Consider the following 141,163-nt stretch of genomic DNA (forward strand, 5'->3'; position numbering starts at 1 on the left):
GATTGCAGCACCAGGAAATACCTGAGAGAGGTACACCTTTGGCCATCCACAGGAATGGGTGGAAAACTTCAACCTGAGAGCTCCGACTTTCTGTAACCTTCTTCTTCTCTGTGTCTGTGCTTTGTGGATCACAAAGGTTCAGGTGCGGCGAATAGAGCCCCCTAACATGTTAATGATGGTGGAATATTTCACTCCGAGTTTGTCAGTTTTATCCCCCATTAGCAGGCAGGAATGTCCTCTCCTCTTCTCCGCTCTGAGGCGATTGGTTCTCGTCTTCGGCTATTTACACATCACAGACAGCACATCTATTTAGGAAACAGCAGAGATAACGTCCGAGACATAATATGGGTGAATCAATAAAAATCTGTATATTCTGCCGTGTGTAATCTTTTCATAAACACAGACTGCAGCGGCGTGGTTGAGTTTCCTTTTGCGGATATTTCTTCACTAAGCTTCAGTGAAACAATCAGGTGAGCATTTTTGGTTTTAATCAGCTCCGGTGTGGATCAGTTGCAAGCTTGAGAAGAAAAAGATTAGATCATATAACATTGATTTGTGGTGCTTTTAATGTAGCAAGGGAACAACAAATATGTTATTTGTGGGTTTTTTAATATATATTTAAAAAAGAAACTTGTTGAAATTCCGGCTTTACATTAATACATACTGATGGCTAACTGTGTAACAATAAAAATAACTAGATGGTCTTCATTTAGTGAGTAAAAACCAGGAGTAAACTATGTAATGAAAGACTCTTCAAGTTTTGCCCCGTCTTTGAGGTCTTAAATCAATTTAAAATGTGGAATAAAAAAACAAAAAAAACAAACCAAAATCCTTTCTTTAACTTCTGACTATTACATAAAAAAAAAAACTAGGAGTAAAACATCTTGTTTCATTCACAGAATGAAAATGCACTTATAAAATTCACAAATTGCTGATTTCTACGTACAAGTGTGTATATGAGACACAATCTGCAGACTTCACCCTCTTTATCACAAAGCACAACTTGGCTGCACATTAGGCTTCTGATTGGGCTGAAATACTCACTGGGCATTACTGAATAAATGGTGAAATATGAAGTCTGATCCAAACCATATGTGTGCAGAGCTGCAGAAGGTATTCTGGGGGATTCTTACACAGATCCTCAGGTTTACACTCAACCATCAGAGGAGAGTGTATAATACTATCCAGAGCTCTTCGATATCTGCAGCCAGCGAAGCAGAAACAGCTTTACGTGCCTGACTGCAGAGGCTCTTCAAATATGGAGTGTAAAAACAACACCGCTGGGGCAAACCGTTGTGCCGCTGTCAGGCATCCTAGCGTTTGGCTCTTTTGGAAGGGGGCTCCTCTGATTTCTGTCCTCCCCGCGTTCGCACAGCAGGAGGGCTGGTCTCCCGCTTACGGCCCCCTTTCGCTGCAGCTGCTGCCGCCTGGCCCCTCGTCCCGCTGCGGGAGGGAAACAAGGAGCAAGTGTCAATCCATTTGTTCAAGAGTCGTGTTCATGTTAAATATACGGTTATTTGGGGAAAGTAATGCAATAACTAATACGTGTAGAAACAGTGGAGCTTGTTCACATAATCTCTGGATTTGAAAAACGGTGCTGGAGACAGAGTTGAAAATAGAAGGGGAAAAAAAAGCCAGCTAGAATTTAACAAAGAGGAAAGTATTGTTTCCTTAAAAAAAATAAGTATGGAGAATAAGTAGAGAGAGAGAGGGGGGTCTTCGTTCTGTATCCATAAACTCTAGAGTCTAGAAGTTTAAAATAGAAACAAGACTTGAAGTCCTTATTTTGGGGCCTACTAGATTAATTTTATTTTGAAGGAATCAAAAAAGTGTACAAGCTAAAGTTAAACGCAGGCTGGTTTAGACACCATAGATGCTGAGAAACAGTTTTTAAATTATTGTCTTAAAACTAAATTTTGATAAAGTATTAAATGTACTACTTTGTAATAAAGAAAAATAAAAAATATATATTCAACTGTTTTTTTCCACCAATGAGCGATTTTAGTTGTACAAAGTTTAAGTTTTATTTTAAATTCATAATCTAGAGATAAAATAATTAGCTGATCTAAAAATTTAGTGATTAAAAAAAAATTTAAATAATTTTCTTTTTCCACCAAAAACCCACATTTCTTACTCCTAATGTAGCTAATTTAGTTAAATGATTATTTGCCCTTCTTGTTTGTTTATGTTAGTGGTATTGGGACACCTTTGAATTATAAATTAAAAAATAAATAAATAGAAATCACACAAGGTGAAGCACTGCAAGCAAAAATGTGTTTTTCTTTGAATCTCTGGTCAGTTTTTGATATTTTTCGCTATGTTGTTTCCTTGGAAGTTAACGGTCAAAATACAGATTCTGTTGTGTCTGTTTGCCATTTCTACAAATCTAAGCATATGTCATTAAAAATGAGTCATACTTATAATTTGGTGACTATTTTTAACTAGTAGCCAAAATATCTAACGCTTTCAAGTAAATACTACTTTCCATTAAATAAGCGACGACTACGATACAAACATTTACCGAATTTTCCAATTTATAATCTGGATTTTTATTTATTTATTTATTTTTTACACAAAGGTCATCTTGGAACATTTTATTCCGCAAAACAAGAAAAAATAAAAATAAATCAGACTTTTTGTGGCTGCTGATCCTACGTTTAGATTAAGAAGAGATTCAAAATCCCTGCCTTAAAAACCATCAACGACAATTTACAAAAAAAAAGAAGAAGAATTTGCATCTGGTTTTATGCAGTTTCAGATTTCTATTCTGGAAAAGCACACGTTTACATAAATAATGGCTCATTTGCAAATTTAAACAAAAGATTTCAGCGCAACCGTTACACTATTTACATGAAGAGGCCAAATGACCCAAATTAGTATCATCATCATCATATTAATCAATTACATACTGAAGTCCTATTGCCGCTGTTTGATTTACCTTTCTTAAACACAGCTCAGGTTCTACAGAAGACTTATTTTTATTTTAGGAGCTAATAAGTGAAAAACATCTTGAAATTCCAGGAAATCTTTTGGCAAAATGTTTTCTTTCACAGAGCAGCGACTGAGCTCGCTCGTGCTGCTGAAGCTCACCGTGTGCCAGCTGCGGTCTCCTCTTTACCGTTCTGTCTGCTTGCCCGGGTGGATGGTTTACTTGGCTTGTTTCTGGGGAACAGTAAAAAGAAAAATACAAAACAACAGTTGTTGCTTTAGTACTAAATCGCCCTTGATTTTATTTAATATGATTTGACAGCGACGATGCCTTCGAGGTGCAAATATTCAGCTCCAAAACAATCAAACACTCATTCGTTAACACTGGAGAAACTTTGCAGTTTCACAGTTCAGGTGAATTTTATTGCTCAGCATTCAATAAAAAAATATGTTGTTTTAACCCATCTGCAGGTTTTTGGCAATTTCTCTGTTTTGGTGTTACTGGAAATCTGAAATTTGAACCATCAGATAACGTTTAAATTACCTTTCAGCTTCCCGGCGAGAAGCCAACCGTGTTGTGGCTCTAGTTGCAGTTTCTTTTTCTTCCTCTCCTTCTTTCTCACCTTCATCTTCCTCCTCTTCCTCCTCATTCTGCTCACTGTCCTTCTCCTCTGCTTTTTTGACCTTTTTATCTGAGGGAAAGATGACAAAGTGTTGCAGGAGTTATTGGTTAAATATATAAAAGGTCTGTCAGATGGAGCTATAGAATCACTGAAGCACTCATCCACAGCAAATAATCTTATATCCTACCATCGTGTTAGCTTCACATTGACTGCTACAGCCTGTTGACTCCATTTTAATCACATTTTACCTGAATCCTCTGTAGCTGCTGCCTTTGATGGCCGTCCCCTCCGACCAGTCCGCTTTGGAGTCGTCTCTTGGTCCTCTTGCTGTTGCTCTTCCCCGCCCTTGGAAGAGTTTAAAAAGGTCAGTGAACATACACTGGGAACTGTGACTGAGGTAAAAAGTCCTTACACAAACATCAGCCTCATTATAAAAAGTAAAGTATGCAGATACATCATTTTTAAACATACGTCTTGTGTCTTCTTCTCGCTGCAGCTCTGCTCTTTTACATCCTCGTGAGCCTCTGACTGACTCGCAGAAGGGGAACAGTCTGAAAAAAATAAATAAACCTGAGATACAAAGACTGCAAACTCACAACTGAAGATGTTTTTAAAACACATGAACCACTGTGGTAATTACACAGCTAGCCTGAGTGCTGTCTCACCACTGTCTTTATCAGGCTGTCGCTCATTTTGTTCCTGTCCACTGTTGTCCTGCACCACCTCCTCCGGAGCTCGAGCTTCCTGCAGGACAAAACAAGAAGAAATTCAGATGGAGGGTGCTGAATGCGTACTGGAAGGAGAGCAGTTACAGATAAAGAAATCTCACCTCCACACATTCACACACCTCCATTTCCTCCGATTCTTTGGTCTCCACTGTTTGTTCACCTGCAATGATGATTAATCAAAACATTTAATTTTTTTTAAGTATCTTAAAGCTCACTTATTTCCAGACTTTCTTTAAGCCGCTAGTTTTCAAACCTTTCCTTCATGGCCCAATTCAGAAACCAGATAAGTTCACACCAAACATTTACTATCAATCATTCACAGTACAAAGTCAAGTTACATTTAAATTACTTAAAGTTCCTGTTTGTTTTTCCCTTGTCAAAAAAACCAAACAAGCTCATATTCATCGACACACTTGCATAATTTGAAAATTCTTAATATGAGAAGCTGTTGAGGTTTGGCCCACTTGTTATCGATATAACATTTAAAAACCAGACTCACTGGTGTCAGCAGGATCGCTGCATTTGGCACTTGCTGCTCCTTCGCCGTCCTCTGGAACAGACGGCAGCAGACTGACCTCACTTTTGATTGGTTCATTTTTCTCTTCAGTTCTCTAAGAAAACAACAACAAAAGAAACACTTAATGTACTCACTCTTACAAGGATAAAACATCAAAGTAAACCAACAATGTCACATGAGAAACAAAGGCAAAGAAGCTGTAACGACACGTGTTATTAAATATTACGGACATGCTGAGATTTTCTTAACACACCTCTTCCACTGCTTCCGTCTCTGCAACTTTCTCCGATGAGGTTTGTTCGGGACTTTCAACAACTTTATTTTCGTCTTCTTTCTGCTTATCTGAGGTTCAAAAAAAAGATGTATTTTATAAAAAAAAAAAAGAGCAAAACTCAAAGAAAAAAAAAAAACTAACAGCTTGTGTTGTACATTATTTTATACTCAGCAACCACTTTATAGTGCAAAAAACTACAATCTAGAGAAAAAACAAATCTTATACTTATTCAACATGTTGTTAAAGGGAACCTACTACGCTCATTTCCTATTAGGCTGCACATTTTTTTATCACTGAACTCTTCTAAGTTAGATTGGCACAAATCACAGTACTGAATAAACATTATTTCTCTTATACTAGGAGCAGGCGCTCGGTTCATTTGCCTGAATCAAGTCATTTCACTTCTCCTGCCGCTCGCTTTTAAGCCTGTTTTCTTCTTCTCAGCAGGAAAAAGAATAACAGATCCCAGTACCCAAGAAGCTAAAGAAGCATTAATTATCTAATAACACAAATAATATATTCATTTAAAGAAGCAGATATAGCCCTCCATAAAGTGCATCAGCTTTTTCGCCTGTGTTCAGTTTGTGTGTCCAAAGCCAAATCCATTTCTACATAATACAACTGTTCTTCTTATTTTCAGGTCATTTCCTTTTCGCACATTAACAGTGAACACTAATTTAAAGTGAGCAGCTTACCAGCTGCGGCTTCTTTGGGTGCTGATCGTCTCCGCCTGCGGCTCGGAGTCTCCTCCAACTTCTCCACTTGTGTTGGTTCGTCTTTCGTCTCCTCCTCTGTGGGTTTGGACGATCGTCCCCTGCGAGGGGTTTTTACCTCCACTGGCTTGTCCTGCTCAGCGTCCCGGAGATAAAAATAACAGCAAACGTGTATTTTTAAACACAAGCAGAGATTGTTTTTGTATTCTTAACAGTATTTGTGATAAAGGTGAAGTGAATGAAGCGTTATTTACCTCAGCAGGCAGCTGCTCATTCGCCTCCTCACCTGATGTGTTAAAGAAACAGAGTCAATGCATTAGTTAACTAGACTCTACCTGGTGAAGGACACTTTTCAGTGGTCATAACTGGTTAACATGTTGTTTACTGACTTTATTGGAAGGGTTGTGATGAAGCCATTGTCTTCAGCTAACCAATTAATAAAAATCATTTTTTACCAATCACCCTTTTGTCTTTTAATTTCTTTGTATTTTGAAATTAGGTGAAGAAATAAATCTCAGCTGCCATACCAGACTCTTTCTCTGCTGCAGCTTTCTGATTGGACAGCTTTCGTTTCCGCCTTCCTCTTCCCTCCGTTTTCTCCTCCTACAGAACAGAAAAGTGTTTGCATGCAGACTATTGTTCTATATTTCTGCACATCCATTTGAATGAATTAAAAAAAAAAAAAAAAAAACTTCTGAGAGTTACCTTTTCTGAGAGATCTGAGCCTTTCTCATCATCTTGGCTATCTGCGCTGGAGACATTACCTGGAAATTTCAAACAAGCAGGACCAGCTGAGACTAACTGTAAAAGGACCAGCTGACAAGTACCGAGCATGTAGAAACAAAATGTAATCCTCTTAAAAGCATTACTCTGGCAACATGTTTCAAACCAGATACAGCAGTGTAAACTCAACAAGTGTGAGTAATTTTCCAAAGGAGCCACTTGACTCACTGATTTGTTTGACTAGCTTAGACTCAGATTCTCTGGCCTCCTCAGTCTTGTCTGGGACACTGGTTTCCATCTAAACCAAACAGGAGAAACTGATCAGATTAAACAGTTAAGGATGAGTAACATGTAAGTGAGCAGGGGTAAAAGCTAAACACTTACAGTCTGTGGATCGCTTTTCTCTGCTGAGACATTTCCTTCCTCCACTGACTTACTCTCAGCTTCACCTAGTGGTGAAAACAAGGAGGTTAAAACGGCGGCCTTTGAAAGTGTTTTTATGAATTTATCTGAAATATTCACCATCTGCAGACAAACTTACTGTTAATTATGTCCGTCTTGGTCCCATCCTCGTCACCTGCCGCCTCCTCTGCCTGTTGTTGAAATAAGATGACTGAGTTTGAGTTGTAAAAAACATACAAATACAAACAAATGTATGAAAATAAACAGTTCTAATTTGTTTCAGGGTATTGTGGATCACTACTCACCTCGAGGTTTTCCTTTGTGACGACATCATCTGGCTCTGGTTGTTCTTTATGATGAGATGTAGTTATTTGTCAGTCAAACACACCATTGTATTTTTCTCTGCAGTAACTTATTTCAGCGCTCACCTTGTTCACCAGGAGTTTCAGTAAATTCTTCAGTGGTGTTGGGAACACCAGCCACCGTGTTTTCCTCTGTGCTTCCTGTGGGCTGTTCGGTTTCACACACAGCAACAGCAGCTGGAAAATGTATTATGTTAATATAAAGCTATGACACTGATGTAAAAGGAAATAAGTTACCGCTGTATTATCACGAGAAAAGAAAAAGATGTGAGGTCTGTGTTCAAACTGTTCACTCTCTCTCCCACTGAGACAGTGGGTATTTGCAAAATAATGGACTCAGTAGCTACTGAGGTATTTTGCACAACGTTTGGATGTAATGTTACTAATTTTACATGACCAAATAACAGAACCCTGGCCAGTGCATTTGGATAAACACATATGCAAACACGTGCAATTGCAAATACTTCAGCTGAACTCTATCCACCTACACGAGGATGAATGGGACTGTCACTACTAGTACCAACAGCAGTAACCATTACATTTGAACCCAAACATGATCTTTTTCTAACCATAGCCATATGATTTTTAAAGCCTTAACTTAAACAACTAATGTATTTACAATGAATAACTCCTTTAAAAATAAAATATTAAAAACAAATGATGTGGAAAAATCTGTAACATGTGTCACTGGAACTTTTTTGAATTTTTTTTCCAAACCACCAACTCCTCTAACTCCCAAAATGCAGATTTCCTGGAAAATATTGATTTTGTGTATATGAATGCCAATCAATACACATGAGAAAAGAAATGTGAAAAATCATGTTCGGGGACACTATTGATGCTATTCGGAAATCATCAAACAGTCTCTGACCTGCTGAGCTGCCAGGAGACTAATCACTAATCTTTCAAGTCATTCAAAACCATTAAAACTTAATGAATTGCTAAACAAGCAGCTAAATTATTAAATATGCTTCTGGTTTGGATTTCGGGGAGACATCTATACATTAAGTCTATCTCTAACGGATTTATTTTCTGACCATACACATACATCACCTCTGACGTACTCAGTGCACTACAAATGGCTCCCCGCTACACTGTGCACTACAGAGTGAGCGATTCAACAGCTGGAACTCAGCTATGCAGATCTGGATTTAATGAACATGACAGATCAGAAAGTATACCCTCTTCAGGTGGTACTGCTGGTTTCTCATCCGACTGCATTTCAGGAAATATTTCAGTATTTTCAGCTTCTTTTGAAGGAATTTCATCTGCAGTAGCTTCATCCTCCTATGATAGAGAAAACATCAGACAATAGAAACTCAGAAAATACCACTGACAAAATATTCAGATTAAGTATAAGTATAGTTAAACTACATATTTTTGATTTGTTGGAGCTGTGACATTTACCTTTAGAGCCAAAGTCTTAGAGGTTTCAACATCTGAAATGACCATGTTTACCTCTGTGCTTTCTGACTCATCTGTAAAGAGACACATGTTTAGCTCTGGTTTATTCTTACTTGTTTTACAGCCAATAATACACAATGGCACAAACCTGCAATGTCTGATTTTACATCAGCAAGCTCATCGGGTTCTTGAGATGCAACTGGTGATGGCTCAGCAGCCGGGGACTCAGTTTCAGCAGCCGGGGACTCAGTTTCAGCAGCCGGGGACTCAGTTTCAGCAGCCGGGGACTCAGTTTCAGCAGCCGGGGACTCAGTTTCAGCAGCCGGGGACTCAGTTTCAGCAGCCGGGGACTCAGTTTCAGCAGCCGGGGACTCAGTTTCAGCAGCCGGGGACTCAGTTTCAGCAGCCGGGGACTCAGTTTCAGCAGCCGGGGACTCAGTTTCAGCAGCCGGGGACTCAGTTTCAGCAGCCGGGGACTCAGTTTCAGCAGCCGGGGACTCAGTTTCAGCAGCCGGGGACTCAGTTTCAGCAGCCGGGGACTCAGTTTCAGCAGCCGGGGACTCAGTTTCAGCAGCCGGGGACTCAGTTTCAGCAGCCGGGGACTCAGTTTCAGCAGCCGGGGACTCAGTTTCAGCAGCCGGGGACTCAGTTTCAGCAGCCGGGGACTCAGTTTCAGCAGCCGGGGACTCAGTTTCAGCAGCCGGGGACTCAGTTTCAGCAGCCGGGGACTCAGTTTCAGCAGCCGGGGACTCAGTTTCAGCAGCTGGGGACTCAGTTTCAGCAGCCGGGGACTCAGTTTCAGCAGCCGGGGACTCAGTTTCAGCAGCCGGGGACTCAGTTTCAGCAGCCGGGGACTCAGTTTCAGCAGCCGGGGACTCAGTTTCAGCAGCCGTGTGCACTTCCATAGGAGGAAGCTGCTCCTCTTCAGCTGTAGTTGTCTCCATTGGTTGTGGGGCGGGCGGATTGACCGCCGACTCTTCTCTTGCTTCTTGGCACAGTAAGCTGGTGGACACTGTGCTGTCGGGATCCATGGAGAGCAGAGTCAGAGCTGCCTCTTTCATCTTCATATCAGCATCCTGAAGCTCCATCTCGGATGTCACATCCTCTCGGGTGTTCTCAGGTGGAAGTCTCGCCTCTGCTGACGTGCAGACGTCCATAAGAGTCAGCAGGGCGTCGGCCTCTGCAGGCACAGCTGGCATCTCGCACAGGCGTGACTCTGTCTCTCCCTCGGGCGGCTCGGGGGTGATGTCGCTCAAGGCGTCACAGGTATCGTCTGAGAACAACGTGGTGACGGTGGTGGTGACGGGATCGGAGTCTGTGCTTGTGTCTTGGAGAAGAGGTCGTTTCTTTGGCAGATCATCCGTCTCAAGACTCAGAGAGGAAACCGAAGGGGATTTATCCAACTTTTCCAGTTTCTCCTCTCTTGGTGCTTTCTCTTCTTGACTCTCATCTTTCTTTTCTGAAACTTTATCCTTCTTCTCCAGCTTTTTCTTTGCACTTTTACTGTCAGATCTCTCCTGTGAAGATTCTTCAGAGACTTTGCTCTGGTCTTTTGCATTTCCCTCTTTCTTCTTCTCTTTTGTTGCTTCAGGTTTGCTGACGCATGAAATTCCTGCACTTTTGACATCCGGACTGTGAACTCTCTTCTCCGTCTTTGGCAGCACTGGAGTCTTCGCCTCCTCTTTGGATTTTGATTTTGATTTTTCTAAAATTCTTCCTTTTTCCGATGATTTGACCCTTTTTGGATCTTTGTCACTTTCCGAGCTTGACCTGTGTAATTTCTGTCCATCTTGATCTGCTTTTGTTTTTTCCTTCTCGCTGTCTTTACTGTCAGTTTTAGATTTGAGTTTATCTCCAGGCCTGTCCTCACTGTGGCTCTTTGGCTTTTTCATGACGTCCTTGGAGTGTTTATCTTTCTTCTTGCTGCTGTTTGACTCAGGCTCCATGTCGGATCGATCCTCAGAGGAACCTGCAGAATCAGGGCGAAGCAGCTGCTTGAAATCACTTTTAACCGAGGTTCTCTCCCCTTTGGCCTTTTCCTTTTCTTTGATCTTATCTTTGTCCTTATTCTTGTCCTTCTCCGTTTTGATAGCCTCCACAGATGAAGTCTTCACCTTCTTTGGATCTTTAGAACCTCCGTCTTCAGAAACATTTTCAGACACCTTGCCTTCTTTTGTACTTCCTGTGATCTTCTTCTCACTTTTGATCTTGGGCTTCTTCTCAGCTTTCTCTTCAGAGGATACTTTAACAGCACTGCCTTCCTTCTGCTGAGATTCATCCGCCTGATGTTCAGATTTTTTCTCCTGCTTCTGTTTGAGCTTGGCACGTTCATCGGACAAGCTGCGTTCTTTCTCTTTGCGTTCTTTGGAGTGAAGCTCTTTGTGAGACAGACGGTCAAATTTTCCAACCGATCGTTGTCTGAGAGCCTCTTGGGAGCCTAGCTCCAGCTCCAAGATGAAGGAGTGTGTCCTTCCTTTGTCAGCTATCTTCTTTGCATCGCTGGAATCTTCTGAGATGCTGCCGCTTGTCCCTCTGTATCGCTCATCAGAATATGAAGGTTCGGACAGATTTTTCATCAGCTTATGTTGTGGTGTCTTTGAGGTGGTAGATTTCACTTCCTATTTTCAAAAATAAATGAAAAACACAGAGTTACAACTCATGATGAAAACCTGATGCCTGAAATCTGTTTCATCAACGTTAGCTTTTACATACCGTTTTCTTTACAGCGTCTCTCGTGTCTCCTTTCTTTTTGCCTGAAACATCTCCCTCTTTCCTTAAAAAGTAAAATTAATATGTTCATTTTTACGGTGTATATTAAGAAAAAAAAAAAAGCATCTACTGTACAAATTGTGTCCAAGCCTTTACACACCTTGAGTCTAGTTTTCTCTTCCTGTTGAGAGCCATTTTTTTCTCCAGAACTTTCCTCTCTTTGCGGGCTTCTTTGGCTCCGGGGCCTTCGAGGGCAGCGGAGTCGCTGCTCTTTTGTTTTTTGTTATCTGTGGAAGACATTGAGCCTTTTACGTCATGCAGATGTTACAAGTACACAAAGTTATTTCCAGGAGAAAATAAAGGACAAATATGCAACCTGGCCAAGGGAATACAATTTACGGAGTTTGTGATGTGAAGTTTGAACTAAATATGAGTATAAATTTTCTATTTTTGGACAACATCCAGACAACTCGACTGAAAGAAAAAAAAAAAAATGAAAAAAAAAAAAAAAAAACATGTGATCATCCCAAATAGATCAAAGGAAAACACAAAATTTGTAGGCACAAACAACTCTTTATTAAACTAATCTTTTAGGGGGGGGGGGTTGTGCTGTAAAAATGTAGCACGTCCCAAGTGTTATGTACACACAAAATGGTTTTCTCAGGACTCCATGCTGTCCTATAAATAGTTAAGTAGACCCTGTCATTCAGTAGCTTGTAGAACCACCTTTAGCAGCAATAAGTTGATATTCTAATTTTTGGAAGACTTTATCAGTCTCACATTTATCAATTTTATTTATATAGCACTTTATACTGTACGGTAGAAACCCTACTGTATTATTCTAGAGGAATGCTGTCTCACTGTTCTCTGCAGCATTGCTTCAGTTCATTGCGGTTTGCAGGCATTCATTCAGATCCCGCCACAGTCTTCCAGTGAGGCTCAAGTTTGCACTTTGACATTGCAACCTTGATTCTTTTCCAGTCATTCTTTTTTAGATTTGCTGCGGTGATTAGGATCATTGTCCTGTTGCATGAAATAGTGTCAGCTAAGTTTCAGCTGTCGGACAGATGGCCTAACATTTTAAATCTTGAACACTTTGGTATACAGAGGAGTTCATGCTGAACTCAATGACTGCAAGGCAGCCCAAATCGTCACCTCTCCATCGCCTTGTTTGACAGCTAATATGATGCATTTAGTTTTTGCAGGAATGGCACAATGCATTAGGGCTGAACACCTCCACCTCAGTCTTGTGGTTTAGGGGCAAGAGGCTTTCTCTTGAAAACCGTTCCTCCACAAGAGCCAAACTTGTGCAGCCTTTTTCTAAATGCACTGTCATTAATTTTAATGTTTAACATGCTAATTGAGGCCCGAAGAGTCTAGTTTTTGCATTTCCTCTGAACTTTGACCGCAGGGTGAAATTCTGGCACTGGCATTGAATCCTCCAGGCCAGCAATTTGGTAAGTCCTCTGCTATTTTATATGTGGGTGGACTCTTTGCAGTCCCGTGAAAGCATGGGGCAGGGAGTATATAACTAAACTAAAACAGTGGAATACACAAGATGAGGAAAATGAAGAAACACTGAAGGCCACAAGTGTGTATGACATAAAAACCTTGCTCTTCAGCCTGTGCTGCTTTCTGTTTGCGCTTCTCTTCCATTCGCTCTCTGTTCTGTTGTCTCTTGAGCAGCCGTTCTTCTTTGTCCTTCGCCTGGAAGGACCCCAGTTTGTTAAATAAATGTACTTAAAAGACAGCAGATGACACCATAAGACATAATGTGTTCAGTCTATAACCGTCCATTGATCTAAGCTTTTCATTTAACTAGAAAAAGTTTTAAATCTCTGCACGTAACATGTTAACATTTAAATAGCTCACCGCAGAACGACGGCGTTCCTCCACAGTGATCTCATCATCTGAGTCGCTATAGTAACGGGAGTAGAGGAAGGGCTTGTGAACATAGGCCTTGCGGCGAGGTTTACGCTCTTTGTCTTCATCTCCTGTGTCGCCAGTGCTGTGTTTTTTTTCTTCCCTCTCACCTTCATCTGGGAGAAAAAGAAGCAAGTACATACAGAAAAAATATTTTAAAATATTTTCAAAGTGCTCCAACTAATGGTGATGTTATTCAAAAATAGAAAGCCTGCTGCCGGCAGAGACCATCAGGTGGAAGCTCGCCCTCTTCAGAAGAATCAGACAGCTGCTGCTCATCTTCACTTTCCCCCTCGAATGAGGACAGGTCGCTGGTGTGGACAGAGCTCACTGTGATGTCACTCAGGCCTTCCAGGTCAGAGTCCTCCAAAGAATACTCTGCAGGAAAAAGGTACTTAGAGATTTTAAACTTCTTTTAAGTGTAAGTGTAAGATAAGATAAGGTAACGAAGTGAAAACCTGAATATCTTTTAAATTCTTCACTTGTCCAAATAAGCACAGAATCATGGCATCATCACATTTTTGTTGTGTAAAGTAAATTTGCATTAAAGCCATGTCCACCATAAGAAAATGCATATAAATCCCTTCCCTGTGACAAATGTACAAAGTAATGTGAAGTAGGGAATGTAAATGCTGTATAGACAATCATACAATACAATAATTATGGTCTTAAAACTGTTTATTAATACTCACAACTGTATATCTATAATCTGCTATAGATTTTCATATTTATAACCATACATATAACCTGTTCATAGCTTGTACATTCACTTCAGTTATAGCCTGTACATACTTATAGTCCTCTGTCAGTGCGCCCCAGGGTGGCTGTGGCTACAATGTAGCTGCCATCACCAATGTGTGAATGTATGGGTGGATGACTGGATGTGTAAAGCGCTTTGGGGTCCTTAGGGACTAGTAAAAGCGCTATACAAATACAGGCCATTTACCATTTATAGTTATAGTATATTCATAACACATCATATTATTGCTAAAGCACTTTCTGGATGGATGCAAACTGCATTTTGTTGCCTTGTACTTGTGACGTGTGCAATGACAATAAAGTTGAATTCTATTCTGTTCTATTCAATTCTATTCTATTCTAATGCTAAATAAATATAAACGTGACACGTTGTGTGTTGTACTAGTTATAACTACATGTGACAAATAAATAAAGAATTGAATTGAAATATAAAAACAAACAAAGGATGCTGCAGCTCACCTTCTTTTATCCTCTCTCTGGCCTTCTGTTTAGCCTTGCTTGTAGATTTCAATAGATCATCATCCTGTTTTTCTTCTGAGGGTTTTCCACTGACTTTGCTTGCTGTTTTATCCTTCTCATCCTCTGTCTGCTCCTGAGCCACAGACTCCTCATCTTCCATTTTCACATCCTCCTTTAACGGCTCTTTTCCCAGTTCCACCTCTTCCTGTGTTTCCTCTGTCTTTACCTCTAATGCCTGAACCTCAGCTGACAGTTTTGCTTCCTCTTCTTCTTCCAGTGGCTTTACCACTTGGTGACTGTCACCTTCCTCAACAATACTCATGTCCTGCTCGCTATCCTCCACCATCACCTGCATGAAGTCATCTGCCGATTGACTTTTACGTGCTTTTTCGGGTGCCGAGCTGGCTCTGACGCTAGCTTCTTGGTTTAGAGAAGTTATAGTGTCCAGGATGGACATGGCGTCGCTGGCAGTGGTAGTTGGAGTCGATGTTGAGGCTGTAAACATGAAATGACACTTGTTCAAATATTAAAATATTTGAGAGTAATCAAAGATATAAATCCACACGTGACATTTGCAAGCTGATAAAAATCATAAAATGTTGTGTACCCTGCTCAGGAATGCTGCTGTCTGGTTTGACCTCTGTTGAAAGCAGAGGGGCTGGTGGCTCCTCAGAGCAGCTGCCAGGGGACAGAAATTCACGGACAACCCTCTCCACCTGCGGCCTAAAGATATGGTTGATTTTAGGATCCACCACCTGGGCCACAATCCTGTCCACTCCCTGCTCCAGCATCCCAGATCTAAGAGACACAGATTGCGGTAAGTTTAGTTAATGTCGACAAGCCAGAACGAGAAGGAATACTATGTCTCACTTACTGCAGGACAAGCTGTCTGATGTTGTTTCTCAGTTGGTTTTTGTTCAAATGAGGGCTCCATGTGTGATTGGAGAGGTGATTGGAGACAAAGTTGTCCACTCGTTGTTTCAGATTCAAGTAGGCTGGCTGTAAAAGATTTGAATGTTTCCATTACAAATATCACTCCCAGGCACACAAAGGAGAACATCACTGCAAATGGACATTACATGCTGAAATGAGACTTCAGACCTGACTAAAAACAGTTGAAATTGATAGGTTTTTAGGAATGGCTTGGAGATGAACAAAAAAAGCAGGAGTCCTGAGCTGGAGGTGGCAGAACCGTAGATGGGAGTGACAAGGACGGACAAGCAGAAATGAGTATATTAGAGAGATATTTCAGGTTGAGTGTATTGGAGAGAAAGTTACAGAGATGGTTTGGACATGCACAGAGGGATAGTGGATACACTGGACAAAGGATGTTGAATTTTTAACTGCCAGGCAGGGGGGGAAAGGAGAAACCACAGAGAAGTTTAATGGATGTAGCGAAAGTGGACATACAGTAGTACACACATTTAGTAGCCTCAATTAAAAGGTAGCTTCTGTAGCCAAGCTGAGACCCCAGTGTCAAAACAGCTTCAACAAAAATACAGATAACGCACAACAGATAGTCCCCTAAACTGAATTTTACACTCATTAAGTAAAACACCGTCAAATAATGTGTTATGAGCATGCTTTTAGTGCTTACCTTTGTGTCAACGTCTGCCAAACAGTCCCTCCGGAACTGGTCAAAGAGTCCCTGGGTTTTTAAATGATTTACGATCATTGAGACCAGCTGCGGATCTCCCGGTGGTAAACCAGCCATGTCTCAATTTAGTTGGCTTAGAATTTGGTGACTAAAAGCGATAAGGCTGTCAATACATCAGGTAAATTCCGATCACAGAGCACCAGCCTTCTGTTTATGGTTTGTGAAGTTCGAAGCAAGGGTGACCCGGAAACACCGCCTGTCCTGTCAAAAGAAAACCTTAGCCGCTTCAGTTGAACCGGAAGAGTTATGAAAGCATTCTTCTATATCAAAATAAAAGCGCCACGGTTAAAAAAAATAGACATTAGGCGAATTAGTTATTATTTTAGCCAGGTTTAAAATCTCGAGTTCTCAGTTTTTCATGAACCTTGTAATATTTAGCGGGGCATACAGCTACTGAAATGTATTGAGCTAACTCTTGGTTATCTGACATGTTTTGTGCATCTCTGCCGATATAACTAGGCACTGAACACTTTGTGTGGCACTGTCTAGCGGTTTGAAACTGCAAGGTGTATTCAAACCCAGACGTTTTGCAGGTTATATGTGTAATTTGTGATTCCGAGTGACAAATATAGCAACGAAACTGATGGTTTCCAAACATAATAATTTCTGCGGTAACGGTTAACTATCAGTGAGATTATTTTGTGTTACTTTTAATTAACATTTGCAGTTTAAGTTAGAGCGCTCATTTTACAAAATTTGACACACGAGAGAAAAAAAAATTAAAGTCCAGCTGTTATTGCGGACTGTTCTTTCGAAGTGAGAGAATTGTGTGAGAGCAAAAGTAATGGCAGCGGTGGGATTCGAACCCACGCCCCCGAAGAGACTGGAGCCTTAATCCAGCGCCTTAGACCGCTCGGCCACGCTACCGTGTGAATTTAGGTTTTGAAATTAGCATATACCTACGACAATACTACTGAAATTAACTATTTTTTAACCATTTTTTCTTCTGCCGTTTCATTCTTCTTAGGACAGGCTGGAATACTCCTTTTAGGATTTTAACCATTTTTGTATATTATATTGGTACTGATAGCTACCTCATTTTCTGCAATTTGGTAATGCACTTGAACATTTTACAGGGAAAAGGACAAATCAGATATGTTAAGTGTTTTCTCCAACTCATTTCATTTTTTAAACATAAGTTGATGCCTGCAAAACATTCAAAAGGAGCTGGGGCAGAGGCAAAATAACCCTTTAAACCAGGGGTCCCCAATACCAGTCCATGAGGTCCGGTGTCCCTGCTGGTTTTAGATCTCACCCTGGGTCAACACACCTGAATCACATAATTAGTTTATTACCAGGCCTCTGGAGAACTTCAAGAGATGTTAAGGTAATTTATCCATTTAAATCAGCTGTGATGGATCAAGGACACATTTAAAACCTGCAGGGACATCGGCCCTCGTGGACTTGGATTGGGGACCCCTGCTTTAAATGTAGTAACAAGTAACAATCTGTAACATTCTCAATTAGCAAGTTAATCTAGAACAGGTGTGGGTATCAAGATTGGGTATTAAATGGGTATGCACCAGAAGTTCAGCCTTTATAAGAAAAGATGGGTTGTGTTTCACCACTGTGATATTGTGAGAAAATAAATCAATCTTTCACCATAAAAACAATGTTTCTTAGTGCAAGGTAACATTGTGTGGGAGACCTGAGAAATCATTGGGCGTAAAGGCCAAGGGAAGAAACTCCTGCTGAATGTGTGTGATTTTCAAAAGGTTTGAAGGTATTGCATTCAAAATCATCATGCTACTCTGACTGACATAGCCAAGTGGGCTCAGAAGTACTTCAGAAAATCAGTGTCACTGAACACAATCTGCTGCTATATCAAGCTCATCTGAGATGGAACGAGTGACAATAGAAATGTGTTTTGTGGTCAAATAACTCCACGCTGGGGAGAGGATTAGCGTCGAATTCTACATTCCAAAGATGAAAAAGAAAGGTTGGATGGTATGGTTTGTGCAACACTGCCCATGGCATGGGGGGGGGGGGGGGGGGGGGTTGAAGGTGTAATTGATGCAGACTTCATAGGACTTCTAGAGGGACATATGCTTCCATTAAGACAATCTCTTCCCAGGAACTCCATGTGTATTCCAGGAGAATATCAGTCTGACTTCATAAACAGTCTGTGTGCTTGACTGGCCTGTCTGCAGTCCAGAGCCGTCTCCCACTGAAATTGTCTGGTGCATCATTAAAGAAAATCAGATAGCCGACCACAGGCTGTTACTTACTTACAGCAGGAATTGCAAAGATTCTGTGTGTAAAATTGCAACAATTTCTTCAGTTCCAGAAGATTGGTGTGTAATTAAAAGAAAATGTGATGCGACCCAGTGGTAAAGTTCCCCCTGTCCCAACGGAGTGTGTTGCATCAAGGATCAGCTACCCTGCCATGAACTGTAAACTTTCCAGTGAAGCTGAATCTTGGACACGATTAAGTGTTCCAACAGAACAGTGAACCCAAACACATATCAAAGCTGGTTTTGAACATATAAAACAAGTCAACTTGAAGCTCCTGGAATAGCCTTCCCCACCTCAACCCTGTTGAAAATTTGTGGATTACGCTTTTTAAAAAAAAAAAAAAAAAAAAAAAAAAAAAACAACCCACACAGGTCTGTACCAGGACACCAACACATTTAACCCTGGAGAACCCATGGGGTCAGCTCTGACCCCATGGGTTCTCCAGGGTTAAATGAACTCTACTCATAATCCTGCCAAGACTGTTCAAATATCCAGCCAGAATTATGCCAGAAGCTTGATGATAACTACCAATAGCCCCTTTCAGGGTGCACCTTCAACCAAATATTAGAGGGTGTATATATACACTTTTGCTCTTGCGGTTTACACAAAAAAAAAAAAAAAAAAAAACCCAAATTACTTACCCTTACTTGATAGAAGTCTGTGACTACAAATCAATATATATATATTTTTTAAATGTTGTATAAGCAACTTAATATAACCCTTAGCAAAGGTAGGACTTATAGTTGCATTACACTAACCAGGTTTGCCAAGCAGCTAGATATAAACTCTGTGATCAATTACTCATTTGATGCAAACAAATCCTTTTACAATATTTATTAGAAAGTTAAAGTACATCTTGAAGGAAATTAAAACATGCTTTCCTGCACAAGCCCCAAACCCCTCGGCACAAACTATTCAAGAATATAAATGAGGCAGTCTAACAGTAGTATTTTGATGTCAACACCATCTGAGGCAGCAATCCAAAACAAAGCTGTGTCAATTTTGAAAAGTAAAGAAATCACAATTACCAAAAACAAAACACACTTCTAGAGAAGGCACTATACATAGATAAGGACATACATAAGGACTGTACATTTGGGGGGGAAAAAAAAAAGGGTATGTGAGAATAGACAAACAGCAAAAACTGATTAACCGAAGTCATTTTAAAGCAAAAGAAGTGAAAGATTTTCTGCATTTGCAGGTTCTCAGAATTTGTTGTTCATCTTTGTCATGCATGACATAATACTCTGAACCCTTTTCATGTATAAAGTTGCCAGTATAATGGCAGTTTGAAGCCCATGGCAGTGAAACCAAAAAAATATTGGGCCACAGTCTCTTGCGGAAGGAAAAAGACCCATCATAGGGCAGGCTCAGGATTTCTTGACAGGGCAGGTTGGAGGCAAGAGCCTGTGAGAGTTGGCACGCACCCACTGGTGGTCGATGACACTCTGTAGTGGGAGGCGATCGATGGGGTTGTGGCGAAGCAGCTTGGAGATCAAGTCTCGGGCACCATCAGAGACAACTTTAGGGAACTTCAAGTCCACCTGCAAATGGAAGATTTGATTCATGCATTTATCAGCAAAGGGGAATGCTGGGATTCTTAAAGTCTTAGCCAACTCACAAACTGCCAGGTACAGTCGAGTTTGATAATCATTTCCTGATACATGAGATGTAATGTCAAGTTTGAAAAAACGATGCAAGATGTGTCATTTTAAGAATTTATAACCAGAAATTAAACATATAGATAAAAGTATTTTTATGCATTTTCTAAAACTTGTGAAAGGAATAAGCAGTCAAATGTTGTGCCCTTCAGAGTCATCCACATCTGCCAGTCAGCTACTGTTCTTATGCACATTTCAGAAAATGCATAAGTTCAAAACAAGCGGAGCTTAAATTAAACCTTTGCTTGTGACTTATTTTGTTCATAATAATTGTTAAGATCTGGGAACATTTGAGTGTCAAGAAAGTCCGCTCAGCGTAACACTTTAATCGGAGTTAAAACTCAAAATGTGTGTACTAAATCTGGTAAGCATAATGCTACAGAAGGTAAATTATCTTGTGTACTACATTACATTCCCAGAAGAAATAATGAAAAACCTACAAGAATTTTCCTTTTTTAGTATAAAGTAAGAGCTAAAGGGAAACAAGTGCTCGACTAGAGTGATACCTAAATGGCTTCTCTCACTACAGTAAAATCAGCTTCTTCTCTATGACTGAAACTTGTAACTTAATCATGAGATTTGACTGACCAAGTGCATTACACATGCAGATAAACACCAACCTTCATAATCCTTTTGTACGTTTCTGAGTGGCTTGCTGTTTCAAACGGTGGGTTGCCAACTAAACACTCGTAGCAGAGGACGCCAATGCACCACAAGTCCACCTTCTCACTATGGGTGTGTCCCTCAATCATCTCAGGAGGAAGGTAGTCCAGTGTCCCGCACATTGTGCGACGTCTGAGAAGGTTTAAAAAAAAGGTGAGCAGGGCAGGGTGAACAGGCATCGTAAAGAAAGTGAAGTAGTGACAGTGTGGTTCCTCACCTTAGAGAAGGTGCATGGACTGACCAACCAAAATCAGCAATTTTCAGCTCTCCACGATAACCGAGAAGAAGATTCTCAGGCTTGATGTCACGATGAATTACTTTCTTCTCATGGCAATACATTAGTGCATCAGATATCTCCTCCATGTACTAGAATTTTAAAGAGGTTGGCATTAGGTTATAACTTCACTATTTTTGCAGTTCAGAGTAAAGAATTTTTTGTCACTACAATTCTGGTTGAGTTCTTACCGTGGCAGTACGCCGATCATCAAATCTGCCACATCTCTGAAGCTCTTTGTACATTTCACCACGTGGGGCGTACTCAAGCACTAAAAACACCCTCTTACGGTCATGGAAGTAATTGTAGAAGCGCAGGATGTTTGGATGCCTGAGGAAATGAAGCAGAAGAGATTTAAATCAGCATGCTAAATGCACCAAATATAAGCAGCCATTATATAGTATGCATTTATACAATATCAGCCTAATCTATAAGAGACAAATAAACCACTGAGAACACACCATTTCTTTGTATATCTTGTCCCCAGAGGCATTATACATGTAAATTATTGGTTAACAGACATTAACACAGTTAAAGATTTTTTTTGAAATTACCCAAATTATTGAAATGTTTAGATATAGAAGTACACAGCTCTCAGCATTGTTCGACCATTTGAATGTCCCTGCAGGAGACAGTGGAGGGTAGCACATAGCCTGCCAAATGTGTGTGAATTATAGGACGGTTGTTATAATCGCCTAGGGCTGAACGATATATCGCATTTGCGATAATATCGCGACATGATCAAGTGCAATTTTCTAACCGCAAAGGCTGCGATTATACTGCGATTATATTATACAATTCATGGGCTGCATCCTCCTGAGGCCGCATTTGTAGACCGATTACGTCACAGCGACGCGCCGAAGGCTGTCCAAATTACTACCATATCCCAGAATTCATAGCGCGGCCCAGCCAAACTCCAGTTTCCAGCAATGGCGGCCGCTACTAAGTTTTAAAATTACTCATACTAATCTTTCTGGGTCACAAAATAAACTTTTAACATATTTTCAGGCGAGAAAGTAGTTGTGTAAACATCAAATATCTGCTCGGTTTATCAAGATATCCCATATTTGCAAAAGTGCTTCGACGTTTTCAGAGGCGTCTGCTACCCACCAGCTCGACAGCTAGCCGGGAGCTCGAGGGTTACTGATGCGGCCGAGAACGGCACAACTCCCGGCACATCATTTTCAGATCACCGCGGAGTTTCGCTGCTCGGGTTAAACGTAATATATAAGTCACTTAGACAACCTAAAAATGTTATTGTTGGGCTTTTTTCAGTGTTTTGTTTGTTCGTGAGTAAATCGGTTTGGCTGAGATTAAAGTTATTAGATTAGATAAAATAAAACTTTATTAATCCCCCGGGTGGGTTCCTCCTTGGTTTTCACACAGCTGACTAAACGTCAAACAGAAAACTTATTAAACAGAAGTATGAGACAGTCGAGAATTTACACCAGTGTCTGGTTATATTTTAGATAGCAAGAAGCAGACGGCCGAGTTTATTAAACTCCACCGAGACAGCGGTGACGCTAATCAGAACTAGACCGTCCAATTTCACGCCTTTAAACTTTAAAGGCGTGTTTGTGTTTATACAATTGCTATTATGTTTGCACTTTATGTGTAATGTTACTGACTGCAGAGATCAGTAAGCTGTGTGTATTTTTTATTTATTAGTTTTATTTATTTAATATTATTTTTTAATTGAATGACTGTCTAGTAGTTCACAGATGTTGAAAAACTGAGTGTGGTAAAGCCACTGATTTTTTTTATGTATATTTCTGCAATCTGCACATTGTACTGACTTTCATTTTAATGTTGACACCAGGGTTCCTTGTCAGCACTTTATGCTCAGATGTTTGTAAGCTAAAAATAAACTATTGTGTATGTTCAAATATACTGTTGTGATTGAAGAAGTTAAATAAAAATGTCAGTCATCAATTCATGCATCACCTCATGTCATCATAACAGAGGTCTGTCTTCCAGGAAAGAACAGTTTAAAATTAATGTAATATAGTATTGGCCATACTATATGATGTATTGCTTGTCTTTGTTTAATAATACAGAAGACAAATACCTTAAAAAATAATCGCATATCGCATCGCAATCGCAATATTGGGGCAAAAAATCGCAATTAGATTATTTTCCATAATCGTTCAGCCCTATAATCGCCCTAAAACGGGACAGTCCTACAAAAGGTTATTTTGTACATTTCAATGAATGTATCACCACACTTATTATTTGAACACATATTGTGTAACAAATTAAACTTGTGTTTGTAAACTCAGTGTGCCTAAGATGACAAAAGGGAGTAGAGCCAAAAAAAAAAACAAAGAAGCAGGATACTAACTTGAGATGGGCCTGAATCTCAATCTCTCTCCTGAGTTGATGCTCCACACCTTCTTTCTCCATCTGAGACTTGAACAACACCTTCAGTGCCACAATTGCTTGGAGTTTCTTCACTCTCGCAAGATAGACATTTCCAAATTTTCCCTTTCCAAGTGGCCGACCAATGTCAAAGTCATCAATGGAAATTTTCCTGAAATAAAAACAAATAAAAGTTATTTTAAATATTCAGGACAAAGACAACATATCAGGAATATAGAACTAGCCTTAGGTAGTACACTTACTTTGAAGCTGAGCTGGAGGACGAGCCAATGCATTCTCTCGCAGGACCTAAAAATAACACCACAATTAAAACTTAGCAATTAAAAATTTCCTGAGGGGTCTCAATCAGTTATCATAGGTTTGTGTTTTGCAATTAGTTTTTAAATTTCATTTTTACTTTGTTTCAAATTCAATTTCAGTCAGTTTCCAGAGTGGATATGAACACTTCAGTTTACCTTTTAATTTTCTGTCTTTTAATTTTAATTTAGTTATGTTTTCGTTTTTTCTCTAAATGTAGTTTTCCAGGTATATGGATTTTTTTAAACTTTAGTTTTCATTTCTATTTTAATCAGTTTCCCCCCCAATATCCAGTTTTAGTTTAGTTAACTACAATAACCTTGGTCTTATCAGCATCTGCACAGAAGGAAAGACTTACCTGTGACAGTATTTTTCATTGTGTCTGCTCGTTGCTTCACCACAACTCGCTGAGGGCCTGACAGGTTCGGTGTGGCAAACTGACATCAAGAGCAAACACAAAAACACAGCTATAAGTGATTTATTCATTGCACTATGGCTAAATCACTCATTTATTAATATTACAACTACTACTACAAAATTTTACCTACATATATTCTTTGATTTGCTCAAAGTGACTTTCGGTATTTTAATAACACCTCAGTCCAAGCTGAATCAGATGTGCTTGCTAGATTTAAGCACAGTTAACAGTAATGGGCCAAGCAACATAATCTTTTACAATTTCCATACTTACTGGTCTTTGAAGACCTCTGGGCTCGTAATTTTCCTTATTCTGTAAAGAAATAAATACAACTCACTAAAACAGTACATTTGAGCTATTTTGTGCCCCCCTTGCTTTTAGCTTTATACTTATTTTAGACAACCAACAAAGGGAAGCAAGCAAGAGATTAAGGCACACTTTGTAACTCATAACCTAGGATGTTGTGTCAAGGCTCAGTGCTTTCCCTGTTTATCATTAATGGTGACTTTAACCAAGAGTTTGGAATTAACTCAATGTCTGAATAGATTACTTATAAAATATGGTCTGAAGTTCATCCAAGTCACAATTACATTCTGATTTCAATCATTAAGCACAACCAGATGTTCTTTTCATTTCTCAGCGTGCACACACACACACTGAGCTGTAGTGAATTTATGTAAATTGTAGAAACTTTCCTCATGTATAACTTATGATGCATGCACAATGACAAACATGAATGGTGGAATATTTCTCCTTACCAAACTGTTTCAGTTCATCAGTATTTCTTGGAGATCTTTATTTAACAGCTCTCTTCACTTAATGCAACAGCATCTAAACTAGGTTCAGGTCGCCAATAATCTTTCTAGAGGCAAAACAGAATTTGTATGCTTTTACTTACTGGAAGGGCCACCTCTACAATCACTGTCACTTCCTGTTTTACGCCAAAATAGCACAGGGTGTAACACGTTCCTAAAGTTGGAGAGCCACCCTCCACTTCAAGTTAATACTTAGTGTGTAAAATAAAGTAATATAATGGCGAGCACACACGGCTATTACTGCGACCTAACCGATGGTTAGATTATTTCTAGATTCCATCCCCTCTCGTTTTTTTTAAATTGTGCACACATCTAAAGCGTTTTCTAGTGCCAGAGACAGTAATATATTTGATTTCAGCTGGTTTTCATTATCATATACAAAACCGAGAAGGAAACACTGTCTGTGGGTGGCTGAATTACCCACCACAACTCTTTACCCGGTTTGAGAGGTAAAGATGCCTTGTTTTATCATGACTTGATCGCCACACTGACCTTAGATATGCTGGTTCAATGCTTTATATAGTGTTCATAAATTACACTTACTGGATTGAAGATCAACGAGTTAAACATTTAAATTAATCGTTAAACAAAGAAAAAGGTTTACCGGGCCTCTGTCATTTAAAGTCAGCGTTCAAACAATTGCAGTACAAGTCACTGTACTGATCACCTTTAAGGAAAACATTAACTTAACTCGAAGTAGAAAACACTGCCTCGTTCATAGAATATACTACCTGTGATCTTTTTACCTCGAGTTAACGTTACACGTTAGTCTGCTAAGCTAGCTTGCAAGCACAAGGTTAGCTAAATTAAGCTAAAATTTACGTCTACGTAAACATTATATACGGAGTTTAAATTGTTATCAACTGTTACTCGGTAACGCTTGGACATAAATGTATAAATATCGAATTACCTGCATCGTAGTGAAGGAAAAACAGTATTAAATTTACAGCGTGAAAACCTCAATCTTGTAACCCAGAACTTCCTCGGCCGCCAGCGTTTTCAAAAAGCTAATCTTCACGAACGTGATTGGTGAGCTTCGCACACTTAGAGAACAGTCATTGGATAAAAGCGCTGCAAGGGGCAGCGTGTCATTGGTGAGCGGTGGATGTGGTCCCGCCCACATGCTGTACATTATTTTTAAAAAGCAGGAGTAACGTCCACGGTATGTGATGTATGTAGGCTGTATACAGCATTTATATCCTTTGTCTGCGTCCATAAAGGCCTAATTTTTCATTGGCTAAAATCTACAAAATTCAAGCACGTGACAGAAAACCAACAGTACCTGATACACCTGGTACGGTTTGAATGTATTTTACTTCATTTCTATGTTATGCTACTTTCAAATCTTACTTCACAAATGCAAATATTTTACTTTATACGTCATTTACTTTATACTTATTATTTCATACTGAAGATTTAATGCCTTCACGGTATGGTTCTAGTCTATATTGGCCCAAAAATTCCCTCATAAATAACTCCATACATTTTAACCATTTTTTAAACCACTGATCTAATTATTATTATTATTAACCTTTATTTTACCAGGAAAAGTCCCATTGAGATTAAAAACCTCTTTTTCAAGGGAGTCCTGGCCAAGAGGCGACAACATGTTAAAATTACAAAGTTACATACATGTTATAAGTAACAATTACATTTTAAAAAACATTTTTCTCTGGCTCTCTCAATTAAAATGTATGCGGTAAATAGCCTACCTGACAATAATAATAAATGGTTGATTAGTCCTTAATAAAGAGTATGGGAAGTGTATTTTCAAATTTACAACATTTATTTTGCAGAAAATCATCATACAGTAACACAACAGCCATAAAAGCTATTTTGATTTAGCTATACTTATTAATTTACTGAAAGTGAAAATGGCAAGAAATTTCAGTTGTTTAATAGTGTCCTCACTGCTATTGCAGACAATCCCTCATAACTATTATATATAATTAGCAACATTACTTCAACATTAATCGACACTTGGAGCACATAAAAAGCTAATTGCAAATAGTTTGTGCATTCAGGGCAGTGGTAGGAAACTTTGTATGTAGGACTTGAATGTTTTTCCCACTCACCTGTTCTGAAATGGGTAAAACAGGTGCACCATATATGATCACATCTATGCTGTTTTACCAACAGTACATGTTTAGTTTCAAGAGTCTCTAAAACCAATGTCTTCCTTGATTTGACCTATTGACCTATGGTGGATCTAAAATGTATCCAAATAGCTGCGGCTCAAATTTGACCAGTAAGAGCCGTAATGTACAAAAATTCATAGCACCCTTACAAGAGTATAACATTTTTAACCATTTTAATCTATGTGTATATTGGGTCACTTTCAATGTGAAATGTTCACACTGGACAAATTTGAACTCAACGGTATGTAGGTGTTAAATTCTTTGTTGTGTAGAATATAAAAATTTCAAACAATTTCCAGCTGCAAAATATACTGCATATCATATATAAATTCATGAATCCAAACTTTTAATCCCATAATTACTTTTAATTAAGATGCTTTTAATTTTGATTATACGGTTTGTGTACCATTAAGCTACTTGTGTAGGATTAATACTTACTCATTTAAATTCTTGTCTTTCCACTTTTCAAAAACCGTTACTGGCCACTCCAACACTCAAAACAAGAGAAATGACCCGTGACAATTTTCTGAAGCTGACAAGAAATCACCTATGTAAAAGAAGATAAAATGTAGTATTTGACCTTGAAAAATGATACATGCAGTTTCATGACAAACTGATCAGTCATCTTTAAAGGTGCAGTCGACATACCGTATTTGTATTCAAGCACAAATTCTGGGTTTACTTCATCAAAATAGCTTTATTCAGAACAATTTGTTCTTCACAAGATGAACCTTCATTGAATGGTTGCTTTAAATGCAACACACTTCGGTATGATGACACAAATCTTCCATGTTTTTTCCTAAAACTGAGACAATATACACACATTCAGGATAAGCGGTTGCTTTTTGTTCTCAGTTTCTACAAAACACATATGCAACACCCAACAATATCCTGTGCATCACCCAACCAAACAGAGTAAAATATATGTTTTCTGACAGTATACGCTGTTGATAAGTGGTAAAGAACAGGAAACAGGTGGATCATGACTTATTTGTCTTTGTAGCTTACACCTGCTTATCTGTTTACAGTCCAACAGCAACTGTTCTGCATTTTATTTCATACCGTTAGAGTTTCTAAGCACTAAAAAGGAGAGACTTCCCACTGACTTACCTCAAAGAAACTGAGTATTGTAGGAGATCATGACATATCCCTTAAGACAATATAATTTGTGTCTTTGACGACAGATGTTTTTTCTTAACTTTCATAATGTAGTAACCTCAGCTTATGAGGCAACCTTGCAAACTGACGAGAAAGATGTTTTTCATGATGTTTGCATCAATGTGATGAAGTAATCTGATTTGTCAACGACAGACAATTCAGTTTGGAAGTTTTATGCAACTGTTACCAATCAGATTTTTCAGAAAACACCATATCACAATATATCTCTTACTTCTAAGTCAGCTTTAATCAAGACAAGTAACATTTTGAACATAATACTGTAAAAAGCTAAATAAAGGGCCAAAACATTTATTGTTGTTCTTGCACTGCTGAAAACTGCAATCCTCCTCTAAAGCACTCAAAGGTAATTCTGTCGAGGAAGTCATTTATTTTTATACATACTATTTTTTTTTTTTATTTAATCGCTCAATAAACCCTTAATACATTTGAATACATTACTGTGTACAGCTATTCAGTTTTTGTTACTTCATTCTAAAAGCCTAAAAATACTATAAACATGGATCATTGTGAGCAGACTTTTAAAATTATTTATTTATTTATTTATGGACTTATTGTGGCATTGTCAGAAAAAGTTGACAGAGCATTCTGAATCGGGTTCTACTTATATCAACATGATCTAAAAGCCTATGTAACAGTTTTTTGTTGTTATTGTTTTATTTATTTATTTTTAATCCCATGTGGGTTGCTTGTATATAGCAGCATATAGCTTCATTCAATCTTCATTATTCTGAACAGAGCAGTTGGTAAGCACCAGTGTGCAGGATGGCAGCAGGACAGCCAGTGTGCGACGCAGACCTGGAATAGGATCATTCATATCTGCCATCTTGTTCTCGTCGCTGCTGCCATCTGCACCTGCAGCTTCTTCTCTGTCCTGCTCTTCTTCCTCACCGCCCTCCCCCTCTTCTGCTGGTGGATTCTGACGAGGCTGGAACCTGACGTCCACAAATTCCAGCTGGCGAAGTCCACGGAGCATCCTGCAGCTCCGGGCTATCTGCAGCTCGCTGAGTGTGCAGTCCCACAGGCGCAGACGTTTCAGGTCTTTCAAGCGGCTGGCGCAGAGCAAACCTGGACCCACCTCTTTTCCACCAAGACTTAGCTCCTCCAGCCCAAGCCAGCCAGCCCCCAAGCCAAGGGAGGCCATATGTAACTGGTAGCCCTGCCGCCCTGTAATGCCTATTTCCAGAAACTTGAGCCTGGAAAGCCCTTCTACACCACAGACACCATCTTTGGCAGCACAGCTTCTAAGCCCATTAGCTGTTACACGAAAGGTGTCACGTAGCTCTAGATGACAGAGCCTCTCCCATGATGTCAGACCCTGCAGGTGCTGGTCTGTAAAAGAGGGCACATTGTTAAGGACTAACCTCTCAATACCAATCCCTGAAGGAGAGCCAGCCCCTTTTCCTTTCTGGTTCCTTCCTTTCAGTTGAGCACCAACACTGGATGTGGGTTCTGCTCTTTCTTGGGGACTAGCTGATGGCAGGGTCTGATTGAAGAAGCCACGAGGCAGCTCACAACCCCGCAGCTCCAGCACCTGCAAAGATGGAGGTAGGATCTGGCAACTGGGCAGGCTTCTCAGGTCTGCATGCAGAAGATAGAGCTTACTCAGTCGAGGGCATTTTGTGGACAAAGCTTTAAGCCAAGACTCAGAGAGAAAGGTTCCGCCACGTGCGGACAGCAGCAAACCACGCAAGCGAAGGCACCTTAGTCCGCAACCCAGGTACTGACGCAGCAGGACCCAAAGGATGCGGGATGTCACCTAACACACAGTGGACAGTCCATGAATATGTGTGTGTTGAGAGAGAGAAACAATAACAGTCAATAACTGCACAAACACACAACCCATGTGTTATTAAATGATGCTCATTGTTTATTTTTAGAGCATATTTTACACACAAAAGCATTTCAAAATGCTTTACAAGGGGCTTTAAAAAGCAATACACAATTTTATTCACTATCAAAGAAACTAAAATACACATACAATAGAAAAACACATACCAGCCAAGAGAAAATATTAGTGGATGGCTGTTAAGAATGACTAGTAACAGCTCAGAAACTGCCAATAGATGGCCTAAGACTCAAATCAGCAACTAGGTTGTTGAAACAAAGATATGTCAAAACTGGCTTTGGGATGGATAAACCAGGCTAAGCTCCTGGAATGGCTTTCCCAAAGCTCCAACGTCAATTGTACTGAAAACTTGTAGACTATGTTTAAAAGCTGGCTCCATGTGGAAACCAACCAATTTAACTAAACTCAACCAATTCTGCAAAGAAGAGTGGTTAAATACCCAGCTACTGTTGCACCAAAAGCTTGTTGATGGCTACCGAAAGTGTTTAACTGAAGTGCAACCAATATTTATATTAACCAAATATTAGTTGGGGTTGTATGTGTGGATTTGATTCAAACGTGTGCATCTACTTTTTCCTCTTTAAAGCCATTAAAGCTGTGTTCTGTACTATTCTATTCCACCCCGGACAAAGAACAGTTCAAAGAAATTATGAAAAGCCCCAAATTCCTATGTAAAGAGCTTAGAAAGAAAAATGGCTGGACTTCTTTAAGTTTCTTCAAGACATTTCACCTCTCACCCTAGAAGCTTCTTCAGTTCTAAGACCAAATGGTGGAAAGCCCCAGGTATTTCAGCTCTAGTGGGAGTTGTCCCTTAAGAGGGTCGTTTGGTCTTAGAACTGAGAGGTGAAATGTCTTCAAGAAACTTAAAGCAGTCCAGTCGTTTTTCTTTCCAAGCGCCTTGGATTACCATGACCTGGATGACTGAGAACCTACACAGACCCAAATTCCTGTGGCATTCATGCCCATGATGCATCTATAAATATCTCAGGACAAATGTATAAGTGGGCCCGTTTTGAGACAGGAAAATCACGGTGTTGTATTTTTATTTGATGATACAGTTAAAACCAGTGCTTTAATGTGAGAGGATAAATTAAAACATGAGTCAACAGCTCCCAGTCGTTCATCTTTATCAAAAAAAAAAAAAGTTATCGCTATGGGTTTGTTTCTATTATTATCCCCAAGTAACAGACTAGATTACTAAAATGCCTGGCCTGCATTAACAGAAGAAACGAAAAATGATGAAGCCACACTGGCAACAGCATCCTTACCCCTTTCCATGAAGTCAGGTCGACATTTCTCCACAGTCTTTGGTCTTTAACAAGGCGTTTCCACCTCTTACATACCCTAAAACCACAATTTAAAATATATAAACATATGCACAAATCACATAACAAAAGACAAAACAAACGAAAACCTGAGTTTTGTTTTAAACGACGATTAACTAGTAAATCATTGAGAGCAAAGTTGAAATCCCCTTACCTCCCGGCTTTGACGACCTCTCGTACGTTCAGGTAGGACAACACATCGATTAAAATGTTTTCGGGAAAGTAGTCCAGATTGCAGCCCCTAAATTCTTCCATTTTGTAAACAAAACTCTCAAACCTCACACACGGAATGGTACATGAACGCACACGGGTTGCGCCCGAATCAGAAATCCCCCGGAAACACCGGTCCACTGACTGTGTGACCGAGCGGCCGCTGGGCAGTTAAATCAAATCAGCGGCTTTAAGCTCAACACAACGTTCCCCGACCCAAAGAGCCTATGTTTCTATAAACTCCCATCAGGTTTATGACCGTGAATATGCGGCATGGTTTGTTTTAAAAAAGAGCCCCGCGAAGAGCCACTTAACGTCCTTTGCATCAACAGTCCACTGCGCCTGCGCGGATTACCGGACAAGATGGCGACCAGCAATGGTGGAGGAATGGAAGTGGATGGGGCAGGCGAGTATTTATCCCTCATCTCATCGTTTCTGTCCACACCAACCAAAACCTGCGCGCAGGTTGCCGTATATGTTGTTTTGTGTGTTATAAGTGAGCGGAAGTGGCGACTCCGTGGTGTTAAAGGGTCGTAAGGAGCTTGCTCGCTGACATAGCAGGTTAACGTACTCAGCTCTGTGAAGCTGTCAGTACATTCATCACTGTGTGGATATTTCAGGCAGTTCCCTCTGCTTTGCCACAGGAGTTTGCATCAGAAATTTGAAGTAAAAGCTAACATCATGTGCAGTTGATTAAAATGCTGTGGCAGTGCTGCAACACCAAACACGTCAACATTAGCTATACATGAGAGAAACCGACATGCAGGCCTATATCTGTGTGAATAGTTACATATACATTAAAATGACTGTATGTAGCGAGCATAGGGCGACCGCTCAGAGTCGCGTTTTATTAACTTTATAAACTGTCATTGGGCACCTCGCTGACTCATCTACCTGTCCAGGTGTCCTGTTGGGAAACTGTGGAACTCGTTTTATGATTGTATATGCTATTTAACCTTTTAGGAACGATCCTGAGAATGATCGTTTGTGCCAAACTAAACAGATGATTAATGCCAAAAGGATCTATCCAGTCACTTATTTTGAATGGAAAGAAAACTGTGTACTGTTGCTTGGCTCTGGAGCTCAGTGATTATTGTCATCAGCTACAATCCGAGTGTAAATAATCTCTCTTATTATTTTGTCTGTTATGCATTGGTCAAACGTTATTGATTGTTTTGGGTCCATACTGATTTACCGCTATTGATGTGTCTCTGCTTATTTTCTTGTGTTCCACATATACATGCAGTTTGATTAGACGTATACCGAAACAGGGCTGATCCATTGTTGATTAACTTTCCAGTTAATCTGATTGGACCATATTAATCACTGTTGCTTTTTTCCTAATTTTCCAGTAATTATTTGGATTTGAAGAAGTATTTCCGTTTGTACCTGGGTCACTGTTGCCCTTTTGCACAACTATCTCAGATTTGCCTAAAAAGGCTATGGTCCACAGATTGGATACATATATATTGGTTGCTGTGAATTTGTAGCTTCATATATCAAACATTTTTCAAGATGTATTCTTTTCAAAAATGGTCCATCGACACATTTTCATTGATATTGATATGACGAAGGTAAAATTTTACAGTTTGTGACGATAAAATTCTGTGATGGTTGATTTGAGATGGAAACTCTTTGTCTGGCTTTCCGGTAATTGTTTGAATTTGACAAAGTGCTTCCAGTTAACAAGTTTTTTGACTTTTTTATATATTGTCATTGACATACTGTTAATCCCAATCATGTTTGTGTCTTTGTGTGATTGTAGCCAGCCCCAGTGTTATGGCCTCAGGGGTCACTGGGAGTGTTTCTGTGGCCTTACACCCTCTGGTTATCCTAAACATATCCGATCACTGGATACGCATCCGCTCGCAGGAGGGCCGACCGATGCAGGGTATGTGTGAAAAAACAACACATTATCCTATCACATATATATTGGGCTTATGGAATAAAAGTCTAAGTTAAAGATAAACATATGCTGTTGTGTTTGTCTCTGCTCAGTGATAGGAGCTCTGATTGGGAAACAGGAGGGTCGAAACATCGAGGTGATGAACTCCTTTGAGCTGCTGTCTCACACCATAGACGACAAAGTGCACATTGACAAGGAGTACTACTACACCAAGGAGGAACAGTGTAAGCTTTGTTCAAGTGTTAAGGACAATAATGCACATATTTGTGTGTGCATCTTCTTTGATGACTCAGTTGTTCGGTAGCTGGAGTTGTGCTAAAATTAGTAACACTGGCGTAATCATCATTCAGGAAAATCAGTTCACACGTCAGTTTGTCGTGATTTGTTTTTCTAGACTTAGACTCTAGTTTTGTCCTTGCCTCCTTTATTAAATTGAGACATTTTCTATCTGTGTTCTGACCTTCCCACACGAAGAACAATAAACAGTACAACAATTGATAAGTCTTGAACGCCAGAATGGGACTCTGTAGTTTTGGAGTTTCAGTTCCCAAAGAGTACAGATACATTGTTAATATGTTTGGATGTGCAAGGAGTAAAACACGTGAAGGGAGATTCCTGACACTTGACCAAAAGATGGCAGCATTGGATCCAGTTGTTGAGCCATAAGTAAATGATTTACACACAAGTCTTTTGGTCAAAATGACATAAAAACTACCAAAACTCTCGATCTCTGCCTCTTGCTTTGGATTTTGTAATTTTTTTTTTTCAAGTCAGTTCCTGTTAATTTCCAGAAAATCAGAACAGTGATTATAACAAAAACACAACTCTTTATGAAGGCACTTGACTCACAGTCGTGGAGACATCCCGAGCCTCTGTAAGCATTTGCAACAAAGCCTCATCAAGCAGGGTTTTTTTTTAATTTGTATTTTTTAACACATTTTATTAAAATGACAAAGACTTAAACCTGTAGTTTGTTTCGTAAGTTCACTATATTGTTTAGTTAACTGCTGTAACCTTGAAAAAAGCGGAGCATGAGAAAAAAAAAATCTCTTCAGTTTTCATGTCACTGTGAGAGAGTTCGTTGATGACTATGTTCTCCAAGCCCCTCTCAGATATTTATTTATCAGTAAGTCAAGTCATCAGATCATTTTGTTTTTACATTTGTCCTCTGGTCTCTCAGTCAAACAGGTCTTCAAAGACATGGAGTTTCTGGGCTGGTACACCACAGGTGGTCCTCCAGACCAGTCAGATATCCACATTCACAAGCAGGTAGGCAGACACTGAAGCCCACTGACAGGTGGCAGGATGTCGATGTTTTGACACGTGTACTGTGACCATGAATGTTTCAGAAGCAAAATGTATCACTTTTAAGCTTTTAAATATCTTAAAACCCCATACACACCTGCTCCACTTGTGTTGTACGTTAACACATGCCTTTATACTGCTATAGAGTCTACACACAAGTACACGATGCTGGATATTTCAGATCGTTTGCTTTTACCCTCATTTCTCTACTTCCTGGCAGGTGTGCGAGATCATTGAGAGCCCTCTTTTCCTGAAGCTTAACCCAATGACCAAACACACGGACGTGAGTTCATTTGCATTGTTTCAGCAACGATGTCACTGGTACAAACACAAACGCCTCTGCTCTAAACAGTGTTCTTTTGTCCCACAGCTTCCTGTTAGCGTTTATGAATCTGTCATTGACATCATCAGTGGCGAGGTATAGTTTACTTCCACTTTTATCTAGTGCACGTCTAATCTTGATTGCCACAGATGCTTCAGTTTCATCTGATATGTATTGTTTTTGTTTGTTTGTTTGTTTTCAGGCCACCATGTTATTTGCTGAGCTGACGTACACTCTGGCCACAGAGGAAGCGGAGAGAATTGGCGTTGACCACGTAGCTCGTATGACGGCCACCGGCACTGGAGAAAACTCAACAGGCAAGACAAGCTGTTGCCTCAAGAATTACTTGTACATGTTCTACTAGCTACACACTGATCATAGTCATGAATTGTTGCCAATTAAGCATTCTTTATTTAACAATAAGCCACAAAAGGTGGTAAATCAGAACTTTTCTCCAGCTTCAAATCCAAAGGAAATGGCTTTTGTAGCTTTGTTGAGTTTCTAGGCTTAGAAACGGTTAGAGGCGCTGTTGTCAAAGATTAAAGGCAGACTTGACTACTTTTTATGAAAATGTGTTTCCTTTAAAAAATGCAATATACAAATGATTTGTGATACGAGGTATGACTAAAAAAAATACAACAACAGCAAAAACACCTTCTACAATTTCAGTTTGGCCTTTCTCTAGTTTTGTCTTTCTGCACTCATGCCTCTGTGATGCATACTAGAGCTTCTCAAGTGTTAAAGTCATGTTAGGAAGGGGGCAAAGTCAAAAAAGAGGTGAACCTAGGCCATGGGCTGCCACATGCATGGTGGCAGGATCCACGGATTAGATGCTTTCAGCTGAATTTTCTCCCTCAGGGTTTTACAGTAGCTCTCCAAACTTTCTGCCTCACACTGGGGGGAAATTTTTACATTGTACAACCATGTAAACCCAGAAATAAATGATTTAAATGAGGTGTAACAAGCTGTCAGTTAGGGCATGGTGTCACATGGTGTCTCCTCCATCAGTCAGCTGACCTGTGACCTGCGTCTTATTGGTCACCATCAAAATGAATCGGGGTTTAACTGTGTTGTTTGGTGTCTTTCTTCTGTGTTAGTTGCTGAACACCTTATAGCCCAGCACAGTGCGATAAAGATGCTCCACAGCCGAGTGAAGATCATTCTAGAGTACGTCAAAGCCGTGGAAGCAGGTGAGAGGATGAGGGGGTCGTTTAATGACTGAGTGAGAGCGAAGAATGTGAAAATAAATCTGAAAAGCAGATGTTTTTAAATGAGATGTTTCCTCTCCTTCATTTTTTTTTAAAGGAGGCCCCTCAAACATGCCCCTCTGTAATTACAAGCTTCTGTTTGACAGTTTCTTGACAAACTCAACATTTTCCAGCGTGCTGTTTATTTGTTTCTCACAGGCGAGGTGCCATTTAATCATGAGATCCTTCGAGAAGCAAACGCCCTGTGCCACAGACTGCCAGTCCTCAGCACCATAAAATTCAAAACTGACTTCTATGATGTAAGTAATCTTTGTTGCTCCTTCACACACACACAGATGGACCAAGGCAGGTCAAAATCCCGGGAAAAATGAGAAAAGGAATAATCTAACTTGCCTCTCTTTGGTAACAGTTTTTAAATATAGCTAATATTTAGCAGCATTGTAACAGTTAACAGGCAGGGAAACACGCGATTCAGGGATCAGTGTATTCAAATGTGATGTGTTTACATGTAATTATAAAGATGGAACTACAGTGTTTCAGTGGACAGTTTAGAGCCAAATAAATTTTCGTTGCGTATCGAGACACATAAAATGCTCAAAGTACTTTTCAAGCATTTGCTGTAGTTGGTAAAGATGTAAAGACAAATGCGCCAGTTTATAAACTGACCCCATTGCTGCACCGGCCACATAAAGCATGTGGATCATTTTTGATGAGATAGAAAATAAATGAAAAGCAGCTCCTAAATCGTGCAACTGTATTGCAAAAAGTCACCAATCTTCAGTTTGATAAGTTCTATGCAAGACACGTGAAGTCATTTTAGGTATTTTTCCATTGTTTTTTTTTAATAATCTGCCAGTGTACAAGAAATTAACGGAGCAGTGGGATGTATTTTTACAGCTGGTGATTATTTAGTCACTTTTACACAGTGTACTCCACTCTCTATTTGTTTACTTTTACCCACATTACATAAATCTTTCCCAGTGTTCCCAAGTACTGGGTCCAAAAACAGAAGACAAACACAATCCTAAAATCAAAGCTCACATCTCATTTTATCAAAGTGTAGCTGCACCCTTTTTGCTGCACGTTTTGCTGTCATCGACATCGAATACTACAATAATAAAATGAAAGCAGCAATAAAAGATGGTCAGTTAGATAAGATAAGAAGTCTGAGTCACAAGGAAAAATTAATTTATGATTAAATATCTCTTGTTGTGATGATGTTACTGTTCATTGTGCTGTAAAAGTGAGAACTCCCTGACGCCGTTCTTCTGTTTACCCTGCAGCAATGTAATGACGTCGGCCTCATGGCCTACTTAGGCACTATCACCAAGACTTGCAACAGTATGAATCAGTTCATCAACAAGTTCAACGTCCTGTACGACAGACAGGGCATCGGCCGGAGGATGAGAGGACTCTTCTTTTGAGCAAAGCAGAGAATCAAAACGAGCACCGCAGTTTATTATTCTCTGTTCTGTCTTTTTCTTTTCTTTGTTTTTTTTTGTCTGTTTCTACTTTGATTAGCTAAAAAGCAGTTCTTAAACCAACCGTAGCTTTTCAGAGCAGTTAAAAAATTCCAACCACAAGTGTATCTAAAAGCACCGATCATTAAAAGCTATGTACAAAGTCACTCATCTGTTTGGTGGGTCTGCACAGCAATGAGTCCACTGTACATGAACGTTCTGTTATTTTACCCAGTTTGTTTTACTGTTTCATGTTCCTGTATGTAATAAATGATCTGCTGATTTTTCGTTTTTTTCCCCATGAGACTTTGAATCTTCTGTCAACGAAGCACATTAAAAAAAGTCAGAGCTGCACTTTTAAATGAGCACATGAAAGTCTGCTACGTGGAGCTCGCCTAGCTGGAGGTTTATTGGCAGTAGCAGCACGTTTGCAGATCACCCACTGAAGTTGTGTTCCTGCTGTTTGATTGCCCTTATAGGTTTTGGACAGAGAGGCAGGAAAAAGACTGCAGGGTGACTTATTGCTCCAGAGTGTATGGAAAATAACAGGAGTCAGCATTTATTTGGCTATTAAATGTACAGCAGAACAGACATAATGGCCTCCCAGCATGCATGCTGGTACTTCACAAGTGATTTTTACCTGCCATGTGGCGATGGGTGGAGCAAAGCTTTCCCTTTGAGGCTACTTTGCACCTTTCAAAAAGGATATTCCAACTCAAAATGCTACTCGCTGGTGAAAAACTGATTTGTTACAATTTATTCTTGTCAAAAAGAAAATTGGTTTTTCACATACTGGCAGTTACACATTGAGTCATCGATGTAATTACACTGCATCTAAAAATGCGCTAAGACATTGGTTTTATTGACATTACATATAAAAGATGTGAAAGTGTGCAACTTGGATGTTTTCATAGTCTGTTTTGCTCCCTCTGGATGTTTTACTGGCTCTCCTCTGCAGGCTCATCAGCAGCATCAGCAGGCCGTGGGTACTGGAAGCGGGCTGGATCGTACAGATCATCCCTGGGGTTGTAGGGTAGAGGGTGCTGGTAGTAGTAAGGGTGAGGGTAGTAGGTTACTTTCTTAATGGGTGCAGGAGGTGCTGGCTCCTCCACATGTTCCTCCTCTTCTTCCTCCTCGACCGGAGGGGGTGGCGGGACCACAACCTTTCCTTTGATGGGCCTGGGTGGGTTGTCAATCAGGCAGTCGGGATCCCAGTAGGGGTCACAATCGTACTCCATGCCCTTAAAGGTGCGGATGTGAGCTGGGGGAGACTTCTTGACAAAGACTGGGGGAGGTGGAGGTGGGCCAGATTTCTTAGGAGGAGGTGGTTGAGGCACTGCCACGGGAGCTGGTGCAACCTTCTGGGGAGTGCAGTGGGGGTGGTACCGAGGGTCACAGAGCACAGGTACTGCACCTGTGGGCATGTAGACAATGTGAGGCTTGCAGAGGGGGTCCTTTTGGTTACACAGGTAGAGCACATCGGCCTGTGAAATGGCTGGAGCAATAGGAAGAGCAGGAGGCTCTGTGGGTCTTGGGACCCCTTTCATTGGCGGTGGAGGAGGAGGAGGAGCAACAACTTTGCACTTCTTGTCTGTGGCTGGGTCACACATGATCATAGGCACTCCCAGTTTGCTCTGGAAATAGGAAGCATCAGGGCCGTAGGTGTGCTCCAGGTACCTCATCTGCTGGTAGAGCATTCGCAGCTTGTCGATCTCATAGAGCTGAGAGGCGGAAAAAGAGTAAAGGAAAGACAAACTCAGGTTTATTTATGTAGCATCAAACTGCAAAAAAAAAAAAAAAGCTGCCACAAGTAGATTTATAATCTTCAGTTGGTTAAGAAAGAAACCCTGAGACACATTTAAAATCTGAAATCGTTCATGATTATATGTGTTTTTAAATTAAAAAGCTCAGTTGTAATCGCACTTCTCGACTAAGCCGAGAGGTGATGTGTTTTGAATCCCAAAATCCCGACCCTCTGAGATCAAAATGAAAAATCTTTTTTCTTCCTGCTTTTTTTTAAACTATGAAGGTTTAGATTTAAAATCTTCCACATCCAGATACAACATGTTGGTGCTGATTTTAAACAACCAGAACCTGGACTGAATTCAAAATTTAACATCCTTATTAGCTAAAATCTTACATTTGCTGGTCTGCAAAGGTGACTTGTCACAGTTTTCTGTTACTACAAAGAATGTTTAAAATAAAGAACACCTACAGTGACACATTCTGAGGTGCTTATATAGACGGTGAATATTTGGGCTACCCCAGGAAGCCCAAAGTGTTTCTTACCCCCTCAGTGTGTCCGATGCTGCTGTAGTATTTGTAGTAAGCCTGGAAGTCTGGGTTTCCTCTGTACCACCGAGGGTCCGCATTACGCTTTGGTCTGGAGTGAGTCAGAAAATCATTTGCTTTCTCTGCATCAATGCTAACATCGCCTACAGGGACCATCTCTGTAAAAAGAGGAGATGAAGCTGAGTCTTTCAAAAACAGTTGGAAAAACAGCACCGCTGCATAGAGCCTCAGAAAATTGTTCTTTTTTAACTTACGTTCCTGCTTTATGACATTCAACAAAGATTTGGCCTCCAGCAGGCCTGAAAGAGGATGAAAAATAATTTGTGGATGTTGATTTTGATTGTTTTTGAGAGGTGAACCTGTGACATTGTGAAGTAAAAGAAGCAGAGCAGACCTGGGAGAAACACAAGACAGAAGAGTGCCCCCACCAAGCACGATGAAGAAATCATCTTGAACCTCTGTGATCATGAAGAAAAGGAAATGATCATTTTGAGGAAAACTGTTAGTTCGTACAAAATAACTCTGAATCAATTACATTTCACATCTACACATTTAACAAAGGTATGTGTCTAATACCAAAATTCAATTGTAAGACATAAAAATATGTCTTCAGGTAAAACTGTTCTGCAATCTGATGCTCTAAATGCAAAGATTAATATAGACTGTAGAATATAAATGTGGCTTGCAATTAATAACTTTATTAATTCAAATTATATTTTTGCTTCTTATTGCACGACCCAATATTGTAAAGAAAACACATCTGCCCGTTTTACTCACCTGACTCGGGAGGCAGTCTTCACTGGTCTGAACAAGGCTGAGTGGGTTAAATACACATCTCAGCGTCGGTTACCCTGTAACATTATCTTCTATCCAATCGGACTCTACCGACTTTGAGACCGAAATCTTGTCTCCACCTTCCTTTTAATACACTTTAATGTGGGGCCTTTGGCGCCAATTAAGAACAGAAAGCCTCAGGACCTTTGCAGCAAAGCCATAAAACAAAACAGACTTCAAATGGAAACTCCCCATTAAGTGTGGAAGTGAAGCATCACCTGCTGGGGCAACTGCAACCGTAGTGAAAATGCTGCCTACTAACACAATATCCATGCCAGAAAAGCTTACAAAAAACATAGATGACAACCCATGTTGCCTTAAACATACATTCATAATGAGACTTCACAGATTTCTGAAACACCACCGGTTTCTAAAGGTTATTTTTACCCAGTGAACACCTGCTTTTTGAACACAGGACAGCTATCTACAGAAAAAGCCGCCTTTGTCTCGGCATGTTCAATACTCAGACTGCATTCTTACTGAAGGCCGTCATACTAAACATACATGCAATAACACACTGGTCAGTTTAATGTTATTCTCCCACATTCCCCAATCATAACGATGTCAAATGTGATAAATAGATTGTGAATAATGTCCATGATGAAAATATAATTTCCAAGTTTACATTGTTTTAGCTTCTTGCTGTATTAGATGCAATTATTTAGATACATGTCATCAGTAGACCAAAACATTTAGGTGACACATGATTACTAGTTACTCTACCGAGACAGTGCATACAATGTGTTAGTGGGTTACAGGATCATTCATCATACAGCTGGAAGCTTGCGGTTTTGAAAGCTAGATTTGGCAGCATTAAACATTTGTTGCCTTTTCTGAATATCCAAGCCTTTTGAAATCTTTGGTTCAGTGACTCACAAACCCAAAGTCGTGCGGGTTTTGTCTTTCAACATGAAAATTGTGACTTGCAGACCTGTATGTTTTGTGGGCAGGCGTTACTCAAAGGATTAGCGAGGCGTCCCCACTGTGAAACCAGGTGTTCATACACATTTCTTCATCCCACATTATGTGCACAGAAGACTCGGCACCAGGCAGAGTATTGAACCATCATTTTATTTTAACTCTCACAATACAAGGCTCAATATAAATTTGTCTGATTTGCATCATCAAGTATAAAATGTACAGAAATGCTCAATGTTAAACGGATGCTTGCAGCCAAACCACAGGAAATACTTCACAATACTAACTTCTGACGTACATATTTACAAGCAAGGTACTGTTAACAGGATTCTTCGGGAGTTCTGGGTTTCCATTAGCTGGAATTCTCGCAATAAGAGTCATATTTAAAAAGAATCTTCCATCTGCTGGACTTACAAAATGCTTAACCTCATTACAAGTCTGTAGAAAACCCACAACAAAGAGTCCCCCACCCTCCCTCAGGTGACTGAAACAAAATGTGCATGAAGGCGTGTCCCGGGTTGTTCAGACGAAAGTGATGCGCGTGCGGGCCTGGTTGACCTGCCACACGTTCAGCTCTTCGTACTCCTCCAAGGCCTCCTGGAACTGGGCGGGCGTGAAGCCACGAGAGACGCAACGTTGCTCTGCTTCAGCCATGCGAACCAACCCACCGGCTCCACGGCCCTCTGCGGCGAGCTCGCGCACTAGAGAGAAGATGACGTCGGCCGGTCGCTGCGTCCTGCAGATGAGAAAGCAGATATTAAAAAAAAAAGTTAACTTTAAAGCCTCAAGGAATTTTGAATAAACCTACTCAGAAATGGCACAAAGTAAGGCATGTAAACATACTACATGTACACGTACGAATGCACAAACTACATTTCCTGCTCGTTTTGAACATGCTGTCGTGTGAACAGAGCTCCATAAAAATCAAGCAAGTTTTACAGCTTCCTTCAGGACATGCAAGAAACTCATAAAACAGCTCTGAATCAGATGACATCCAGTCATGTTAGTCTGAGCTCACTGAAAGCCATATTTAAAAAACAGGCCTGGTTTTTAGCTCTAACCTTGTGGTGCTGGATTTGTCAGCCTGTAATGAATCCTTGGACATCTCCATCAGCCTCATGGCCTCGTTTACATCTTCCTTCTCTACGGTGTCCATCATGCGAAGCCGAGCCTGAAGTAGGGAGTTAAAGGTGAAGATAATGCTAAGACTGTAGTTTGAGTGAATGCACGAATAAGAGTTAAAAATAATCCTACAATATCCATCTCAACTTAGGCTGCGCTGTGCCGGCACTGTCAGACCGAGACAAGTGCAATGCCCTCTGGGATGCCCGGCAATTGCCCAAGTCTCCGCCTCTCAACACCAGCTAGTCTCTCTATAGCATGAAATCAAAACAGCACACAAAAGATCCCATCTGAATACTGTTATGATCAATTTGGGATTTTTGTAGAATACACTGATGACAGTCCTGGCCATGGTCAGTTTTGCATGGGTTTGCACAGCTGGTCCTTATGCACACAGGCTGACTGCCCACCCTGCAAAGCTGGCCAGGATCAGCAAAGACATTAAAGCAGCTCCCTCGTGGTCATGAAGAGGAAAATACCAAATGAGTCATCTGAAAACACACAAATAAGCTGATGTGCAGCTGTGGCACCAATACTGCTTGTGGCTGTGTTTTGCCCCCTTGTGGACATCTGTGTGCAGCATATTGCCTACCTGTTAACCTGAAGTGCTGGTTTTGCAGTAGGTGGATGACTGCTACCTGCACAAACAGCACTTTTGACAACCAGAGGCAGAGATGATACAAGACAGACTTAATTCAAGCTTTTTTAATAATATTCATGTTGTGAGTGGGTGTAGCGTTTTTGCTACTGGGACTGGTTTTGGCAGTCAGAGATTTTTGTCCAGCGTGGGAAAGAAGTGCTCACAATGCAGTAGGCCAGATTATCATCACTACCTGCACTGTAAGCACTTTATCCCACACTGGACGATCGATCAAGACAATTTAATTCCATTCAAAGCTCCACAAAAGTTGTGCAACCGAACCCCATACGACACTTGTCTGCAAATGTAAGTTCCACTGAAGTTTGATGAAAAACAATTGTAACCCTGTTTCACTTCTTAAAACAAATGTCTGACAAAATTATAACCCTCCTGCAGGAGTTCAATCAGTGAGATTGGCCTCTAAATGTTTCCAGCCACCCACTACTACTCAAGTGGATGTGGAATTCTTACCAGTGCAGTGGAGAGGCGCAGGATGGAGAGGAGCGTACGAGCAGAGGTGAAGGTGGTGTCTTTGCTGACCCGAGCCTCTTTTCTCATTTCCACGTAAGCAGCAGTGATGTAATCGGCCAGTGACTCGGGCACCACAGGCTGCCGCTTCTTGCACAGAGATATATAACGCCTGATGGAAATTACATTTGTCATTAGTTAATATTGCCTATTACGCAGACCTATTTGAAGTAAATTCTGAGCTACAACAATAACCTTCATGTGTTCATTTTTAAACATGCAAATTCTCACCTCATCAGTTTCATGTCAATAGGGGTGAAGTGTGAGGGCGGTTGGCGGGAGTGCTGGTGCACGTAGGTGATGTGCTGGGCCAGACGCAGGTCAGCATCAGCATCTGGTTTGTCCTGGATGAGCCACAGCAAGTCGAAACGGGAGAGCAGAGCAGCTGGCAGCTGAATGTTCTGCTCGATGCTCTTCCGGGGATTGTAGCGGCCATAGGCGGGGTTAGCTGCTGCTAGAATAGAGCAACGGGCGTTGAGGGAGGTCATGATGCCAGCCTGGAAGGGAGATTAAATCAACTTGAGTGTGGATGTTAAACAGGCATTGAATGTTTCCAGATACTTCCCCTAATACTCTCCCCCCCCCGAGTACTGGCAGTAATTAAGGATACCTTAGCAATGGAGATGGTCTGTTGTTCCATGACTTCATGGATGGCGGTTCGATCTGCATCCGCCATCTTATCAAACTCATCAATGCAGCAGATGCCCAGGTCAGCCAGAACTAAGGCTCCTCCTTCTAGAGTCATCTCACCGGTTAGGGGGTCACGCATCACTGCCGCAGTCAGACCGACCCCAGATGAACCACGACCTGTTGTGTACTGGCCTGAACAGCAGACAGGGAACAAGAAAAAGCTACAATTAGCTGTTGATCAAACGGTTAATACTTCAAGCTTCACTCAGAATAAAACTTCCAATTATATGACAGGCTGTTGGCATTCAAAACTTTGCATTAAAACAAAAAGCGAGTGCTCTAATCAAACTATCCCACCAGAAGTTAAGCCGTCACAGTGTAGGACCTAATGGAAAGTAAACGCCATACTAGATAAAGCATTAAACCAGATAGGGGACAACAAACAGGACTCACTTCGAGGAGCCAGACGATCAATGTAGGACAGCAGCTGGGACTTGGCGACTCCTGGATCTCCCATCAGGCAGATATTAATGTTGCCTTGAGGAAGAAGAGACAACGGAGTAAGAGCACTGCAGTGATTACAACATTTAATGAGGAAAAACAACTTCAAAGAAATGTACCTATGGAATAAAAAAGTTTGGTCTTGTGCCAGCGTGATAAAGGAGCATAAATTATATTAAAATTATACATTCAAATTAGTATTAGAAAGCTATGTTACAATATGATGAAACAGAAGAAAAGGATTCTGCCGTTATAATCTTGTTTGTCCTCACCTCTGATTTTCATGCCTTTGGGAGCCTGTTCCACTCCTCCAACCAGCAACAGCAGCAAAGCCTTCTTCACATCTTCGTGTCCATAGATCTCTGGCGCTATGGAGCCAGCTAGCTTCTCATAAAATCCTTCATCTATAAAGAAAAAAAATTCACCTCAGACACTAAAGACCAAGGTCTCAGTTTATGTGTTCCTATTGTAGTGATGTCCAACAAACAGACCTGTGATGCTTCGCAACTCCTCATCGGTCAGCTCCTCGTTACCTAGTTCATCATCCTCAGTCTTGTTCATGAGTGTAATGCTGTGACACTCCAGATAGGTTTCTGACAGGAGACCCTGAAAAGAGCAAAACCACAATACATTTCAGTTTCTTTCTGGAGATGAGATTACTGCAGTAGCCCATGTGTACTTTGACAAGCAGATTATACCTGAACAGCCTGACTGAAGCCTGTGCGCAGCAGAGGGAGGAAGATTCCTGTGATGGCTACGTGGTCTCCTGGCTGGGCAAGACGTGTGTTTTCGCCACGCACGTACACCGTCATGCTCCTTGGGATGTTTCCAACAGGTACTTGGTCACTCTGTGTAATACCAGACAAAACTTGTGAGCTAATGTTAACCAAAACAACTGAATACAAACATAACAAGTTTGGGAGTTTCTTACGTGTTCCTGAATACGCAGTTCCTGGAACTTGATGAATTTGGAGCCTCTCGTCTGCAAATACAGTCGCCCTCCAGATTTGTTGGTGACACACTCTTGGCTGGGACACATAACAAGCGGCATGAAGGAAGGAGACTGGATCTGAAGGAAAACGAGAGGATACGATGAAAAACTTTGTTCCTGTGAAAGCATATAGATGTATAGATCAGGGGTGTCAAACTCAAACACACAGTGGGCCAAAATTCAAAACTGGAACAAAGTCGCGGGCTAACGTTAATATTTATTGAAATATATTTGTTCCTCCAGATATAAGAATGAATCTTTTCTTATGGACTAAAACACGTTTTGCTGAAAAACTGAATATGGAACAAGCAAAGCTTAATACTAAACAATATATATATTAGCTGTGTAATACCAGTAGGCCAGCTCTAATAGTAATTTGGTATGGACTCGACACCTATGGTATAGATGATTAAAAACCGTCTTACTGGTTGGTAGGTCTCAGCGCCACACTGGTCACATGTGTATGTAGCCACGGCCATCATCGGTTTGACCTCAGTCGCTCGAGTCACAATACCCCGAACTGCAACCAGGTGACCGATGCTGTCGGCTCGAATATCACGCACCACTTTGGGTTTAGAGGTGCTTGGAGCTTTAAAGTAAAGCTCGCTGTGGGAAGAAGTTCACAGTTGTATAATCAAAGGACAAATAAAGACATGCAGTAAAAGCTCAGCTCTGAATCCGATTCAACTTACAATCTCCTCATGAGTTCAGGCGGGTATTGATTACGAGGGTCTCTTGTATCTGCAGGGTCACGACCCCTTTGTTCCATCATCAGCCTGTGCTCAATGTACACATCCAGAGAATCTTTGGCAATAATCTATGTATTTAAAAAAAAATAAAATAAAAAATAGACGCATTAATCCTGGGCAAAAATCACAATAGCAATTCATTTTTGGCACTTCTTAAACTGATCAACATACATCTCTTTCCTTGTACTCTGGCAGCAGCTCGTGGACAGCATCAGCAAACAGCGCTGTGTAACGTTTAGCATTCTCACAGATGCTCTCGACCAGCTCGGGGTCTTCTTCAGCCACATCATCCAGATCCACAAAAAGAGCCACCCGCTCCCTGTGGGCCAGCGCCACCTGCAATTAATTAGATGATCACCCAACAATTACACAACCATCTTTGCAGCTACTACTAACGCCAAACACACCTTCATCTACATTTAGAAGCAAAAAGGGAATTATGCATTTCGTAAATAGGTAAGAGCCTTTTTCCATCTTTCACATGGAAGCTTGATTAAGAGCCATTTAGTTTTGCTTTCACTTTTACATTTTAATGCAATCCACCCAAAACTATTCTACTTATAACAAAAATAACTAGTTCAAATAAACATTTACATTTATGATTTTGTCAAATCATAAATGTCTGCTTGTAAAGACAACAAATGGTGTCAAAGAACAGTGTAGCTAAAATGTTTTATTCACTGACCAGTGAAGCATCAGCGCTCATTAGCACACCAGATTTGTACTTTTTCTTTTAAGTGCAATAATATCAAAAATCTGCAATGAACCAACTCTGAAAACTAAATCTATACTCATTATTTCTGTAGTATACTCACAAGTTGGGCTCCATACTTGAACAGCTTCTTCCCGTTGTCATCCTCTGTGTAAAATTCCTGCAGGAACCTTTTGCATTTTTCTGCAAAACAACCAAAAAATACCTTCAGTACAATTTAACAGGAGGGAGACGAGAAAACAAACAAACAAAAAAACCCAGACAGGCCACATGCAGCAAACACTAGGTGGAGATTGATTGTTAGCCCCACACACACACACACACACACACACACACACACACACACAAAGAAAAGGCTGTTTACTTTAGTTCCCTTTAAACAATAAATCTTATTTCTGAGCTTAAAATCTGTTTAAATTGTTGATTAACACCACCGGCAATGGGCCTACACACTGTGAGCTAATTTGTTGTCCTGCGACGACCCCCTTTGTTGAGTAACATGGCATCCTGTAATCTCGATGAGTCACTACTGCCTTACAGTAAAGCACAAACTGCCACTGATGTGTTACATGATGCCAACTCCGCTCTGACGTTTCCACATAATAGTTTTAGAGCGAAATAACTGGCGACACGCAGCAGATAGCTTCTGGGCAATAATGTAAATACAACAACAGGCGCGCTCAGTTCAGGGTCCATTTTTTTTTTTTTTGAAAATATCCCCCACTTCTCGAAAGAGCCACAACTGTTAACAATATTTAATTCAGCGCTTCGAGAAACGAAACTACTCTTGGCCGTGATAAATAAAATACTCCACTTACTTTGACGCGGTAGCAGCAAATCCGCACCTCTGCTTTTTTTATTTCTCTCTTCGAGGATGTTATTGTAAACAAAGCAGCACATGGCTTTTTGTGCCCAGTCACTCGCGGTATCCCTCCGCCATCCCTCCGCTCTTAAAAACAGTCCCGGCTGTTGTTTTCAAACCACAGCCAGCCATCTTCTAATGTTAGCCTAGGGTTAGCCGGGGTGTACTGAACACAAGGCGCAGGCAGCCCCATCACTGCGAGCTTATTGCTCTTAATCTCTTGGCGGTGGAAGTAGCTTTCTTAATGCTATCGATGGTTCATGCACCACAAACTTCAGCCTTTAAGCGGTCGGTTAGATTCACGAATGATGACTCGGGTGTTTGTGAAGTTTATTCGGACCTTTAGAGTGCCTCAAGCACCGCTGCAAATTTAAACTTACCGTAACGTAACGTTGATGGTGTTGTTATAATGGTCGATTTTTAGTAAAACCCTGCCCTTTTAGATGTTTGTGTAACAGAAATAAAGTTTGTTTACCCAAAGTAAACAATCATTTAGAGTCTTCTTACGTTTTTAGAAATATATATACATATTGTGACCCTCAGCATAAACGTGCTAAACACAGAACAGCACGTTAACAGGTTAACTGACAGCAGCTAGCTCGCGGTTACTAGTTAACCCGATTTGAAGACGTTTAAACACCTCAACTAAACTCTAAATGTGGACATTATAAAATTCAGTTATTAAAAAGCGAAGTAGGGGTTAACTTACTGCCATTGTGTACCATTAAATGTTAAGGTTGCGCTCGCGTTTGATATGAACTTAGCTAGCATTTGAGTGGCCTTTATAAAGTTATCTGAAACGATGATCAACTTTTCAGCCTAGTGCTTTATCTTTGACTTTAAATGTTACACATTAAAAATGAAAAACTTCGCGACATTAATGATTATCTTTAGTCGAACAGCTCGTGTAACTGTTGAGACATGTGCTTGCTGCTGCACAGTGGCGCCTGCTCCTTTGTTTAAGGATCCATCCGGGTCACCGTGGAGCCAACAGCCTCTGTCGGTCGCGCGCGCGCGCGCACGCACACACACACACAGTACCGAAGTCGTTATCAAGAGGATAGCTAATGTTCACACAAGTTTGTGCAACTTATTCTTAACACTGCTCCCGTGTGTCGCGCGTTTCTTGACACCATGTGCAAGCACTCATTTATTTTCTATCATTGTTTTCTTTCAAGTTGAGTTAGTAATGAAACGAAGCGGTAATGTTGCGCTTTCGCACATGAAATCAAATTTTATATTATATCCAACTTCATAGCCAGTACACCCCGTGATATACGTTCACCAAGGTTTCGTGTGGGATTTTAGAAGTCATTTGGTAAAAAGTTGACTAAAACGGCCAACCTGTTGCTGCCATGACGTTAAAGATGAAACATTACCTTTCTCTGCTTCGTAATCCTTGCGAGCCATGATTGCAGGTATTGCGCTTCAGTTAAGATAACTTACTTCCAAAAACGCGAGGGGAGAAACGCAATTTATCTCAAAGCTCGGTCTTTTAAAAAAAAAAATTTCACTAACACCGGACACTTATTCACTAGCAGCCAGCGCTTCTCCCCTATCTCTGTACAAGAAGTGGCGCGAGTCTGACGTCTCCCTCAGCCAATAGAGTCGCTTCTTTCGGCGGGGAGAGGCGGGATTCGGTGGTGGCGCGAAAACTGCGGGCAGTCTGGTGTCACCTGACTGTGCGAACTTCCGCCCCGTTTGTCAGGAATGGCGCGAAATGCGATGATTGGATTCATGCGCAACCCTGTGTCAACAGGGTGAGCGTGGAACGAATGAACCCAACATAATGTCATGATTTACAGCTGTATTTTACGGAAGCGTAGAGCTGCCACCCAGGCAAAAGAAAAATACAAGTGTATCACGTTATAACGTGAAAGGTTTATTGTTCTAACAAGATACTTTTCCTGTTTGTACAATATACTTTTCACGTTTGAACAACATAATATCACGTTATTACAATATACATAATCATCACGTTCGTACAATATTATATTGTACGAACGTGATAATTGATTCCTTCCTTATATGAATGGTCATTCTTTTTTGTTTGTTTGTTCTAGTGACAGATTATTTGTGTTTGTTTTTAGCAAATACATCTGCAGTGTTTGAATTGTACACCAAAAGCTACTGGCAGTTCAGTTCAAAACTTAATAGGAACATTTTTTCATACAGCCTTATCATCTCATCTAATCGACTGCGAGAAAGGAAAAAAACATATTTATCAACGTGTCAGAGCACTCCTTACATTGTGGTACATCTTATCTCCTATTATATTGTACGAACATAATCATCACGTTCGTACAATATAATATTTATATTGTACGAACGTGATAATTATGTATATTGTAATAACGTGATATTATGTTGTTCAAACGTGAAAAGTATATTGTACAAACAGGAAAAGTATCTTGTTAGAACAATAAACCTTTCACGTTATAACGTGATACACTTGTATTTTTCTTTTGCCTGGGTGGCAGCTCTACGCTTCAGTAGTATTTCCCCATTTTATAACATACATGTTATATAGCAAATGTTTTTCTGACATTTTCTCACATATGGAAATATAATGAAAATGTCGCACATTTTAATTGTCATTAGGTTGTATGGAAGCTTGTTTGTGGCTTAAAAGTGCCTGTCATAGCCAAGTCAACATTTTGATGAGTCTTAAAACTTTGACTTATTGAGCAGCTCAACTTTAAGTTACTTACAACTAGGAATAAATTTTGAGACGCCTAATAATCACCCCCCCTCCCAATTAATCTTCTGTATACAGTGCTGAATCACAACAGTAGTTATATAAATTAGCCATTTATCACAACAGTTGAGGGTGAGGGGAGGAAGACAGACAAGTACTTTAAAGCCATTTCAGAGAAAGTCAAAATTTCTAGATAAATAACCTCAAGTTTTGATTAATTAAATAGAGAAAACCTAAAGCTGATTCTTAAGGTTTTTGATCACTGTAAAATACCACCGTATATCTTCAATCAATCAATCAATCTTTATTTATAAAGCACTTTTCATACAGAAAAAATGTAGCACAAAGTGCTTTACATAGTTAAAAGCAGCCCACCCCACCCTCCAACTCACTCCCCACACTCTCAATACACATATATCCCCCCACCCACACACACATACACACACGCGCACACTTAAAGAGTAAAAATTGGGCTGGGCTCGCATGAGCCAAGTGAGGAAACATTATAACAGGGAGCCGTCTGCACCGGGAGCCGGTCACAGACCGCAGCCTCCGGGCTGGGCACACAGCAGGAGGGAAGCCAAGGAGCCCCCCAACCAGGCTGAGAGGACCCCAGAGACCCAGCAGCCACGGTCAATAACAGCCCCGGTGCAGAGTGCGCCCTCCGAGGAAACACTGGAGATATGACGCAATACGATATATACAGGGTAAAATGATAAAATAAATAAGAACAGGATACAATATAAATATAAATATAAATATAAATAGAGTAAGAAGATTAAAAAATGAATAAGAATAAAATCAAAAAATATTAGGTAAATCCTAAATTAATAATAGAATAACAGGATAGAATAAATAAGCATAAAAAATAAATAAACGCTAAGTAAAAGCTAAATTAAAAAGGTGGTCTTGAGCCTGTTCTTAAAAACATGTACGTTCTCTGCGGCCCTGAGCTCCTCCGGCAGGCTGTTCCACAGACGAGGACCATACCACTGAAAAGCTGCCTCTCCGTGAGTATGTGTCCTGACTTTAGGGACAATCAAAAGGCCAGTACCAGAGGACCTCAGGGTCCGCGAGGGTTCGTATGATAAAAGCAGATCTGAGAGATAAGAAGGCCCAAGACCATTAAGACATTTAAAAACCAATAAAAGAACTTTAAAATCGATCCTGAAACACACGGGGAGCCAGTGCAGCGATTCTAAAACCGGTGTAATGTGGGCCCGCCCTCTGGTCTTCGTCAGCACACGAGCTGCCGAGTTTTGCAAGAGTTGTAAAGTTGAAATATTCTTCTTAGGAAGACCAGAGAGCAGGGCATTACAGTAATCAATGCGACTGGTAATAAAAGCATGCATCAGCATCTCCGTGTTGGCCCGAGAGAGAATAGGGCGACTCTGGCTATATTTTTTAGATGATAAAATCCAATTTTAGTTGCATGTTTAATATGTGGGATAAAACCAAGCTCAGAGTCAAAAATAACACCCAGGTTTTTCACTTGTAGCGAAGGACATAGTGAAAATGCCTCTAATTTAGACAAGAGTTTCTCTCTCTGAGCCTTGGGACCGACGATTAAAACTTCAGTTTTGTCCTGGTTAAGCTGTAAAAAGTTTTCTGCCATCCAAGATCGTATATCTAAGATACAGTTAAAAAGGGCATCCATTGGTCTGGTGTCATCAGGAGACACGGAGATGTACAGCTGCGTGTCATCAGCGTAACTGTGGAAGTTCACTCCATGCCTCCTGATGACACCGCCGAGAGGCAACATATACAAATTAAAAAGTACAGGGCCTAGAACCGACCCTTGAGGCACACCACATGTCATTTTATGGATCTTAGAGGAGCATGTATCCATACTCACCATAAAAGTTCTGTCAGAGAGACAGGAAGTGAACCAGTTGTGTACAGCACCAGAGAGGCCCACCATGTGTTTCAGTCTGTTTAAAAGAATAGCGTGGTCTACTGTATCAAAGGCTGCGCTTAGATCCAGCAGCACCAGGACTGAGAGCTTTTGGGCGTCCCAGTTACATCTAAGATCATTTAAAACCTTTAGGAGAGCCGTCTCTGTGCTGTGGTTCACCCTAAATCCAGACTGGAATATCTCCAGGATCTGTCTATCATTGAGAAAATCAGTAATCTGAGTAAAAACAAGTTTTTCTAAGACTTTACTTAAAAATGGTAAGTTGGATACAGGTCTGTAGTTATTAAAATCATTACAGTCCAAATTGCTCTTCTTCAGAAGGGGCCTCACCACCGCCGTTTTAAAGGCAGCAGGGAAGACACCCAACTGAAGAGAGCAATTCATCATGTATAAAAGCTCAGCCTCAAAAAATCCATAAAGTGTTTTAAAGAGTGAAGAAGGAATTGGATCTAAAAGACATGTGGTGGGTCTCACTGTGGAGAAAACCTTCTGAAAGTTCTCAGCATTAACCAGGACAAAGCTGTCCAGTGTCTCCTCAGGTACAATCGAGCCCTCAGATGTGTTTACAATCATATCGCGATTAGATAAAATATCAGATCTGATGGCGCTGATCTTTCCCCTGAAGTGGTCTGCAAACTGCTCACAGAGCGAGTCTGTGGGGGTTCTTTTGGAGCTTTTAAAATCAGGGTTAAATAAATGATCTATGGTGGAAAAGAGGACCTTGGGATTATTTTTGTTAATACTGATTATTTTGGCGAAGTATGAATTTCTTGACTTCCTTAATGTATTATTGTACATTTTAAGTTGCTCGGAAAATATTTGATGGTTGATATTATTTTTATTTTTCCTCCATCTCCTTTCTGCTGCCCTGCAATTTCTTTTGAGTTTTTTGACTTCTTCGTTTCTCCAGGGTGATGCATGTTTTACGTTAATCTTTTTGGTGGTGAGTGGAGCAACGGAGTCAAGGCTTTTCTTCAGTTTGCTGTTAAAATAACTAAAAATCAAATCGCAGGATGCAGGTAAAATCACAGGGGCGCATTTGACTAAAACCTTGGTAAAATTTGCAGCCACTTCAGAGGTTAGATAGCGCCTCCTCACAGTTCGCACTGAGGTCTTCCGCTGAATAAAATCTTGACTCCTTCCACTTGTTTTTCTAAGCTCCTTCTGCTTCATGGTGTAATTCACTACAAAGCAATATGTGTTACTTTGTGCATGTTGTTACTTTTATTAATCTTTTACAAAGGATACCCTCGGAATTCATTTTGATCTTGTTTATTAGTGATTTTTTTGACCTAGAAATAAAGTAAACAAATCACACATTACAAACAGGAATAACTAGTAGTGCTTCAGTGTATCTAAATAACATTTTGAGTTTGTTCATTTTTAAAACAATACATTGTAATGCCTTACTTTTAGTATTGCTTTGTAAAATCAGGCATCTTTAATATACATTAAGGTGTTCAACAAAAAACAAAAACAAACTGTGATGTCAACAGTGAAGGCTATTTTGAAAAATGTGAAACTCGTAAGAGCTGATGAAAGACAGAGGAACCAAGTCCAACTTTAGTGAAACATTTATTCTGAACATCGTTATTTTCAAAACATTCCTATTAATACATCAGAACAGCTTCTAATTCCAGACTTCCCAATCAACAACAAAATTAAGAGACAAAAACAGGTCTGACAGGTGAACTTGCCGTCATTCAGAAGAACAGATGACTTAATATTCATCACACTGAAACTGTAGAAGTCCTGAACAGATGATCCCCCGCTAACCTCAGTCAAAGAGCTCGTCAAGGACACTCAGTGAGGTGTGACGTGTGGAAGGCTGCAAGCAAACAAGTTTTAGTTTTCAAGGTATGTTGTACTTGATTTAGATTTATGTAACATATTTGTATTCAAAGGGTATAAATATAGCACTAGGAGCAAAGTTCAAAACATCACACATGTGCTTCTTTTCCTCTCATCATAAATAGCTTTGTACATATTTTTATCTCTGCACAGATCCTACAACTGTGGTCACTGAAGGACCAAAATGAATTTGTGGTGACATGTATATGTTCCTTTTAAAGAATTAATTCATTTGTACCTTAACAGGTGCTGTTAAAACAGATTGCACAGTCATGAGAGAAAGTAAATATGATGTATTTGGGGTTTTTTTGTTCTTACCAGTGTGTATCCAGTGTCAGAGTCACTGTGATAATCTTCAATCTCGTCCTCATCTCTTTCTGAGATGTCATCTTCAATCAGGGAAAGCCTGCGAAGCACACACACAGATCCATTCTGTGATTATTTCTGGTTGAAAATAGCTTTTGTAAAATGGAACATATTCACAATTTAATAGTAAGTATTAAACAGTCTAAAAATCAGTCTTACAAGTTGAGGTGGGAGTTCAGGTCTTGCTGCCTTGGAGAGGGGGTGTTCTTGCTGGAGGAAGCCAGCCGTCTTTTATTGAGTTTCACTTTTCGCATTTGTAACCTGGAGAGCAGCAGAAGACAATTTTCCAACTTCACTGTCTACCTGCTGTATTCTGTGTCTATGATTATGCCTTAATACACAGGGGAAATTAAATTTGTTTCATCATAAGCAAAACTCTGCAGGAGCTTTAATCTTCCTTCTTTTGCTGATTGCCCTTTTGACCAGTAACACAGCACACAGAAAAGAAAGGTACTGACATGAAATCATCTGACCCATGGCAGTAATTTACAAATGCTCGAATCAGAGGCAGCAGATACTGCAGACATGCTGATCATAAAATTTTACTTACCCTGGGGAGAACTCATCCTCTGACTCCGGCTCAGTTAAGGTGCTGCTGATATCCGACTCCACGGGTCTTGGTTTCCTGGATGCAATCCGCTTGGCGGGTTGCTTCTGGACAGTGGAGGTGAGGGCTGGGGTGTGCAGGCTGCTCTGGATGCTGCTGTTGTCCAACCAGGAGCCTCTGGTGGTGGACGCTGAACCTGCAGGAGAGACAAGTCACCACACAAAGATGATGACGCTTTAATTGACAAGGTAAAGTAGCAAATTTGCTTCCTGCAGAATTCAGCAGATTCCCAAACACACATGTACATGTGAAGTAAAAATACCAAAGAATAAATGTTTTTAAGGCTTTCGAAATGTGAAGAATGCTATTAATTTTACATCACTGTATTTTGAACAACTATGACAGTTTTGCACTGTTTCTCTTAATGGTACCGAGTCATTACAGCAATTCCTGGACTGAAATTCAGATCAACTCCATAAGTTACCACCCAACCCAAACCAACAACAGAAAGAAAATAATGGACACATGGATCATGTGCTAAAAAGAAAAAGAATAATATTCTTGTTATTATAACTGATTACGATAAACGATTTCACAATTTGGGTTGAAATAACTGCTTTGTCCTGACATTTGGGTCACTCCTCCTCTGAATGGCCCCAAATATTAATCAATCCATTTTCTTCCACATATCCAGTTACATGGGGCGAACTAGATAGCTGTCCACTAGGGGTGGGTTTTTATAATCGATTTATCGATTAAAATCGATTCTGGCTTGGATAATGTAAAATCGATTCATTAAAATTCTGAATCGATTTTTTGATATAAATTTATTTTGCCCGAAATGCCAGAATCTCAGGTTAAATCTCACAAAATTTCAACAACAGCTAAGACAGTAAATGAGAGCAGGAACACGGATTCTGCACAAAGCCTTAAACACACAGCGCAACCCGCGGATCAGAATCAGTGAGTTGTCGCCTTTCTCACAGTCGGGGCTGAAAGCCGACAGCTCGCTGATTCTGATGTTTCGGCGCTTTGTGTTCACGCCCTTTTTGCGCTGATTCTAAAGCTGTTAGTTTGATCTCTCTCCAAACAATATTGACCGAACCAGCAGCAAAAGAAGATCCAAACTACGCTTCACATAAACATCGTCATGAATTCACTCTGACTTTTACTGTTTTGCTTCGACCACGATGCACAGCTCTCTCTCTCTCTTCAAGAACAGTTTCCCGTCTAAAAATCTGTTTTCTGCATTATTCGCTTGCTTGTTACGCACAAGTCTACCGTTGTTTACAGCGCTGTCGGCCGATGTTTTTTTTTTTTCGTTTTATATACTTCCGAAAAGAAAACCTAATTTCTGCCGTTCAATACTGAACAAATTTAAACTTTTTTAAATTATGCAAAATGCAAAACGCTGTGTCTCTAATAAAACCGCTGTAACTTCAGAGGTAATGTTCATGTGTTGATTAATGGTTTTCTTTCGTTTTTGATGTACTGCAGAATATTTTTATAAAATCCAGGCCAGGAAAATCTCCTTCATGTTTTTCCGTGTTTTATCCTCAGCTACTTTGACACAAAGGCATCTGCTGTGACGCTCACACCTTTGATAAAGTCTTGCATGTGTCAGCTTCCTTTTTATTGATACAAAAATATGTAAATGTACTGATCTGAATTATAATATTTCTGACTGTCAAAATTTCCCAGATTCAAATCAAATTGAATCGAATCGTGGATCGAATCGATTCGGGACCTTGTGAATCGGAATTGAATTGATTCTAGAAATCAGTGACGATACCCAGCCCTACTGTCCACCCTGGACAGCTAGCTAGTTCATCTCAGGGCTGCCCCAGAGAGACAAACAGAGGGCATGGGGACAACATGCAAACTCCACACAGAAAGGTGGATTCAAACCTTCTTGCTGCAAGGTGGTAGTGCAAACCAGTGCACCAGTGTCATTTTTTTCCATCAATTTGTACATAGCCTCATTGGCAAATAGTAGCTAATACTGAAAATAACAATGAGACACTTCTTAGGATTAAAGAGCACTTCGTTGGCATATATCATGTCCAACAATCATATACCTCTCCTCATCCTCGCCCTCTGACCATAAGACAGGGGTAAGACTGAATTTTCCATTAAATTAAGTTAAATTAAATTGACTTCCCACTTCTAAGCATTTTTTAAAAAATTAATTATCTCTACTATGACGTAGAGTATATCCATGCAGAGTGTTTGGTGTAGCATGTGCATCACCCTGAGCTGTGGTCCTCCTGCGTTTCACTACAGGCATGTCATGAGAAGGGACTTCGTCATCTCCCTCCTGTTCAGTGGCTTTAGAGGTGGCGCGAGCTTCCAAAGAACGCTGATACAGTTTGACTGGCGGCCAGGAGAGGGCAGCGCTGGGACATGCCGATTTCAGAAACTCAGCTCTGGGAGGAGATGACAGAGAATCAGGATGGGACAAAGACTGAGGAAACCTTTGTTTGCATTTCATTTTCAGTTTCACTGGAATTGAGCAAATAATTGTGAATCTAAGTTAAATGAATAATATGATCAACGCAACGAATATGTAACAAGAATGAAGACACTGTTTTATTTTGTTTTACCTGTAATATAATAATTCATGTGGATTCATGACATCACAAGTATTCTCTCTCAAACTGTTGCTAAGTGAGATTTTTTTTCCTACATATGTATAACATACAGAAATACATGTGCAGTGTTACGAGTGAGCGTGTCTGTGTGTTTTTGCTTCTCACAGCTGGGCGCGGTCCGGCTGCAGTAACTTAAAACTGAACTCGCTGAGGATCTCCAAGAAGGCCACATTTGGATTTGGCTCCTCTCCCTCCTGTGGGTCCCGAAATGCGAAACGTATGCCGTCCCTGATAAAAAAGAAAGACAACACAAACAATCTCTTGACATAAGGAGAAACACAAAATGAACAACCACAGTGTGAAGAATACTGTAATTTCTCTTTACAGTCCTCAAATCTGATGATTTCTTACTAGCTCTGAGTTAATTATTACGGATGATTTCTGCCATAAAGTAGCGTTTTTCTATGTGAAACTGTAGCTGCTTCTAAAAATGCTACCATAGAAGTAACAGAAAAATAAATAAATAGGTAAACTAGGTCATGGTAAGGTTGGCCTGTGTGCATTTGTCAAGAGAAACGTGTGTTACTGACATGTGCAGGGCCACCAGTGGTTTGCGGACACGATGAAGATCAATGCCAAAGCTCATGGCAAGCCTCTTGGCCAAGTCTCTAATCTCAGTGAGATCCTGCCTGCTGTGGTGCTCCGTGAGCATCTCTGAAAACAGCTGAGCACACACAGACATGTTGCATAAAAGGCACGATATATATCTGGATATGCACAAACAAATATTCTGTGTTGGTTAGTTAAGGCTGCAAACTTTTAAGTAATTCAAGTACTGGTTGTAATTATAGAAGAGAACTCCCACATAACCCACGAAAATGAAGAACATGTGTTTTAATTTCAAATTAAGAGACAGTAAATATGTGCAGCTGGTTATTTAAATTGGAAAAACAACTCAGAATGTACTTCAGCTAACACACAAAGTTTATTGTGTATGTGACACTCGTCCTTGCATACAAAAAGGTCACTGATATGGAGCCCTGTATACTTTAGGTAGGTGTTTTATAAAAAAACAACAAAAAAAAATTTTTAATGTGAAAACTGAGGGAAAATCCTCATCAGACTACTGTAATGTGCTTAAGTAACAAATGAAATGATAAACAGTAATACAAACTGTGGGAATTTTTAACCATTAAAACCATTAGGTGATATCTGTTCCTGTCAGCAGTGTACCCACGAATATACAAAACCAGTTAACTGGCTATTTTTATAGTGAAGAAAACTAACTCTGTTATGCTTCGATTGGATAAGTCACAGCAAATCTTAAATATTGTTTGATTTATGACTCCCAAGTTTAAGAGTTTGAAAGCATCTCCCTATCACGTACCTACCGCTGACTGAAACACTAATAACTGTGTTGTTTTTAGAAGACCAGCATGCACTTTTCATCTCACCTCTCTCCTTCTGTGCCCCCGCTGTGAGCCTCCTACACTGTGCCAGGGAGGCGCACTGCACAGTTTGATAACCTCTACACTAAATACAAAAGATTACAGTGACATGCAAGTGCACACCTGCTGCAGACTCAGACAGACAGTCTTGGCGCTCTGCACGGGGTTGATGAGCTTGCTCTTGCTCAGAGTCTCTTTGATGATGTCACCAAAGTCCTTAAAGTACTAGCGGAAAAACAAACAAACAAACCAAAAACCAGAAAAACATCAAATCTATTTAATTAACAGCTCTGATAAATGTCTGAAAAAAATTAATCGGACCCACTCTGTTCTAGTCACCTGTGCCTCTTTTAGCAACCGTACTCTCTGACTCATTCCCAGCACCTCGGTGGTTCTAAAACAGATTTTCTCACCCTCCTCCACGCTCTTACACATCCTCTCCATTATTACTTTTTTTATGAATCTGCTTCCCGTCTTTCTATCCCAATTAATTCCCCCAAAGAATGTCGGTCCAACGACTGATCTCCAACTAGATTACTAAAGTCACGACTTAACCTTTTAACACATTTTGCCTACATTCACGCACAACTGTGATACAGAAACAGTAAGAATTGTAATATGTGTAAATATAATGTGTTTGTGGTCATATGTGATAGGCTGGGCTGATAAAACCCAACAATCCCTCCACCTTGTTGTAGTGCTTGAAGACATCTGTGGCAGCAGTTAGGTCCAGCACCCCGTAGATGACCAGCTTACAGTAGCCAGCAAGTTGGTTGCGCTTCTTCTGAAGAAGACGTATCTTCATCTCCTCCTCATCCTCAGCTAAAGAGGAGAGCCAGGTTGGCAGAAATGAGGAGTTAACAGTTCAGAAATGCAGAGATAGAGGGAAAGCATGCTGTGGGGTCTATAAGAGCATGAATGAAAGGGATATTTGGCAGAACATTATAAAATATGGAACAGAAAGTGGATACAGAAGAAGACTTAAAACAAGACATCAAAAACTGTACCCACAGGCAGTGATACAACTAAGCAGTTTCCAAAATATGGTGCAAGCTAATAAAAACTACATCATTCAGTTCATTCTGACATCTGCTAACAGTGCTGTCGCTTTGTCAACACTGGCTGACAAAGCGACAAATTGCTTCTGGAAAGTATCACAGTTCATGCAAACATTTATTGAGAGTAGGCGTACATTTTTCAGTTGGTGTCAAGATGCCATGGAGCTCGACGTCTTCGGTGTCAGTGAAGATGTAGTCCAGAAGGAAAGCGGCCAACTCAGACCGCAGAGAATCAGATGGCAGGTGGGCCAGTGCCTGGAGGGCAGGCTTGGAGCGGACTGAACCCACACTGTACAGCAACAGCAAGTCACATAACAGCTCAAATGCCTGTAAGGACAGAATTTATGTTATCCAAATATCAAGACCCAGCTCTATATGACTCCGAAATTAAACTGATGAGTAACTATTTAGTTTGTAAAGAAAATTATAGACTATAAATCTGATTATGCTTGTTTATATGATGACAACAAAAAGAATAACATGATAAATTAACATATATATCTGTGTTTTAATACAAAAACGTAACAAAAATGTGCCAAGCACGACTAATTTTGTAAATGGTGAGCCAAACTAGAGTCAAAAGGTGGCACTTTTGGGTGGCACTCTTGTTCCTTAGTCTCATCAACCGTCACAGATCGTCTCTGGTTTGAAAACATCAAAGGCATCATCACAGGACTTTACTAGCCTGAGTGTGATGCAATGGTGGCTGCATCCATCATTACACACAGCCCCAACATGTTTGAGTAAAACTTATTTAGTGTGTTTTGTACTCTTCACTAAAGTTTGATTGTTTTTAAAAGCCCAAATTTATTATACATCACAGTCTAACTGGTCTAAGGTTTTTGTTTTTAAATATAAGACACCATTGCAATCATCTGCTAAAATGAGGTTTAAGTAAATAAATGAATTTTATCAGCTCATGGGTTTTGAAAAAAAATCACTGCAAACAAAGCCTCACAAATCTTTTTAATCCTTTCACCTCCATACCACCAGGGCAGGTGTTTTTCCTGACAATTTCACACAGGCCAATATATTGTGCATCACTGTATACCGTGTTCTCCATGGTTTGTTTACAGACACTGGACATCTCACTGAGACTTTGGTATAAGTAGGGTGGTGTAAATATTCAAAGATTAAAATCAATTACAATGATTATGGAACCACAATAATCAAGATAAAAAAATTACCGTCCATCTCTTTGGAAACAGTTTGGCTTCAAGGAGTCCAGCAGCAGCAGCAAACGAAAAGGTTTAATAGCACTCACGATCGTACTGTTTTGAAGAATTGTAATCTGAGTAATTACCAAAAAATTATTGTGATTTTTTGCCATAACTGATCAGTCGCAGTAATTTTCAAACACTTTCATTTCAAGTTATGTTTTGTCATGTCCCACAGGGTGATCTAGGTCTGTTGTTTTGGACCGATATCCTAAGATGGACTTTTGTCTCAGATAGCCAAGTGTAAAGTTGCCTTTAGTTAAAAAATGATATGGCTTCACTAGTACTTCACATATGGGATTGGTGCGCACTGTAAAAAGAAGAAGAAGAAAGACAAAAAAGAGCTCTTACTTGATCTCTGATATCTATCTGATTCAAAGACAAACAATCCTGACAGACTCTGCAGAACGACCGCACCTCCTTCTTCAGGCGCTTCAGTTCTGCCTGGAGTGAGAGAGGCACACAATAACAGAGGAAGACAGATTAAATATTTTCTTATCTTCTTACTAAAGCGTGTGTGTGTGTGTGTGTGTGTGTGTGTGTGTGTGTGTGTGTGTGTGTGTGTGTGTGTGTATGTTGGCAGGGTTGGGGCAGTTAGTTTTCTAACCTAGAAATTCAGCTCCTTCTACACACCAACAACAGAAATCCTAATTAAACCACTTCAAGTGATAAGATTATTTTGGCTGCTCCCTTATTCACACAGCGTTGCCACAGCAGGTAGCTCGGGTAGCCCCTTTCTGCTATAGCTCACAAGTAGAGCTGGGCGATATGAGATTTTTTCATATCACGATATGTTTTTTTCATTTCAGGCGATAACGATATCTATCACGATATCAGCCAAATAACTATATTTGTAAGATTTAAATGTGCCGTTGCTCACAAGTAAAATGTGAAATAATCAGCAGCTTGTTTTTATTTAAATATTTATTTCCCATAATAAGTTCAACAGGGTAGATGTACTTAAGGAACATGAGACTTTTTCAGATAAATAAAGGCAAATATTGCAAACTACACAAAAGGCAGCCGCTAAAGCGTTTAAGTTTCAAAATAGAACAAACGAAACAGACTAAATTGTCAATTCCACTTAGAAACAAAATATTAATTCTAAAAATAAATCTTAGTTTGTTTTACAGAAGAACAGACAAAACTGACTAACTTTTGTCAATATCAAATAAACTGAGAACTAAAAGGAAATTCTCAATCTCTCCTTGTTGTATAGCTGAGCTTTTCAAACAGTTTTAACAGTTACTTTAGTCTGACAAAAGCCGAATGACGAATTAGCGCTTCCAGTCAGAGACTGAGGCTACGTCCACACGTACACGGGTATTTTTGAAAACGGAGATTTTCCGTTTTCGTTTTAAAAAATAATCTCGTCCACACATAAAGGCAGAAATGAAGGAAAACGCTGCTATGAACATGCCAAAGCAGCAGGTGGCGCTAGATTCCTAACCGTGCAGAAATGTTGGCCAATCAGAAGTCTAGAAGCCTCGGTGGGAAAAAGTAAACAAAGCTGGGGCATAGAAGCAGAACAGAGTCGTATGTGTGGAGGGACAGTAACTGTGTGTATATGTAAGCATTTAAACACTGCAGAGAGTAGAATTAACAGTATTGTAGAAATTCATTTCACCGAAACAATAACGTGGCGCACAGTGTGACGCATGCACCAGTTTATTGTATTTCCAGACTTGCTTTCGGCACAATTTACAGTGCACGCTGCTGTTTTTTGTCAGACTTGAAATAGCCGAAATACCTTCACACTACGGAACTTCTATGGCTCTTCCGTTCGACAATCTCTCCGGCATTGGAACCATCATCTGTTTTCTCTTCGGTCACGCTCGGTTGATTTTTCTAGTCGGCACACTCATTTCCTCCATTACGCGCTGGCTGCTTCCCAAACAAACACACGTGCGGCTTGGCACTTGTGCGGTACGTAACAAGTCACGCGACGTGACGCTGCGGCTGTGATTGGTTCGGCTCTGCGCTACTTAATTTGGATTGGCTGACCTTTTTTTTTTTTTTTAAGAGGACAAGAGCGGCGAGGTCTATCGCGATAGCTTAATTTCTCTATCGAGTAAAAGTTATATCGCGATACATATCGTTATCGTTCTATCGCCCAGCTCTACTCACAAGAGATTCGTGTCTCCTTCCAGACTTGGCCCAGGAAACTTTTGCTTTTGGCAAGCATGGAACCACCTGTTAGAAGTAGCATCTGTACATTTTGAATTGTTGGTGACACAATCTTCAAGATACATCTTCAGAGTTTTAAAGGTAGAATCTGACGCTCCCAGTCTCCTGTCTTTGTTAACTATGTCAAAGCAGTCTGTGACACACACACACACACACACACACACACACACACACACACACACACACACACACACACAATCCCCGTTTATCTTTATCTAGGCCTTGTTACAGCCCCTCAGTTGAAGAAAGTGTGTACAATAATGTACACACTTTCTTCTTTCTTCTTCTCAGTTAATCAACAAGCCATTTCATCTCCTCTCCCGTTATGATCCTTTTGGCTGAACTCATTATTTGAAACTTTGTTTAGAATGAGCATCCACCACTGTAACAGTAATAATGTGATACCAATGGGAAAACACAATTTAAGTGCACACAGGAAGAGAAAAAGCTGTGCGAGTCATCAATCAAAACATGAACAGACAAGGAATGAAAATGACTGATCAAGAGGAATGGATCTGGATGTGTTCTCTCTGGAACAGTGTTGAGAAAAACACACAAATGGCTGCATGAGTAATAATGACATGCTCAGTGTGTGTAAAAAATGAGTGAGAGAAAAACAGCAGAAAAAGTGAAAACGAGCTCAGAAAGACAGAATAGAAACTAAAGAGAAGCAAGAATGAGACAGGAAACACGTGAAGACAATCAATAAGAAAAAGTGTGAAGTGGTGGGAAATAAATATCCGAGTGTCGCTGTGGGCTCAGATGCACTCTAACAGACTGTTGCGTTAATTGCCTGCTGTCTGCGCAGCTGGTGAATTGTTCGACAACACAGACAAGAAAAGCTTAACAATCACACAAGAAGGCCACCAGCACGGTCGCCTAGGGCTGCCTGTGATGTGATAGCCATTATGAAAGTATTAATCATGCAGCTTAGCTTATTTCATGCAGGTAGACTGACACTACCGGGACCCATAACCGAAAGTTTATCTGAGAATAAAGATTCAGATCATTTGAAACCTTGTTGGAGGACAAACAGCGGTTTTATAACATGAGACCAGCACCTCAGTTGGCTTGGAGTTCACCACATTCACTTTGGCCCACATCAGGTGAAAAGCTGCACACTTCATAGCTGGCTCTATCAGCTGAAATGACACAAAAGAGAGTTAAAATTGACCTTCAATTAGAATAAAATGTTTTCCTTAAACTACTCCTGTACAAAAACCTAAAAACATGACATGAGAATTAAGGGATCACATTTTTAGCCTTGCAATTCATATGACATTCATGTTTTGTTAACTAGAAATTCATTACATTCCCCATTTTACTTATTCCATCCATCCATCCATTCGCTTCCGCTTATCCTTTTCAGGGTCGCGGGGGGCGCTGGAGCCTATCCCAGCTGTCATAGGGCGAGAGGCAGGGTACACCCTGGACAGGTCGCCAGTCTGTCGCAGGGCCAACACACAGGGACAGACAACCATTCGCACTCACATTCACTTGCACATTCACACCTAGTGGCAATTTGGATTATCCAATTAACCTATCCCCACAAGCTGCATGTCTTTGGACGGTGGGAGGAAGCCGGAGTACCCGGAGAGAACTCACGCAAACACGGGGAGAACATGCAAACTCCACACAGAAAGACCCCGGCCTGATGGTGGAATTGAACTCAGGACCTTCTTGCTGTGAGGCAACAGTGCTAACCACTGTGCCACCGTGCTGCCCATTTTACTTATTATTTTCATAAAATGGCACTGCAATAGTCATGACATTCACAATCCTCCCCCTCAAATATGAAACATTGGCAGAAACCTCCTTATCAAGCTCTCTGGATTCCATCCGGCTCTTCAGCAGCTCAAGACAGGAATCAAACAGCTTCCAGGCAGTCGGGTCCTTAGCACTGGAGATAATGCACACACACGCAATACAGTTGCATACTTCTGTGTAAGAATTATTTAATACTATTGTCGCATGCATTATAACAGCATACCTGCTAAGGGCAGCAATCCTTTTTAAGGCAGTGGCTCCACTGTATGTGTCATCATCATCTGCAATACCCTAGGTCACAACCACAAAATGATACAGATAATAGTTCCACATCGATATTATTTCAGTTTTTGTTTCCAGTTTTCATCATACATTATTAGTATCTCAGTAAAACTAAATAAAACTCATGCAATACTACACCAATCCAACAAAAAAAACCCAAACTAAATTCTTGTAAAGTTTCTGATCTATTTTCTTTCATAAATACAAATGATATTAAACATGTTTCATATGAGTCATACTGACATAATTCCTCTAAAACAGCACAGCTTTCAGACTGCTTTAAATGCCACCCCCCACCCGCATGCTTTGCAAGCCTTCTGTTTACAAAGGGCAGCCAATCATAACAAAGCCAGCTTAAAGGGAAGAGAGACAAATTAGCTATATTGGCTTGACAGAGGATGAACTGAGGGGCAGCAACGAGGCCCAATACAACCTTTTAATTAAGATTATTTTACAGTGAATCAAGCAAAGCTACTCTAGTCCAAGACATGAAAATATGGACATAAAATAAGCATAGTACATCCCCTTTCTTGAGGAATCTGTCCTTGTAAGATAATACATACTTACATACATTATTATATGTATTTTCTGTATGTATGTCTTATATACATAACTAAATTTGTATTTATTTAGCACCTTTCAAAACCAGGATAACAAAGTGTTTCACAACAAAAAAAACCCAAAACAGAGGATTAAAAACAAGAAAACATAATGTATTACATTTCAACAAAACTTGCATTTAAGTATACAGTATGCACATGCACAATATAAAATGTATCTGCTGGTATGCAAGCATCACTGACACACTCTCCAACCTGGAGCAGGTCATTTACGTAGGTGCTGAAACATTCGGTAAGGACATCAAACAGCTGGCTGAATGCCATTTGTGCGCGGGAGGAGAAGGTGTAGCAGTCGGAGCTGAGAGCGCTGACCAGGTGGGCGCAAGCCTCCAGTACGGCGACCTCTGTGTGCTTCTCCACAATGCCACATACCTGGGACAGCAGCAGGTCCAAATGCTGAACAGAAGAAGTAGAATATGAATGTAACGCTTAGGATAGTAATTATTTAAAGGTAAATCGCTTGCCCTCCCACTCAAAGACACTGAACTGAACCACTGGTTCAGCATCTGGCTGAGGAAATCTCTAACTGCAGGCAAGCTTAAAACTCACAGCTGGTATGACCTGAAAGTCAGCCACTGTTTAACTGTGGACCTGACAGGCTTCAGTTCATTTTCCTCTAATATTGGAATATTATATTTGCATTAATATTAAGATGCTAAATCATAAAATAATAGCTCCAAAATAAAAGAAATAAAATTGTCTTTGAGCATTGGTAGCCTCTTTTTCTCTTTAAGCCATTAAGCTTAATTATTACCATATAATTCACATTAAGCGTGAACTAACTTGGATACTGAATAAGAGAAAAAAAATATAGAAGCACAAATACTTTCTAAATATATTTCATTACATATTGACGACAATAAACACATTTCTGGTCCTCCTACCTTTTCCAGCCACTGAGCACTGCTGTACATCTCCAGGTCAAAGTACAGGGGAGCTTTGAGGAGCAGTTTCACGTTCTTTGCATCCGCTGAGTACTGCAGGTCAGTATAAACATAAACTCTTCTTTTAAAATTTAAAGCAACAATAAAAAAAGCTGAATATTTGTATTTAAATGAACCTTGGCAAGCAGCTGTGGCAGTAAAGGGATGAAGTGTGTTGTGATGCGTCTCTTGTCTTGTTCCTGGATTTTCTTATCCTTCATACTGAGGTTCTAATCCCACATGACCATTCAGCAATCAATCACAGGCAAGTTTAGTGGAGAAAATGTGCAAAATGTGTCATAAAATATTTCATTTACAGCCTCCACTGTTCCATCAAACACAAGCCACACAGCATTATTCTTGCATTTGAATGTGTCACCACCTTTTTGCCCTGAGTTCTCCCAACAGGTGGGGTTGCCTGTGCTGCCTGTCTGATCGCACACATCATCAGCTCTATGAGCACACCCTCCTCCTCATACATCAGTTCTGACAACACAAAAACAGACAGTTGAAGAAACAGAGTAGGAACAAAAAGGAGCAGCTAACACTAACTTGCCATTTTTATTGGTGCTGGGGAAAAATGGCTACGTGCTTAGGCTCATACTCTTGTCATGTTTACAGTTTTATCTTGTTCCTCACCATCATCTTGTAGCAGGAAAGTGGTCATTGTCTCCCAGTCTCTCAGCTCAGATCCTGCCACATGCCAAAGGCTGTCCACCAGATATGCCCCATGCTCATGGAACTGTTAGGAGAATGGATTTTTTAGCATGTGTCTCCACATCAAAGGAGCCAAGTGAGGTGGTCTGGATATCTGATAAGGATGCCTCCTGGGTGCCAATTTGGCAAAGGTGTTTTTGACATTATACTGGGAGGAAGCCCCATACAAGACCCAGGGCAAGCTGGAGCAATTACATCTCTTGGCTGTCTCAGTGCCTCAGTGTCACCCCAGAGGAGCTGGAGGAGGTGGCTGTGGACAGCAAGCTCTGGGCGTCTCCCCGAGACTGCTGCCCCCAGACTAGCAGCAGAATATGGTTGGATTAATTTTTTCATAAGAAAATTTTACAGTGTGTTAATAAGTATTATATAGTCTCTATATTTGAAATTAAGTCAGAGTTAAAGCATGTCCTCCTGCGTCTGCGCTGGTCAAGACTAGTTTCCCTGATGTTACACAGATGTTTAGGGTCACCATTTGTCAATCTATGATGAACTCTTGCCAGAAAGCTGATGCGTTCACAGAAAGGTTAACAGGTTTGACCAACTTGAGTAACATCTTCTTGGCTCCGCTCTGCATTTTTGTACTTTCATATCGCCTTAAATTCCAAACAGAGGAGAATGAAAGAGAGGGGGCATAGAGAGAAAGAAATACTACCTCACTCTGGATGAACAAGGAGATGAGGATTTGAAAAAAGGCTGCATTGTTGGCTTTGTCATTCTCCTGGCTGTGACTGGTAATCACACTTTTCAGCCTAACATAAACACATAAAATAAAAAACAAGAACATTTTACATAATATTAACTAAAAATACAAAAATTCAAAAAAATAAAATACAAAAAAATAGAAAAATAAAAATTCTATACAAACTACATGTTTGCATAGAATTTCCACTTTATTTTTGAGGGTCAGTAATGAATTAGTAAATCCAACAAAAATTTGAACATTTTTGTAAAAGAAATATGCAATAAATAAATAAATAAACAGCAACATTTACACTTCTGTAACCACTTCTGCGACCAAGTGTGGTTAAAGCGTACTTGCTGTATAGGAAGCCACCAGCTGCAGATGCCAGACCTCGGTGTGAAGCGTAAACCAGTGGATAAATGTGGCCACACTCCTCTTCGTCCAGTCCTTCATCTGTTCTCCTGCAAGTACACACATAAAAATGTACTGATCAACTGAGGTACATACACTAGATAAAGAAGATGACAAACATTTCAAAAACCAGCAGTTTCAGTTCATTTTTGTTCATCTTTTTGATTTCCCCTAAAAACATCTAATTTCACTGCAGTCAGAGGTGTGAGATGTTGGCAAGCATTAGATCACGACTGATGCTATGAATCATCAGCAATCATGACCAAGCAGAGTGCAGGAGTTATGTGGAACCATCACATATGTTGGTTGAGTAAGCATCTTTATATTTAAAATAAGAAACTGGGTGTTAAAGTTTCTTATTCTGACTTCTAAACGAATGCTAAATGTGTGAAAACAAGACTGAATCACAGAATTGGATATGACTTTTCTGTGATGCAACTCAAAAGTATACACTTCCGGCATTAAAATGTGCTATATTTGGTATACTTTGAGCTCCAACTTTTCCTCAGATAATGAGAACAAAGCATGGGGACGAGAGAGAAAAAGCCCTTTACTGTTGGATCAGCAGCAGCAGATTGACCACTTCCACTGCCACGTCTGGGTCCTTGTCCATCACCATGCTGAGAATTCTCTCCTAAACACACACAGACATTTAGATATGCAGTGGCACATAAACAGAATACTGTTCAATCATGCCAACAGACATTCAGTAGCTATGCATAATGCACCCACATCAACAGACATACATTCACACACACGAGCCCCATCATTAGGCACTAAGCCATGGCATAAATACCATTTATCTGCTGCAGCACATGTGGCTTAGGAGGGTTTTTATATGTTTGAAAAGAGCTTATTAACCATCAGTAATTGGCAGCAATTAATGCACCCAGACATATGCCCAGACAAAGGATAAAACCATAACAACAAACAGGAATGGTGGAAAAAAAAACCTCAAAAGGGAAGAAAATACAGGGAGGAGGCACAAAATACTGGGAGGGAAGACATAGGCAGACAACAAAATAGAAACAATAGAAAAAGCTGAAACAATAGATTAAAAGCAGATGCTGAGACAGGCAGACAGTCAAGAGGGAGAAAGAAAAGAGGGAGACAAGAAGAATTAAATGGGCCGAGTCCAATCCAGAGGGATGCCTCACTTTAAATCTGCTGGTGAAAAGCTCCAGGCGCCCAATGAATTCCTTCTCCTGGTACAGACCCTGCAGGGCACGCACACACTGCAGACGCACCGGACTTTGCTGAGGGCGAGGAAAAAACAGAGTATGGTAACACTCTTTCTATAACCTGAATACAGACTTGTGCTCAAGCCTGTACATAGTGGAATTTCTCTTTGTGAAAATGTGAGTCTTCCTTTGTCTGTACATATTCTGCCATAGTGTCGTCTGTAGGAAGTCTACAAGAGCATGAATACCAAAATTGAAGGTTCTCATTGAGGGAAAAAGGAATTTCACATAAAATTACTTCCATCTCTACTGTTGGTTGCACTCAGTGACAAATGATGCTGTTTAATGTGAATAAAGGGATGACATTACAGGAAGTTGTCAGGGTTTTTAATATTCCACCCTTCACCAGAGAAAAAAAACAATCTACTTTTTAGGCGGAAATTAAGCTTAAAATACATATTTGTTTATAGAATGGTCAAAAAGGACAAGACAACACCGAGACTTTGCTATAACTATTTGCAGACAAACAGTGCTTACATGCAGTCACCCTTCCAAAAGTCAGTGGACATACACTTTTTGTCCTCTCTATGTGTGTGTACCTTGTCATGCATGGTCCATCCCAGATATTTAAGACATCCGTCATTAAGGAAGTCCTCAGGGTCCATTTTCAACCAAAGGCCCAACTCTTCAATACACACTCCCCGGATCTCAGGCAATTGGTCCCGATAACGATGCACAAACACACCACGGAAAGTGGCATTCATCATGGAGGACAGCTCCTCTCTGTTTTCTCGCAACTACAACACACAAATATCAAATAGAGCCACTCAGACACACACATACTGTACAGAAAGACTAAATAAATGAGTCCACCAGGACTCCAACACTGTCGGTATATTGATCTGCTGTGGTAACCATCTTTTGCTGAAGTGGGCAGAATAAATAGCAACGACCATTCCTTATAGAACAAAAGGTGATAACTCTGATGATTATCAGATTAACATAGGCACAAAAAACTGTATAAATGCTACTTTACATATTTTACTATTCCTCACAGAGCGTGCACTTCCTGTTGTCCCTGTACTTGCACAACTCAAAAATTAACATGAGCAAAATAGGAAACGTCAGCAAGCACTTAAATCAGATAAGCAGAAGAGAATGGATGGATGGATATTTTGTTAGTAAAATACAAACTATTTCAAACATGACAGCCATTAAACAACCTGGGCAACAAGAGAAGAAAATGTTGGTGTAGTGATGCCAATAATTTTAATTATGTTAAGGGATATTTGCAAAAAATGTTCTTCAATTACTTTTTTCCTAAAGCAGATGTCACAGCTTTAATGTTGTGACCTATGTGTTAACGAAAAAGTGGCTGTATCTCTAAACTTTTGTTTTTCTTTGTGTGTCTACATGTGTCACCTCTTTAACGGTGGCCTGCAGTTCCTCCAGTCTGTCAGAGGCTCTGTCGTGCGCCCTCTTGCTGTTTTCCGTGTTGTATTGCTGCTGGGTGGTCTGCAGCTGAACAGAAACTACTACAGCTACTTCCACCAACCCCGTCATCAACTTTATGGCTAGCAGAGGAAAACATGGAGATAGAAAAATCTATAAAGTACTCTCAAACAACATATTATTGCAGAAGGTGTATGTACTTTTTATTGACAAGTACAAAAGCGCAAGTATATTCTTACCAAAAATCAAACCTGCCCAGACTAACCTAATTTTTGATATGCTGCTAAGCTTTATTTGACCTATTATTAATAAAACCTATTAATTAACACACTGCATTAGCAGATTAAAGGCACTCTATGTATCAAGTACAAAAGTAAATTGCACTGAACTACCTTAATCAAAAACTATGCTGTTATAAGTGTTTGTATGCCTTTCTTTTTTTATACACATGAATCAGATCGCTCACCAAGCAGGGTACTGGTGTGTCTGAAGGCTCGGACCTGGGAGTCTGAGAGGCCGGTGAGTAGAGCCAGCAGGGAAGGGAAGAGGTATTCATCATAAACAAGGCTATTCCGACAGGAGCGCACAAGAACCCTAGCAAACTCACACAGGCCTGCTTTGAAACGCTTCAGCTGGGGCCCTGGAGTGCACAGAGGGTAGTTCACTGAATCCTGGAAGAAAAGGGGGGGAAGCAGAGAGACAAAGAGCTTTAAGCTTCCTATTCTATGCTTCATGTAGTTATCTGAAGCACAAACTTCTGGTTTGTTCCGCTAATGACAATTACATCAGTGGAAAACCAAAGTGATTAACTCATTAATGTGTCCATTTATCAGCATTAAATTTTAATGAGAGTTTTCCATCATGCTGTGCTCCAACCTTCAGATCACAATCTCTTGAGACATGAAGGCTATTAAAGTTTCTGAACTAATTCCAGAAGGATGATTTGTAGGCAGAAGACAGACAAAGACTACAAACTACATTCAAACTTTCATTCCTGTAGGAACAAGCTTTATATTTTAAATACATTTTAACCAAACTACAGCTGAACTGCTTTCTTCCCCTTTCCCTCACCTCATTGAACTCTTTGGTTAGGGTGCTGATGATCTCAGCATTTTGCATGCTGTCAAACATCTTTCTGGTAACAACACCTGGACATGAAAAAAGTTAAAGGATAAAGAAACGTTCCAGATTTGGAAATTAAGTAACCCCCCCTCAGATGAACCTAATATTACAATAATTAGAATACTTCACCTAGTAATAATTTCATCTACACGATTTCCTCTCATTTTCATTCCACTCTTGCAAAATATCAGTTTTCTCGTCTCAACATTGCATCATTGGGTTACTAGCAGAAACGCTATTGATGACTGAGTCAAAATTTCAATCTCTAAAACTTTCACCCCCACCCCCTCTACTACCCATCTTCTGGCCTGTCTTTTAACCTCTGACCTTTGCATCCGCAGGACTGAACAATGAAGTTGATGAGCACCAGCAGTCCCGCCTCTTGGCTCCGCTTATAGCTGTCCAGCCACTCGTCTACCACCGTCTTAAGATTGACAGGGAGAAAGCAGCCAGTGAAAATGCTTCATTCAGATCAAAGAGCAGATACACACGTTAAGAATATATCAGTCAAACAACATTACTGATTTCAGCTTAAAAACTGGCTTTTTATATGCTCTGCACTATAAGGCGGGAGCTTTTTATTTCCTGGTTAAATCTAAATTGCAGTATGGCAGACACCCATTCACAGAAGCCATTCTCTTGATACTGGAAGTGTAACCTATTGTAAAGCAGTCAACTTTAGCTGAGAACTGTGAAACCTTTTCAGAAGAGATTTCTTTAACTTCCATTTGCCAGAATTTCTGAATGTGCATAATGAGCCTCCCCCCAGAGTCCCCGTCTGCATTGTCTTGCAGTTCTACACTGTAGTGACAGACAATTTATTACTGTATTTCTTTTGTTATGCTGCCTTTCTTTTGTAGTCTTTACCCAAAAGCAGCTATAGCAAGAACAATACTTGGGATAGACAAGTGCTGTCAATCATTGACTACATGGTCCAGTGAGAACACCCGTCTCTCTTAATGTATCAGAGTCACTTGTGTAGGATCACATCAGTCAGCCACTGACAGCACATGATAACCCCTCATTGTCAGCTTCTTTCTCTTATAATTACACATGCTTCATTCAGTACCCCCTCCCTTCATGTGTTTATCTCTAAGCTACCTTCCCCCTTCCTTCCACACTCCTCTGCTTGGGGTTTGCTCACCACCATGGCACTCTTTCCAGAGCAGACAGCATCATAGATATCCTTTGCGCTGATAATCTGGCTCTCCTCGTTCATGCTCCTAACAGATCTAGCAGAGAGCTGCATGGATGTCCCCTGGGAGACGGATTGTGGGGAAGGACCTGGAGGGGTGGGAACTGAGCTGCCACTGGGGCTGGACATCCCCTTCAGTGCAGCATTATGCCTGGTTCTCTTGGGTGGCTTGAGATGAAAGAGATTTATTTAAGGATTTAGAATGCATTTTGCTTGTGATCTGAACAAGCAACATGCCAAAATAAAGTATATTAGACATCTATTATAGTGTTGTTGTCTTTTTGCTGATGACACAGTGATTACCAGTTTGGCCACAGAACCTGGAGCAAAGTATTGTGGATATCTGGATGACTTTGATGTTTTACTTCAGTTAAACACCAAGAAAACAAAATATATTTTTTTTAATTTTATTGCTATCAGGCAGGGACAACAACAGGTAGTGGTAAGTGGTAACTGTACTGAATTTGTAAATGAATACAAATACATAGGGATAGTGATTGATGAAAAACTATCATGGGAATCAAGCATAAGTGTCATTAAAAAAAAAAGGATTATAACATTTATACTTGATGAGAAAGTGGAGTCAGTTTGATGTGGGCAGATATATATTGTTCTTTTTTTTATTGGTAATTTGCTGAGAGCACTCTAACTTTTTGTTTTACTGCAATCTCACCTCCCTTACATGGGAGGCACGTCAGCAACAATACAGTCAACAAGTCAGCAACTTTGGGAAGGGTGGTGTAAAAGGGGTGAGAAACCATCAGTGATGAGTTACAGGCTCTTCATGGTGAATACACCATCAGCATGGACATCTAAAGCTCAGAGGTCTTTTATACCTAATCGCATATTTCTGATGAACAAGTCTAGGTGACATGATATGATGTGGATGTTACTTGCAGATAGCTGCATTTGATTTTTGCTGATGCTTCTGCTAATGTCTTTAATCTTGGTGAAAAACCCAGTGACAATATGACAAACTAGTATACTTTTAACATCAGTTCAAAGCCTGGATGAATGGGGAGGATTGCATCAAGGTAGGGCATATGGCCACCAAATGAGGATCATTAAGAATGTGGAGACAAAGTTTGAGAGGCAAGCTTGAAATGGTTTTGACATGTGTAGAGGAGAGATAATGGATACACTGGACAAAGGATGTTGAATATGGACCTGCCAGACAGGAGGAAAGAGGAAGACCACAGAGAAGGTTCATGGATGTAATGAAGGAGGACATGCAGAGGGCAGGTGTGACAGAGGAGGATGCTAGGGACAAGGTGAGATGGAGGCAGATGATCTGCTGTGGCAAACCCTGAGGGGAGTAGCCAAGAGAAGAAAGCGAATAGCTGTGCATGTAATGTCTTTTCTGTTGTAGTTGTATTCGTCTGACAGTCACCAAGTGACACAAATGGAATTTCTGAAAGGTCTATAAATACAACATTTGCAGCTATTGTGATGGCAGATTTATCTTTTACAATCACTAATAAAAAAGCAGAAAGTTATTTTAAAGAGAAAACAAAAATCCACCTGCTTAGATACTGCTGGTTTTCTTCGCTTTGTTCCTTTCATGGTGGCCTCATAGTCACTGCCTGAGTCAGTGGGGGAATCTAACTCCTCAAGACTAAAAGACAAGGGAAATAATTGACAAGTTAGACAAAAAAAAAAAATCAGCTTTACTGTGATGAATTTAAATGAAGGGTGATAAGAAAACAGGCAGGTATCATTATGAAAAAGTAGAATTATTATACAACCCTTAAGCTATTAGCTTCAGCCAGAGCACCCAGAGCATTAGTAGCAACTTTCACAATGCTTTTTAATATGAACGCTGTCAAATTAGAATTATTATTTTAATTTCTCTTAACCTTTTGACATTTTAACACAAAGTATCAGCATTACCTGTCCAAAGCTGAACTCCCACTTGCCATTTTGGCTGAAGGAATGTACCAGACTCACTATATTCAGGAGTGGAGGCTGTGAAGAAAGATACAGTATAAAATAAAATTAGCAAGATGACAAGCTAAACTTCATTAGCCTGTTTGATAAACTCAACTTATGAAGCTCTTAAGACGCACTTAAAGTATTTCAAATGAAACTACTCAATAACCACCACTAGCAGATTAAGGATATCAGTTTACCACTTGATAATATAGTTAGTGTTGAGTAATTTTCTGCCTTGGCTAACTTTTCTTCCTCCTAAACTGCGAACTGCCGAAAGCGCGCCGCTGTGGATTGTTACTAGAAGGTGATTGGTCCTGGCAGAAAATAACTCGATGTTCATTGGTCAATTCTTCTGCATGGTTGTCTAGTAGTATTGGCAATAAATGGTACCAGTTAAACATATCTCCGTGACTCGCAACCCTTTCACCTTGCAGCTAATTTACTCTTGTGTTCATATAGATAGTTTTCATTATGTATATTGTGTTCATAGGTTTCATGGTTGCATCCATAGCTTGTAGCACCCTGAGGTGGTTGACTGGTCCCTGCCCCGCCACCGCAGGATCCTCACCCCTCAGTTCCCAGTTGGTCCATTGTTCTGTGTTTGAAAGGCTGTGACCAGCGTCAAAACAGCCTGGGTGAAACACAACTTCTGGTCTTCACCTTCAAAATAAAATACCGATGTTCTCATGTAAATCACATGAGATTAATCTAAAGCAGGGATCTCAAACTTAAATGAGCTGTGGGCCACTGCTGGTACGGTCATTTCATTGGAGGGCCACTTTAGTGTACAAGTAGTACAAAAAACCCGAAAAACAAGAAAACACCTACAAATATTTGCAAAAACTTGTGTTTTGTTTGTTTTTTAAAATGTCAAATATTGTATAACCAGACAAAACTGCAAATGTGAACGGAATTTTCTTTTTCTTACTCTTAACTAACTGAAGCCTTTTATCGAACTACCAAATAAACAAATTGGTGCTCTCTTTCTGGCCAGACATGTACTGCTATATTTTGTTCGCATTTAACAAAATAAAAATGGAGACAAGTGTACACATTAGTTTTCTTTACAAATAACTCTCTCGCTGAACTGACACAGCCAATGATTACAAAACAATAATGCAGACTGTCATATAACTAATATTAGACCATGTGTACTGTTTCTCTGGGAAAAGGGATCCTCTTGTCCAACATATTAGGGCAATATCCCACATGAACGGTGACTTATAGATGCATTCATAGTGGAATTCAAAGATGATCGACAGAACAGCCAGTGAAATAACAGTTAGTTAATAGCAGTTATTGCAATAGAAAATGTAAAAGCAGGAAAGTATAAAGACAAACTTTAGCTTCTATGTATGCTGATAAATCCTCTTTCAGCTGCTCCCTTTAGGGGTCACCACAGTGGATCATCTGCCTTCATCTGTCTCACCTTATTCCTAGGATCCTTCTCCATCACATCAATCATCTTCATGTCCTCTTCCACTAAATCCATGAATCTTCTCTGTGGCCTTCCTCCTGCCTGGCAGCTCAATCTTCAATATCCTTTGTCCAATATCCCTCCTTTGCACATGTAGCCTTGCCTCTCTAACTTTGTCTTCAAACTGTCCAACCTGAGCTGTCCCTCTCATGTACTTAGTTTAACCTTGTCCATTCTCATCACTTCGACTGAAAATCTTAGGATCTTAAAGCTGCTCCCTCCTATCTTTTTGTCAGCATTACCATTTCCAAACCATAAATCATAGCAGGACTCACTAATGTCTTATAAAAAAAATTCTTGGACCCTTGGTGCTGCCCTTCTGTCGCAAATCATCCCTGACTCCTCTCCACCTACTCCACCCCCTTTTCACTGTCCGTTGCTTGGATGGCTTGCCCCAGGTATTTAAACTCATCCACCATCTCTGCTCCTTGCAGCTCCACTGTTACACCTGTCTCCTGCTCATTCATTTACTCTTGTTTAACTTGAGGTAATTTTTAAAAAATCACTCATGCATACATCAGTTTTTGCACTATTGTGGCACTTCTACTTTAGTTATACTCTTTATCTATTGTAGACTACTATTTTCGCTGCTGCTGTAAAACAGTTTCCCTTGTGAAATGAATGAAAGTATGAATCAAAATTGGGACTCTTTCTTTCAAATGCTCAAAAATTGTAATAAAAACATGATTATACGGTTGTTGTTTTTGTTATGTCCTTACGTAGTCTTTCTGGCTGTCCCATCAACTACAAGCATCCCCTTTTATTTTGACAGCAGCCCTCCTTCCGGTATCACCCTGGTTACGTCCCGAGTGTTTGACGCAGTTTGCCTGTCAGATGATGCTGTGGGCCGGGAGCGCCTCTTTCACACTCCCATGTATTTACGTACAACAGCGGGTCTCCCAGGAAGGACAAATTAAATGAACACGGCCGATGGAAACGCAGGCCTGTCTGTGATGTAAAAGCCCGGCCCGGATGTTCATTGCACTTATTGGGGAAAAACTATGACTGTTTCAAACGACTGACGATTTGGGATCCCGTTACTCCTTACACTTTTGCGTGCATCCAAACCGGCCAGACATTCATTCATTTATAAGCTGCTGCAACCACAGTCTGGCTTTATCCTTTACTGGAGTCTGCTTTTTTCCCCCCCCAAGTCCTGCAGTGAGGATGGATACCAGGGTGTCTTTTCCCAGTCGTCGGCTGCTGGTACTTCTTTGCACGGCTGCTGCCCTTTTAGGGACCCGGAGCCCTTTGGCTGCAGCGGGGAGAAGCTGCTCGGACACCAGGCAGGTGTACTTGGAGAAGGGGTACAGCACAAGCACCGCTCCGCTGACTCAAATTTCTGGTAAGACGGTTCCTATACCGCAAAGCGGGAATAAATTAAAGCATACAGTTCTCGGGACCCACATAGGGCAGTCTGTAATGATATGATATAAAAAAATATATATATATAAAAAAAAATGTTATATGTATATATATATATATATATATATATATATATATAGGGAAGGTTTAATTGTAAATTTCAGGGTAGGGTGCAGTTATGTCGCAGCAGAAATGTAGGCGCATCAGCATGGGATAAAAATAACATAATGCACATTAAGGTCAGTGTAAACTCACTGCTCCGCACTGCAAGCATCTTTAAGGGAATATTGTAGCAGGAAATGCCCTATAAACACAAACGCAACAAATCTCTGTAGAAAAGTGATAAAGAAGTACAAGGTGGCTCCAAACTCACTAAACGCCCCAGAGAGCCGTTGTAGGATCACCACGGTGAGTTTTTACCCCCCAAGAGAAACAATGCAGTATGGTTTAAAACAAATTACACCCGCCCCCTCCTCCTCTCTGTGCGGTTTAAATGGGATGATTAAGGGGATGAGCAAATTGCCAACACCGGTGCAACAAAGAACCTCGCCCCTAATTAGTCTTTGCCTACTGGCTCACTGTTAAATCCCTGCATATACACCCATAGGCTCTGTTCACCGCTGATAATCTTATTTTGAGAATGAGAAGATTGGATGCGGATTACAAACACTTAGATTTTGAATAATTTGAAGTTGGTGATGGGGTAGAACAGAGGAGGGGGGTACAAGAAAGTGGATTTTAGATGTTAAATTGTTCAAAATAAAAATGTCTGATCATGTGAGGGTGCAAATGACAGAGTGAAGATGTAGCTTACTTCTTGGAGGTTTAGCTTTGCATGTAAATCAGTGAGCGGATGTGTCTGCTCCTCTCAGACACACATAGAGCTGCTTTTAAAAGTGATTGTGAATAAAATGTATGTTTGAAGTGTTTTTTCCCCCCTCCTTTTCTTTCACAGCAATTTAGCTTAGTGTGTGAGGCAACTGCAGAATAGATTTTATTTGGTGTGTGTGTGTGCATGTGTGTGTGTATGTTGGGCTATCACTGCCTGAGTCTTGGCTCACTGTCCCGTGGGCCAGGGGAGCAGATGGCTGGGAGAGTGAAGGATGAAGGGAGGCAGTTTAGCAATGGAAATAGAGGGATGAGAGAGGGCTAATAGTGAGAGACACAGGGAGAACAAAAGAGGCAGAGAGGAACATCGGCCAGGGTGGAGTTAGGAATCAGACTTTCGGCTCTATTAACAGGCGCAATATTCATGTCGGATGCAATATGATAGAAACAAAGAATTCAAGGCTTTTGCATATTTTGAGTACTCCTGTGTTATCCCCCCCCCCCCCCCCCCCCTCCTGTGTGTGGTTTGCATATATCATTACCTCAGACATATCAAAGACCCAACCTGGGCTGACAAAGAAAGACAGATTGAAGTTGAATAATTCATGCATGGTAATTAAATTTTTTCTACCACAGCGTTATCTTTAATAAGATTTCCCCACTGAATGGACTGACAAGTAGAGGAATTGACTTTCAAACTAAAAAAAAATCAGCTTTGACCTCCATAATGGAAATTGGCCTTGCACTTAATAATACATTTTAGTCATAAAAACAGCACAAAGTGCTTCACAAAACCAAGTGCATATATAAAGTAGAAGCATATAATTACATATAGTTAAAAAAACCCCAAGGGAATCAGATTTCTCACCATAGGTTTAACTGTGGGATCAATCCTTGCTTTCTCTTATGGCCTTTCTTTTATGTTTGTTCCAGGTGAGCACCTGCGGCTCTGTCCTCAGGACTACACTTGCTGCTCCAGTCAGATGGAGGAGACTCTGGCCCAGCAGAGTGAAAGGGACTTCCTCAAAGCAGTTTCAGACAACAGCCAGTTTCTCTTGACCACCTTTACCCAGAGACACCGCAGGTTTGACGGTGAGAGGCTGACACCTTAGTAGTTCTTGTGTTTGTAATGGGAACATTATTTGATTTGAAGCTGATTAAAAGCTAGTTATTACTTTTGATACCATAGTTTGTGAAAAAATGACCCTCCCCAAAATTAAACCAGTGAGTTTTAATTATAAAATGACCTTCCTAATTTAATTCAGATGATACTTCTGCGCTATTAAAATTACAGCTAAATGCTTGAAGCACAGCAAAGCAAATATATTAAAATGCTTGTTACTTATGTAATTTCAGCAACTGTGAGGCATTTTCATACAAGTGGCGACTCACAAGAGACTGATTATAAAACTAGATACAAATCAAGCAACCAGGGCCAAGCTATCCTGCATTTTAGTCTGTAACTTTTTTTTTTTTTGCTCTAAATAACATTTTCCATAATGCAGCTAAACACCATATTTAACTGGAGAAAATCCCAGTTGAGGCCTCCCATTAAAAATATATAACCTGCTTGTCTAAGCTGAATTAACTATGATTATGCTGCTATGATTTTGCCAGGGTTATACAGACATAGAAGTCTTTATGAAAAAAGGTTTCACTGGAATTGTAAGACTAGTTTATAATGACTTATAATCTATAAACTTGTATAAAGTTTTTGGAAAACCCAAATATTTTTATAGTGCTCTGTATCTGGGAGATTTTATCAGTCATTGTTTCAAATAATGCGTCTACAGCTGCAGGTTTGTAGCAGCCACAGTACAGAGCTGAATTTACACTTTCTCCTCCTACCTGCAGTAGACTGCTATCACCCTTCCTCACACTTTTATATAATATATAATGATGAGTCATGTAAAGACGCTTAAGGAGTGGGAGACTGCATATGAGTCTTAAAGATGGATTTTAAATAGAGTACATTTTGTTAAACCCATTTACCAGTGTGCAGGATCTGAGCTGTTAATCTTTCAGGGAAGGGAGGAGGGTGAGGGAGCGCCTACATAGAAACCTGGCCGAGATATTAGAGAAAAAGAGGGTGGGTGACCAGTTTGTAGCTAATCGCTGCTTTTTCTGTCTCTGCACAGAGTTCTTCAAAGAACTTATAGACCTTTCAGAGAAGTCTATGAACCAGATGTTTACCAAGACCTATGGCCTGCTCTTCACCCAGAACGCACACGTCTTCCAAGAGCTTTTCCTGGAGCTTCGCAGATATTATTCTGGTTGGTTTTAACACTCCTTTGTCCACCTTGACAGTCATAGAGATAATTAATGATTTTGGCAAAGATATGTCAGCTAGGTTGGATCAGAGACATTGTAAAATAATTCAATTCAGTTCAGTTCAATTCAGTTTTATTTATATAGCATTAAATCACAACAACAGTAGCTTTAAATTACTTTATACTGTAAGGCAAAGATCCTACAATAAAGAAAAAAGAGAAAGCCCCAGCAGTCATATGACCCCCTATGAGAAAATGCTTTGGTGACAGTGGGAAGGAAAAACTCCCTTTTAACAGGAAGATACCTTCAGCAGAACCAGGCTCAGGGAGGGGCGGGGCCATCTGCTGCGACCGGTTGGGGTAAGGGGAGGAAGACAGGACAGAGACATGCTGTGGAAGAGACCGAAACATTATGAATCACTAAAAATTTAACGCAGAGAGGTGTATAAACACATGCTAACAAAAAAAAAGCGAGTGAAAAAGGCAACTGAAGAAGAAACACTTAATGCATCGTGTAAATCCCCCAGGAGCATATACTTATTGGAACATAACTAAAGGAGAATTTAGGGTCACCTTATCCAACCCTAACTATATGCTCTATCAAAAATGAAAATTTTAAGCCTAATCTTAAAAGTTTACTCTCATGACTCCAAACTGAAAGCTGGTTCCAAGGAAGAGAGGCATGAATATGCCCATTGAAGGGCATATCCTGGTCAAGAACTACTCAAAGATCCCTCACAGTCTTACTAGAGGTCAAGTTAATGCCATCCAGATTATCTGGTTAGATACTGTATTTGTAATGCTTTTAGGGCCGAGTACAATGGCCTCAGTTTTTATTGAATTTAAAAGTAGAAAATTAGAGGTAATCCAGGTCTTTATTTCTTTAAGACATTCCTACAGTTTAACTAATCAGTGTGTATTATCTGGTTTCATGAATAGATAAAGTTGGGTGTCATCTGCATAGCAGTGTAAATGTATGCTATGCCTTCTGATGATACTTCCTAAGGGAAGCATGTATAATGCAAACAGAATTAGTCCTGGCATAGAACTCTGTGGAACTTCATAATTAACCTCAGTGAATGAAGAGGACTCTCCATTTACATGAATAAATTTAAATGGTCAAATCGTGGCTTTTTAAGTAACAGTGTAAGAACTGCCAGATTAAAGGCCTGTGGTAAATACCTGATTAATAGAAATAGGTTGATCACATTTAAGATTAATGGTAGGAAAGAAAGAAAAAGAGTCTAAATAAATATCAATGGTACTGAAAGTAGCTGCACATAATGCTACTTCTGTGTGATGGTTATGACAAATTTTTTCTTTAATGGTTAAAATTTTATTTGTGATGCTTGCAACAACAGAGCTCTGTAGTACTCTTTCAGTGCTGAAAGAGAAACCTTGTTGTTCTTATTTTCTCTAATCACTAATTAATCCCTAATAAATCAGTGATAAAATGTTCTAGCTTGAAAGAGGGTTTTTCATAAAGCAGCAAACTAAGTTTCCAGGATAAATGATTATCTAAATTAGTGAGACATCATTTCCTCTTCAGCTTATGAGTTGTCTGCTTTAAGGTGCACATTTGAGAGTTATAGCAGGTGTCTGTCTTTTTCACAGGAGCTACATTATCCAGAGTCGTATGCAGTGAAGAAGTAAAATAATTAACAAGATAATCGACCTCTGTGGGAGTAGTGTTCTGGTAGCTGCTCTGCTCTGTGTTGGCACAAGGCATAGGAGAAGATGACAGTGGATGAATTATATCCTTTAACCTAGTTACAGTACTTTCATAAATACATTTATTGTGATAAAATCTATATACTACTGCTGTGTAATCCATTGTAAATTTAAATGCTATTAGGAAATAATCAGACAAAAGAGGGTTTGAAGGAAATGCTGATAAATGTTCAGTATAACGCTATATATCAGAAAAAGCTCTAGAGTGGGATTAAGGTGGTGGGTGGGATCTTTTACATTGTGAAAGAAGCCAACTGAGTCTAATAATACATTTAATATGGATGTTAAAATCACCCACAATATTTATTTTATCTGAGCTGAGCACTAAATCAGATAAAAAGTCTGAGAATTCAGACAGAAATTATAAATGATAACAAATATGACTGGTTTATGAGTTTTCCAGCACGGGTGGGCAAGGTGAAGCATCAGGCTTTGAAATGAATTAAAACTCTGTCTGAGTCTTTGGTTGATTAACAAGCTGGAGTGGAAGATTGCTGCCATTCATTACAAGTATCGTTATTACTAAAGGAGTCTGTGGAGTAACACTTTCCCTGGGAGCAGGAAAGTGCAGGAGGGACAGGTGAAAATGCCATGCTACTAGCTAGCTGGCTACAAGTTGAGCTAGCAAATCCCTAAAGAGACAGTGAATACTGTGAATGTAATTAGTGAGTGAATCAACAGAGAGTATGCTTTGGATAAAGCATGTGAAGATTACTCTATGAAAAAAGTTGTTACGTATACGTTTTTAATTAAATTGACAGAAAAACAACAGGAACAGGAAGTGATACATAATCAAAGAGAGAACAAACTGAGAGAAGGAGAATATCACAAATCAACTTTGTACATGGTTTTTAGCAAGTTCTACACATGCAGTTTTAAATTAAATTCAGATAATCCTTGAAAATAACTTCCCTAATAAGTGCACAGTAAGTGACCAAGTGCACAGGGTTGTCAGGCTTGCTGCTGAGTGGACTTTGGTTGGCTCTGCCATATAAAAGAAGGAGATTAGGGATATAATGATGGTTTACTGATCCAAAACACAAATGGCAATCACTAGCTTCCAATCCAAACAACATAGAGGGAAAAATCCACGTTCTATTCCACAGTGTTAAAACAGTAATTTAAGTAACCTGCCTGGTATATGTAGTCTACAGTGGGCTCCAGTACCACCACGAGGAAAGAATGACTGCAGGGAAATGTTTAAAAAGACTGATCTCTGTTTAAAGAGGTACAATAATTCCTTCCGACACTGACATTTATGTATAGTTCAGACAGTCCACGTCCATGTTGTGGTAAATCAGCAGTTATAGACAGCAATAAAAAAAGCATCATTGTCTTTTGAGGGGAACCGACATGCCAGGAAAAACTGGAGGAAAAAAGGAGAGCGAGAATTGGATTCCCACAGATGCCAGACCATTTCTATTTTTGTTCCGGATCGTTCTGTTTTTGGCTTCACAGCCGCTCACTGACTCCTCCATCTGCAGGCTGCTAAGTCAGCCTGTCCTTCTCTGCCAAACAGCATGTATGGCTAATTTAAGGCAGTATAGTAGACTACAGATTGGAGATTCACATGCTCATTCTGTAGAAACACTCAAGCAGACAAAACATTATGGATACTATCATGTTCTAAAGCAGAAAACATTTAGTGTTCAGATTTATGTTATCATTAAAAAAAAAGTGTTCATTTATCAACTAGATTAAGTTTTATTAAATTTTATAAATTTTATGTAGTTTTATAAATTTTTTTGATTACAATATTTTTAACCAAAGTGAGACATGCGACTTCGCTAGAGTGTTATTTAAAGAAGCAAGGACAGAGTTTGCTCTAAAATCTCCATCTTTCCCCCAAAACTGTTGTTTCTCAAATGCATCAAAAATTATTAAGTGAGATATTTAAAGCAATGTCAATCAGACTTCTCCATAGCTTGTACTGTGTGTTTAGCCAAGGAGAAAAACACTTTAGTAAAACAATCAGGTATTTATAAAAGTATTTTTCTGTACTTTCCTTCAAAAACCTTGGAATTTTAATGCACACACTTCAGCAGTTAGTCATTTGTATGCTGAATGCAAAATAAACAGCGCATATAAATATTGAGAATGTTTTTTTGTCCTTCTAGCTGTTCAAATATGGCCGCACTTACCAAACTAATTTATCTGATGGTTTTTATAGCTTAACATAGCTTTTATTGGAAGAAGATGAGAGAAATCTGTCTTTAAATACTCTCCAACAGCATTGTCGTGGTGAGATCCATTCTAACTGCAGTGACTCTTTTTCGAAGCATTTATCAGATAAGAAAAAAAACATATTCTTATATAGTATAACTGTTACTCTATTGTTCACAGGGGGAAGTGTGAGTCTGGCAGAAGTTCTGTCAGATTTCTGGTCCAGACTTGTGGAGCGGGTCTTCTCTCTGGTAAACCCCCAGTATCAGTTCAGTGAGGACTACCTAGAGTGTGTCAGCAAGCACGCCGAACAGCTGCAACCATTTGGGGATGTCCCTCGCAAACTTCGTGTACAAGTGTGTATATAGTAAAATCTACAGAGCTCATATATACTGTACTTATATAGCAGGATGGCAAAGGGGGACCCTAATCTGTTATCTTTGGTTTGACATTCAGGTGTCGAGGGCTTTCATAGCAGCCAGAGCGTTATCTCAAGGGCTTGCCACTGGTCGGGACATTGTCAACAAAGCAACAAAGGTGAGTGGCTCTTATTCAGCATCTCTTCATGCTTATCTTGAGTGGAATATTTAATACCAAGATGGCATTGATGATATTCTGCTGTCTAAAGCATACTGGCAAGCAATTATATGGTAAATGGATGTATTTATATAGCGCTTTTACTAGTCCCTAAGGACCCCAAGGCCCTTTACATATCCAGTCATCCACCCATACATTCACACACTGGTGATGACAGCTACATTGTAGCCACAGCCACCCTGGGGCGCACCGACAGAGGCGAGGCTGCCGGACACTGGCGCCACCGGGCCCTCTGACCACCACCAGTAGGCAACGGGTGAAGTGTCTTGCCCAAGGACACAACGACTGAGACCGTCCAAGCCGGGGCTCAAACCAGCAACCTTCCGATTACAAGGCGAACTCCCAACTCTTGAGCCACGATCGCCCCTGCGATCCTTTCATTATGTTCTTGTTTAAACGGCTAGTCACTCAAAAACACAATAGTTAGTCTAGACTTTATAGAGTAATCCTGTTTATTAGATTATCAGACATTTAATCTAAACTTTGAAGCAAAAACAAAATCATCTTGTTACCAGCAGGAAGTGAATCATTATCCAGACAAGTCCACACTAAACTGCTGGCCCTGTAGTGTGAACTGGTAACTGAGTAAATTAGTTTTTCTAAACATAACTTTGAAGTTCTTCAGCTGTGGTTGACTTTTGGAGCTGCAAATATGTAAAACCGCTTTGTTAAGTAATGGTCATTGTGTGTTTATGTATTTAATCCATTTTATTCTGTCCTTTGCTTTCAGTTAACTGCAGATTCAGAGTGTGTGCGTGGCCTGATGCGTCAGTGGTACTGCCCACTGTGTCGAGGTATGCCCTCCGTGCGCCCCTGCCGCTCATTGTGCCTTAACGTGATGAAGGGCTGCTTAGCCAATCAGGCTGACTTGGACACCGAATGGAACAATTTCATTGGTGGGTGATGGAGTATCTTTATATGTGATTTCATAGGTAGTGGATGGCACATTTTAAAAAGCTAAAGCTTTTGAAGAACCTGATTTTCAGCATCATTTTTAGATCTTTAAGCATAGGAGAGTCAGCGTCTAAGCACTTTGAATTATTCTCATCATAATTAAACCAGACATCCCAAAAAGTAGCATCCTTTCTTGTGCCCCTGTCACTCATTTACTTTCACGTCCTTTTCCCTAATGAGTTCCTCCTCCATTAATCATTCATGCCTCTCTGCTCCTTCACAATTGATCTGTCTTCCTGTGTTTCCTTTCTCCTTTCATCAAACCCATACATTCCCTCTATTTTTTCTTTTCATCTGGAGTGCTTCCTCTTACCTTTCATCGCTCCATCCATGCCTGCTGAACTCAAAACCATTTTACCCTCATGCAGCCTTTTGTCTGACCACCATTCTCCTCTCTTTTTCACGCTTTATATTGTGACAGCTTGCTTCTTTATTTTACTGAACACCCCTTAAAGAGATGTAAATCACACTCTTTTAGCTGGTTGGCCAGGGGGGAGATTCCAGACACACCACTGTCTTGACATTCATCAGGCTCTACAGAAGCCCACCTACACACAGTTTTTTTCTTCTTCTGTATATTACCTGAAAGTGAGAACTAAAGTCAAAGCAAACTTTATCACCCTACCATCTCTATGTTTTTCAGATGCTCTGTACCAGGTTTCAGAGAAGCTGGAGGGGCCTTTCAACATGGAGCTTGCAGCCGATTCTATCTCTGTAAAAGTGTCAGAGGCCATTATGCACATGCAGGAAAACAGTGTCAGCATCTCCAGCAAAGTAAGAAAGCACAGCAGACGATCAGTACATAAAAATGAAAACCAAATGAGCATTGTTATATTTTTTTATTGCTTTCCGAGAGTTTGGCAATTGTGAATCAATCGAGTGAAATGTTAACTGAACCTTTGAGAGGACATGCAAATGATCTTCTTCGATATTCAAGCAAAAGCTGTAATCTTAATTATTGTTTAATTTCATTTTTAATCTTTCTAATGAGACAGCATGCAGTAAAGATGAGAACATGATAGCCTCGGAGTATGATTAAAACATGGCAGACATCCCAGGAGTGAATCCTCCAGAGAGACACCCACGTCTTGTTAGAAACAGAGAAGCTCCTGGTTTGTGTTGGTAGTGCTTTAAGGAACAGACAGCTCTCTGCTTTACAATCCAGCTTTGTGCGACTGCACTCTAATAGAGCGTGACTGTTGAGGTTAGGGGGAGCTTTTTCAACATTGTTCAGTTACAACATTTTTGTCTGTAGACGTCATTGACTCTTTTCCCCAGAAATCAAAGGTCCCTGGTGTTTTTTTAAGCTTTAATTCAAAACTTACATCAAAGCTACCTTTTTTCTCTTAGAAGAAAGCACTGAGCCTTTTGCACTTATTCTTTAGGTGTTGTTAGAAGAAATTCTACGAAATCACATATTAGTTCGAGAATATACAGTTTTCTTGACACAACATAGAAGAATCATCTTAATCTTAAAACTGCTCTTGCTGTGTACCTCAGGTGTTCCAAGGCTGTGGAAACCCCAGGCCAGCTCCAGCAAGGTCCAAACGCTCGCCCAAAGAGTCCGGGGGCAACAGGAGGCCTTTCCGCACCTACACTCCTGAAGAGAAACCCACCACTGCTGCAGGCACCAACCTGGATCGATTGGTAAGGAGCAAACAGCACGGTGACGTGGTACCAGTAGGAATTCTTAATCTTGGGTTGCACTTACCTGTCAATAAAGGTAAAAAAAAAGAAAAGAAATCAGCTAAGGCCTAAAATTATTGTATTTCTGCTGTATTTGCCATTTGGTGCTTGCTAAGTACCATCCATTGGCCATTTAGTGCTTTTTCACTAAGAGAGACAAAGTGCTTACATTGAAACCAGATAAAACCCTTTGAAGTGGTTCGAGATGCTGATGAATGACTGTTTTTGGTGGGTTCATGATAAGTGCCACTTTTCACATGTTACAGTGAGCAATTTGGAACATTGTTGATACAGAAATAGATACTACTTGTTTTAATGGTGCACAATTTACCCTTTTGTGTTGAGCATTCTTTAAATATATCAGGAAAAAACTGTAAGAATGTCGCACATGTTTGCTCTGCACATGAATCTGATTCAGATCAAGAGGGGGAAAAAAAGGGAAAAAAAACCCCCAAAACACTAAAATAAGTCAGAGCGACTAATAACAGAGAGTCCTGTGGTTAGAACCCAGACAGAATTTCTGTGAATAGTGTGGTCTTGCAAGATAGAAATGCCTAAATAAAAAGAGCTTCAGATCAGAGCACAGACGAAGGGGGTATTAGATATTTATATCTGTTTATAAGACTGAAAAGAAATGTCGTTTAAGAGCTGACCCAGAAGCAAAGCTGTATTAGGTTTTTACCTTTACCCAGCATCAGCCCTGCAGCTTTCATACAAAGATACTTTAAAACCATGTCTGAGTCATAGCCAGTTTCCTTCCACCTCCACACAGGTTACCGAGCTGAAAGAGCGACTGCGGCCCATGCGGGGCTTCTGGGTGTCCCTCCCACACACCATCTGCAACGATGAGAAGATGGCTGCCGACGTCACTAATGAGGACCGCTGCTGGAACGGGCAGACCCGGGGGAGGTGAGCGAGATCAGAGCAAAAGGCTGCTGAGGGGAGGGTCTGTACAGGCGGAGGAGGAGGAGTGAGTGAGTGATGGTGCAGAGGTGGAAGGATGCAACAGATGGAACTGAGTTTATTTAATTATGCCACCGCCACTCACCCACATGTTCTCTACCTGGGTCTGCTTGTTCTGTGTACATACCAATGAATCAAGCTCATTTGAGAAGAAACACTAGTGAGTGTGTTACACAGAAAGAGGGGAACTGATTGTCCACCGTCATCAGTCAGCATTTTATATAAAAGCACATCCATCTTCAGTCACAAACCAGATGTGCTGGCTGTGCTATAATTATCTTGTATTATCACATATACAATAAGTGATAATAACTGTGAAATGTCCTTTGGGCATTCCAGATTGTAACTTTAAAAATATATATGGTGCAGCTAACTGTCTTATAAGCAAAAAGTGATACATGCATTATTAAAAATTCAATAAAGCTTGACATAAAACAAACCAATAGCTGCTGAAACATTGTGCTCTGTACCGAAAATGTCAGCCCAGTGGTCCAGGCAGCCACATGAAACCAGAGTCAGTGGGATTAATCCTCTGGGGACTGTTAGTGTCTGTACAAAATGTCACAGCAATCCATCAGATGATGACTGCTGAGATGTTTCTGTCTGGACTAAAGCAAAGGGACTGATTGGCCATAACCATCTCTAGAGCTTAGCCATTAAAGATTTGATTACAACGGGTATCACTGCACATAAACCTTTAGTGTTCTTAAGGAAATTAAATAGCAGAGAATAAGCTACTATGTATGTGAATGCCTCTTTGTGCGTATGCTCAGGTACCTGCCAGATGTGACAGGTGACGGTTTGGTGAGCCAGATCAATAACCCTGAGGTGGAAGTGGATATTGCACGTCCAGATGTGAGGACCAGGCAGCTGATCATGGAGCTGAGGGTGGTGACCAATAAACTGAGGCATGCTATGAGTGGACAGGACATGGACTTCATGGACAGTGAGTGTTCCTAAAATTTTGACTTGATATTCTTATATCTGCTCCATATTTCAGATGAAAATGTGCTTTTCCTGTTTCAGGTGAGGAAGGCAGTGGCTCAGGAGGTGGAGATCATGGCGAAAGGTACAATCATGACTGGCCAGGTTATGGGCCTTACTCTCCACCCTACACCAAACCCTCAAATAACCCCGCCTCCAACCCTGCAAAGCCGCCTCGAGGCCGAGACAGAAACGGGTCCAAGTGGAACAGAAACAACGGGCAGGGACGGGTTCGATCTGCAGCTGGTCTGCTCTCTTTCTCCCCGTTTTCTTTGTTGCCTCTGCCTTTTGTGGTCACTGCTGCCACCATGTGGAGATAGCTGGTTATTAAAGTGTGGAAGTGAGGGGAAAATTTCTGTCATGCTGGAGTCTAAAGCACATTATTAAGAAAATAATTGCCATTCCATTCGGTTACACCAGCATTAAACAACAGTAAAAACAGACTAATTCAGCAATAATCAAAAACCTGTTTACAGCACTGAATATTTTTCCTACTCCCCAAGCAACTAATGAGAAATAAAACACACTGATAATTAAAAACACAACTTAAAAATATCATCTTTTATTTTTTTAGTGTCATGTTTGACTGATTGGCTTTAGATGCTGAACGGTGTGCAGTGCTGGGAGTCTTAAGGGGAACAAAGGAATAAACTTTTCAACATCAAATGAATTGGCAGGATGTGTGGGTGATGGCGGTGACCACTTGGTGGTCTGTGAGGTAGAGATTAGCCGTGCCCATAATTACTATGTAGTTTCAGTGAGCAGCTGATTTAACGTACATTTGTTTGCTGCTTCTCTCTTTAAATTAAGTTTCAGTACATTGGAGTTCAGTTTAGCTGTGGTTCGTTTAATTAATTTTTCCATCTTTTTAAAGCAGTAAGATAAAGTTTTTTAAATTAAAGCGCCATACTTTGGCTTGGAAACATTTGAAAAAGGCAAAAGTGTGACTCTTGAAACCAAACAATGGGCTGATTTTGAATGTAAAAGCTCAAACCAAGTTGGGTTGCTTATATCAGTGTAATGTATTGCTGTTTTTAATTTATTTGTAATATCATATTTTGTTTTATTATTATTTCAAGACAATGGCTGTGTGTTTTCTTCTAATGTAAGTTTGTCTTTCAAGTTCTCTGGTGGTGAAAAAAGGGAAAAATCAAGTTGTATTAATACTTTTTTGTAAACCAGTCATTTTAAAATATTATCCTATACATCAGAACACTTATTATCAGCTGTAGTTTTCTGGCTTCTTTACTTCTAAACAGAGAGGGGTAAAGAGCATCATGTGTGAGTGTGTGCGTATGTGTGCGTTTGCGTGATCGTTTTATAATGTTTGTTATATGTGCCGGTCTTGTTGAGAGGATGCTGGGACCTTTTTTAATAGTATGCTTTTGTACTTATTTTTCCTAAAAGCAACAAAAGTTGTTGAAAACAGTCGGTGAGCACGCTACGTATTGTAACGTTGGACTGAATGGTTTCAGAGAGAAAAATGATGTCAGAACTTAGATGATGGTTCTTAATTTTCATGTGCTGTTTTAATGAAGATAAAATCAAAGAGTTTTCTAGACAAAGCTTGTGAGGAGTTGTCATCAGGAAAGAGGAGAAGAAAAGATTAGTTTAACATTCTGGGAAGTGTGCTTAGCTTGCAAAGTGTAAAATGATAAGTTTAAGATTTAGAAAACAACAAAAAGACGGATTCAGCAGCTGATTAGTTTAAAACAAAGTAACTAGCTTGGATGAGAAAATCTATATACAAGGAATGGTTGAATTTGCAAATTAACATATTTTAACTTTTTTAATTTGTGGTAAATGGTAAATGGACTGGTTCTTATATAGCGCTTTTCCACTCTTCTGAGCACTCAAAGCGCTTTACACAACTTGTGCATTCACCCATTCACACCCATTCGCACAAGCACAACTGACATTCACACAAATTCATACTCCGATGAATGCATCGGAGAGCAATTTCAGGTTAGTATCTTGCCCAAGGATATTTGGCATGCAGACTAGGGGAAGCCGGGAATCGAACCACCAACCTTCCGATCAGTAGATGACCTGCTCTACCACCTGAGCTACAGCCACCCTTGTGCAAAAATAATTGATCATTTTACACGGGTTACATACTGATTGTTTATTGGCATGAAGAAATTGACAGATCTGCTAATAAAAATGCAATCTTTGCCAAGAAATAGACCAACACACACTTACCAGCCACTTCATAAAGTATATCAGTTCAGTTGTTGATGGAAATATCTGCCTAGCTAGTCACGGCAGGCATGTAGACATGTTAAAGATGACCTGGTTAATTTCCACCTGCAGCAGACTGGGTAAGAATTAGTGTTTTAAGTGACTTTGAACATGGCATGGTTATTTATGTTAGATGGGCTGGTCTGAGTATTTCAGAAACTGCTGATTCACTGGGGATTTTCCCCACACAACCATCTCTAGGGTTTACAGAGAATGGTTTGGCAAAGAGAAAATATGCAGTGAGTGGCAGTTCCCTGGGACAAAATACGTTTTTGATGGCCTGAGGTCAGAGGAGAATGACCAGATGCATTCAATCTTGAATCAGATGGTCTATAGTAGCAGTAGACCACACTGAGTGCCACTCCTCTCAGCTAAAAATGGGGAACTGAAACTATGATTCATGTGGACTGACCAAAATTGGATAATAGAAAGATTGCCTGGTTTGATGATCAGATGAAGATGGTTTGGTCAGAATTTGGTGAAAACAAGAACATAGAGCACCTTTGGGATGTGGTGGAACAGGCGATTAGCATCATGTGTGTGCAGCTGACTAATCTGCAGCAACGGTGTGATGCTGTATTAAGAATTTATCCAAAACCTTCCTTAAACTATGTTGCAAATAATTAAGGTAGTTCTCAAGGTTCCCTGAAGTTGTAACCTATGAAGTGGCCAGTGAGTGTATAACCTCGGTATCAATTTGTACACTTTACTTTTCAGCATCTTTAAAGTAACATTTTCTTAAACATTATGTGTTTTGTAAAGTGAACATTGACAATGTTTCTCACTTTCTAGCTTTTATGCTAAGCTGCTTGCTTTAGGTCCACCTTAAAAAAAGCAAATAAGCACAGTTTCCAAAATGCTCAACTATTTCCAGGAGATGATGAAAGTGACTGAATAGAACAGCTGGGGAGACAAGAGAATATAAGAGAATGTATAGATGCTGCAAAAGGACACTTAAATTGAAGAGAAATTGTAAAATCCCATTTGCTTGTAACAGAATTAAATCTACTGAGGTGGAAATATGCCTGTAAAATAGAAGTATGATCTAGAGAAGGATTTCCTTTCATAACATATCCATTTTACACCAATTACCAACTGTTTCCAACTGCTTTGAAAATGCTCAGTGGATAACAGGAACTGTGTAATGCTAACATATTAGTATGGACCAAATTCTCTGAGGACTGTTTCCAGCACTTTGTTGAACAAAACGCAAACAAAATGCCAGCATGTGAAGGTGGATATGTTAATTTGAAATGAAAGCCTTCAGCAACAGTAGGAACCGCGGCTAAGACTTCACCACACACAGCATTATATTGCACAAAAAAAATGACAAAGTGTTTCACAGTATTTTAAAAGCAACAGTGTTTTAATCATGTGCTTTCAGTGCTCAGCAGTCAGACAAGTCTGTGATGGCTGCAGTATTTCCATTCAATTTTAGGAAAGTTGTTTTTGAGTCCGAACTCACATCCATTCCTGCAACTCACATTCCTTCATGGTGAAAGTATAGCACAACTTTTTTTTCTTCATGTTGTTGTGACAGTTTTTTGGTATCAAACAAGTGACATTTTTTTTTGCTTCATTAAAAAACTGAAGAAAAAGATGTTGATTCTTTAATTTTTTTAAGGTAATTATATTTAATAACAGCCAAAATACAAAAACTAAACAACACATGCTTTAGTTACAGAATATTTCCATGTTCAGGCTTAGATCATATGCACAAGTCACCAGCTCAACAAAAAGAACAAAGAACAAAGAAGACATAAGAAGACTGCAGAGAACAAGCAAGTGATCCAAAGTGGACTACGAAAAAACAAATCCAAAACAAGAAACAAAGTCACTGAGGTAAACATGAAGACAAGAACAGATACAGGACAGTAAACTGGAAGGCAAACAAGAAGTAGAACAGGACAGACTGACAACTGACAAATGGAAAGAGAACTACATCATTTAATAATACTAAAGCAAATGTTTACTTCTGTCTCAGCTCCTATAAATACATGGTAGAGACCTTTCCTATTTCTCTGATTTGTGCCTCATTGTCTCCTCTATCCTCCTGCTGCGATCTGGAAATCAGTATCAGTTTACCATAGTAAAGGATATCTCACTTCCTAAACTGCATCTGGAGGGCACGGAAGAGAAGAAAGCTTTTTTTCCTTTGCATGTGACCTTCACCACTCCTCTTTGAAAGATTAGGTAGCATCTTTTCTTTCTGTGTGAGAGGGTAAAACTTACCTCAGTGAAACACAAGAAAACAAACTGGATTAAGTATGAACAAAGATTAGCAGCTAGTGAGATGGTTTACAGTTTATGCTGTGAAGTTTAATTTAGAGCCTGAAATTGCCATTTAATTTAAAAGAGGACAAAATGAAACAGAAGCAAAACACTGAAGTGCAGGAGCTACAATTGAGAGCGCACAGGTGTGTCATTTATGGGAGCTGAATATCCAAACAGGCTTGTCCTCTTTATCCATTTTTTTCAGTTATTTAAGATGATCAGATTTTCTGCCTTTCACTGTTTTGTGTGTGATTAAAAAAAGGAGTATGTTTATAAGGTTTGACTGTGATTGTTATGCATGTAGTGAACATCTGCAAATTACTGTGCGTATGACTACAGTAATATAAAACTCTTCCATGCTGATTATGACAATTTAACAGAATGAAAAATTAACACTGCCACAAAATATGTAAATTTGCATTTACTTGAAATGCATGAAAAATGACCACTCTTAATTAATTAGCTGGGCATTCAAAACATTGTATCTTCCTTCTACTGGCTAGAAATAAAAAAATGTTTGGTAGTCTCTCCTTTTTTTGTTATGTAGGCAAGATGCTGAGCATTTGAGGTGAGACATAATCAACTTTCCACACCATGTTGGTAAGTGCACTTGCACACATACAACAGAAAGTGTTAAGTCGGGAAATAAACAACAAAGGAAAAAGAGGGAGACAGAAATGAAAAGGGGAAAATGCTGGAAAAGTGTAAACATGCAAATAAATTGGGTGACAAAACAAACAAAAACCAAAACAATAAAAAAATAAATCCTAACACATCATAAAATGATCAGATAATTCTGTGCTGATAGTAGAAAATATAAAACAACAGCTTGCCATGGAAGCCTCAGTGTTGTTCTTAAACCTTCAAGGTGTCCTTAAGGTTTGCCCTTTAGCCTTTAAGGGGCGCTGTCTCTGTGTTTGGAGTTCCATTATCTGAGAACTTCTTCTTATGATCAATGCAGTGGATGCACCCACGCTTACAAAAAGAAATAAGGACAAGGGTCAGTATGACAGTTCACAGACAAGTTTGTAAAAAGTAAAGAATTCATGAAAAATATTAACTGTTTCAACTGTTCATTGTACATTCAAAAATCCTCATCTATGCCACATTTAAGTGCTTTCAGACTGCAGAAATTTGCTTTTTCTATTTAAAGTATTCACAATTTAGGAAGAATGCTAAGAGTAATGCTTACAACTGCTGGAAAAAAAAACAAACAAAAAAAACAAAAAAAAACAAACAAAAACTGCTTTTACTGCTTTGTTGGAAGATTACCGAGAGACTGATTTGACACTGCTGATGCTATGAACTGTATAGCTATCAGCTCAGTGAACTTTTAAAACAACATTTTACAGGTATTCTGTATTTCTTGTTACCTTCCACAGTAGGAAGCCTAAAAAGGCCAACAGCAGCAGCAAAGACATGACTGTCAGGAGGATTATCCACCACGCAACTTTGACCAGGAATTCAGTCTTTCTCTCAAGGAACACTGTCAGTTTTGCCTGTGGACATTTAGATAATAATAATAATAATAATAATAATAATAATAATAATAATAAGACCCAAAACAACAGTACAGTATGTCTTCAGATGCACAAATCCTAGAAGGCTGTGACTTTCTGTCCATCTTAGACTGTTACAAACATTATTTTAATGTAATTGTTATAGTACACTGAACTCAAAGGTAGCTCTATTAAAGAGCAACTGCTCATGTGAGTAATTTAACAAAATTGGTCTTAACAAACAAACAAACCTATTTTTTTTTTTTTTTTTTTTTTTTTACCTTTGTCCTGAGTTTTTCTGGTTTAAGTCCAATGTTCTCTGGAGCGTTGGTTAGAGTCAGAGTTGCATCAACAACAATGAGAAGATAGTTTAAAGAGCTGTAATCCTAAATGGAAGAGAAAAACTGAATAAGATACTGGTGACATGCTGCTAAGTAAGGCTGGAAATGGGTAACAGAGTGAGAAACAAGTCCATGTGAGTGTTTTGTAGAAATAAGAATCTACACTAAATTATTGTTTAATTGCCATGAAGGTTTCTAATGGTTTTAATTTGTTCCTAAGTATTAGCCTACTCACAGGTAGGGATGGGTATCGTTTAGGTTTTATCCGATACCGGTGCCAAACCGGTACTTTTGAAACGGTGCCGGTGCGTAAACGGTGCTCGAACCGGTGCTTAAAGAATGGAGAACAGACACTTTGTCCAAAAACCTCTCATGTTCAGCTGGTTTTTTGTAAAAAGATAACAATGTTAGCCTTTTCTGCAGCTATAGGGGATTTATGGCATCACTCTTGGCTGGAAGCAGTGCTTAAACAATGGAAAAAAAACACATTTTTTTCTTTGGTCATTTTAGCCTTTTTGGCCAGGGTGAAGGGAGTATCTGCCATCAAAGACGACAGCTGCATGTAGCTATGATGATGTTTGCTAGTTCGCCTTACATGCATTAATGTAATAACGTGGTTAGCCTACTCAACGTAAATTACACATGAACAACATTAAGCTCCTCACGCAGAGAAGAACGGCTGCTGCATCATCATCCTCATCATTTCTGCTACACTGGCAGGGCTAGGGGCCAGGACTCTCCTCTTCGTGTTTTTGGGGGATGTTGCTAACTCCAGGTCCAAAAAAAAAAAAAAAAAAAGAAAAAAAAAAAAAAGCTATACGTCGCCAGTTGTTTCATCAGATTCGAGGTGTTACCTCCTTTGCACAGTATCCGCTTAAAGCACTTGTTGCAGGCTGCTGAGTTTGCATCTTTTGCTGTGAAGTACAGCCAGACTTTTGACCGCTTCGCCTTGGGCATTTTTAATCTGTAGCTCTGCTCTAAAAGGACGTACGTACCTGGTCCCGCCTACTACGCTCGCAAACGTAAAACGATTGACTAGAATCCAAGGTGTGTGACATCTCAGGGAAAAAGGCACCGAAATGTGCGCTGCTTTTCGGTCTGGTTACTACCGTTTATGTCAGAACCAATGGCACCGGATACCGGTACCCATCCCTATTCACAGGACCACAACTGTGTAAAATAATCAGAGGCGTTGCATTCACTTCCCTCATAGTAAAAGGCTTTCAAAAAAATTTCTTAAGTAGGCTTTATTCCTGTCTGTCCTTGCTCACTTTGTTGGTGATTTTTAGTGTTTAATGGTAATTTACAGGATGAACTGGCATTATAGCATTAATGACCACTCAAAGCGCTTTTACACTACAATCAGCATTTTACCTTTTCATATATATTCATGCAAAATGTATCTACTTTGCTTTTATACCTCAGGTAGATTTAGAATCACCAATTAAACTAAGACGTAAGCTGAAGACAAAGAACCCAGAGGAAACTTCACACAGAAACGCCAAAGACCATGAAATCTGAGCCTAGAATTTTCTACCATGAGTCCAGTACTACACTAAACACTACAACACTGTGTCACCTCTGGAAATAGAGGTTTCTATATGAGCTACTATGTACACCAGCTAGTGTCTAATTTTGATAGTATTCCGATTAGAGGGGGGGATATAGAATGATGTGGCTTGTTCCCTGAGAACAGCTACCTGCTGTGGCTATACACACTACAATAGCACTTTTCAGAAATGGAGCACCTCTGCCAAAGTGGCATTCCAAAGGCGAGAATGCAGAACAATCCGTGCAGTACTGTCCAGGCCCAGCAGAGGGCAGCGTATCTCCACACAATTCAATCCATCTGAGCAGGTCTAAAGGGAAGACAGCAGGCCTCAGGTGTGCATGTTCATCAGTCTCAGTTTGCATAAAGTATCAGTTCAGCAGTAAAAGGAAACTGCTGCAACATTTTAATTTATTATAATTAATGTTTAATTTTAATTAAAATATTATTCTCCTACCAGTGTTTTATATTTTCTTTTTGTTGGAAGAAATGTGAATCCATCAGTTGAGAGGGCTTTATGTTCAGCCTCACGTCTTTTTCTTGCTGTGTCATGCCAGCCCTTGGTATCAGACATGATCCAGTTAGATGTTAATTTGCCATTAAAGCATTGCTTACATTTCAACAATGACAGGATTTCCTTACCTTTACATGTTTAAGTGGACTGACTTCATCTACAGGTGAGCAGGGGACAGAATGCACACCATCATTGGTGATGTGAGTCAAGTAGAGAAGCCACTTTCCTACAGAGTTCTCCTTTGGCCAGTAGATGCTCAGTGATGCATTTGCAAAATGCTTCAGAGGTCTGCCCAAATTCGTTATCTATTAGAGAAACAGTGCATGTTTTCTTGGACCCATGAGAAAAAATAACCAGCAGGATTCATTTAAAGTTTAGTACCAAATATCACCTTACCCTAAATTCATACTGAACTGAGTTTCCTATTTGATCCACAGATTTTATCGCACTTTCGCCCTTTACAATATCACCAATTGACACCTGAGAAGGTCTAGCGATCCTGATGAGGAAACACGTTATGATATTACATTAGTCATTTTTAAATCCTTCAAGCCAAATCAGTCATTTTTAAGATGACAAATGGAACAAGCAATGTTAATTTTAATTTAAAGGAGAACTCACCCGTTCACTTGCAACTGCAGCTCAAAAACAACTTTGGCAAAGGCCTGTATTGGCTTTATGGTCTGCTCACTCGTCCTACATCGCAGGAAGAACCAAGATTATTTGTAAATTATTCGTTTTGCTTACTGAATGTCATTTACATTCCACTGATCACTGATTAGTAACATAATCCCTTCAGATTAGCCTACTTACGTCTCCAGCTGTAAAGTGATGTTAATCAATTTTGTGCTCAACGTGAGGCCAGAAGTTGTGAGTATGACATAAAACGTTACCTGAAAGGAACAAAGTAACCATCAAACATGCAAATAGTGATGCAGATGTGGAAGAAACTGAGCAATGCTACTCACTTCAGCATCTCTTTGGAGTGGATTTCCCAGGTCACAGGCAATTGGCATCCTGTTGTCTGTACAACTCACTTGTTTTTCCTGAGGAAACAAGCAGGCAATCTCATTGTCTATAAATATACAGTGATTATAAAAAAGTCCTGGGAGATGACATCAAATTTTGGAGTACCAAAATTACCAAAAGTATCATTAAAATATTACAATATATTTTGTCCATCACATTTTAGAGTAACACAACAAGTAGGAAGTAGAAAATCAAAGTTGGAATCTAAAAGTGAAGCATAAGGAACAGGATATGGATTCATGGAGTAAAACATACGATCTAACGAGGGGAAAACCAGCTTTTCTGTACTCACTGCAGTGGTCGAGTAGGATGAGTAGCGCACTATGTCTGGGAGTGTAATGGCCAAACGACTCTGGTGTGCATCGTCCCCGTTTTTGTTAGTCACAGTGATCTCCAAAGCTATGTCTTCATCTGATGGAGTGATGACCGCAACACCATCCTCACTAAAGGAGTGACAGTAAAAGTTAATGCAGCTTGGGCTGAGGGGTCGCATGTTTTGGTTTCCAAAAAAAAAAAAAAAAAAAAAAAAGACTTTATTTTTGAGCTTTGATATTTTTGGTTTACCTGGCCAGTGATTTGAAAACATCTTGACCGGCTTGAGTTTTTTTGGAACAGAACTTGTACTGTAAGTCCAGGTTACTTTGACAAATTTTGTCACTGCCACAGCCTCTATTTATTAGAACGATCTGTTAAAAAAAGAGAAGAAACTCTTCTCTAATAAAGCTTCAGCTAGGTTCCAGGATTCTGTTCATATCCGTCACAACAACAGAGTTAAGGGCTTTAATTCACACAATTTCAATAACTGCAGTAAACAGAAAGATACAGTCAAGAGCATTCTAGTTTTAATTGTAATATTCTGTATTTCACTTCTGATACCTTCTGAATTTAAGTCGGTTATTCAACTTGTTCAAACACTGAAAATGGTCAGTGGGATTAAAATAAATGTGACACAAATCACCGGTTGATACTTGGAAGATGAGAGGAAATATATCTCTTCAACTGAATCGACCCACCTTTGCATGAACATTGGGGATGTCATATAGGCCCCTTTATACACCAGATTTACCTTATCTATGGGTTGATATTGTTACAGTTTTATTCTTGTGAAACTGACACTAAGTATGCTACAGGCTCATTTAAGTTTTGTTTTTTGTGTTGTGTTCATTATTTTCTGTCTGATACATCTATGCTCAGGTCCCCCTGAGGGTCTTTGAAATAAATACAGTATTTTTTTGTCTTAAGCTAACCCACCAGTCTTCAGGAAACCAACCATTTTTAATTTAACTTGAGTATATGTGTATATTTCTGACCACAGTTGCAAAGACATTGCAGCTGAAGCCAGTTAACTGTACAGTTTACACACTGTACAACTAGTAAATAAAACACATTAGTATTAGATTGATTCTTAATGATACTGATGTTGCTACATAAACATCCTGCAACTTTGATTTTGATTATATTTTAACTAAATGCACATGCAGGTGTAATGTGCAAAAACGTGAGTTCATTCAAAAAAACTTTACTCTCTAAGTCTTCATACACCCAGCAAAATTTGAATAAATTTGACTAGAACTGCATATAAACTCATTTCTACCTCTGAGGAAGTGGTCTTCTGCTGGTAGCGGTTGAGGACAGGAGTAAAACTGAGCTGATCCGCACTAGCACTGGTTGTCTGACTGGAGCTCAGAGACACAGTGACAGAGATAGGAATATTCTGCAGCTTGTCCTTGATATTTCTCTGGAACGAAAAAGCTTTGCTGTGATTTAATGTGATTTTGTTTTTTTACCCACAAGGTTTTGTATAACACCTAATGACAAATGTTATTAGTCTCTGTAAATTGTACTACATTTTAAACATTTTCATTTTAAAGTAACTTTCTGCAAAGTCCAATATGACTAAGTGAAGTGAAAGTGTTGAAAATCAAGCAGCATTATGAGACTGTATGTCTTCTAACGAAATGAAACAGTACCAAAAGCCGGAGCGTAGTTTTGTGACAGGCCTGTCTCCCTTGACCAGACAGCTCCAGCTTTCCTTGAGATGAATCCATAAAGTTGACCCTGACTCTTGATTTTTTCATCTCATAATCAGCATCAGAAGTAAAGTTGAGCACTGTAATATAGATAAGTACATTCAACAGATTAGAAACAACTGACTCCAGTTAACATAGTATTAGTACTACTGTAAATAACTGATTATAGCACACCCATATATATGTACAGCAACATGTACCTAATGTTACACAATTACACAGTACAACTTAAATTGACCAGCTATTATTCTTTAAATGCTAAATGCAAACTAGAGCAGGTACAGGAAGGTTTTATCCCAGAACTTTCTTGGCACCATTGTTATCCTTTGCATCACATTAGCACCAATAAACATGTCAAAAAGAGAACAAATGTATCAGAATGCATTACTTTTTTCAGTTAACTTAAATTGTCAATGAACAATAAACCATCAAAGATATTGTTTTGTATTTGATCAAACTCCTGAGATTTTACCATAAAATCTACAATAAATGCTACAAATATGTACCTTTTATAGCCTGGGAACATATATGTATTTTTCTAGTCCTCAAAATTGTACACATATCAAGGTCGTATAATAAGCCTTTACTATTCCTCCAAACCATGGATTTAAGGAATACTAAACGAAGAAAACTTACTCAGTTTAGGGTTGAACGACTCAGGATGTGCTGTGTAGGTAAAACATGCTTCGACTGCAAAAAAACTTGAAGTTTGTGCAGACATGTTCGATTAAAACCCAACAGCGTTGCAGATAGAGCATGTTATAATTAGTGTTTTTGAACATCTTACCATATTTGCTCATCACATCGTTTCTTTGCGATGTCTATTTCATTTGGTGCAATCTTAAGAGCGGTGCCGACGGTGACCACTGGCCTTGCTCTGCAACATATATGAGAAAGAAAATCACTAATGAGACTTTCTGTACCTTCATATTTATAGAATCAAAACCAGAGAGGAATTTAAAACACTGAAACTACATGTAGTGGTTTGTGGAATTGAAGTTGTTCTGTCAGAAAGTGAACCATTAATAAATTATTGTGCATGTTTAAAAGTATTTATACAGCATATTTGTTTTAAAAAAGTAAATCAATATGATTAGAATAAAATGATCAGAATGATAAAATGTGTCTATTAAAATAAAACTGAGCTCGGGGTTAGCTTCTATCCAGAATAGAGAAATTGTTTTAACATAAAATTAAACTGAGCTTCAAGTATAAATAAAAAAAAGAAAATTAAGTGCTGGGATGCATTTATCATTGGTTACTTTTTATCTTGTGCTATGCAGTAACTCTCTCTCTATATATACACACCTGTAAACAAAAATGGAATCAGAGAGAGATCCAACAGCCAAGTCAGGATACTGATTATCATCCACGTCCAGGTTACCAGTCAGAGAATATCCAAACAGTTTCACTTTCTTTGATTGTGATGAAATTATCTAAACAAGAAAAGATATAAAGATAAGATATTAAGTTTTTTTGTATTGTAAATATTCATATATTATTGAATTTAATCGCTGATGTTGAGGAAGCTCAGCAAATTCACCTGTCCAGGCTCTCTGTTGACACCATCTGGAGAGCCATAGTAAAGGTATACAAGTCCAGAGCCCTCATACGGTGCTCCCACTGCAATATCTGTCAACACAGGCAAACACTAATACAAATCATGGTGACAACACAGAAACAACAAAGTTGGGGGTTTATCCAAAAATGCATTTAAAGAGCACCTACAATAGTAGATCCTCTTTTTTTTTTAACATCCTCTTTTTTAACATGGCTAAAGTCATCTCTGTGAGCCAAGACTGAAGTGTCAGACTGCTTTAGCCACTCTGTTTCATGCTTCTTTTTTTTTCTACTCTTGGGTCTGTATGATGTCAAAGAGAGGGCCTATCCCTAAGTAATTTGTTGGTAAATAGCATCTAGGAAGGCTAAGATACTGTGTAGTATTTGTTAATCATGCAAAGGCAAGTTAGAAGAGTCCAAACTGGAAATTAACATAACAAATCTTCAGAAATGACAGTATACTCCATGTATCACTTGTCTTTTGTGTCTTTTAATTCCTGTTGTTTTTAGGGCTTAAATTGAAACCCTGATAGTTACTTTGAGAAGATATGAGACATCCTATTTGTTACAAATTTAAAGTCCAATTCATAAGCAATAAAACACTCCTGCTGTGTGCTGAGGATGAGTGTGGTTTATTACATTTGTGTATTTTATGACATAACTCGATGTGGTTTACCCAGTAGTGAATGCGGTTGGGGTATGTAATATTATCTATTGTTATTTAGTGACTTTTTCATATTCTGTAAACATAGTTAAAATGTTACAACCTCCATAATGATCTTGATTGATGTCTCCAATATTTTCTACTGCGAGGCCAAACATGGAGTCTTTATGTCCGAGAAGTTTGACTGGAACAATATTCTCCCAGTTTCTTCCTTTGTTATTGATATAGATATAGACTGCTCCTCCAACCTCGCCATCTTTGACAAAGAACTGCGGTGCTCCCACAGCGAGGTCATCCCACCTGCATGCAGCAAAAGAACACAATATAAAACCAATTACTATGAATACTACTGAATAGCAATAGAAACAGAAAGTTATATTGACTGTGTACCTCCTAATCTGTGATGAATAATGTGTGTTTGAGTGTAAAATTCACGATGTTAGCATGACAGCTCTCTGAATTTAGAGAAAAAGAAATCTATAATCTTTTTCATGAAATGCATCTTTGCTATTAGATACTCAGACTGAACCCTTTATTTCCATCCAGCCATCCATCTTCTTTCATTTATCTGGGGCCGGGTCACGGGGGCAGCAGCCCGAGCAGAGAAGCCCAGACCTCCCTCTCCCCAGCCACCTTCTCCAGCTTGTCCGGGGGAACACCAAGGCGTTCCCAGGCCAGCCGAGAGATATGTCTCCAGCGTGTCCTGGGTCTGCCCTGGGGCCTCCTCTCGGTAGGACATGCCCAGAACACCTCACCCAGGAACCCTTTATTTTTAAATCTGAAATGAACTCTAGTGATAAATCAATGAGAGGAACCATGGACATGGGTGATTATCATCATGAAATTTGAAGATAGATGGGTTGGACGAACCAACCAATAAAAATATTGTCATGGTCCTGGGTCGGTGACCCAGTGTTTTGTAGCCTTTTTATTTGTGTTTCTTGATTATTTGTTATTCAGGGTTGTCACTATTAATATTTTGGTTTCTGTTCTAGTATTTCTAGTTCTCAGGTTTAGTATTTTGAGTTCCTTCTGTTCTGCATCTCTGTGCCTGCCCTGGTCCTACAGCTTTGTGTTCCCTCCTTGTTGCCATGTCTGATGTCTTGGTGTTAAGCTTGTGTCTGTGCATACCTGTTATATTTCCTGTTTCACTGGCTGTGGTTTAATGGACATAATCTTCAACCTACCCATCACTGTTGAGATCCACCACTGCCAAATCATAGCCAAAGGAGGAGGCCAGGCCTGGTCCAGAGAGGACCAGCTCCACAGACAGATTTCTCTGTGCCATAGGGTCTGCCTTCAGAAATGCCACCTGTCCGCTGTAACCTCCTCTGGGTGCTCCTGATACGATTGTCAGCTCGCCCTTCCTGATGAGGGCCATTCCAGAGTCAATGGAGAATCCTGGATAGTACAGGATGATGCTGTTTCACTGTAATGTTTCACTTTGTAAGAGTTTTATCCATTGACACCACTAAAATTTATATCTTAATTTTAACATTTGCTTGACCATTAACCAGTATTCAAGAGAGAAGAAACTGACCCAGGTAGCTGTTTGACTTAAGAGGAATGAGTTTTGGGTTAAAATCGTCAATATTTCCAGTCTCGCGAGCATCCACACTGTAGATGTCCAGATTGTCCAAAACCTCCATTCTTACTATTCCTTTGAGCAGGATCATTTGGGTGAAAACAACATGAAACATAAAAAAAACATGAATAAGTGAATATATTTTGCCAAACCACTCGACTGCTAAGCTCTAATGTACCTTTCCACTGATAAGCTCCTGGTGCTCCAAATAGAAGGGATATGTTATCCTTTGCAAAAGATGCTCCATGACCCTGCTGGCAGTAGGCAAACCAGTCGTGGTCCTTTTGACGTCTTGTTAAGTGTTCTCTATCACAAACGACCCTCCGCCAGCTCCTTTCTTCTTCCCCCACCTTCAGGTCGTCTCCTAAGAGGTAGCACTGACCCGTCAGCAGGTGAGGAACGTAAAGACCTGGGGTTATGTCCCAATCCTGATAGTGATGCGCACAAGTCTAAAAGGTAAGGAGGCTAGATTTACAAAAGATGTTGACTTTCTTAAAATGTCCTTTAAAATCTGAATGCATTCCTTACCATTACATTTTTACCAGGACCTTGGCTCGTGACTCTAACTCCCATCCACTGGTTATTTATGCCTTTACTACTGAGGAGCTCTGTAAAACCAGATAGTTGAGCTCACTCTGTTATTGTTTAGTTGAGAGAAAGTTTTATGATTACTTCCCAGAAACAGATTTACATTAAATGAGTTATATCAGCAAAATAAATATACTTTGCTGCTTAGGTCCCCAAACCCTTACAACAGCCTTTTGTTTAAAGCATTAGAGATAAATTCTACAGATATCTTGTTCTATTTTGCACTTAAACGCTTCAGTAAATATTGACAATGAAATTTGAGCAAGTGTTGGCATGTGTTTTCTCTTCTTTTTCTTCTTTACATTTTGGCACAATTTTAAGTAGTTATATATGGTATTGGACTATTAAACAGGAGTTTAAATTAATAACTTTGCTGCACAGTGTTTTAGGTGTGTCACGGTTTGCCGGGGCAAGCCGTGTGGAATATTTAGGACCAGGGCCCTATTTCAGGAAGCCGGTTTAGAAAACTCAGAGTGAAAAACGATACTCAGGGTTGAGTAACCCCGAACTGTCCAACTCGGAATATTCGGTTTCAGAAAGGCTGATAACAATTAGTTCAGTCAACGCGGAGTTGCTTTAACCCCAAGTTAAGCGCGCGCACGAGGATACATAAAGCCCTGATTAGTGGAGCACAGATTAAGCGAGTCACCATGGAGACGGAGGGAAAGAAGGCGCGGTCAATGTATCTTACAGCGCTTGAGGCCGAAATTCTGATGGCAGCATATGCCGATAACATGCAAATTCCGCAGAAAAAAGTAACACAGCTTCAGCTGCAAAAGAAAGGGAGCATGCATGGCAAAACATAGCCGACAGAGTCAATGCGTGAGTGTTAATTTAAACATTGATCTAGGGATTTCCACCCATTTAACACGTTATTTTATTTTATTTTATTTTTTATTTTATACATTTGATTTTGTGATGTGATTTGAGCGCAGGTGCAACCCAACAGGCCCCAAACGTTCCTGGCAGCAAGTAAAAATTAAATATAAAAATATAGTCCAAACAGGTGAGGTGTAATTGTATTATGAGCCATAGTGCTTGGTCTGTTTGTCCGATGTAAATCAATTGCAGTTAGAGGCTACATTAATTTCCCCTCTGTAAGCACTTATTGAAATTATCTGAGCACATTACAAGTACATATTTGCTTACTCTGTATGTTCGAATGTGACCCGTTATAGCCAACAGAAAAAAAGCGGAGGCCCGAAAAACAGGTGGAGGTCCTCCACCACCACCACTCACAGAGGCTGAGCAGTTGGCTTCCACATTTGTGATAATGTTGGCAGCATCACATATGATCTTCACAGTGCAGAGAACACAAATTAGCATCCATTACTATAATGAAATAATTTGTTAGTTTGAAATGCTACAGGGAACTATGTACCTGTACATTGATGCTGTGGAAAGACTTCCTGTTCACATAGTCTCCTTCATTTCCTGAAGGAGCAATGATTGGAATGTGAGTGCCATCTGTACAGCCAATCACGCCTGGGAACCGTGAAAATAAATGTAAAATTTAAGTAGTAGTTCAAGTATCACCACATCATGAATTAAGTTTCGTTCATCCTGATACCTGCAATTTTGTGGCATCCCTCTTTGATAAATCTTGTGGGTCTGTGACCGGGGAACACCACAAACGTGTACAGGAGACGTTTCAGTGCAACTGTAACATTCCTGACTGCCCGACAGACGGTAGCCTTGGAAACGTGCTCAGCGTCACCAATATTATACAGAAAGCTCCCGTTTGCAAAAAACCGAAGTGCAATACAAATAATATGTACAGAAGTGAGAGAATGTCCGCGATGTGTCACATGAGCAATATTAGGCCTGAGGATGTTATTCAAATAAATTATAGATTGTGCTGAAAAACGGTAACGTTCACACAGGAAATCATCAGGAAATGATAAAATGTCAGAACGCGCTCTAATCACTCTCTCCCGGCGGAGAGCTCTGCGGAGAATTTGGGCTTCAACATCTACTGGCTCTTCAAGGAAGGGGCACGCCATGTCTGACACTTCCTACAGTCAGGTTTCTGACAAAGAGGCGGAGAAGGTCAGGGTTAGTTGAAGTAAACCTGCTAGGGGGCAGGTTAGCTTCACGGAGTGTGTCGTCATAGTAACTCACTCAGAATTAATCTAAACTCGCTTTGTGAAACCGAAAACCCAGAGTTTTCGTTAACTCAGGGTATACTTACTCAGAGTTTGCACTAAACCGGCTTCCTGAAATAGGGCCCAGGACGCGGCAGCTCTGGTGCAGGTGAGTATTTATTAACGAAGGGAAAAACAAACAACAAAGGCACTGGGAACATGAAACTGGAACCTAAACTGGGTAAAACTAACAAAACAAACCAGAAACGAAGATGCAGGGAGGTCCGGGGAACTACACATGGAGAGATGCAGGGAGACCGAGGGGAAACAACACAGACAGCAACTACTATGACAGAAAACACAACTTAAATACACTCAGAGAACACAGGGAGATTACACACAGGTGGGGAACACAGCTGCGAGTGATTAACGTGACGAGACTAGGGAGGCAAACTGAAAACACTCACATAAGACGCAGACCTACACAATAAAACAGGAACTTACACATGAAAGGACACAAACTAAGAAACGCGGACTAGATACAGGAACACATGGGTAGAACAGAGTAAACACTAACCAGAGGAAGAACAGAACCAAAATTGCAAGAAGAGAAAACACAAAATGCTGGGCCAAAAGGACCCAGGATCATGACAAGGTGGGTGCGATATAAATATACACTCACTGGCCCCTTCATTTCTTACACCTTGCTTGTACCAGGTTGCACTCTGTTTTGCCTTCAAACCTGTCTTAATCCATTTTGGCATATATTGTGAAAAGTACTGAAAATATTTCTTGCAAACTTTGGGCCACATGATGGCATCACTCAAAAATCGCAGGTTTGTCAGCTGCACTCAGTGTGGTCTTCTGCTGCAGTTTATCTGCTTCTGGTTCAGTATGTGGTGCATTCAGAGATAATCCTATGCAGACACTGGTTGTTTTCAATCATTACTGGCTCTGATGGAATACCCAAGAATGCACTCAACCAAATCATGCCTGTCTTTATGAACTTTAATTTGTCTCTTGCACATGCCCATCTCTCACCCTGGCTATCACCAGCCCCTGTTATCCTTGAAGCAAAAAAGCCTTCAGTTGACAGTCTGAACATACAGACCAGCTGCACTCACTCTGGGGGTGACTGCCCGAACTGGACAGCTAACCAGCTTTCACAGGGGGTCATTTGGCTTTAGTCACTTTGCTGATCAGCAAATTTGGACTTCCACTCTCACACCTGAACTTCCATCAAAGGTTTTCTTGCAAACCATTGACAAAATGTGTAGTCACCACCTCTCTTTCATTATCTCACTCAGCACTAATTCCCCACACTGTGCTGTGTTCTCAGCCTAATACTGTGCTCTCTATACAATTTAGACTACACACAGTCTGTCCTACCAACTCTTTATTTAAACTGCATATAACACCACTGTAGTTGGACTTGTTTCAGCAGATGAGTCTGCTTGTAAAGAAGGTGAAATCATACAACAAGAAAGATTCTCGGGCCAGCAACATCAAAGACGCTGACAAAATAACCACAGCAATGTTTGCACTTTATGAAAATGTTGAAGAAAAGTCACCAAGGGAAAGCTGTTAGTGAGCTTTTACCACACAAGAGTGTATAAACATACTGTCTCACATTGTGTTATGCTAGCTGCTTAATAACTAATAAAGATCTATAGAAGCCATCAGCACAGTCGAAATAGTCATTGGCTGCCCCCTTTGTTCTCTCTAACATATTGCAATCACATGCAACTGTTCCAGAGCCCAACACCATGTTAAAGACTGCTCTCCACCTGGCTATCACCTGTTTTACATTCTGTCCTCAGGCAGTCACCGCATGTCACTAAAAACTTGGACCAAGTAATTCATGGACAGTTTCTACCCTAAAACCATAACCATTTTCAATCAGCATGTACAATGAACAGTCGCTGTCCGATATCAAACACACTCATACGAATATTTTATGTTATATTTTACTTACATGGCAATAACTTTGATGCATACAATAGCTGTTAAGCTGGTAAGTGTTTTATATTGTTTGTATGTGGTTCTTTGTGGTGTGCATAATGTAATTTTCCTTTAAGAAATGCATGTGAATAACAAGCAAGAGTGGCACTGTCAAGCGGACTGTATTGAATATTAAACACTTATAAACTTGCTACCATAAAACAATGATAAATATAGCTTCAGACAAAGTACACAAACCTTTATCATCAAACTCAATGGGCTGACAGCTCTTAGATGTTGTAGTCAGATCACACTTGTAAACAACTCCTGTAACATTCACCTGGTTCTGATGCTTTGCTCGTGGAGCTCCTACCAGCAGTCTGGTGGAAAATACCAAGCAGTAAGACAAACGTTTGATTAATTCCAAACTTACAAATTGTTTTGCTTTCACTCACAGGTTCTTTCTGGCAGGTTTGAGCTGTTGGTGGAAGGCAACAGAAAATCCAAACAGGCTGCCTGGATCTCCATTTCTCTGCAGTACATTCTCCGTGTCCAGGTTGAAAGCTGTAACATTTGAGGTCTGAAAATGCCATATGATCCAAAGACACACCATATGCCATTGCTTTGCCATGGTATTTGAATTAAAAACTGTATACTTTGCTCATTCTCTTGCTGTGCTCTTGAAACGCAAAGTGGAGAGTAAGCCCTCCTAGAAAAGGGATTGGTCCTAGCAGCTGCTGACTTGCTCATTGTAGACGTAGACATACAAGGTGTGGTGGGAAGGAATTTATCTTCACAGTCACAAAGCCACACTGTTTAACTTTATGGTTCATAACTTAAGTTAATATTAACCAGTTCCTGAGTTGATAAAAGTCACACCCATTGAGCGCGTCTTCTCTTATGGAAGTTAGCTGGAAAGATGAATGAGATTATGTTTGGCCTTGATTTGCAGCTGTAAAAAGCAGTGCAAGAGATGTTACACACAAATAATCAAGTCTATCAGTTTTTTCTGCATTTTCACTTGAAAAATTATTTGTGCACATGTCAAAGTTTGAAAGGTGTAAAGGTGAAGTACCTCTGATGCTCAAAAATAGTCTCATAACAAAAGATGTTTTGGGTTAACTAGAAACAATCTTGTTCAGCTCTTCTAGTTCTAAATTTTTGAAATCAGCCTTAATTTGATTTTAAAGTACAGTGCAGCACAGTTGCACAGTGGTTAGCACTGTTTCCTGACAAATTTTAAGCTTGGGATAAATCAAATCTTTGTCTTACTGCATGAGTATTTTCCACCAGGGGGCTTATAAGAGCTCTATGAGCACTGCATCACAACCAATAAAATCCATCACCAGATTAAGCACTGGTTAGTCTGCAGTGTTAGCAGTGAAACCTAGCAATTGTGACTTTTAATATTTTGGGATCAATAACTGGGGGGGGGGGGGGGGGGACGACGACTCAGGACTAGTCTTTAACCATTGTTACTCAGATTCAGCAAATTAAAACATTAAGGTGCCAGGTAAAAGGCTATGTGACACATTTTTAATGAAATATTAATTTTTTTAATTTAGTGTGTTAGAGTTCAAGAATGTAAAAAATAATTTGCAGAGATAAATAAAAATGTAAGTATTTTAAGAAATAATAATAGTTAAATAACAATTTTTTGGTACACACCAGCCATTATTTTATCAGTTACAAGAATTTAATGTTCTGGCTTTATGAGTGAGATGACACTGAGATGCAGTTGCTTTTCACATAAAGAGGAGGAGGTATTGTTTTAGATATGAGTGGGCTATAACCAATGGTAAGAAAGTGTTGTAAGATCCCCCGATGTAACAGAATGTATTAAAAATTAAGGACCAAAATAACCTCAACACACATAATGGTTAATCACATGTAAGCTCAAATCAATTTCTACAAATAAAATAACAAATAAAAGACTAGCATATCATATCAAACTATTTACATTTTATCAGTTACAAGAATTTAATGACTCACCAGCAGGTGGAGTGTTTGTTATCACAAACATGTTGGGCCAGCAATGCTCCACCTCTGATTGGTGCAAATAAAACTAAGTGAAAGCTCAGTTATGCTTCTCTAAGACAGCACCAAATAAAGGCAGTTACTTTTATGTATCAATTGTAATTGTAACAGGAGTTGTTATATTTTTAGTAAGTTGTGGTCTTATCATGATTTGTGCTGACTTCTTTTATTGTAAGTAAAATTATAAACAAATAACTTAAAAATAAATTGTTTATGCATGTTTATGGTCGATGTTTCACAGTCAGCAACATTTAGTAGTCACCACCACATTTCAGCAACAATTCGGCAGCAATGTGTTTGTGTGGTCTGAATGAGTCTTGTCTTTTTTCTTATCGCCTCAGTCACACATGAGTGTCTGGCGCTCTGACCAAATATCTGGTGGCAGTGACAGTAAGATTAAATCAGGCCTCCTTAGAAAAAGTTTTAGTTGTGTGTTTAAAAAGTTTTGCTTTTTTGTACAGTTCTACATTAACTGAAGCAAAATGAGGCCATGTCATGCGTGCCGAGCTGTTGTGTCCTGTTGATGCCCAAATTCCTGTGCATTCTGAGTAAACAGGCTTGGTGGTGTGTCAGAAGTATAGAAGTAGCCAGTCACAGCTTGCATCTTGCATTCACATGTGGCTTTGCTTGTTCTTTTACAAGTACCGATACTGGCACATGCTACAATTCTTGAATGAAAAGAAAATTGCTAATTCAGTCAAACTATTTTTACACAGTTGCATGTGCGCTGGCAGTTGTTAATTAGCTTTCCACACATTAACATACATAAATTGGTAAAAACTTAGCAAAATTATCATTAAGGAATGAAAAAAAAAAAAACCCCTCAACACATGGAACAATGACGTTTTGTACTGAAAGAGAATGGCTACTTGCTGAAGTGAAGCCATTTCTCTGTTTCAGAAAATTTGAGAAGGCTATCCATGTTTTTATTTCATCTTGACTCGAATATTGTAATTGTCTTTACTCTGGTGTTCATCTGTCATCAGTTAGCCGTCTGCAGCTGGTCCAAAACCCTGCAGCACGGTTACTAACTGGCACACGCAAGCAAGAACACATATCTCCCATACTTTCACCATTACACTGGCTGCCAGTTAGTTTTTGAAATGATTTTAAGATTTTATTATTTGTTTTTAAGGGTCAGCACCCTCATTCCTTTCTGATCTTTGAGCTGGTACACTCCTGCAAGATGACTGAGGTCTGTGGATCAAATGCTCCTGGCTGTTCCGAGGTTCAGATTAAAGCACAGAGGAGATCGGGCCTTTGCTGTGACTGCTCCTAAATTGTGGAACAAACTGCCCCTTCACATTAGGACCTCCCCAACATTAGACACTTTCAAAACCTGCCTGAAATCCCACTTTATTCCTTGGCTTTAATTTATCTTATTTCTTACTCAAATCTTCTAATTTTATTATTCTTTTTCTTAATTTTTATCATGTCTTCCTATGTTTTTATTTCTTTTGATTATCTTAATTGTACAGCACCTTGGTTGCTCAACCAAGGTGCTGCACTAGGTGCTGCTGCTGTTGTTGTTGAATGTGCTATATAAATAAATTTGACTTTGGCCTTTCATACCTTGTGGGTTTAATAATATAAGGATAATGTATTTTTCTCTATTCCTGTGTGCTAACTGCAGCTAGTCCATAACAAAAACCATGTTGGAGCTTTAGGGTTACTGTCAATAGTTTCAATATTGTGGTTGATGAGTGTTTGTCATGTATATGTATTTAAAGATCTCTAAAGGACAACAGTTTGGTTTGTAAATCTAAATACTGTACACAGCAAAATCTCCAGTGTTAAATTAACACTAGAGAGTGTCTATATGGGTCCACTCCTCTGAGTGTTAAATACAACACTGAGTGTTAAATTAACACTTTTGACAGTGTTATATGTTTAAAAGTAACCTAGTCAGTTTTGAAGATTAACAAAGACTAACACTGAGCAGTGCTGATTTTCTAACACTGGAAAATAACTCAAAATGTTAGAAATATTCCAGTGTTAGAAAATCAGCACTGCTCAGTGTTAGTCTTTGTTAATCTTCAAAACTGACTAGATTACTTTTAAACATATAACACTGTTAGGGTTAGGTATTAGGGAATTGTGGCTTAGTTATGCTTTTTTAAGCTTAGGTGCACGGTCCTAGCGGCCGACTGGACCCTTACTCTCCCTTCAATGTCCCAGTGTTGTTTATATGTTCCTCCTTTGTTTGACTCCTGCGTCCTGCTGTGTCAGCCTTAGCCATCTGATGCTCGAGTCTTACTATGTGTGCAATATAAGGGGAATACAGCGCTTTTTGTCCCCATTTTCTATTAATGCAACCAGTAGGGAAAAAAATCTAAAATGCTTAATATATAAGCACAAAACATAAAAAGAATTAACTAGACTTATCTCCAACAGGTGAGCCGATCCTCCCTCACCTCTATGAGGGGAATCTCACCCTCACAGAATTCAGGTTTTTATGACATTTTTTGTTTTATTTGTGTGTTAGTAAACACCAGAGTCCATGCAGCTGTTAGTAAACACAGCACTCACACTACATTAGTTTTAGTTGAACTCTTTATTCACACCTCAATGTTAGTACTTTCCTTAACAAGGGGTGGCAAAGGGATAATATCACTCATCTGGAAGAAATTCCAACAATTTCAAAATATCACATTTGTTAAAAACAAATCTCAAAAGCATTTCATCTTTTGGATTACACGGCAAAAACCGTAGCGTTGAATCAACACAGAGTCGATTTTAACATTTTTTTCAGGGTTTACGCAGCTCCACACTCTACAGCAGGGGTGCCCAATCCCGGTCCTCGAGAGCTACCGTCCTGCAGCTTTTAGATGCATCCTTGTTCCCACACACCCGAATCAAATGAATGGCTTGTTATCAGGCCTTTGCCAAACACGATGGCATGCTGAAGAGGTAATCAAACCATTTGATTCAGCTGTGTTGGAGTAGGGATGCATCTAAAAGCTGCAGGATAGTAGCTCTCGAGGACCGGGATTGGGCAGCCCTGCTCTACAGTGTCACGATTCGGTGTTGTCAGTGTTTTGTTTTAGGCGTGACTGTTATTCGTTTCCTGCTTTACTTTGAAAGTCTGTCTTATCTCAGTGCGTTCAGTTTACGCTTCCTTGTCTCGTCAGTTCTGATTTGCCCCAGCTGTGTTTCCCTCCTGTTGTCCATTCCCTGATTGCTCCCTCTATGTATTTAAGCCCTGTGTTTCAGTTTGTCATGTCGCGATCCCCCCCCGGTTGTAAATAGTTTGGTGTTTTGATGTAAATAAATGTCTTATTTTGGCTTTGATGTAAATAGTTGTCGATAGTTTCGTTTTGGGATTTTTGTGGAGAACCGTAGTAGGTTTTTTTTGTTTTTTTCCCCCCTATTTTAATTTTTTTCTGTGTTGCACGCTGGTTGCCTAGGCCGGGGTGTAACACAGAGTTGAATTAACATTTTCAAAATAGTTAATTATTTAACACTTTATCAGAGTTCCTTCTTTAACTCTTAAAACTGGGTTAAATTAACACTGAGCAAATTTTTATTAACACCATGTCTGAGTTAATTTTTAACTCTTAAAACCGGGTTAAATTAACACTGAGCAAATTATTATTAACACCATGTCTGAGTCAATTTTAACTCACCAAACTGGGTTAAATTAACACTACACAGATTGAAAAATAACACTACTTTAACTCTTTAATCTTTTATTAAGGTAGTTTGTAAAAGGGTTTTTAACATGTTTTCAAATGATTTATGCCTGCATTCCTCTTTTGAGCTGAACTCGAAGTACTCTCATACTGAAGTTATTTTCCACTCGCTTTACTGACCCATCCGTTAACCAGCTGCACAGGAAACAGACAGCCACAAACTTCTCTGTTTCCATACACTATATTTTCTTTGAGGAAGTAAAACATGCTGACCTGCTGACACACCAGCAGCGCCCTGAATAACAGGAAATGTGATGTAACCTATTTCTCCCTTTAAATAAAGCGCACAACTGCACCTCGTGTGTGGGTCACTTCCGTGTCCTCACCCGTGCTGCACGTTAATATTGAATTCTCGTGTGACAGTGTCTTTATTCTCTTATTTTGTGTTGAATAATGTTAACCCTTACCCTTAACATTTAATTGGTCCTTCGAGTCGGATAACATACAGATATATATATTTATATCGTACAGTTTTCCACTGCCTGGTGACATCGGATCCTGACGTCGTGATACGTCGGATAACAACGCTGCGCCACAATAAGGTGAATATAGTACACTGCACAAATCGCCCGTTAAAACGTTGTGAGGACCGTAAGAGAGTTAAAACTAAGTGACACTTGAGTGGGTAGTCACGTTCAGACAGTTTTGAGTCAAGACTAAGTGACGCTCAAGTGAATAGTTACGTTCAGGCAGTTTTTGTTAAAACTAAGTGACGTTCGAATGAGCAGTTACGTTTAGAGGGTTTTGAAGGAATCTTATTCCTGTCATGTGTTGACTGTAAGGGAATAAAAGAGTTTGATTATAAAGATAACAAACTAAGATAAATACGGTCCCACACCAAATAATACGCGCGACGAATGTTGTAGTGGAGTAAGTTTATTTTACGGTCCAGTACGAGACTGAACTACTCCACCTGTTGTTTTCCTGTTACATTCATGAACTGACTGAATTGAGGGACGGTTGTGCTTCATCTGCGAGAAAACATGTCCAGCTCGCAAGTCTGACAGGGCCCTGGTACAGCCACTTCCGGTCATCTCCACCCCCTTCCGTAGGATAGCTATGGACATTGTGGGTCCTCTGGTAAAAAGTAGTCGGGGTCATCAGTACATTTTGGTGGTGTGTGATTATGCGACTCATTTCCCAGAAGCTTTCCCCCTGCGTGCGCTCATGGCACCCAATGTTCTGCGTGCACTGGTACAGCTGTTCTCCCGGGTGGGGATACCAGATGAGATTTTGACCGACCAAGGGACTAACTTTACCTCTAGGTTGATGCAGCTCTTCCACAATCAGCTAGGCATCTCTGCCATCAGGACGTCACCTTACCATCCACAGACAGATGGGTTGGTGGAGAGGTTCAACCAAACTTTGAAGAGGATGTTGCAGAAGTTTGTGTCAGACACTGGGAAAGACTGGGACCAGTGGTGTTAAGGTTCAAAATTGAGGAGGGAGAGTACAAACCACCATTGGTCCAGAAGCTCTTGGTCAAACAATGATTTTAATGACTACACACGTGTGGGAAGAACAGGAATTGATCTTCAACTTAATCAGAGCATACACAGATTTTTATAGCATCAGGGTTTGATTTACTGACGCCCCTTCATGCGTCACAGACAGGATATATACACATACGTCAAATCAAAACCACAACGACTTTTAACACAGTTTAAAAAGAACAATTGTCTTCTATCTTCATAACAGGTGCTTCCTGTCACTGCCGGATGCTCGCTTGTCATCTTGACACCTCAGCAGCAGTTCGGCAACAAACTGCTCTTTTTGCAACCCCAAGCAAAACATGATTAAACTTTCACCTATAAATGATTCTCTAACTGAGTGTGTGTGTGTGTGTGTGCTAACCACAATTGCACCCTATTTCACCTCGCGACTAGCTCCTGACCTCTAGACAGAGAGACAGAAGCCACTCTCAGATATGTAATAACTGAACTAAAACTATGGATATGTCATCTACTAAATAAATGTTTTAATCAAGAACCCCTACTAAAAGCTTAATACAAGAATATGAACATATAAAAGATATTAAAATGAACTGTTGTGTAAGCATGTACTGCAATTCCTTCTATGTTCTAGTTTTCCGTCAGCATGGATCATCTAGACACTCTCACTAGATGAAGCTTAAGACCATGTGGAGCAGGGAAATTATTTTACTGCTATTGTTAAATAATTGTCATCATTACCATTGCATTAATAATATAATCTGGAGTTTATATTGCATTCAGGGGTTGAACAGTGTGTGTCTTTCAGAAAAGCTAAAAGTCACAGGCTGACAGGAAACAGGCTTGGAGAGTTTTGCAGAAGTGGAAGTTATTTTGAGCAGCAGGCTAAGACGAGGCTTTAACAATGTAACAGATAGCTTTAAGAAGGCCTTAAGCAGTTATGACTATTTTATACACAATGCATATCTGTGCTTATTAAAGAGTTGGAGCTCGGTCAATTAATTGGGGGTTGGAAGCTTTGTTCGGCGCGATGTTCGGACAATCTATTGTGCAGGTGACTTGGAGCCATAGAAGGATTGCAATACATGCTTACAAAACACTTATATATCAGATCATTTTATATTAAGCTTTTAAGTAGAGGTTCTTGGTTAAAACATTTATTTAGTAGAAGACATACACATAGTCTCAGTGAGCCTCTGGTCTAGTGAAAGCTCAGAAGTGCAACAGGTGAATTGAGAAAGAGCATTTGAGGACGAGACACAGACAGTTAAGAGGTGACACAAAGAGCATGTGAGGTCAACACATACACACACATTAGTCAGATTTATTTAGAGGAGAGATTAGTTATGTCTCGACAAGAAAGAGGAACAATTCACTTTAAGATAACGGAAAGTACCAGCCATGAAAATAGAAGATGATCTTCTAGGTGAAAAGTCATTCTGGTGTTGATCTGATCTATGTATAAAATGTATCTGTGACGCATGAAGGGGCGTCAGTAAATCAAACCCTGATGCTATAAAATATCTGTTCATGCTTTGATTAAGTCGAGGACTACTGGCTGTCTGCGTACAGAGTGTCTTCCCACACGTGTGTTCATTAAAATCATTGTTTGACCAAAGAGCTTCTGGACCAAGAGTGGTTTGTACTCTCCCTCCTCAATTTTGAACCTTAACATTTGGGGGCTTCGTCCGGTGGTTGAGGAGGGAGGATTGGAGGTGTAGACGGTGATGTATGGTCCGTTGTGGTCAGACAGGCAGGCGTGACCCGGCAACCAAACTGAGGGGACAGGCGCCTTTAAAAAGAGGTAGGCACAGGCCTGTTGATTTTATCCGAAGTGTGCTGAATTGGATGATAAAATTAAATGTCTATTCAGTAAAAGTTGCCGGTAAATGTCTGCTTTGATTTTGATGAGAATCTCATGACAGTACTGAGGATTTAAAAGCAGTTGGACTGCTGGTAATGATTGAATGCGGTTGGACCGCTAAAAGGAAAAGCAGTTGGACTGCTGGTAATGATTGAATGCGGTTGGACCGCTAAAAGGAAAAGCAGTTGGACTGCTCAATGTTTTTAGTATCTTAGGGAATTTGGTTATTTTTTGGTTATAAGGTTGGACCTGCTTCAGTCTTACACTTTGTTGGGTGTTTTACTGTTGTTCCAAAGTATTATAAATTATCTTAGAACGGAACCGTGGGGGTTCTAGGAAGCGCAGAGCCCGGAGGTTATGCTCCCTCCTTGTCGTGGACGCGCGACATTGACCTGTCGGCGAACAGGGTTAGTTCAGTTTGGCTTAACTGTGGGGTACAGGGCATCCTGGAATTAAGCTAGGAGTTAGAGTCTCCTTACCGTTTGGAACGGTACCTGCGCTTTTTTGGTCAGCAGAAGTTGGACTTTGGGCGTGTAACTTTAACTTAAAACTTCAGGGTAAGCCTTGGCTGTGTAATGCCAAAAATAGAGCTTCAGGCAAAGTTTGGGTTGGTTGACGCTTTTAAATTGTGTTAGGGACTTTAGAGATGAGGCCAGAAACTGTTGGACAGATACTGGTGAATTGGTCGCAAAAAACTCAGGGAGTTTATCCGCTGGGCGGTTATTTTAAATTTGTCGAAATTGTGTAGGCGCTAAAGCTGACAGATCTGACAGTGGTTGTAAATATAGGACGTCGTTGTTATATAGAATAAGAACATTTGGTGTGAGAGATCTCTGTGTGTCGAGTCAGTAATGCACTGACTGCCTGCTGCTATTTTTAGACGGTGTGTGTGTGAGTGTGAAAATGCAAATGAGTAAGCAGTGAACTGTTTAAGCCACCGTTGGTTTTACAAATACTGCTGCAAACATTGTTGAGTGTGTGTTTAAAATGCCATTTATGTTTATTAGAGGACTATAAATAAAGTTTTGAGTTGCCGTAGGGGATGTATAGTAATTGACTGAAGTTGGATGTAGATATATAAATATATTGAGTGCACTGTGTATACTTAAGATTAACATATTACTTTCAGTAGTAACTTCTCTCCAGCAATAGTTGCTGGTGTGGTTTATTTTTTCAATTTCTTGTGTGAATGCGGTGACTAGAAGGTTTTGAATGATGAATAAAGGTGTGAGAGGTATTTCTTTGGTGATGTAAAGTAGGATGTTTTAAAGTTTGAAAGTGTTTTTAATTTAAGAGATGCATGAGTGATGTTATAAGAGTTTAGTTTATTTAAAAGGTGTGTGTGAGAGGATTATGAAATCATTGTGTGAATGATGCTACATTTTAGATCAAAAGTTAGTAGAATTACAGAGGGTTTGTAGATTGTAAATACAAAATAAGTTTGATTAGCCTGGAGAAACAGCAGAGCAGCTGCGTGCTGTGTGTGTAACAGGAAATGGTGTGGGTGACAGGAAGTTTGCATGCCCATATAAGGTGACGAGTGAGCACCCAGAGAGAGAAACAGATGAGTTAAACTCTAGGCAGATAAAGCGAATGGAGGTTTTGAGAAAAGAAATGAAAAGGATATTAATTGTATGTTTTAGTGTGTTAACACAGATTACAGATAAATAAAGGTGGACTTCTCTCAACCTGGAATTTTGAGTACGGCGCCAAAACCACTAGAGTAGCATAATTGGGAGAAAACAGGCCAGATTTTGGCTTAAAATTTTACAGCTTGACCTCGCACTTGTCCCCATCCTGAGAAGAAGCTCAAAGGACAGTTAATCTCCTGATGAAGACCGACAGAACATCGTGGACTTGAGAAGAATTAATAGCAGGCAAAAGACAGTGCAACAGAAACCACACTGACGACACCAGCAGCAGCATGTAAGGAACCACGAGGTGGAAACATGTACTGTAAATTACAGGCTGGGCAGTTGAACAGTGGGATAATGAACGGTGGTAAAGCACTGGACACTGATTGTCAGATTTGCCATGCTTGGAGTAATCTTGAAAGAGATGACTGAGAGGATCAACAGAAAAGAAGAAACCACGTGATGAAACATGCACGGTGGACAGCAGGCTGGTAAGAACAGTGTGACATGACTGTTTAAAGGCACTGAATGTGGTATTTTGCCAGGCTGGGACTTGATCCAAAAGGAAAATACTGAAGAGAAACAGAGAAGAAACAGACTGTGTTTGCTGGAATTCAAGACAACAAAAGGACACTGAGAGAAGAGGACAGTGACCAGTGAGAGGTGAAGCCGGACGAGTTCGACTGTGAGAATACAGGGTGTAATTGGATTGAAATGAAAGCCTGAACTCATGATGGTTTAGAGATGTCCACCGTCACAAACAAAGAGGTAAACAAGAATAGAAAACACACATACACAAAGTGTTACATGTGAAATTATTTCTGGAAAGAATCAGAAGTGAGATAGTTTTGAATTAAGAAATCAGAGAAAAGATGCATGAATTAAACCTGACTATAACATACAGAGGCAATGAAGAAAGCAGCTTACACTCACTGAACATTAACAAAATACATAGGAAAAGCAATGAAGACCTGCTTACACGTATATACATGACATAAGTTGGGATTTCTGACCAGAGAGAGGGAAACGGGTAGTTTAAGTACATATGAAAATAATGAAAATGTCTCAGTTGTGTTTCTATAGGGGCGAAACAGATCTGGATCAATTTTCCACGTGCAGCGGTCGGAAGAAACCTGTAGGTTAACTTGACTGGACATGCCAAGGCAAGTTTCTGGTTGAATTGTTTACAGCGCCATGTCTCCATAAACATGACAAGTGGGCCCTAACTTCTGGCTAAGGAGCAGGAATGGTGTGAATAAGGTGGGAGCTTAAAATTTGGGTTAGCAAATTTGGGAAAGAAACTGACGGCTTAAGTGGAGAATTGTGCAGGAGTCTGACACACTGCAAAAGCAACATATGCAAATTCACATACACAAACAGAAAATGCATTAACCTTATGAAGACAAGACAAGCTCATGGAGATTAATGCATAGATACAGATTAAACCTGGCTAAGAACACAAACATATGCAATGAAGAACAGCTTGCTACTTTGTATGAATGATACAATGGTGTGAATGTTTAATAAAATACATTTGAGTTTGTAATTGAGGAATAGAAGAAGCCATATGACAAAGGGAGTGAGTTATGTAAACAAAAGTGATTAAAGTAGTTTTAAAAGAGTGACTTAGGAGTGCTCTCTCGTACTGAGTGATCAAAACCAGTGATCACTGTAGAAAGAAATAAAATGATTTAATGAGTTGGGAATGTTTAAACATATGTTTCTGTTGTTACAGCTTTTTGAGAGATGACTCAGTATGCACATTAGCTGGAGTGAGTGGTGACGTAGGAGCTTCCTGTATGTGTGTGACTGTGACTTTCAGGAAGAGGAAGCATAGCAGAGACGAGAAGTGCAGATTGGGGTAGGGAATTTATAGTTTAGTGATTATATGATGTCGTAAGGGGTCTTATGCTGAATTTAAGAGCATAAGGGGGTGATTTTTGTGTGCAAATTGTGTGGTTTTAATGAGACTTTCGGTGTATTGAGGAGGCGAAATTATGTGGTGGCAAAACTTTTGTGCGTTTAAGGTTGTTGAGGTTGTTGTGGTGATGGGTTGATTTTGTCAGTTAGGTTTGGGTTGTTGTTTTTGTTTTAATAGAGGGAGTTTTAGGAAACATGGACATGTCTAAAAATTGGGCCCATTATTTTGTAACAGTGCACTTAAAGAAAACCTGTCGGGTGATTTTGTTTTGTTTTTATGAGCTAACAATCAGCTCTATTTTTTCCATTTCTGTTTTAAGCAGGCCTGCAACAGCGCTGAAAATTCTCGGGGAGAGCAAACACAAGGGGGGGCTCTCCAGATTACAATTGGCTGAGGAGAGCTACCTGTGGGGACTGATCAAGGTCGTAAGTCCCTGTAAAAAGGATTTTATGCGAGTCGATCCAGTCCAAAAGCATAAAGAAATATTTTCCTATGGAAAATAAAAATGACTGAGCTCATTTTGCTGAGGGTGGAGTATCTGATCGTGCGGGAAGCTCCACTATCAGCAAATACATGGTGTGACTGCATGTGAGTGAATGTGTGACTGCATGTGAGTGAATGTGTGACTGCATGTGAGTGAGGATGAATTAATGTGGACAAACACTTGTTTTTACCAGAGAAAATTTCTGTTTTGTTTTGTTGACTGGGGTTAGATTATGGGATTATAGTATATTGTTGGGAGAATGCCAAATGCTAAAGGGGAAATATTTTTTGATGTAACTCAGTTATCATTAATTGAAGAAACACATGACTGATAACTGTTCTGTTTTAAGTTTATTTTCATGACATAGATTGGATCATGAGTGGGGAAACTGAGCATTTTTAAGTTTTGTATAGTATCTTGACACATGAAATGTATCAAGATTAAGGGGGGTTTAGGGTTTATTAATTTAATTGTTTAATAATTTAGGATCATTTTAGGACTTTTGGGGTTTTTGATCATTTGGATATGGTAAAACTGAAACTGTTATTTTTAAGTTAAGGTTAAAGGATTAAAAGTGAACTTGTCACGGTTTGCGAGGCAAGCCGTGTGGAGTTGTAGAAAAGGACCCAAAAGGCGGCAGCTCTGGTGCAGGTGAATATTTATTTACAACGGTGGGCACAAAACAGCACTGGTGGAAAAACAAGAAACCGGAAACCTAAACTGGGTAAGCTAATAACACGAACCAGAAACGAGACGCAGGGAGACCGAGGGGAAACAACACAGACGAACCAGCAACTACCATAACAGAAGACACAACTTAAATACACCCAGAGAACACAGGGAGATTACACACAGGTGGGGAACACAGGGGATACTGATAAACATAACGAGACAGGGCAGGAGTGAACACAACATTACGCATACTGACGAGAGACTGTCAAAGTAAAACAGGAAGTACACAGAGGTTCAGACAGGAGGAGAGAAAGCACGGGGAGAACACAGACATAACAGGCTGGGGAAACATGGAATAAACACAAAGAGAGACGAGAGCTCATAAATACACAGAGGGGCACAAGGGGGTAAGAGTCACAAAGGAAAAAAAACACTTAGGGAACACCACAACAGGACACCTCAGAAAACCTGGCCTAAATAAGGAGCGAAAATACAAGGAACCAAGGATACTGGGCCAACATGGCCCAGGACCATGACAGAACTGAATCCTGTTTAGAAGATACAATGCCGGTTTTTCAAAGCTGTGAATAATTCTTAGAGGGAAAATTAGTGAGGGTTGAAGGAGTAGAACAGCTTTGATTTCTTTTTGATTTCTAGAAGTAGTGGTTATAATGTAGGCTTACACATACAGATATTACATAGGAGGTATTTTTACATTAAAGGGAGCAAATGAAATAAAAAGGCTATACCAAAAACGGGTTATAACATAGGAAATGTGAGGTTAAAATGAAGTTAACACATAGGAGTTGTTTCAAGGCAGCATTTAGCTATGATGAAATGTATACAGGAGTAATTGCTTATATGCTTAAACTTAATTGATTAGAATGGTTGTTTTCTTTTGGATCTTTTAGAGTAGAGGAACTTGCAGCAGCGACAATTTGATCAGATAAGGGAAAAATAGAGCGAGCAACCGGACGTGAAAGCAGGGCTTAAAGAGTTTTAAAGTGATGAGGAACGTTGAAGAATATACATAAATACAAGTCAATAAGTTAAGAGCATAATTAGGATCATGCTTTTGATTAAAGAGTCCCAAATAGGATAAGTTAGGGAGATGCAGGAAAAGGTGTTTTGTTTCCTTTGCAGAAGATCGATCTCGGCGTCCACAGGAGGGGCGAGGATCCTGGAGATCTCGAGGCCTGCAGAGAGGGACCGAGAAAACCTAAGCTTACACATGGAGTGTTCTCGAATGGGAGCTGGTTGAGCCAGAGGACGGCTAGAGAGGGTCTGAGCGAGGACACAATGTATTGCGACCTCTGGTGTTCCAGAGGTCGAGAGAGGGAGTGTGGAGCAGGGAAATTATTTTACTGCTATTGTTAAATAATTGTCATCATTACCATTGCATTAATAATATAATCTGGAGTTTATATTGCATTCAGGGGTTAAACAGTGTCTCTTTCAGAAAGACTGAGTTGCAGGCTAACAGGAAGTTGTATGCAGAAGTGAAAGCAGGAAGTTATTTTGAGCAGCAGGCTAAGACGAGGCTTTAACAATGTAACAGATAGCTTTAAGAAGGCTTTAAGGTTTTATGCATACAGGTATTAAATTAACTTTGTATTCCAGGTGCAGTTATAACTATTTTATACATATTGCATATCTGTGCTTATTTGAGTTGATGTTCAGGTTCTTTAAAGGTCTTAAGCTTCATCTAGTGAGAGTGTCTAGATGATCCATGCTGAGGGAAAACTAGAACATAGAAGGAATTGCAATACATGCTTACAAAACACTTATATATCAGATCATTTTATATTAAGGTTTTAGTAGAGGTTCTTGGTTAAAACATTTATTTAGTAGAAGACATACACATAGTCTCAGTGAGCTTCTGGTCTGGTAAAAGGTCAGAAGTGCAACAGGTGAATTGAGAAAGAGCATTTGAGGACGAGACACAGACAGTAGGTGAAGAGGTGACACAAAGAGCATGTGAGGTCAACACACACACACACACACACACACACATTAGTTAGAGAAGAGGTTACTCATGTCTGGCTGTAACTGCAAAAGTGTCTCGGTAAAAGAGGAACTGTTCCTTGTTGTCTCGGCAAGAAAGAGGAACAAGACAAGAACTGAAAGGTAGACAGGAAGGGCCAGCCATAAAAATAGAAGATGATGTTCTGTCTTAAAAGCCATGGTGGTGTTGATCTGATCTATGTATAAAATGTATCTGTGACGCATGAAGGGGCGTCAGTAAATCAAACCCTGATGCTATAAAATATCTGCTCATGCTTTGATTAAGTCGAGGACTACTGGCTGTCTGCGTACAGAGTGTCTTCCCACACGTGTGTTCATTAAAATCATTGTTTGACCAAAGAGCTTCTGGACCAAGAGTGGTTTGTACTCTCCCTCCTCAATTTTGAACCTTAACACTACATAGACGTGTATATATCATAGAGGAAGAGAAATGTTGAAGTGACCCACAGAGCAGCATCCCCACAGTCAGGCAGTGGGGAGGGACCATCATGCTCTGGGCTGTCTCTCTGTTTAGGGTGCAGGACGACGTCACTGCACTGAGAGGTCAGTGTACCATGTAGTGTGAGACCTGAGACGACTGAACTATGATGTTATTTTTCTGGGTTTAGTTTCTTATTCTGTCACTAACATGAAGCTATCTAAATAAATAAAAACAATTAAATTAAATAAATATTAAAGGAAATAAAATATCTTCCAAACAGCTGTGTCTCATCAGACCTCAGATTCCTAAAGGAGAAGCTGCTGCACACAAACAGCTACTGTGTGTGTGTCACTGTATTCATCATGATCTCAGGCTTGACTCTAACTATGAAGGTGGAATGTATATCGCCATGGCAACCCTAGCCTGGTCTGGAACAGGTGAGTGATCAGCAGGTACGACCAGCCTGCTTACTGACCAATCAGCTCTCATGAGGGTGTGTCAGAGCTGTGTGGAGAGCAGCAGTTTCAGGCTGTATCCCAATTCAGGGTCTGCAGCCTTAAAGGCCGCATTTTAAGGCCGATTACGTCACAGCGACACGACGAAGGCTGTCCCAATTCAAAGGCTGAGACTTCGTGGCCCAACATATCCCAGAATGCACAGCGCGGCGGTGGGTGTGGATAATTTTGCCGGAAAAAAACGGCAGATGAGGGGCGGCGAAGAGTAAACTTTAAGTAAGTACGGAGATTTGGCGGAGAAAAAAAAGCGAATGGTAGCATAGAATTTAACAAAGTTTCTTTAAACGTCAGTATTGCCAAATAAACTAACCAACTGTCATATAACTAACAACATCTGTCCTATCATCTCTAACACCCTGGAGGACAACGAGGAGAGTTTAGACGCTCTCCAAGATTACATCGACCGGTGCTTCGAAGATTTAGTAATGAAGAAGGCCCAGAGCGCGTCTTCCCCGGCCAAAGCTGAGATGCCGTCATCTAAAAGATAATTTAAATCTCTAAAAGAATCCCTGGAGTTCAGCCAGCAGCAGGTGGAAACACTTGCTGTGGAAAACGCCACGCTACGGGACTCGGTCAAATCTCTGACCGAAAATGTGACCCAATTAAACATAGAAAATAAAAAAATAAAAGAGACCGTTATAGATTTACAAGCCCGTAGCATGAGAGATAATCTGGTGTTTTCTGGTATTCCAGAGTCTGCCGGAGAGGACGCGGAAACGACCGTGAGAAGCTTCATTAAAATCCACCTGAAGCTGCCGGAGGACACGGTGAAAAACATAGGGTTCGATAGAGTGCATCGCATAGGGGCTCCGAAGACAGGAAGCGGGAGACCACGTCCTATTGTAGCCAAATTCGGCCACTTCAAGCAGAAGGAGCAGGTGAAGAGTCGCGGCAGAGAGCTGAAAGGAACGGATTTCAGCGTGAACGATCAGTTCCCCAGAGAGATCCTGGAAGGACGCAGGGTCCTCTTCCCAGTCCCACGTAGTTTTATCCAGAAAGGCTCCCGGGCTGTCATCGCCGTGGACCGGCTCTACGTGGACGGACTGCTCTACCGCGACCCCGGCATCACTCCAGGGCTGTATTGACCGCACACCAGATAAGAATCCGCTACACTCTTCTCTTCACTCACACTCTTGTATTAACTTTTGCTTAACTATGTAATTTCAGTTTGCTAATTTAGTATAACGTCACCGTCACTCTCCGCCAACGCTTTGATTGGAATGTTTCCGTTTTTATTTCTATTTCCCTCTCTCTCTCGTGTCGTGCACCTTGCTCTTTGGTTTATTTGCTTCTCTTTTCTATCACTATGTCGATCACCTGTTTCCCTATCCATCCACAAGCGACACTGTCTATTTCTACATGCTTACTCTGCACGATCACGCACACACATGCGTTTAAAGGCAACACACTTACAACAGCCACACAGCGCACACAGATATAGGACACACGCACACATTTGCTCATATTAGTTATTATGCACACACATAGTCAGACCTATGGAGCTTCTTACCGCGCATTTTCTTCTCTTTACTCAAAAAAAAAAAGAAAAAAAAAAGATGTGTTTCCATTTTCCTCACCCGTCTAAGCGAGACATACAGCGTACATCATTAGCCACAAACACACAACTATGGGCATGCTAAGATTTGTCACATGGAATGTGCATGGAGCTGGCTCTACGGAAAGAAGGTTAAAAATACTTAACCAACTTAAAACATTACAGGCAGACGTTGTTTTATTACAAGAAACCCACATGCCTGTCACAGGTTTGAATGAACTTAAAACACCTGAGTTTCCTAATGTGTTCTCAGCCTGTTATAATTCTAGACAAAGAGGAGTAGCAATTCTAATACATAAATATTAATTTCACAGTACTCGATACAGTTATAGATCCAGAGGGCAGATTCTTAATCGTCAAACTATCTATACTTAACCAAAAGCTAGGTATTGTAAGTATATATGGTCCAAATGTTGATGACCCCTCATTCTTCCACGGTTTTTTGAGTACACTCTCCGAACACCTAGATTGCACAATTGTTCTTGGGGGAGACCTCAACCTGGGACTAAATGAAGACATGGATAGGCTCAATACAGCAGGAACTCAGCGTGACTGGCAGTCCACAAATATAATCAATCAGTATATGAGCGACTTTGGTCTTTGCGATGCATGGCGCTCCCTTCACCCCAACAGTAAGGAATATTCTTTCTTCTCACATGTCCATCACTCCTACTCTCGTCTGGATTATTTTCTGGTCAGCAGCTCACTGCTGAGTAACATTACAGACACTGAGATTCATCCTATAGCTGTCAGCGATCATGCTCCTGTATCTTTAAAACTAATGTACAACAATAATACTACACCAAGTAAAAACTGGAGATTTAATACATCACTGCTCAAAGACGAAGAGTTTATCAAATACTTTAAAAAAGAGTGGACTCTATATTTAGGCTTTAATGACACTCCTTGAACATCAGCATCTGTCCTCTGGGAAGCAGGGAAAGCCGTGATGAGAGGTAAAATAATCTCTTTCTCATCACATAAGAAGAAAGAAGAAAACAAAAAAATTCAGGAACTAGAGAAAAACATCAAATCCTTAGAAAAAGCCTATGTGTCACACCAAGATCAAGAAATATTAAACAAAATATGCAAGACAAAACTAGAATTAAATGAAATTATTAATAAAAAGACTAAATTCTTAGTACAAAGACTTTGCCTGCAAAATTATGAACACGGTAACAAATCCGGACAATTTCTTGCTAACAGTTAAAAATCAATAAAGAAAAAACAACTATATGTGCTGTTAAAGATTCATCTGGGAATACAATATATGATCCTAAAAAATAAACACAATTTTTAGGGATTTCTATGAAACTTTATATACACCACAAATAAACCCATCTAAAAACGAAATTGATCAATTTCTCGACAACATAACTCTTCCAAAATTATTAGACACCCAAGCAGTGAAGATAAACAAACTGCACTCACGGTAGAGTCGGTGGTTGTTCAGAGCGCACAGTTCATCAATCTTATTCTGTAACGAGTTCACGTTGCCCATGATCACTGTCGGGATTGATGGTTTGAATCGCCTCCGGTGATCCGCTTTCCTCGCTCCAGCCTTGCAGCCTCTGTAGCTCCTCTTTAGCTCGGCCAGGATATTGTGTCTGATGCCGGTCTGTGCCTTTGTGTTTAGTGCCAGCAGCTCCGCTCTTGAGTAGATGAAGGAGCTGGTTCCAGAAGTTTTAAAAAGTGCGTTATCCATAGTATATCTAAGAGGTAGAAAGCAGAGTGACTAAAGGAAGGTAAAAAAAAGTTTGAAAAGACTAGTCTAAAACAGTTGAAAGTTAAGAAACAAGTTCGGTGTTGCAGAGCTACTTGGAAAGGCTGCCGTCACTCCAGTGCCATCTTTATCTCTATGCTGGCCGTCAGACTGGGGTCTGGGATGCGGGGCCTCCCCGCTACTGCAGATAAGGAGGTGGTCCGCTTGCCTCCACCCCAGAGAGAAGGGTTACATCTCCTGGGTCTAGGTGCGGCTTGCCCCTCTGAGGGCGGGGGTACCTGGACCTGGGAGATAGAGTATGTTTGGGGAGTGCGACTGTCTGTGCAGTGTCTATTTGTGTCTGTCTACACGTTGGGTGAGTGCCGAGTATTTGGTGGTGAATATGGGGTGGGAATGCACGTCTGTGTCCGCGTGTGCCTGTTCGTCTGTGTCTATATGTCAGGTTGGGTCTTAGACTCAACCTCTCTGGGTCCATCTCAGGCCCTCTAAAGTACGGAGGCCTATCTCCCCTCACCACACTCCCTGCCGGTGGTTGATGCCCTCAGACGTTGGTGTGTTGGTGGTCCTTGTCGTCTGGGGCTGGGCGCTCATGTATGTACCGGCTCACTCCTGGTGGCTGATTGGCGGGGCCGGGCGCCTGTGGCCCTGCTGGGCTCCTTCCGGGGGGTGGGATGCCCTCAGGCCTCTGGGCCTGAAGCTCGGTCCTCTCTGGCACAGCTGGCTGCCGGCAGAGCCCGCGGGCACGCCACTGCAACCCCCTCTGGCCTCTGCTCCGTAGCTGCGGGGTGACCTCTCATTTGGGGCTCTACTCAGCTCTTCCCAGGAGGGTGGCACGGTTCCCCCCCTTTGGTGGTCCTCCTCGGGTCCTCGTACTCTGGGGCCTCTGGATATCTGGGGCCTGGATCTCCTCCATACCTGCTTCATACCCTGGTGGACGGGGCTGTGGCTCCCCACACTCCCTAGCAGATCATTACATGGAGAAACCTTTGGAATACAAGCGCGCTGATCCACACAGGTGTGCACACAGGTGTACACAGACGCGGACTACAGCTTTCTTGGCTGCTGCCTCAAAGCACATTGTGTGCTGTCTATCTTGCGTGCTGCACAATATCGTTTATTATTTAGTATCTACTGTTATCTACTGCTAGCTAGTTTATTGTGATGGTGCTTTTTTTTTTATTATGTTGCTCTTTGTTGTTTGCTTTCTCTTCTGCTTTTTTTCTCCATACAGGTGATCCAGGTGTTTTGTTTGTTGTTCTTTCTTTCTTCCCCCCCTTCTCACCGTCTCTTCTCCCCTTTGGTTTTCTTTCTCTCCCTCTCTTTCTTTCATTCTTTCTCCCTGTCCTATCCCACAGTCATGTCTGTCCCGTTTGTAGCAACTGAAAATAAAATAAATTCATAATTATAATAAAGGTCAATCAAATGGACCAATATGGCAAGGCCATGATGATCCACTTGGTAAAATAAATCCGCTTGGCATCTTTCTTGGCCTTAAGACAACAATTCTGATGGCTATAGATCCAAACGGGACACACACAAAAAAATAATCTGAAACTTAAAATTGTCCGCAGCCTGCTGTTGTTACCACTGTCCTGTTTGAAAAGGAATGAGAGAAGCTGGTTATTTTGACATATGTGCATGTGCCGATATTAAACCCAGGAGCAACATTCAGGTAAAAGTGTAAGAACAAATGATCCGTCAATAAAGGATAATGTTGGATCAGTGTTTCAATATTTATTTATTTCAATATGGCAGCCTGGCTTCTGTCAGTCTGCCCCAGGGCAGCTGTGGCTACACCTGTAGCTGCCTCCACCAGTGTGTGAATGTGAGAGTGAATGAATAGTGGCATTGTAAAGCGCTTTGGGTGCCTTGAAAAGTGCTATATAAATCCAATCCATTATTATTATTATTATTATTATTATTATATCTTTTATTAGATGTTCGTGTGGTTTGGTTATTTGCCTTTTGGTTGAAAGTACACTGAGAGAGGATGTTTTTCTTTAGTGATCTTAATAATATTTTTTTCAAATTAATGTAATTTTTTCATCTAATTGAATACAATCTATTTGTGTATGATTGTCAGTCCAAAGAGGGAGAGAGGAAAGAGGGAACGTGAGGAGAAAGTACAAGGTGAGGAAGAACCAGGTAAGCAAACAGACAGGGAGCAGTGACAGGCAGAAACTGTTAAACTGCTTGAGAGAGTTGACCACCAAAAGTATTTGCCAACTTCAAGGTGAGGCGACACAGGTTAAAATGAAAGGAATAAATCTGCAGAGCCATAGTAGTATCTGCAGTAGAGATGTTTTCATACATTGTATCATATACAAAGTTGCCTCCATTTTTATAAAAAATAATTTTTTATCAATAACTTGTACATTTCAAGGACTCTACTTTTGGAGTCTATTTTCATGTATCTGTATTGTATTATACATACAGATTAAAAGTGAATCTCTGTCCAAAAAATGCACCCAGTTTACTTCTTACTCGCTATGAGCACCATTCATCATTTTCCCCCAGTAAAGTAATTAAGGTCAGGATATGTATTTATTTTATTCCCATCCATTCTTCGTTTGCAGCATTTAAATAACCTTTATCAGATTTGGTGGTTTTGTTACTGTCATGGTCCTGGGTCGGTGACCCAGCGCTTTTAGTTTATTATCATAGTCCAGTTTATTATGATGATGATTATTATTGTTTGAGTTCTATGTGTTATATTCTGTCTGCCTCTGAGTCTGCGTCTGTATATCCGTCTGTCTATGGCAGGCCTGCCCAATCCCGGTCCTCGAGAGCTACTATCCTGCAGCTTTTAGATGCATCCCTACTCCAACACAGCTGAATCAAATGGTTTGATCTCTTCAGCATGCCATCATGTTTGGCAAAGGCCTGATAACAAGCCATTCATTTGATTCAGGTGTGTGGAAACAAGGATGCATCTCACAAGCTGCAGGACGGTAGCTCTCGAGGACCGGGATTGGGCACCCCTGGTCTATGGTGTCCCCCCCGTCTGTTTGTGAAGCTGTCTGTTTAGTTCAACGTCTTGTTTGGTTCCCCGTGTCTGAGTTTCCTGTTTTATTGTGAAGGTCTCTGTCTGATGTGAGTGTGTTCAGTTTACATTTCCCCTGTCCCGTCAGCTCTGATTCCTCCCAGCTGTGTTGCCCTCCTGTCTCTCCTCCCCTGATTACTGGTGTGTGTATTTAAGCCCTGTGTGTTCTCCTGCCTGTTGCCGGTTTGCCTGCGTTACTCCGTGTCCCGTCCCTCGTCCGTGTCCCGTCCCTCGTCCGTGTCCCGTCCCGTCCCGTCCCTCGTCCGTGTCCCGTCCCGTCCCGTCCCTCGTCCGTGTCTCTCTGCCTCTCACCCCATTCTGGTACCGTCTCAGGTTTGTCATTTAGCTTTCCCAGTTTAGGTCTTTAGTTTTGTCTTCCCTCTTGCCTGTTTTGCCTTCTCACCACTGTGTAAATAAAACATCACCAGCATTATCATCTACTGCCTGCGTTTTGGGTCCTTTCTCCCTTCAATACCACACGGCTCGCCTCGGCAGCCGTGACAGTTACAGACTTTAAAAAAAGTGTTTTTCTTTTCTTTCACAAATGTGGATTAAATTGTGTACAAAACAGTGATGTCATGTTTTGTGACGAGGACCCAGGCACAGAGAGACTTGATGAATTTAAGAATCTAATATTAATAAAGAAATTTGCAGACTTGCACAGAGATGGTAAAATTATGATGACTGATAACGGAGACGGAGACAACAGACGATGAGGACAGGGAGGAACAGAGGTTTAAATGCACCAAAGTGACAGTCAGAGAGAACTCGGGACAACATTTAAGGATGCAGGGACTGACAGAGACAGGGAAGAAGTCTCATTGTGACGAGTAAAGTTTATCTCTCCTGGCTGGGCAGCTCTCCTGGTGCTCAGCACCCCCAAAGCTCTGATCCTAGAATCGCCCCTGGTTAAAAGTACTAAAGTTAGAGTTCAGAGTTGAATATTAGATTATATAAAGCTTATTCAAAGTTTGGTTAGCAGAAATGTCAGCATGTAGCACAGAGCTACAGTTAAGAGTCTGAGTGAGTCTCACAGGTCTGAATGTGCATTAAAAGCTCTTTATAATAATTAGACATTACATTGGGGACGGCTGTAGCTCAGTACAGCGGGTCATCTACTGATCGGAAGATTGGTGGTTCAATCCCTGGCTCCCCCTACTCTGCATGCCAAATATTCTTGGGCAAGATATTAACACCAAGTTTTCTCTGGTGTATCCATCACAGTATGAATGTGTGTGAATGGTAGTTAGTAAGCACTTAAAGCATAGAAACAGTGCTTGTGTGAATGTGGCACGCGTTGAGTGCTCAAGGAGAGTAGCAAGGCGATACATAAGAATCAGTCCGATTATAATTGATTATTTTAACTTGTTTGATCTGCTGCTCACAACAATCAAGCACAAGCAGACATTTTGAATTTTCATAGTTTTACAGCTTTTCTTGCCGATACAAACCTCACTTATTCATACTATACAAAGTAATTCAGCAATAAACTTTTAGAGACAGAAAACCTTTTTTCACTTTATGCTATAGAAACTTTAGGTTTTTTAAGACTAAAGATGAGCTTTGAGAACTTTTCTGTGATTTTATTTCTGACAGGTTAAAGAGCCGTGCTGACAGATTTCTGTCATTGTAACTTTTTCTTCATCATGTAGAAAAACAGTTAAATATGTGACTCCTTCACAGTGACAGGAAGTTCCACTGGTCCGGCCCATTAAGGTCAAAGACGGCTGTCTGTGGCCCCCCATGTAAAGTCAGTGTGACGCCCCTGGTGTGAATCATGAACTTCAGGAACTGTTAGCGCTCTAGTACATAAGTATATAGCATAGCAAGCATGTCTAGTCACTGACAACACTACTAGCTGTTCCTTCATTAGCAGTTAGCATTAGCCATGCTAGCTTCCTGTTTCTGTGTTCAACAAGCTGCTTGTTCTGAGTTGAGGAGAATAAGAAGACATTTAACATTCGATGTAGCCTCATTGTTGAGTATTCAATTCAATTCAGTTCAATTCAATTCAATTTTATTTATATAGCGCCAAATCACAACAAAAGTCGCCTCAAGGCGCTTCATAGATACAGAGAAAAACCCAACAATCATATGACCCCCTATGAGCAAGCACTTTGGCGACAGTGGGAAGGAAAAACTCCCTTTTAACAGGAAGAAACCTCCGGCAGAACCAGGCTCAGGGAGGGGCGGCCATCTGCTGCGACCGGTTGGGGTGAGAGAAGGAAGACAGGATAAAGACATGCTGTGGAAGAGAGACAGAGGTTAATAACAGATATGATTCAATGCAGAGAGGTCTATTAATACATAGTGAGTGAGAAAGGTGACTGGAAAGGAAAAACTCAATGCATCATGGGAATCCCCCGGCAGCCTACATCTATTGCATGATAACTAGGGGAGGATTCAGGGTCACCTGGTCCAGCCCTAACTATATGCTTTAGCAAAAAGGAAAGTTTTAAGCCTAATCTTTAAAGTAGAGATAGTGTCTGTCTCCTGAATCCAAACTGGAAGCTGGTTCCAAAGAAGAGGGGCCTGAAAACTGAAGGCTCTGCCTCCCATTCTACTTTTAAATACTCTAGGAACAACAAGTAGGCCTGCAGAGCGAGAGCGGAGCGCTCTAATAGGGTGATATGGTACTACAAGGTCATTAAGATAAGATGGGGCCTGATTATTTAAGACCTTGTATGTGAGGAGCAGGATTTTGAATTCAATCCTGGATTTAACAGGAAGCCAATGAAGGGAAGCCAAAACAGGAGAAATCTGCTCTCTCTTTCTAGTCCCTGTCAGGACTCTTGCTGCAGCATTTTGGATTAGCTGAAGGCTTTTCAGTGAGTTTTTTGGACATCCTGATAATAATGAATTGCAGTCGTCCAGCCTGGAAGTAATAAATGCATGAACTAGTTTTTCAGCGTCACTCTGAGACAGGATATTTCAAATTTTAGAGATGTTGCGCAAATGGAAGAAAGCAGTCTTACATATTTGTTTAATATGTGCGTTGAAGGACATGTCCTGGTCAGAAATGACTCCAAGGTTCCTCACAGCGTTACTGGAGGCCAAGGTAATGCCATCCAGAGTAAGAATCTGCTTAGATACCATATTTCTAAGATTTTCAGGGCCGAGTACAATAACCTCAGTTTGATCTGAATTAAGAAGCAGAAAGTTAGCGGCCATCCAGGTCTTTATGTCTTTAAGACATTCCTGCAGTTTAACTCATTGGTGTGTGTTATCTGGCTTCATGGACAGATAGAGCTGGGTGTCATCTGCATAGCAGTGTAAATGTATGCTATGTCTTCTAATGATACTGCCTAAGGGAAGCATGTATAATGTAAACAGAATTGGTCCTAGCACTGAACCCTGTGGAACTCCATAATTAACCACAGTGTGTGAAGAGGACTCTCCATTTACATGAACAAACTGGAGTCTATTAGATAGATATGATACAAACCACTGCAGCGCAGTACCTGTAATACCTACAGCATGTTCTAATCGCTCTAATAGGATATTATGGTCAACAGTATCGAACGCTGCACTGAGGTCTAGCAGGACAAGCACAGAGATGAGTCCACTGTCAGAGGCCATAAGAAGATCATTTGTAACCTTCACTAAAGCTGTTTCTGTGCTGTGCTGAGCTCTGAAACCTGACTGAAACTCTTCAAATGAACCATTCCTCTGCAGATGATCTGTTAGCTGTTTGACAGCTACTCTTTCAAGGATGTTTGATATAAAGGAAGGTTGGAGATTGGCCTATAATTAGCTAAGACTGCTGGGTCTAGAGATGGCTTTTTGAGTAAAGGTTTAACTACAGCCAGCTTGAAGGCCTGTGGTACATAGCTGATCATTAGAGATAGGTTGATCATATTTAAGATCGAAGAATTAATTAATGGCAGGACTTCTTTGAGCAGTTTTGTAGGAATGGGGTCTAAAAGACACGTTGATGGTTTGGAGGAAGTAATTATTGAAGTTAACTCAGAAAGATCAATTGGAGAAAAAGAGTCTAACTTAACATCAATGGTACTAAGAGTAGCTGTAGATAATATTACATCTGTGGGATGATTACTGGTAATTTTTTCTCTAATGATAAAAATTTTATTTGTGAAGAAGTTCATGAAGTCATTACTAGTTAACGTTAAAGGGATGGTTGGCTCAACAGAGCTCTGACTGTTTGTCAGCCTGGCTACAGAGCTGAAGAGAAACCTGGGGTTGTTCTTATTTTCTTCAATCAGTGATGAATAGTAAGATGTTCTGGCTTTGCGGAGGGCTTTCTTATAAAGCAGCAAACTATTTCTCCAGGCTAAATGATGATCCTCTAAATTTGTGACACGCCATTTCCTCTCCAGATTACGAGTCATCTGCTTTAGGGTACGTGTTTGAGAATTATACCACGGAGTCAGGTACTTCTGATTAGAGACCTTAGTTTTCACAGGAGCTACAGTATCCAGAGTCGTACGTAGTGAGGAGGTGAAATTATTAACAAGATAATCGACCTCTGTTGGAGTAGCGTTCAGATAGCTGCTTTGCTCTGTGTTGGTACAGGGCATTGAAGATGATAACAGTGAGTGGATTATATTCTTAAACTTAGTTACAGCGCTTTCAGAAAGACATCTACTTTGATAAAGTCTACTCTCCACCGCTGTGTAGTCAGTATTAAGCACAGATTAAATAAAGACGTCTAGACTGAAGAATATCTGAGCAGATGGTGCAAACAGCAAACAGCAGCTGCTGAAGACGCTGCAGTCCTCAGGTTGGAGGAACAGACAGTGACACACAGACAGGTCGGCTGCAGTAACACTTTAATACAGGACAGCATCAACAGTAAGTCCATCACATGGTCACAGAGTTATCACAGTACAGTCACAGGCACACGGCTACAACATGACAGCAGCTGCTGAGCCAGGCTCCCTGCATCATCCAGAGAAATAAAAGCAAACTATAAGGTGAGGCTGGAACCGACAGCACTGATGCTTTTCTCTGTCACATGTCAGTCTCTTTGGATTTCCCACTGCTGAGTTTAAAGACGTATGAAATGAGCCTCCACCCTCTGCTGCTCCCTGAGCTCAGCTCACGTCTGTCATGAGGCCAGTGCAGCAGCTGACTGCATGTTTGAGGCTGAAGGTGTTTTTCCTGTTAGTGATATTCAGTCACATTCCTGCTCTGTGTGTGCGTCTCTGTAACAGTGACATTCGTGTGCCTGCAGTGCTGATAAATCAGGATGTTTAAGGAGCTGAAGTCAGCAGAAACAGACGAAGCAGCTCAGTCTCACTGTTACATTCACTTTGTCACAATATTCAACTTTAAGGACACTTTCAGCAGACCTGAGGGAAATCCCAGAGATAACACTGTGTCAGGCTGCACACGAGCCGAAGGCAGCTTTTAAAAAGGCTTTTCTACATTAAAGAACGGACGATGACTTACACAGAGGGACATCATCATTAGACCTGCTCAGTGTGCAGGTTTGCTCACAAACAAGTCTACGCTTTGAAACTTTCACCTGCTTTTTTCTGGAGTTTTCTTTCTCTCTCCATTAAAACCAAACTGCCGTAAAATTAGAGACAGTTTATTTGCTAATATGTGACAGGAGTCATGTTCCTGTCTGTAATAGTCAGACTTGGAAAAATGATAAAGAAAAATAATAACAAGAGAAAAACGAGGCTAAGAGCTTCCATTCATGCAGGGATTACCATGGCAACAGAGTCATCTTCTTGTAAGAAGCTACACAGACTGTAAGTATAAACACTTCAGTTTGAAAATTGATTTGGTTTGGTTTGTTTTGCGTGTGTGTGTGTGTGTGTGTGTTGCAGAGAGCACAGTTTAAATGACTTACTGAGAACAAACACAGTGTTTCTTTTAAAGCAGCAAAGCTTCACAGCAGAGGATTTGTAAAGTTAAACGTGTTAAAAGTGTTTAAGTCTGAGTGTTTCGTACGGCGCTTGCTGTTTCACGGTGCATCACAGGATAATTGTCGTACAGTCACGATGCCACAGATAGAGACACAAAGCAAAGGAAACAAAGCTGCACTCGAGCTATGTTACAAAGAAATATCAGGCTCACTGCTGCTGAGTCAGGTTTCAAACTTGTCCTTAAACTTCATGTGTTCTCCGTGGTACAAGTACATACATAAAAATAAGGCTTCTGCTAAAAAGACTTAAGTTAGAGTTCAGTGTTGAATATTAGATTAAATTGAATTAATACAAAGTGTGTTTGCATTGCAGAAATGTGAGCATGTAGCACAGAGCTACAGCTCAGAGTCTGAGTCTAAACGAGTCTCACAGACTGAATGTGCACTTGAAGCCATTTATAATTATAATTACTGTATGTGGCCCCCATGTAAAGTGAGTGTGACACCCCTGCTCTAAATCATGGACTACAGGAACCATTAACACTCTAGCATACCGTCAGTATATGGCATAGCAAGCATGCCCAGTCACTGACGACACACGCTAGCTGTT

General features: G+C 40.2%; 9 protein-coding genes across 27 annotated transcripts; 2 read left to right on the forward strand and 7 right to left on the reverse strand.

Annotated features, from left to right (window-relative positions):
• Positions 1-592: 592 nt before the first annotated feature.
• Positions 593-16,394, reverse strand: bod1l1 (biorientation of chromosomes in cell division 1-like 1). 2 transcript variants are annotated; one of them, XM_082554042.1, is made up of 30 exons: positions 16,122-16,394; positions 15,399-15,523; positions 15,132-15,322; positions 14,525-15,019; positions 13,535-13,684; positions 13,256-13,422; positions 12,994-13,090; positions 11,544-11,670; positions 11,387-11,447; positions 8,823-11,292; positions 8,678-8,748; positions 8,452-8,557; positions 7,337-7,447; positions 7,214-7,257; positions 7,048-7,099; positions 6,891-6,955; positions 6,735-6,804; positions 6,489-6,547; positions 6,311-6,386; positions 6,038-6,069; positions 5,766-5,916; positions 5,050-5,138; positions 4,779-4,890; positions 4,399-4,439; positions 4,217-4,295; positions 4,023-4,102; positions 3,800-3,896; positions 3,473-3,620; positions 3,091-3,162; positions 593-1,443 (listed from the first exon to the last, which is right to left on the reverse strand). In XM_082554042.1, exons 1-30 carry the CDS (start codon positions 16,236-16,238, stop codon positions 1,314-1,316), a joined length of 5,685 nt encoding a protein of 1,894 aa, XP_082410168.1. In that variant the 5' UTR covers positions 16,239-16,394; the 3' UTR covers positions 593-1,313. The 2 variants fall into 2 exon arrangements, with proteins under 2 accessions (XP_082410168.1, XP_082410167.1); XM_082554041.1 differs by having other exon boundaries at positions 4,381-4,439.
• Positions 16,395-19,235: 2,841 nt separating this feature from the next.
• On the reverse strand, positions 19,236-25,966 carry aurkb (aurora kinase B). Its single transcript, XM_082506896.1, has 9 exons — positions 25,834-25,966; positions 24,382-24,420; positions 24,049-24,127; positions 23,636-23,681; positions 23,356-23,544; positions 21,206-21,344; positions 20,958-21,106; positions 20,698-20,872; positions 19,236-19,960 (listed from the first exon to the last, which is right to left on the reverse strand). Exons 1-9 carry the CDS (start codon positions 25,837-25,839, stop codon positions 19,787-19,789), a joined length of 996 nt encoding a protein of 331 aa, XP_082363022.1. The 5' UTR covers positions 25,840-25,966; the 3' UTR covers positions 19,236-19,786.
• Positions 25,967-27,738: 1,772 nt separating this feature from the next.
• Positions 27,739-31,671, reverse strand: LOC309690026 (uncharacterized protein). Its single transcript, XM_082506853.1, has 3 exons — positions 31,566-31,671; positions 31,355-31,430; positions 27,739-29,996 (listed from the first exon to the last, which is right to left on the reverse strand). Exons 1-3 carry the CDS (start codon positions 31,664-31,666, stop codon positions 28,953-28,955), a joined length of 1,221 nt encoding a protein of 406 aa, XP_082362979.1. The 5' UTR covers positions 31,667-31,671; the 3' UTR covers positions 27,739-28,952.
• Positions 31,672-31,879: 208 nt separating this feature from the next.
• Positions 31,880-38,109, forward strand: cops6 (COP9 signalosome subunit 6). Its single transcript, XM_082506873.1, has 10 exons — positions 31,880-32,031; positions 33,391-33,512; positions 33,620-33,751; positions 34,708-34,796; positions 35,053-35,115; positions 35,203-35,250; positions 35,357-35,471; positions 36,252-36,344; positions 36,561-36,661; positions 37,646-38,109. The coding sequence occupies exons 1-10, from the start codon at positions 31,895-31,897 to the stop codon at positions 37,784-37,786; spliced, it is 1,041 nt and encodes a 346-aa protein (XP_082362999.1). The 5' UTR covers positions 31,880-31,894; the 3' UTR covers positions 37,787-38,109.
• Positions 38,110-38,205: 96 nt separating this feature from the next.
• On the reverse strand, positions 38,206-40,993 carry and4 (actinodin4). The gene is made up of 5 exons (XM_082506863.1): positions 40,892-40,993; positions 40,509-40,572; positions 40,369-40,413; positions 40,112-40,272; positions 38,206-39,543 (listed from the first exon to the last, which is right to left on the reverse strand). Exons 2-5 carry the CDS (start codon positions 40,561-40,563, stop codon positions 38,761-38,763), a joined length of 1,044 nt encoding a protein of 347 aa, XP_082362989.1. The 5' UTR covers positions 40,564-40,572; positions 40,892-40,993; the 3' UTR covers positions 38,206-38,760.
• Positions 40,994-42,003: 1,010 nt separating this feature from the next.
• On the reverse strand, positions 42,004-50,231 carry mcm7 (minichromosome maintenance complex component 7). 2 transcript variants are annotated; one of them, XM_082547474.1, is made up of 15 exons: positions 49,981-50,231; positions 47,843-47,922; positions 47,199-47,363; positions 46,971-47,095; positions 46,704-46,884; positions 46,219-46,356; positions 45,986-46,135; positions 45,779-45,893; positions 45,560-45,691; positions 45,240-45,323; positions 44,767-44,978; positions 44,388-44,653; positions 44,100-44,268; positions 42,928-43,037; positions 42,004-42,602 (listed from the first exon to the last, which is right to left on the reverse strand). In XM_082547474.1, the coding sequence occupies exons 1-15, from the start codon at positions 50,009-50,011 to the stop codon at positions 42,389-42,391; spliced, it is 2,172 nt and encodes a 723-aa protein (XP_082403600.1). In that variant the 5' UTR covers positions 50,012-50,231; the 3' UTR covers positions 42,004-42,388. The 2 variants fall into 2 exon arrangements, with proteins under 2 accessions (XP_082403600.1, XP_082403599.1); XM_082547473.1 differs by lacking the exon at positions 49,981-50,231 and adding an exon at positions 48,558-48,690.
• A 4,239-nt stretch (positions 50,232-54,470) lies between these two features.
• On the reverse strand, positions 54,471-80,002 carry stag3 (STAG3 cohesin complex component). 13 transcript variants are annotated; one of them, XM_082554062.1, is made up of 33 exons: positions 76,961-77,278; positions 76,722-76,796; positions 76,353-76,446; positions 74,781-74,999; positions 73,964-74,060; positions 73,586-73,662; positions 73,122-73,185; positions 72,981-73,022; positions 72,485-72,636; positions 71,662-71,859; positions 71,039-71,137; positions 70,436-70,515; positions 69,824-69,931; positions 69,441-69,537; positions 68,711-68,813; positions 68,454-68,557; positions 68,209-68,301; positions 68,033-68,125; positions 67,332-67,544; positions 66,470-66,537; positions 66,292-66,379; positions 65,541-65,621; positions 62,644-62,736; positions 61,210-61,402; positions 60,706-60,839; positions 60,141-60,242; positions 59,160-59,293; positions 58,735-58,857; positions 58,229-58,404; positions 55,982-56,174; positions 55,591-55,692; positions 55,384-55,471; positions 54,471-55,042 (listed from the first exon to the last, which is right to left on the reverse strand). In XM_082554062.1, exons 2-33 carry the CDS (start codon positions 76,748-76,750, stop codon positions 54,992-54,994), a joined length of 3,588 nt encoding a protein of 1,195 aa, XP_082410188.1. In that variant the 5' UTR covers positions 76,751-76,796; positions 76,961-77,278; the 3' UTR covers positions 54,471-54,991. The 13 variants fall into 13 exon arrangements, with proteins under 13 accessions (XP_082410188.1, XP_082410198.1, XP_082410196.1 ...); XM_082554072.1 differs by lacking the exon at positions 76,961-77,278 and adding an exon at positions 79,979-80,002 and having other exon boundaries at positions 72,981-73,185; XM_082554070.1 differs by lacking the exon at positions 76,961-77,278 and adding an exon at positions 79,416-79,484 and having other exon boundaries at positions 72,981-73,185.
• On the forward strand, positions 79,408-93,564 carry gpc2 (glypican 2; the record flags this gene model as incomplete). Its single annotated transcript, XM_082554217.1, has 11 exons — positions 79,408-79,585; positions 81,367-81,525; positions 82,572-82,706; positions 86,778-86,953; positions 87,054-87,134; positions 87,925-88,090; positions 88,792-88,922; positions 89,649-89,795; positions 90,607-90,743; positions 91,571-91,743; positions 91,824-93,564. The coding sequence occupies 11 exons, from the start codon at positions 79,408-79,410 to the stop codon at positions 92,099-92,101; spliced, it is 1,761 nt and encodes a 586-aa protein (XP_082410343.1). The 3' UTR covers positions 92,102-93,564.
• Positions 93,565-95,438: 1,874 nt separating this feature from the next.
• Positions 95,439-112,540, reverse strand: LOC309718691 (integrin alpha-6-like). 5 transcript variants are annotated; one of them, XM_082554170.1, is made up of 25 exons: positions 112,136-112,540; positions 111,939-112,060; positions 107,596-107,675; positions 107,246-107,516; positions 107,023-107,142; positions 106,670-106,883; positions 105,586-105,782; positions 104,802-104,890; positions 104,567-104,694; positions 104,046-104,135; positions 103,895-103,959; positions 103,199-103,338; positions 102,823-102,966; positions 101,793-101,914; positions 101,521-101,671; positions 101,168-101,245; positions 101,013-101,092; positions 100,821-100,895; positions 100,596-100,698; positions 100,328-100,504; positions 100,143-100,244; positions 99,885-99,995; positions 98,077-98,181; positions 97,670-97,795; positions 95,439-97,271 (listed from the first exon to the last, which is right to left on the reverse strand). In XM_082554170.1, the coding sequence occupies exons 1-25, from the start codon at positions 112,309-112,311 to the stop codon at positions 97,185-97,187; spliced, it is 3,153 nt and encodes a 1,050-aa protein (XP_082410296.1). In that variant the 5' UTR covers positions 112,312-112,540; the 3' UTR covers positions 95,439-97,184. The 5 variants fall into 5 exon arrangements, with proteins under 5 accessions (XP_082410296.1, XP_082410297.1, XP_082410300.1 ...); XM_082554171.1 differs by lacking the exon at positions 102,823-102,966 and having other exon boundaries at positions 95,444-97,271; XM_082554174.1 differs by lacking the exons at positions 111,939-112,060; positions 112,136-112,540 and adding an exon at positions 110,001-111,919 and having other exon boundaries at positions 95,457-97,271; positions 107,596-107,702.
• Between the last annotated feature and the right edge of the window lie 28,623 nt (positions 112,541-141,163).

Source organism: Aulonocara stuartgranti (assembly GCF_965226115.1).
Source record: "Aulonocara stuartgranti genome assembly, chromosome: 2".
NCBI classification, from domain to species: domain Eukaryota; kingdom Metazoa; phylum Chordata; class Actinopteri; order Cichliformes; family Cichlidae; genus Aulonocara; species Aulonocara stuartgranti.

What these genes read in the sequence shown, in the direction of transcription:
- bod1l1 (XM_082554041.1), bottom strand. Translation starts at nt 16,238, where the DNA reads ATGGCTGGTTTACCACCGGGAGATCCGCAGCTGGTCTCAATGATCGTA. An exon ending in TGAAACTCCTGGTGAACAAG is followed by an intron (nt 7,258 to 7,336) that starts GTGAGCGCTGAA and finishes CTCATCATAAAG; the next exon opens with AACAACCAGAGCCAGATGAT. An exon ending in CAGCGATCCTGCTGACACCA is followed by an intron (nt 4,440 to 4,778) that starts GTGAGTCTGGTT and finishes TCATCATTGCAG; the next exon opens with GTGAACAAACAGTGGAGACC.
- aurkb (XM_082506896.1), bottom strand. An exon ending in ATGATCGGCGTACTGCCACG is followed by an intron (nt 21,107 to 21,205) that starts GTAAGAACTCAA and finishes TTAAAATTCTAG; the next exon opens with TACATGGAGGAGATATCTGA. An exon ending in CGTACAAAAGGATTATGAAG is followed by an intron (nt 19,961 to 20,697) that starts GTTGGTGTTTAT and finishes TTCCATTTGCAG; the next exon opens with GTGGACTTGAAGTTCCCTAA.
- LOC309690026 (XM_082506853.1), bottom strand. Translation starts at nt 31,666, where the DNA reads ATGGAAGAATTTAGGGGCTGCAATCTGGACTACTTTCCCGAAAACATT. An exon ending in GAGGTCGTCAAAGCCGGGAG is followed by an intron (nt 31,431 to 31,565) that starts GTAAGGGGATTT and finishes TTGTGGTTTTAG; the next exon opens with GGTATGTAAGAGGTGGAAAC. An exon ending in ACCTGACTTCATGGAAAGGG is followed by an intron (nt 29,997 to 31,354) that starts GTAAGGATGCTG and finishes ACTGTGTGTTAG; the next exon opens with GTGACATCCCGCATCCTTTG.
- cops6 (XM_082506873.1), top strand. Translation starts at nt 31,895, where the DNA reads ATGGTTTGTTTTAAAAAAGAGCCCCGCGAAGAGCCACTTAACGTCCTT. An exon ending in GGAGGGCCGACCGATGCAGG is followed by an intron (nt 33,513 to 33,619) that starts GTATGTGTGAAA and finishes GTCTCTGCTCAG; the next exon opens with TGATAGGAGCTCTGATTGGG. An exon ending in TCAAAACTGACTTCTATGAT is followed by an intron (nt 36,662 to 37,645) that starts GTAAGTAATCTT and finishes TTTACCCTGCAG; the next exon opens with CAATGTAATGACGTCGGCCT.
- and4 (XM_082506863.1), bottom strand. Translation starts at nt 40,563, where the DNA reads ATGATTTCTTCATCGTGCTTGGTGGGGGCACTCTTCTGTCTTGTGTTT. An exon ending in GAATGTCATAAAGCAGGAAC is followed by an intron (nt 40,273 to 40,368) that starts GTAAGTTAAAAA and finishes CTCTTTTTACAG; the next exon opens with AGATGGTCCCTGTAGGCGAT. An exon ending in GCATCGGACACACTGAGGGG is followed by an intron (nt 39,544 to 40,111) that starts GTAAGAAACACT and finishes TCCGCCTCTCAG; the next exon opens with CTCTATGAGATCGACAAGCT.
- mcm7 (XM_082547473.1), bottom strand. Translation starts at nt 48,639, where the DNA reads ATGTGCTGCTTTGTTTACAATAACATCCTCGAAGAGAGAAATAAAAAA. An exon ending in GCTTCAGTCAGGCTGTTCAG is followed by an intron (nt 45,894 to 45,985) that starts GTATAATCTGCT and finishes TGCTCTTTTCAG; the next exon opens with GGTCTCCTGTCAGAAACCTA. An exon ending in GGAGTTGCGAAGCATCACAG is followed by an intron (nt 45,692 to 45,778) that starts GTCTGTTTGTTG and finishes TTTTCTTTATAG; the next exon opens with ATGAAGGATTTTATGAGAAG.
- stag3 (XM_082554072.1), bottom strand. Translation starts at nt 76,750, where the DNA reads ATGGCAAGTGGGAGTTCAGCTTTGGACAG. An exon ending in ACACACCAGTACCCTGCTTG is followed by an intron (nt 72,637 to 72,980) that starts GTGAGCGATCTG and finishes TTCCTCTGCTAG; the next exon opens with CCATAAAGTTGATGACGGGG. An exon ending in TCTTCAAGCACTACAACAAG is followed by an intron (nt 60,243 to 60,705) that starts GTGGAGGGATTG and finishes TTTTTCCGCTAG; the next exon opens with TACTTTAAGGACTTTGGTGA.
- LOC309718691 (XM_082554170.1), bottom strand. Translation starts at nt 112,311, where the DNA reads ATGGCAAAGCAATGGCATATGGTGTGTCTTTGGATCATATGGCATTTT. An exon ending in AGAAGACCACTTCCTCAGAG is followed by an intron (nt 101,915 to 102,822) that starts GTAGAAATGAGT and finishes TTTTTTTAACAG; the next exon opens with ATCGTTCTAATAAATAGAGG. An exon ending in AAAGAAAATATAAAACACTG is followed by an intron (nt 99,996 to 100,142) that starts GTAGGAGAATAA and finishes TCTTCCCTTTAG; the next exon opens with ACCTGCTCAGATGGATTGAA.